General features: G+C 36.9%; 8 protein-coding genes across 9 annotated transcripts; 5 read left to right on the forward strand and 3 right to left on the reverse strand.

Moving 5' to 3' along the window:
- Positions 1-39,859: 39,859 nt before the first annotated feature.
- LOC122823350 (carbohydrate sulfotransferase 3-like) lies at positions 39,860-49,231 on the reverse strand. The gene is made up of 3 exons (XM_044102857.1): positions 48,953-49,231; positions 43,154-43,372; positions 39,860-42,596 (listed from the first exon to the last, which is right to left on the reverse strand). The coding sequence occupies exons 2-3, from the start codon at positions 43,231-43,233 to the stop codon at positions 41,381-41,383; spliced, it is 1,296 nt and encodes a 431-aa protein (XP_043958792.1). The 5' UTR covers positions 43,234-43,372; positions 48,953-49,231; the 3' UTR covers positions 39,860-41,380.
- Positions 49,232-50,089: 858 nt separating this feature from the next.
- Positions 50,090-54,723, forward strand: ghitm (growth hormone inducible transmembrane protein). The gene is made up of 8 exons (XM_044103151.1): positions 50,090-50,197; positions 51,186-51,347; positions 51,974-52,082; positions 52,162-52,206; positions 52,311-52,363; positions 52,471-52,595; positions 53,733-53,821; positions 54,244-54,723. The coding sequence occupies exons 2-8, from the start codon at positions 51,216-51,218 to the stop codon at positions 54,414-54,416; spliced, it is 726 nt and encodes a 241-aa protein (XP_043959086.1). The 5' UTR covers positions 50,090-50,197; positions 51,186-51,215; the 3' UTR covers positions 54,417-54,723.
- Positions 54,724-57,501: 2,778 nt separating this feature from the next.
- LOC122823392 (cadherin-related family member 1) lies at positions 57,502-73,070 on the forward strand. The gene is made up of 17 exons (XM_044102968.1): positions 57,502-57,745; positions 58,702-58,797; positions 59,419-59,564; positions 59,648-59,698; positions 60,478-60,567; positions 60,650-60,736; positions 61,993-62,109; positions 62,911-63,054; positions 63,155-63,233; positions 63,326-63,426; positions 64,111-64,314; positions 64,650-64,802; positions 65,669-65,833; positions 67,610-67,677; positions 68,812-69,040; positions 69,539-69,793; positions 71,473-73,070. Exons 1-17 carry the CDS (start codon positions 57,685-57,687, stop codon positions 72,013-72,015), a joined length of 2,589 nt encoding a protein of 862 aa, XP_043958903.1. The 5' UTR covers positions 57,502-57,684; the 3' UTR covers positions 72,016-73,070.
- Positions 73,071-75,071: 2,001 nt separating this feature from the next.
- LOC122823134 (leucine-rich repeat, immunoglobulin-like domain and transmembrane domain-containing protein 2) lies at positions 75,072-77,504 on the reverse strand. The gene is made up of 3 exons (XM_044102426.1): positions 77,395-77,504; positions 76,390-77,171; positions 75,072-75,859 (listed from the first exon to the last, which is right to left on the reverse strand). Exons 1-3 carry the CDS (start codon positions 77,502-77,504, stop codon positions 75,072-75,074), a joined length of 1,680 nt encoding a protein of 559 aa, XP_043958361.1.
- Positions 77,505-78,396: 892 nt separating this feature from the next.
- Positions 78,397-81,613, reverse strand: lrit1b (leucine-rich repeat, immunoglobulin-like and transmembrane domains 1b). Its single transcript, XM_044102079.1, has 4 exons — positions 81,352-81,613; positions 80,558-81,018; positions 80,075-80,380; positions 78,397-79,963 (listed from the first exon to the last, which is right to left on the reverse strand). The coding sequence occupies exons 1-4, from the start codon at positions 81,471-81,473 to the stop codon at positions 78,897-78,899; spliced, it is 1,956 nt and encodes a 651-aa protein (XP_043958014.1). The 5' UTR covers positions 81,474-81,613; the 3' UTR covers positions 78,397-78,896.
- A 4,337-nt stretch (positions 81,614-85,950) lies between these two features.
- Positions 85,951-94,106, forward strand: rgrb (retinal G protein coupled receptor b). Its single transcript, XM_044102758.1, has 7 exons — positions 85,951-86,412; positions 88,754-88,910; positions 89,565-89,686; positions 91,792-91,945; positions 92,062-92,179; positions 93,171-93,284; positions 93,512-94,106. Exons 1-7 carry the CDS (start codon positions 86,337-86,339, stop codon positions 93,650-93,652), a joined length of 882 nt encoding a protein of 293 aa, XP_043958693.1. The 5' UTR covers positions 85,951-86,336; the 3' UTR covers positions 93,653-94,106.
- Positions 94,107-102,053: 7,947 nt separating this feature from the next.
- Positions 102,054-105,081, forward strand: slc18a3b (solute carrier family 18 member 3b). Its single transcript, XM_044102076.1, has one exon. It carries the CDS (start codon positions 102,690-102,692, stop codon positions 104,244-104,246), a length of 1,557 nt encoding a protein of 518 aa, XP_043958011.1. The 5' UTR covers positions 102,054-102,689; the 3' UTR covers positions 104,247-105,081.
- Positions 105,082-105,658: 577 nt separating this feature from the next.
- LOC122823272 (choline O-acetyltransferase-like) lies at positions 105,659-121,298 on the forward strand. 2 transcript variants are annotated; one of them, XM_044102719.1, is made up of 15 exons: positions 105,659-105,862; positions 107,148-107,241; positions 108,687-108,878; positions 109,273-109,391; positions 111,147-111,200; positions 111,313-111,493; positions 114,735-114,912; positions 115,011-115,180; positions 115,258-115,358; positions 115,435-115,563; positions 116,774-116,896; positions 116,982-117,123; positions 117,353-117,415; positions 118,114-118,251; positions 119,085-121,298. In XM_044102719.1, the coding sequence occupies exons 2-15, from the start codon at positions 107,197-107,199 to the stop codon at positions 119,349-119,351; spliced, it is 1,902 nt and encodes a 633-aa protein (XP_043958654.1). In that variant the 5' UTR covers positions 105,659-105,862; positions 107,148-107,196; the 3' UTR covers positions 119,352-121,298. The 2 variants fall into 2 exon arrangements, with proteins under 2 accessions (XP_043958654.1, XP_043958653.1); XM_044102718.1 differs by having other exon boundaries at positions 107,145-107,241; positions 119,085-121,289.
- The last annotated feature ends 598 nt before the right edge of the window (positions 121,299-121,896 follow it).

Below are 121,896 nucleotides of genomic sequence, written 5' to 3' on the forward strand. Positions count from 1 at the left end.
CATTAAACATATTGTAGAATACAGTGTAACATTCATCACTGTCAGGAGGAGAGTTTGTATAAATTTAAATGCACTGAAGCGTTCAGAGCATTTTTTTCTCTCCCTTTCCTTTGTCTATGGGTGGAAGTATATTTATATCACTATCAAGCTGCCTTATGTTTTGTATCACTGCAGGATTTACAATGAAGATCTCAGCTGTACTCAGTTGTGGTTCTGTTTTTATTGTGGGTCAAATAAGGATTATTTTGAATAAGCTTTACTATTAGGCCTCCTGTATTTTGCATTAATGTGACCTGAAGTTAACTGAATGAAAAGAAAAGGAATTACACTGAGATTTGTTGGAATAGCTTGTTCACAGATGTAGTCTAGTTTAAAACCAATCATGGCCCCATGTGGAAAATGCATTGGAAACAAAGACATGGCTCTGTAAGTGCCTGACAGTATTAACATTAAAATAAATTGCCTAACCTTTCCAACATCCAGTGACAAAAACAGGAAAAATGAAAGATAATGGGTTATTATTCACTAAGGGATCCTATACATAATAATGATCTCATCAATAATGTTGCAGTGGCACTCACATACCAGGCTACTGCGGCTTTATAAAGGAAAACACTAAATGGAATTACTTATTTTAGCAATAGTTGGTCCAGTAAAGAAGAAACAGGTTGATAAAATAAGGGGAATTCACAGTGATGCAAAAATAGTACCTCTTTAACTTTTTCACCTTTTTTCACATAACAAATGCAAGTTTAAATGTATAGGATGGGATTTTGTTAGATGGACTAACACAGAAAAGTGCATAATTGTGAAGTGCAGATGTATTGTAAATGCTTTTCAAAGTCTTTAGACAAATAAAAGGCTGAAAAGTGCATGAATGAAAGAAAACCCAGCGACAATAAATCAGAAGTCACCATAATCTGCAATTACACGTCTTTATTAAAAGTTAAGAAAATATTTAAGTTGTTAAAAGAAAACCTGGAGGCCACAATTTCAATTTGTCACAATACGTGTGGGGAAAACATCAAGCATGTGGAAGGTGCTATGATCAGACGAAACAAAAATGTAACTTATTTCCTTACATTCAAAATTATATAAATGATGAAAAAATAATGAATACGCCATCCACAAGAAAATATGGTGGTGGCAGTATCATTCTGTGGGTAAACTACTCCTCAGCATGAAAATCCTAAATGCAAGGATAATCTGGGAGTCATACAGGAATAGATTACGCCTAATTAATAAAAAATAAGTTAGCCAAGAGGGACACTCACAAATCAAGCTGACGGGATAAAGAAGAATGATATTTTTCCTGAACTTTAAAAATAAAAAGCATTACTTCATGTGAGTCTTGGAAAAATTCTCAAATATTTTCAAGTTTGAGTTGATCGAATGTAAAAAACAAAAACCCTCAAAGGGTAAACACCCCTTTTGCAAGGCACTGTCAGCTGAAATAAGAGAAAAGGAAAACAGAATAACATAATGTGGCAATTTCTTTTAGCCGTTTTCTATTTACAGCCTTCAGCCATTAATCAATTTGCCAAAAAACCACAACCAGAAATGCACAATTGAGGCACATCAGCACCAGCTTAAAGTACAAGGCAGTAAGTAGGCAATAGACTTACAAAGTATTGCTGCGAATACCTGACAAATGCAATAAACAGCATTATCCTTCAGAGGCAATGCTGGCGGTGGTGGCGGCTGTGCTCCGCAGCTCTGGGCCTACCTCCTCGTGGTGGACGCCAGGGACAACAGAATCATTTTGGAGAGTTGGAGGTAGTGGAGTGGAAGTGAGAGCTGTGGGAGAGTGGGGGTTGATTCTCATGGTCGGGGGGTGGGGAGGGCAGTTGCTGGTAGACCGAGACTGGCACTGACATGTGGTGGGGTGTGTGCGTGGAGCAATGTACAGAACAAATGAGGGCACTATCACCTGTCATATATCACATTTTCTTCTTTCTAAATAAGACAAAGACTGTGCAAGTTGGGCAAGCAGAAAGCTCTTAGGATTCATAAACATCTGGAGAATGCTGCACCTCCACTGCACTGTGACCTATGCTGCAATAAATCTGTAATGAGGGGATTTTGTTAAGGCAAGGTGATCAAGCAAATGAAATATTGGACGTTTAGTATATATTAGTGAGGAGAGGTGAGCTTTATAGCCTCTGCTCTCAGAAAGCCTCACCTTTAAGGTAATTTGCTATTCTTGTTGCATGTTCTGTCTAAGAGAGCATTGAATATTTTATATTTTGCTGGTGTTGTCTGGAGGCTTGGAGACAGTGAAAATGCAAATAGGATTTGTTTGTAGGTGCATGACTTGGATGTAAATGCTAATAAATTAATACATTATATAAACAAAAATCAGTGTGGTTTCCATCCATCCATTGTCTTCCATGTGAATCCAAAAGGGAAACCCAGAACTATCTCTTTCCAGCTCATTCCAGGGAATGCCCAGGGATTTCAAGGCCAGGGGCAGCACAGTGGTTTGCTCTCCTTGGTGCATCCTGGGAAAATTTTCAAAGGGAGGCAACCAGAAATCATCCTGATCAGATGACTGGAAAACCACGTTTTTCACTGCAGAGGACCAGGGGCCCTGTTCTGAGATTTCTTTCAAATAATAAAGCTCCATCATCTGTCTGAAAATAAACTTACATTGATTCTCACTGTTCAATTGTGTGAAGACACAATTCTACTCTTAGAAATAGTGGGAGGATGCAGCTGAAAGGGACAACTCAGCTTCAGCACAAACAGCTGTTTGATCAGAACAGAGGGTTGCTGCCAGGATGATAGGCAGTGCTGGTTCTTATGGCACAAGACATTAAATACAAAGTATTAAATGTTTGGATAGTCCGAACTTTAGATCTATGTGAAACAGGTTGTTAATATCTAACCTGTTTCACAGGTTCATACTGTTGACTTTGTCTCCATGGAGGCAAAACAAGCTGTGATCTCACAACAACTTCACACAACTTTACTCAAAAATAAAAAAAAAAACTGGTCAAATGACCAATCAGTTCATTCCTTTTTTTCTCCTTCTCATGGGTCATCTATTGGTTCACAGATTTCAGTCAATGTCATTTTTAAGACTTTTAAAATGGTCTTAAAAGTGCTTTTAACCTAATAGAGAAAATAGGTGTAACAAAGGATGACTATACCTAATACTCTATTTGTCTTCAAAAATTAATTTCACTGAGCATCAGACTCTAACCTCCAAAATTATATAAAAACTAAGATATCACTTAGACCTTAATAATTGCCATGTCTTACATCACTTACATATTCAATCAGACAAAGGTATGTCCCAACTTCATTAAATAAAACTTAGTCCTCACATTCTAAGCTTGACAGAATCAACAATTAACATTTTAATATACAGCAAATTACGGATTTTACTGCTTTTTGTATTTTCAGATCAACAAAAATTAAATTTTTTTGTCTATAAATGAAAGACTTTTCTATTTTCATTTCATAGAGAAACTTTCATATTTCCTACTGTTGTGCTGCTGACCATTCAGATAATCAGAAGAAACTACTTACGTCTTGATATACAGGGCGTCAGTGGGAGCTTGCTCTGACTTAATCTATTGTCGTTCTCGGCCATCTGGAGTCACCTAAAACACTACTGTTGGTTACACTTCAAATCCAGCCTGTTTTTGCTTTGTTACAGCTATTTTTTCTGAATGTTTAAAAAAGCAACCCCTTTTCTTTTTTTTATGTTTCAACCTTGAGCCCTTGAACATTTCAGATTGATAACTTTGTATCTGAGCAAATATTTAAAGCTCATGCAGCTGCTAGGTAAGAAAAAGCATTCCCGTTCAGAGACTCTGTAGAGCTTTTAAAAATGCTGGAACCAGCCATGTGGTGAACCCTGCATTTTTTTTTTTTTTAATATCACTTCGTTCCTTAGCGCAGCAGCTTTTCTCCTCCAGGCAGTCTCTCAGTCAGTGAGCCTCAGTTGGCATCCCAGCGCTCTGTGCTCCTGAGTCTATATAGTGATGATCTAGCAATGATAACTGGATCAATACCTCCAGCCATGTGGACAGACGGTTGAGAGCTGCATCACTACTCTCACAGGCGAACACCTTGCGACCACCTAACCCTCTCAGCCAGCACCGACCCCACATCCCACCCCCTGCTTGCTGAGCCTCATAAGCTACCTTTAAGCTTCAAAAGTCCTCTGACACTTTATCACACTCTTTGTCCTATAATTTGATTGAAAAAAGTGCCACATTATGCCTCGCTCGGGTCGTAAATGAGAAATATGCACATTTTATGAACTGTAAATTAGTGCCTCTTCATGGTTGGTTATTTTAGTATCAAAATATATTAAATACGTAGATAGAAAGGTTGTAGATAATTTCATTCAGTCAGCAGTATAGTTTCATTTATTTAAAACAATCCTTCTTCATATCAGTGCAGAATAATTAGATAGAGAATAAAAGATAGATAAAGTGAGAATGTAATACTAATCGTTCAGCTTTTTCTGCAGGTTATAAAACATAAGCCAGCAGCATAGGTAAACTCAATGAGATGTTACTTGTAAAGGAATGAAATTGGCTGATACAAAGGCATGTCGGTAATAACAATGTCCTTTCTTTAGTGACAAAGACAAAGTGCCTGCGTTTGGAGCGTACAAGCGAGGGAGACAAGTGATGGCTGAAGGTAGACTTTGGGAGAGCATTTGAATTTCATGTCCAAGAAGAGGCAGCCCATCATTAAAAAACCCTAATTTCTGTGTCAGGTAGAGTTACAGCTAATCGATCATCTTGTCACACCGATTTATTTCTTTTTCTGCCCATTCAAAGACAAATCTACTTCTTTCCAATTAAACTTGTTGCTGAAAAAGAAAAATGTCTCGAGCTATTAAAGGTACATTTTGCTATGTTAGATTTTTTTCCCACAGAAGGTCATTTCTTAGCATCTGATAAAAGAGGAGTCGCAGGAAGACGCTGGCTTTCGGGCAATTCCTAAAGAACTAACAAAAAGCTGATTTTGGATATCTGTGAATGTAGTTACGGGTCACAGAATGGTTGTATAGTGTTTATAAATGAAAATAACTGAAACGGGAGTAGAGCACAAGTATAAAGGGCAAAATACACATTTAAGATGCTGGTAGTGGTGTGATGTGATAGGTCTGATTGATAGTTGAAGTCCTCTTGGGGTCTTATTTTAGTGAAGGCTCCCCTACCCTGATAGACTCACTGAGTGTGACATCCGTGAACAGTGGCTTTCTTCCTGATGGTGTGTGCCACCAATGCATCGGGACATGTCTGCATAAAAGCCATTTATTGTTACATTTCTAAATGTTAAGGCTTGTCAGCTTCAATTTCTTGAATGAACCCCTGCTCACCTGGTGGACAAAAGACTCAGGCAGTTCTTGAGACTCCTAGATGCTTTCAATACCAACGCTGACAGTTTCTGTAGCTCTCCCTTTCACTTTAAAGAAGGAGCTCTTTTATCTCTGGATCTACTTCATCTATAGATTAATTTTGACTAAATGTAACTTAAATTTGAATTTACCCAATAAAACTGGTTTGCATATATTTTATCAGAGTTAACAATAATCACTATTTTTTGAGTAGAATATGAAATACAGCCTCTTAAATCATAAGCACCCAAAATTACATGATATCAGAAAAATATATAGTGGTGATACTAGTAGCTAGTAGTGTAAATAATCCACATTTTCTTTTCACAATTTCACAATGAACTCAAGTCTCTTCATGAACTTTAGCACTCATGCTGGCCAAATTTTGATAGCATGAAACTTAAACATAGATATATTTAATGTATTGTATACAAGCACTCCTTTGCTATTGCAATATTACACCCACTGATACTGCGAGGACAATCATCATTTGATATATTGGGCCTCTTTATCAGATAAGGATTTTTCAAGAAACTCAAATAACTCACAATGACTCCAAGGTGAGTCCAGGTCAGTACCAGAAATCTTGTTTGTGAAACTTACAAAGCTCTGGTATTTGATTTAAAATGCTTGAACCTTTTCATACATGCACAAATTCCAATGCAATTTATTGGAAAGTTAAGTAGAAGACCCAAGCAAATTAACAAATAATTGAAAGTGTGTTGTGCATTTGTATTCAGCAAACCTATTTCAATATTTTGTAGAACCATGTTTTGCTAAAATTACTGTTGTTGGTACTTTGGAATACGTTAGCTTGAGATAGGCACCAGCACCCTTCCCGACCCCACTAAAGACAAGGGTGTTAGAAAATGGATGGATGGATGGTACTTTGGAATATGTCTCTACCAATTTTGCAGATTTTGCCTTGCCTTGTAGCCTTGATTTAAAGGAACTCTGTGTTTTGGTTGATTTGCAGTTTTCTGGTAGTTTTTTCCAGATTAGCAGAGCATAAAAACTGAATGATGCTGCTCCATGTTTAGTTCTGTTTTAGAAATGTGGTTCTCACACTCAGACATCTTAACAAAGCCATATAACCAAAAAACTAAAAGATGAGGCGCCTCACAATTAGAAACAGGAATTGGCAAAGAAACTGAGCACAAAAATTAACTAAATTAAAGTACAGAAAATAGAATTTCAAACATATCAAAAATAAATTAATCACAAAACCTTCAATAAAACAAGATTAAGTTAAGTAAAAACACTCAAACAGTAAAATAATTCACAAGTTAAGACACTTCCAGACATCATAACCTTACAAAGAGCAAAAAAAAAGCAAAAATGTCTCCTGTTAATGACAGCCAGAGGTGTTCCTTAACAAATTGAAAATTCTAAGTATCTTTTAAAGTTCCACTTTGGGTTAACTTGTCTTAAATGCTGCTTTGTGGGGCATCCACACCATTCAGTGTCAGAGCCAAGGCTGCATTCATCCTTACCTAACAGCATTTATTTGGACAGAGGTGCAATGGCAGCAGAAAAAGAGTGAAGGAGATAGAGGCTTGATTAGCAACAGCCTTCCCAGCATGCTCTGCTATGACAAATGACTGACTTCGAACAATATCTAAGGCGATCAGGATAAAGCACCAACCATTTCAAGGCTCAGCAAAATTCTAATTCTAATTAGACTTTGCACCACACACCAAATAAAAATAGTTCCCAGGACATTTCGGCCTATCAACTGTTTCTCCGATCACTGAGACAAAACGAATAAAGAAAATGATTAAAGTGATAACAAAGGCATAAAATTTAAATTATAGAGGCACCCACATCTGGGATCTGTTTGTCACCGCGCTGCCATTTGCACCCTCTCAATCAGCACTCTATTCTTTCTGCTTGAGAGGCGCTGCAAAGCAGAGGGAAGCAAGGAGAAGGAGCGGAGGAACAGGGAGAAACTGTTACATTACAAGGTAGAAAGCTATAACACAAATAGGCCTTCAGCTTTAGCGTTATTAATGACTCTTCAAAATTCTAAGACTTTTCCAATCTCTCACAGAAGCGCATGAAGGAGTCTGCAGATGAAGCTGACCTTCAAAATGTTCTTTGGTCTTTAGTTAAGAAATTCACTCGCCATTATGGCATCATTAAGGAAACAAGGATAAAATTACTCCATGGTTAATGGCCTATAGGATCCCCCACCAAAATTTGTTTCAGATCTAATAAAACTGTGCTTAACACACTCGAATGAATTATGAGGACTGTTATGCAGGGTATTAAAATGTGGAAAATAGATTTTCTAGAGCTTGGAGGACTGGACTTTTCAAATCAGATAGTAGAATGGGATTTTCTGGGCAATAAATTCCAGCATGTCTCAATTTAATTTCTTTCAGTTTTTAAATACAAAGGTATGATTTATTGCATTGGTTTGATCTACTTTAGAATACTCTGTTCCTCAGCATGGAAAGCTTAGAAACTACAAGATAAGTGTACTTCTAAAACACAGCAGAGCATTTCCTTCTGAATTTTGCACTTACACTCACTGGCCACTTTATTAGGTATACATGTTTAATTTCTTGTTAGTATGGATTGCAGCACCTTAAAGCATTTAGGCATTTACACCTTGAAGCTGATGTCACTCCTGTTGGCCAAGAACAGGAAACTGAGGCTTCAGTTGCAACAGGCTTACCAGAAATGGACATTAACTGTTTGCACACTGTCTTAGCAAATGAATATCTGTCATAGGGTAAGAATTCAGGGTTAAAAACACAAAAGTCTGATCCATCCTGCTCCAAATTACAGGTAAGAAGTTGATGTTAGTTTCCTGAGCCATTTAAGACCAATAGAACTTGTTCAATCTGAATATTATTAGCTAAACCTTTATGACCACAGTGTACCATTTATCCATCCTTCTTCTTTTCTATGAGCATGTCAGAGAGGTAATCTATCCAGAAAAAATCCCACAATAAAAATTCCAAGTGACGATCTCCAGATCATTCTGGGGATCCCATAGTATCCCCAGCACAGATGGGACACTTATCAGCCAGTAAGTTTTGATTCTGCCCTAGAGTCTCCTTCCAGCAGGACGTACCCAGAAGATCTCATGAGGAAACTCCTAAATTCCAATGTGCAGTGACACTATGCCAACCCTCTCCCAAGGGACTGAGATTCACTCTTTCTCTATGAGGGAACCCTGCCACCTACAATGAAAACTCATTTCACCCACTTGCATCTTGGATCTCTTTCTTTCTGTCATAATCCATGTCCCGCGGCCGTAGGTGAAGGTTGGACCATAGCTCTCCAGTAAGTCAAGAGGATTGCCTTTTGGTTCTGCTCTTTCTTCATGACAACAAACATAAACAGTGCCTCCATTACAGAAGATGGTACCCCAATCCATCGATCCATCTATGATTCCATCCCACCCTCACTCATCTACAATGCACAATATTTTAACTCCTGCATTTGAGACTCCCAACCAAGAGGGAGCAGTCCATCTTTTTTTTTTTGTTTAAGAACCATGGACATAAAAATGAGAGGAATGGACTCTGAAGATCATGGCGTGAAGATGCCAATATAACCACAACATCTACATCTTGCCCAAACCAGACACCTTATACTTTATGACTAGGCTTCTACAGTCACAAAATTTCAATACTGTAGGGCAGTTTTGGGATAAGAGGGAACAGAAGATTTCAAATATGGATCTGGGATCCATGTCACCTCCTGCTCCCCAATGAAACTGATCAAATCTGTAGCAACTGTGTGATGGTATAATGTTAATTTAGACCAGCATCTCAGAGGAATGTTTCCGCAATTTGTTTAAATGTATGCTACAAAGAATTAAGGCAGTTCGGAAGGCATTTGGGGCTCCAAATTGTTACTAGCAAGTTGTACCTAATAAAGTGATTGTAAAATGATATTTAAAGGCTAGATAAGTGAGCCTATACAATTGAAGGTATTAAATTCTTCATTAGATTGAAGTCTCCATTTGCTTAGCATTCTCATGAGCACAAGGGTGTTTGAAATGGTTATTAGCATACTGCATCAGAGTGTAGTGGAAGCAACAGAAAGCTGTTAAGGAGAAAAATAATGCTGCAGGCTATTGAGGCTCCACATTATCACACACAGAACCATGGAGCAATCCTAAAGAACTGTCTCATTTCCACCATTTATTACCTGCTATTGTACACCAGACTCCAACGCCATTGTGAAATGCAGACTTATTATAAAAAGAGGGAAAAGTTAGCCCAAGATGGTGGCACAGAGAGGTGGTTTGTGTGGTAATGGCATTTGCTCTCTTTAAACTTTAATCTTTCCTATTAATTCTCTGCAACTGGAGAATGTACGAGAGTTAATGTTCCATGAACGTGTTTCTCACTCCGCAATCTCTTCAAGCTAATTACCTTCAGGTGCTAAATGGTGGGAAATTGCCATCCATTTGGATGAGAAAAATTTCACCTCCTGCTCCCTAGTGAAACATTTTTTTCGGCAGCACATTAAGAACAAAAAAAGGGAGGGAGAAAGAGGCAGTACTCCACTAAGGTAAACAGTAGTCATAAAACCTCTTCATGTTGTTTTTTTTGCTTTTTTTTCCCAATCTCCAGTCTGAAACAGGAAACTATAGTATAGCTTTCTCCCACCACATTGCTTACCAGCAGAGGTCATTTGGAGGTCAACAGGTGCTCCTCTTGACAAAGGGAACAGAGAACAGATGTTTGATTGGCATGAATCATCTAAACTGCCCATTAGAAACTTATGATGTGAAATGATATGACTCCTGGTAGGAGGACACTTTTTGATTTGATGGCCAAACAGAAAGGAGATCTTAAAGTCGCATGAACATTGTCATTAGACCAAGAAGTTTTTCCATCAAAGATGGTGTGTTTTTATTTAGAAGTTTGTTGTTTATATGCAATTTAGACATATTCCTATTCCAGCACCTGATTCAGATAATTGAATTATCTCCTCAGCGAGTCGCCAGCTTCAACAGGCGGCCTATTATTGAACTATTAATACATATTAAATTGTGTTCAATCACAGAAACATCTAAACCATGCATGACACCAATCCTCAAGGTCAAAAATTACCAACTTCTGATTGAAAAATGTACAGAATAATGGTCTAGTCTAGTAACTATTTTACCCTCAAATCTAACTAATCCAGCAAAGCCTAATACAACATATTTCAATCAGAATTGTTTTAATTAAATTCCATTCATGAAACTTTTCTCTCTTTTTTATTGCAGTTTAAAATTTAGACATTTATTGTCATGTATTTGTGATTTTTGTTTTTTACAAACCAATAGGAAATCCATGCATTAAAAAACTGACAGATGGAAATATCTGAATGGGTTTTGCACAAAGAGCTGTTTGTATTAAACATTTTTAAAAACTGTCCTTTATTGAATAGGATATCTTAGAACATCACTAGCTAAATGCCCTAATTTGTACCTGTGCTGAAAACCGACTAACTTTATGATGTTTGTGTGTTATGAAAAAAAAAAGCATTACTCCCATTCCCAAAATATCAGTACAGTTGTTATAAAACTTGCATAAGCCAGCATTCAAGCACAAAATTAAATTAGGTCAAAAAAGTCTGCTCATGCCTATTTTTGGAGGCCTTGCACAGAAAATGTGTCCTGCCACATTCTGCCTCCCGTGAACCACACATGAAATCCTTACAGTACAGTTCAGCGAGTTCTCAGAAAGAGTCAGGAAGATGCATCATATGAGGGGAGTAAAAAGGCCAGCTGGGATGGGTGGGCCACATTGTGATCACTCACCTTCATCCCTGATTTGTAGTCATTATCCCTACCAGCGTTTGAAGATCAAAAACAAGGACAGGGAGAGTGATGGGGGACAGAGAGAGGCAGGCCTGCTCAGAGAATGGGGGGGGGGGGGAAATGACTGAAGGAGGGCGGGTCAAAGAGACGGCTAGATGTGCGTTCAGATGTCTGTCCCAGTCACTGCCGTTTGCCCCTGTTTGGTGGATGTAGTGGTGTAAATGGCGGCAGAGCTGGGAGTGGGTGGGGCTGGGAGGAGGGTGGATGAGGGTGATAGCACCTAAAAGCCAACCAAGCTGCAAAAGCAATGAATATTAAATTCCCGCCTAAATAGCCCGGTCTATGTGAAGCATTACTGTATTATACTTTTAAATTTGTCACTGATGGGACTGACCTGAGTTGGGACAACAATGCACATGAATGCAGACTTCAGTCCTCTGATGATGACACACATGTAAATTGATAATTGTAGATTTTATAAATTTGGCTTTTGGTGATTTAAAAAATAATCTGTACTGCTTTCTCCGTGCTTCTAAATGAGGTAAGGAGGTAAAAATAGCAAAATATTACAATTACAGGGAAGCGCAATATTGCATTTATTCATCCATGTCCGAGACAGAATGCAAAAGTTTAAGGACTCCCATCGGGCTATCGCATACATTAGTCCAACTCTTACTGTGCTAAAATTTATCCCCAACTGTTTGAGTGAGAAAACAAAGATTTTCTCCTCCTTTTTTAGATTTAATTATCTTTTGTTGTTCTTTTTATCTACCTTCCAGGATTGTCCTCGGTAGGGGGTTAAAAGAATGGGAAGTGGAAACGACAAGGGGGGTTTCTGTTTGAGAGTGCTGCTTTTTGTAGGGCCAGTTTGTCCTCTGTTTGATCTGACTTCCTCACAATGACACAGCGGGAAATTAAATATGAAACCGAAATTAAACCTCTGCCTAATGAACAATGGGAAAACAAACTTGGCCTCATTCCAGTTTAAGTGAAAGTCTTTAACTTCTCAAAGCTTTATCTGTTTGATTCAGCTCAGTCTGAGGTAATTTTGGCTTCATTTAGACTGAAAATGTAGGGAAGTGTTTCATGCTTTCTGATCATTTTAAGGTATTTGACTGGCAAATATACCCAGCGACATAAAAAGTGTGGGAAATGTCTTTTTATCTTTTTTTGTTGGAGAAAATACAGTAATTTCCTGTAGTTTAATTAGTTACTGTGTCGTATTAGAGGTGCACCGTGGCAGGTTGCCCCACACATTGATTTAATAGCTCAAACCTTTTCTCCTCTGAGAGAAACAACACATGTAGAGCATTAGCTGAGTTGATGTCAGTAAATAATGTAGCATCAGTCTTTGAATTATGTTCAGCGATTCATGTAAAAGACATGACAGTACAGAAACAAAACAGTGTTGCTGCTTGATCGATTTGTTTTTCTCTAATTCGTTTTCACTTCTTTCAGCCCAAAACTTTTCCCTAAAAGCATTTCACTTTTTAATTTTTTTTTTTCACCAAACATTTGTATCAATACGTCTAAATCCCTTGGACAACCTTTATGGCATTTGGATTTGTTTTTACATTTTGTCACATAAAATCACTGACGTCAATATATTCTTCTTGGGTTTTTTGTGCTGTATCCAGGATCCATTAGTTAGTAATTTTTAGAACCACTTTCAAATTAAAAGCACCTGTGAAGAATGTTTTTCCAGGTTTATCTTATTTTCAAATAAAGTATAGACTTTGAGTTGGCACATCAATATTCTGTGGAGCGGGTCAGTAGCCTTTGCAATAAAAACAGGGATTTTTTTTACTTAAATAAAAATAGAAACAGGATGAAGTTTGGAAAATAAAGACATCTTATTAAGTGCTATGACAATTAATATAAGATCATATTTTTTTTGTCAAAATCAAAGAAACACATTTTTAAATCTAATTTTAGCTTTCAGAACATCAAACTTTTTCTACAGAGAACATGAGCACAAAGGTAAATTAAAAAAAAATGCATAGTTTGCAGCCTAGAGAGGAAAAGAGAGGAAAAATAGGCACAACTATTTCTTTTTTCATTTGTGCCAATCTATTTAGGAAATTCCATCCTGAAATTCAATAAAACAACTGGTGTGATTTATCTAGAAACACTGATTTATTTTGGCTCACTAACATTATCACGTGCCACTGTGGATGACCTAAAGTACCACAAAAACATCTAAACCTCACTCTCTGGTCTTTTAGAGCTGCTGTTCTTCATGTAGTTATCTCCATCCATCATTCTGTTAGTTACAAGTGGCTTCACTATGTCTGCTGATGAAATGCATTTCCACAGTATGGTGCTGCCACCACCATACATCATGGTGGTCAGAAGAGTATTGGTCTCTTCTGACAAGAGCAAAATCTTGAAGAAATTGGGGATACAAATCTCATTTGACAGTAAAATTAAGTATGTGCACCTCCATCTTCATTGCAATACCAATCTCAAGTTGCCGTATTCTACCTGTAAGCAAATCCAGAAATTGTTTTACTTCTGACAGGTGGAAATGAGGAGAACTAATTTCACACTGAAAGAAAACTGAATGCAACAAAAAGCAGCGTGGAAGGATGCCTTTGGCAGGTGTAACAGCTCCCCTGCCAAACTGTCACCATTTAGGCCCCGATAACGCAGGTAATTGCATTTCCAGAAGAGCAGGAGCAGATGAAACATGCTGTGGACAGATACTGCTGGCACGCTGGCCCCTTCTGTTGGAAAATTTCATTTTTCCACAAGGAAGCCATGAATGCTAAGGCAGAATCCAAATCCGTTTTTCCGCACTTTATCAGCGTGTGGCCCACCAAGTGGGGAGATGGAGGTAATTCATTCAGCTGAGACTCACCACCCTAATCCAATTTCCAGCCTCCCCCAGCAAGAGATAATTACAAGTATTAAAGCTGTTAGGACAGGGGGGGGGAAAGGCCTTCTCTCTGAAACTCTGCTGCAGGCCCTGGAAGTATTGACGGAGCGGGGGGATTTCTGCTGGGAGACCTCAAGCTAAGGTATTGTTCAAAACTAAGAAAGTGTGTTAACTAATGAGGCAAAGGGAAATCTTAAGGTTTAAAAGAACACCCATAGCAACACGTCATAACAAACCCCAGGACTTCTTTTTCTTCTCTTTTTTTCTTGTGCTTCATTTAAGCTTGCACAAACGGTTGGTCATTTCATGTGTAGAACCTGAATGTGTTCCTGCAAAATCACTATGCATCTAATAATTCTTTGAATGAGCCATCACCTTGAGCTCTACTTGAAATATAGGATTATTCAGATGCACTAATTTATATTTTGTAAAGCTTTAACCTGCCGATTCCAGTTTATTGATTCCAGTCTCTTCTTAAAAACTATAGCATTTAAAGATATAAGAACAGCATTTGAAAATATATTTTTATAGTTTAATAATAACCATAGGTTTAGCTAATGTATATCTGTGAAAGGAGTCACTGCAAAACATGATTTAACTATGTCTTTAGCATCTTAGTTTTGTGATTAGCAAGGTTAGTGACTATAACTTCAGATGTGATGTCTGTATATATCTAGAGCATGTAAAACCTTACCTTAACTATGAGATTTCCCAAAAGCCAACATTTCCCAATCCTGCTGGTTCCATGACAATTAGAGGCTTAACACTCAAAATGATAAAACTGAGCACCTTTCATCTAGAGTAATCAGCCTTCCGGTTGTCTGCTGAAAGACTCTCTCTTCCTCCTGCAGTAACAAACTCCACACCAAAGAGTGTTTTTGTTTTTTTTCAGCAAACTGTCGGTACTCTATTACATTCACTAACCAGAAAGAAAATCGCATTTCTGAATTTCCGACCAGTAAGTCGGACAGAGGTGAAAATTCCAATCCTTTTAGGTTCAGTCCATCTCTACTGTCTCTAGAAAATCATTGCAGAATGTCCAAAGAATCTTGGTTGAAAAAGGGGCTTCTGAACCTGCCTTACTCTGTAAAATAAAAATTTAAAAATTCTTCTTTTCAGCATTTTAACTTGCCACGCAAACCCAACAATCAGCTCTACCTTATAGTGTCTTTGAAGTCGCAGTGGACAAGAGAGTTTGAAACAACAACAGAGGGTTTCTTTTTCTTTTTCTCCCACTGCTTAAACTTTGACTCTTCAAGAAGCGGAAACTTGCATAAAGCTCTAATTAACGGAAGCAGAGACGCTCCCTCGCTTTCCCATTCAGTGCTCCACAAAAGACAAACCCCTGAAGCAGAACCAGGAATGGAATATTGAAGGAATGAATGGAAATGCCTCTCAAATAAGGGACCCGATATCACCCTGTCTGGTCTTAGCCACAGCTTCTTTATTGTGTATGTTTTCTGAAGACGGTCTGCCACAAGATTCCTATTCTCTGTTAATTAGTGAAGATCAAAGAGGGAAAGGCAGAGAAGTATGTTGTGCTGAAAAAAAAAAATCTAAATGACCTGAAACAAATCTATGGAAATATGTTTTACAACTCTCAAAGATGAGCCATGCTCTGACTGAAGCAATGTCTTCTGAAAGCTACACAAGAGGGATGAAAAGATGGCATTTTTTTTCTGAGCCTTTGTTTTTTTTTCATCAAAGGGCAAGAGAAAAAAAATAATAATTTGTTATGGATTTGACAGTACGAAGAAAAAGATGACAAAGTCCAGAAAATTTGTAAGACATGGTTTAAAAAATAAAATATTCTTTAATATACCACAACAAGCACTCTTGGAAAGAGATACTTAGAGTACCAAAGAAGAGACGAGGTTTCACTTGTCATTGCTTTCACGAACAGTTCTCATGTTTTTTGGTAACAATTACAGGACTACAACAGCCTGGATATGATTAAAGAAATGTTTTTTAGAAGCACCCAATAAACAACTTTCAGAATTGTTTAATAACTATTGCTTGTTCAAGGATTAATTTACTTTTTTTTTCTGATAACCTGAATTTTACTGTATCTTTTTTTCTGACAGGTATTTTAGAATGTAGATGTAGTTTAAGGCAACTAATGTTGTACTTTAATAGAAAAATTAATCCAAGAAAATGGCAATCTGAGAATTTATATGAATAAATTAAGGATTAAGAGCATATGCAATTCATATTCATTATCTTTAAGAGGGGAGTAAATAATAATAACCCCAGAATTCACTGTTTGTAGCTAAACTATCTGTAATGTATTGGTAATAATTATCCAATGCCTTCTGTATTTTTTTTGACAACAAAAACTTTGTAACATTACAGTTAATTTTTAGATTTACTGAAAGAAGTAGATTAATTCAAAATAAAAGACACAATTTCTGCCAGAGTTTTACTAGACAGTAGTAAGAACATTAGAACATTAAGCAGTTACTCTACCTTAATTACCGTAATTTCCGGACTATAGAGCGCACCTGATTATAAGCCGCACCCCCTACATTTTTAAAGGAAACACATTTTGTACATACATAAGCCGCACCGGTGTATAAGCCGCATGTGCCTACATTGAAACATGAGATATTTACAAAGAAAGACGGTACACAGAAAGTGTTTTTAAAGTTTTAATAATATGCCGTAGCTTTTCTTTCTGAACAGCAGCAATATAGCAAAACAACACTAATAGGGCTGGTTTAAATAACATACGGTTAAAAGTCACGGAGAGCCGTCATCCTCTTCCTCCTGTGCACTGAAACCATGGAAGTCTTCTGTTTCCTTCTTTATCGGCCAGCTCGATTGCTTTTAACTTGAAAGCTGCATCATATGCATTTCTTCTTGCATTCTCCATGATGAGGGTCTGTTCAAGCTAATTTTATTCATGCACAAAGCACGATGTTGCATCAGTCTTCCTCTACAGATATATTCCAGCTGTCTCACGCTTACCTTTTCTGCTCCAGCGCCCCTACTGGCCGTTAGAAAAAAATTCATAAATAAGCTGCATCGTTGTATAAGCCGCAGGGTCGAAAGCGTGAGACTTATAGTCGCGGCTTATAGTCCGGAAATTACAGTAACCATATTTGCATATTTGGTCAGCTTCCAATTCACAAAAAGGATAGTGAGCATTTAAATGTTTGCATAAAATAATGAGAATAAGGCAATCTTCTGAAGTCGGCCGTTTAAAAAAAAAAAATGTTGCAGTGGTTCTAAATCAACAGATAATGACATCAATCATCATACAGATACAAAAAGCTATGCTCTCATTCATTTTACAGAAAATAAATTTCAGGCATATTCCTGTGATAAACTATAATATTGAATCCCTGAGATCTCTCTTCAAGAGTTTAACTGTAACATATGTACTATAGAGAATTGAATAATATTGTTTATATTTGCTCACATTTAAAGTAAAAGGAAATAAAGATGTTGGAATGACATGTTCATGCTATGAAAATGGTGTCATTCCTATTTATTCCAGTGAACATCTCTCTTTGTTTATAAGCTTTATCCTCCTGAAATAATACAAACTTTGTTGCAGGAGTGAAAAAAAAAAACTCCTCAGACTGTGGTGTAAAGTTTTTAATATGTCACAGGCATGCTGCTGCTTAGAAATGCAGTGTGTTTTGCTCAACCCCCCTCCCCTCAATAATCTATTCTGTTCAGCCAGGCGCATACATTGACAAATGTTTCCAGCATTAGGTATTTACCTAGTGGAATGTAATGGATGTAAAGAGTTTGAAAATGCCTGGCGCACTAACAGCACGGGCAGTGGCAAGACTATCTAGACTGAGGAGAAAATACACTATTCAAAACAGAATCAATGGTTCTGAAGGATGCATGCGTGTGTGTGTGTGAGTGTGTGGCTCTGTCTGGATGGGTGTGTTTGTGTTCCAAAATGCTGGCTGTAAACTTACAATAAGTCACTCTAGACACAATAATAGTTTCTGGACCATTCATGCAGTGGAAATGTAAATATGTTCCCTTATGCAAAGACAATTTAGACGCATTAATTGCCGGAGTGTTCCTGTCTGACAAATGAAACACAGAGTCGAGCTGTGAGGACTTAAAGAATAACCAGGAACCTGCAGGATTTCTTTTTTAAATATATCAATGTGTAATACAGCCGGAATGCTCTTACTTTAAAAGTCTTGGTGAGACAAAAACTTCTCAGATGGGTCTTCTAATATTTTGAGAAGCAACGTTGATGAATCCAATGTTTATTATTTTTGTTCCAAAAATTTTAATGTTTTAATGAGATAAATCACCATTTGAATATTTGAAATTGATGAGCTGTATCAGTCAGGTTTAAGATCCAGTTATAGTGCAGAAATGGCTACACAGGTGTAGGCATAAGGAAGTGAAATGGATTTTGTTTGACACAAAGTCCTGTCATATGTTTGAAGTATGTATGTCATTTTTAATACACTCTACCTCAGAACAGTGTCAGTATATTAGGATCAAGGGTTTTTTCCTCTAAACATTTAAGGATCAACTGACCAATCGGGCCTTGAAGTGGTCAGATTAAGGTTTGTCACATTATTCATAAAGTGCAACAAACTGCCAGTTTCACTTTGTATTTCAAGCATTCAGCATACTGTTACTGTAAACTGATTCAGTGCTGACACAGCATCTTCCTAGTGTGATACAATAGATCATTTTATGCATTTTTTAGAGCAGTTAGCATCAGTGATAGCACACATGTACGATATGAATGGTTTGCATGAGGTTTGGAATAGAGTAGAGTAGAATAAAAGCAGGGGGGGGAATGCTGGTGCAGCAGTAGAGTTACAGACAATATATAAAGACAAAATTAAGAATAACATATTGCACAGTAATGCAAAATTACAGGTAAAGCACTGTGCAGTTATTAAGGATAGTGTACTTCAATCCATTAAGAAAAAAAAAAACCCAGACCATTCACAATAAGTGACAAATCTGTTCAAACAACATAGTGGTGCAAATAAAACAGAAATGTTATTTGAAATGAGAAAAACTGTAAATGCTGACAGGGATGTAAACGCTTATTGATTTTTGTTGGGAGCAGCTGCTGGGAGGAAGGATTTTTTCCCCCAAAATAATGCCAAAGATAAGTAGCAGTCTGGCTTATTTTGAGACAAAATTGTGTATATGTCAGTGTTGCACATAATAAGGCAATGCTGGACACTTTATGATCCTATTGAGACAAAAGTCAGATAAGCAAAAGTGTGGCCAGTGTTTTGTTATTTATAGGTTGATTTCTGAGTCCCACATTAACATGTTTATAAGCTGCCACTGGGTGGTGTCATCAAATTACTGGATTCCATTAAATAAATTTTCATAGTTGATTTCTTTTGTGTCTCATCATTGACCATTGACCAAATACCAGTTGATTGAGTTTCACTACTGCATTTCAGGTATTATTCACAGATGGCGGAAATTTTACTTCATGTTAGTCAAGACCAAACTGAAGTTTTGCTTTTTATCCCCAAAGAGACAAACTCCCACAACTGGTTTGGATAATGGCCATGAGATCTAATATAACTTGTGTGTTATATTTAATCAAAATTTAAAAAATTTTTTACATAACATAAAAAAATGCTTCATTCAACTGTAGAACATTTCCAAAGTGAATGTTCTCCAGTCAACCTAAAGGTTAACCATGGCTTTAAAATGCAGCAGATTAATTGCTGCAGTGCTCTGCTTGATTATTCTGAGAAGAACAGTTTCTTTACAGATACTATAAAAGTCAGCTGCAAGAATGCTGACGAGGCCCAGAAAGCAAGTCCGCATTAGATCGATTTAAAACTTTCTGCACACCTGTGCATTTTAGAAACCAGTTCAAGGTGCTTTTTTATTGTTTTAAAAAACAATTAACACTTTTAACCCAACCTGTTATTCTGACTTTCTTACTTTACAAGCACTTGGGACCCATCAGGACTTCTGAGAAGGGTCTTTTATTAGTACCTAAAGTAAAAACTTAAAGCTCCTGGTGAGGTTGCATTAAATTATTATGGTCTCGCCTTTAGAACATCTTCCTGAAGACCAGAGCAGCTGATGGTTTTAAAAGGAAAGTAAAAGCACACAGTATCAACCTGACTTTTACTTTTATTTGACTCATTCTGTCTTATTTTCATCCATATTTTTTACTTTACTTCCTTGTCTGTCCATCAAATTTAACTGTTAAAGTATTTGTTTTGTTCAATAGCATTTTTATTTTGATCTTAATTTGTTGGATATATTTTTTTACACAATTACAGATTTTATCTAAAAAAAAAAAAAATAGATACATGTACTGTATCTATATACAGTACATGTTTTTCTTTATATTTCTGTAATAGAAAATCTCTCAACAGAAGGCATCTTCTCATGCTGTTTTATTACTCTATGGGAAATATGTGTCATAAATATTTTTGTTGATTTGACTTTTATTTAATTTCTCAAAGCTCAGGTATGATGATCTTCATAAAAATGAGGGAAAAAACCCCATATTGAATTAGTTTTCTTCTTTTGTAGAGAATATGAACCTAAATTATTGTCTCCACCTTAAAAATTACATTTTGAGAGTCCTGACTTGTTTTTAACTGAAAGATCAGAGCTTTGTCTGGGAAGGAAACTTGTTTTTGGGGGACAGTTATAAGGGGGACGATCCCTGGTTCAGCATGAATTCTCCGCTTCTCATCTGTTAACTGATCCTTTTTCTCTCTTTTTTCCTCTCTCTCTTTGTGTCTTTGAAACCACTTCTTCAACCCTATAGAGGTCTACACAAGCTGCCTAATTCATTAAATGCGTCGCACATTCTGTCAGACTCACACAGGAAGGAATGACACTCAAACAAAATAAGAGGTAAGTTATTTTCAAGTGTTATGAGGATTACGAACAAACTGCTTGGTTAGTTGCAAGTTTCTTTCTTTTTTAATTCTGATACAATTTAGTCAGGAAAGAAGAAGCAGCTCTTACACTTCAAACATATCGTATATCTTTTAGAAACAGGATTTATAATGCGGCCTGCAAGACGAGGACTGCTATGATGTGAAGTCAATATATGGGAGGCACTCCCCATAAAGGCCTTGGCCTTCTTTCCGTGTTTGATTTATCGTGGCGGTAGCTCAGCTCAGACGGTCACATGAAGCCTTCGTAGGTCTTCTAATCACTGTTTGTACTGTTTGAAGAAGAAACATGTTTAGCTTCCTTCCTGTCATGCTTTAATTTCTCCTTGGGTATTCTTAAAATGCTGTGCATTTTACTTACTAGCAGAATGAAGATGTATTTACTGTCTTTGGATGACAGGGAGCAGCAACAGCTTAAAAACAGTCAAACATTTTTAAGATGCGGGATGAATCGTTCCCTTTTTCTGATGCTTGTTCCTCACAGTTCAACTTTTGTTTATTCTCGTTTTCTGCAGCGCTCTGTAGCAATGACAAAATAACTAACAAAGTTGCTTTAGTCTAATCAAATTTAACCATAAATAACATTTTTGTTTCATTCTTAGTATTAACGATGAGCAGTTTTTGCCAAAATATGTCTGCATAATGTCAGCTCTCAGTGTTTTTCTCCACCCAAATTACATGCAAGTTAATGATTAGGCCTTGAATCTATATCAGACACTCTGCATGGGAAAGTTTTTTTAGGGAGGCACACCTCGGTCATTAAAACGTGCTGACAGCGATGGGAGAACAAGTTCCCCTCTTTGATCCGATGACAGATCTGAGCTCTGCCTTACGTCATCCTCCTCCTCTTCTCATCTTTCTGCTCTCTTCACACTGAAGTTCAGCCAAAATGTGTCTTGAAGTCTGGCAGACACAGTTAGAATAAGTTTAAAATGTATTTGAGAGTGAAGAGTGAATTTTTTGTTGAGTTGTTAGAGTACTGGATATCTGGATAGATTATTGTAAAAAACCTTCACAGAATGGCCCACTTTACACAAGCCTATTCTTGCATACTAGTGTTGGCCCACACCTGAAAATTACAACAATTGATGGGATAAAATTAAATGCATCGATGCCGCTCTGCGTTTGCAAAGTATCAGTTGTCATGCAATTGTTTAGATTCAGGAAGTCAAGCTCTGTTCTGTGTTTTCCTAATGAAATGGTATCCTCTATTCTGCTTTTGTCATTTTTAAACCGAAACATGTGCCTGTTAGAAAATTCTTTATGAATATTCGTTCTGAATATTTGTTTTCCTGTAGTAGTTCACAAACTTCTTACCACAAACACACCACCTCAGTTTTGAAAGACACTTTAAAACTGACTTCTATGAAACAAAAGAAATGAATACATAGTTATCCAGTGAAATGAGTTGATTGGTAAAACAACAGTCTAATCATGAGTTCCATTTTTCCTCAAAAGTAAACATTTTTTCTCTAGAGGTTGTAAAATACAACAAAAAGATTATATGATGCAAACATTCTGAAAAGTCTGGTTATTTTCGACAACTCTAATCTCGCAAGATAACACAGCGAAAAAGAAAAAAAGAAAACAAAAATTATATATAATTTTTTTTCTTTTTATTTTTTTTCTATTTTGCTGTGTAATCTTGTGAAATTACACAGCAAAAAAGAAATATATATATAATTATTTTTTTTTTTTACTTGATTGTTTGACAGACATTTGGCAGTTTAACTGTCTTTAATGAGTATGTTAGTATGCTTTTTAAATGACAAGACGCATAGCAATAAATTGGTAAATGTTGAACTATTAATTATAGATGCTAACCTAGTGGCTGAGCATAACAACTATTTTTCTTTTTTGTTCTTCTGCTAACATGAAATGGATATTTTTCAAAATCCTTTCCTTTACTGCACTGTTTCAAGAAGTTATTGATGAAGGACAGACCAGCATCTTTTAATAATTCATATTTTTTCCTTTTCTTTATTAACTCTACATCACTGGTAATCCCTTTGTGTTGACAAAGCTAATAAATGATACCAAAACTTTTTCTGCCTTCCGCTACAAACAGCCTACCACCGAACCTGGATCTATACAAAATGTTTCTGTCATCTCTGGCTTTTCTGTGCACATTTGAACTCTGTTCAAGCTCCTCTGAAGTCTTTGCCTGTTTGTTTGTTAGAGAAACTTTATTGTGTCACCGGGAAAGATTTACCAGCAGCCTGAAACGCTCCCTGACTTGAGTCTTGCAGTAAAGTGACAGTGGTGTAAGTCAGCCGTAAGCAGCTCCGGCTGTAAAAACTAAGGTCCTCTGCTGCCCCCCAGGGGCTCTGAGAGAAAAGGCCTCCGGAGAGAGTCCATTAGAATGATTTTTACCGGACTTCAACATAGACTCAAGTAACATGTCTCAGAAAAGTAGGTTCAGAAATGAAGCATATTTAGATAAAAATCAGGCACAGAAATAAAAATTGGAAAACTCAAAACTCAGTTACTCCATTCTACCAACACTTGGAAAAAAAAATAGTTGGTGTTCTTCTGTTTCAGTTCTTGAGATTAATACAACTGCATGGCATTTACTGTTAAAGTTTAATTGTGTTCCTCAAAGTGTGCCTCAGTCTAACTGCTAGTATTCATACATGCAAATGAAAAGAAATGGCAAAATGTAAAATTAGGACACTTCAAACATCTGTCTCCCTTTGTGTTATGGAGGATATTCACTTTGTAGCAAGCGATATGTGCTGTCATTGACTGCAGCAATAATATTTGTGTTCCCCCCTCTCAAACAGACACACTGTCACAGAAGCACTTGTCTACATTTTGTAGTTGCTTGAGGAAAATAATTGCCTTATCTGCAACTGTCAAAATGATGAATGCCCTGGAGAGCACCGGGAATTGACTGATGGAATTGGAGGGGGGATCTAATCCCTGAATCTGAACACTTTGTATAATACATTAACCCTTCTGGTACAAGAGGATGCGCAGGAAAAGCAGATTTGTATAGACTCTGAAAAATAAATCCGGCAGAGGCTGAAGGATCAATAGGCGTCTGGAGTTCTGGCCTCATTTGAATCAAGTGAAAGGATGGGTCCTGAAAACATTACACATATTTAGATGTATGCAAGGCTTGTAAACAAACAAATGCAAAAAAAAAAAAAAATTATCATTTTGACTTGTAAATATGTCCAATCCTTCATAATCAGCAACATATTCAGAAAAAATGTACATTTACAAGAACTGTGGTGTATTGTAATAGCAATCTAAAGTATGTAAAATTAAAAATTCATCAATAACTGTAGAAATTATTGTTTTGTTGCATTATCTGTTGAAAGTAGATAGTTATTATACCTTAATGCTTAGTTTCAACTTACAACATAATAACAAAGCCATACTGGATCACCGGATCTGAATTAAAAAAAAAAAATGTTTTAGAAGCATACATATACCTCATGAAAACAAAATGTATTTTTTGATAACTTCCTCAGATGTAATTTTTTATTTTTGACATTTTGTTGCAAACAGGATGGCACAAAGACCCAGCTTGTTCCCAAACTTGGCAATACGTTGATGATATTGCCACAACTTTCTTTGTTCTTCTCTCTCAGCCATTTGAGAAAACGGAGGGAGAAAGACACACACACTCTGCACTGTTATGTAGTAGTTAGAGTAGTTTTTACATGATTTGTTAAACTTTTAAGTACCAGACAAATATATAAAATACTTTTATTTTAATTCCATTTTGTGTATGTAGCAGAAAATCTGAAAATAAGCACTATCTTTTTCCAGTGAAAATGAATAGGAATTTATCTATATTTTAATTAGACATAAAAAAAAATATAAAAAACATTTAATTTAAATTATAATTTTCTTAAAGCTTTTAATTTCCCATTGAGTCAACAATCTTTTTATGAAATTAATTTACCTGATTTGAAAGTTTCCTGATGTAGAGAAGGAATATCCCAGGACATGTGGAAATGAAAAGAAAGAAAGAAAAAAAAGAATAAAAATATGTTAAATTGGATTTGCAGATCTGCAGAATAGCAGTAAGCCTGCTCTCTTACTCTACAGGAACCCAGGCAGGAGAGTGGAAATTTCCTCCAAATTTAAAGGGATATTCCTCCTAATTAAAATAGATATTAACTTTTCATAACCTAATGTTCCTAAGTGAAGCTTCCTGCAAAAACGAAGAGCCGGCACCTACCTGGGAACGAGCGAGCTCTCCCTCTTTTTTGTCACACTTGGCTGGTATGCATTATCCCCAATATTAGGAGGGAATATACCAGTAACAGGTTAATGACCTCACACTTTCCACACCATTTCATTTAGAGGAGCGTGGTCAGGAAAATGTTGAATGCTCCACAATCCGGTTCCCTGAATTATGAATTAGCTAAAGGGGTTAGGCGATTAAAGATTCAACATTTTTTTGGTTTGACCAATGGATGTTCGCAAAACCTGTCACCCATTACGGTGGGCATAAATACTGAAAGAGGAGAACAAATAATCTGGAAAATACCAATCAAAATGTTGGCAATCCTGAGAGAAATATTACTATTTGTAGCATGAAGAAAATCAGGAGCATATCCTTCACATCCTCACATTAATAAATTAAAAATAGTAAAAGAGCTTGGAATCATTCAGATATGTATAAGTTATGAAATTGAGGGGTTGCTTTTTAAAAGTATTGTTTGAGCTTAGATTTAACACGTTTTCTTTAAATATGACCTTGAATTTGTCCAGAATTATTTAATTTTATTTATATCATTTGTTTCATATTTTGCGAAAATCATAAATTAAGAACCACTTCTTATTTGTGACCTTTATTTCTTCAAGCTGATTTTCACAAAATAAATGCTGAGGCATCAAGTCCAATTTGTAGGGATCAATTTGACCAGTTAAAGTTCTTTCCTCAGAAAATCTGCTCTTGTTGTATCAGGTACTTGTCTTGTGCCATTTTTACCCACAAGTCCAAATTAACTGAGAGCATCATCTCCAGAACAATTTTTGTCATGACGTGCAGAGTATTTTTTCTGAAACTTTTATTTAATTTTGTATTTTTTCATACAGCAAATAATAGCTTAAAATACCATTAAATATTTTATAGAAAAACTGTGATGAAAATGTGTATATCGACTCATACTGTAAGCATACATGTTTTATGGCTATGTGTATATGTATGTGTTGTTTTTGTTAATTAATGTTTTGGTTGTGTTTATTTACTTTCACATCTACAAGAATATTTCATAATCATAATATTTGCATTATATGTTGAAAAAAAATTTTTTTTTTATCCCATAGATCTCACTTGAAAAGAGGATCAATTCTACCTTCCATGTCAGCTTTTAGCAGGCCATATTTTTTCAGTATAAGCTGCGTAATTCAAACAAAACTGGTTTTTGAGAATGAGAAGCCATTTGGTTTAGCTATAATTTGTGTCGCTTAAATGTGAGCAAACTGTTCTGGAGCCGGAGCACATTTCAGGTTTAAAAATTGAAGAATGAGCAAACTGAGGTGTGCATACATGTAGCACACTCAAATGGTTTGATGAATTTGCCCCTCTCATCCATTCAAAGCAAAAACCACCAGATTGCAGGCAGGCCAAATTCTGATCTAAGTTGGAAGAATCTTCAATTATGGTCTGTTGGTTCAGGCGTAGGCCACCAGGGAGAGCTGTGCTTGTTTTTTAGAGAAACAAACCTTCCCAGCAGCTTCAGTCATTTAGTCCTGCAAGAAATTAAAGTAGTGATCATCCCACATTCATGAAGGAATACTTTTGCATTTTCTGCTTTTTTTACTCCTTGGCGTTAAAGAATCTCAGATGACTGAACACAGAGTAAATTTAATTTCCCATACATATTTTCAATTTTTTTAACCTGGAAAAAAAATTTCACTTTGAAATCATTGGCTCTCAGTCCCTTGGAGTCTGTTGCTTCTGCTGACCAGTAACAGGGGATTAGTGCTGCTGGGGAAGTAATTCCTCACACTTCTATGCTGTAGACAAATAGGAAGAAATCATAAAATAAACCATACAGATGGTACTGAGAGTAAAATGTTTTTTATTCAGTTGTTGGTTGGGATAGCTGAGATATTTGTGCAAACTTAGCAACATCTGAAAATGCAGGAGGGAATTAAAGTTTAGGAAATGGTCTATGCCTGCCTCTCAGTTATACACAAAACTAAAATTAGAACAGAGTAAAAGGTGAGTCTCCTCATAATTTCTCATATATCTGTCAACACAAATGTACTACAGAGAGTACAAGGCTGTAAATTAACCTCAAAACTGGCCCAAAAGGTGATCATTATGATGTCATACGAAGACCCTTAAAGAAGTTAAAAACATACATGACAGATGATGTCAGTGGGAGTGGTGGCAAAATGAATCACTTTGCTTCTTGTGGGGAAAACTATGTGGGGGCAAATGCCAAATTGCTAGGAGTTAAAGAATATTTTTATATTTGTCAAATAGGACTTAAAAGATCAAAGTGCTTTAAAAAGCTCCAAAGGAAAGTCACAATTTATACATAAATGCCCCAAAAAGAGCAGCTTTTTTACTGGTTTCCTTTGGTGGTCTATCTGGTAAACTGTTAGCATGTTTTCCAGTCCCGCAGTACGGTGTTGTATACTTGGGGTTTGTTCTGTCATAGAGTTGCTTTCTGTATTTTTGCTTCTAAATCACTGATTTGGTTAAACCAAGGGTAGCTAAAATGGAGGGTTGGAGGCTGATTTTATTTAAAGTTTGCACGTAAACCCAGAGTTTCGCCTCATTTTTTGTGAACCACAGATGTGCTCTGACGCTTGCAGTGGGAGTTTACAGTTTGGTTTGAAAGGAGCCAGAACACAAACATATGAATTATCTCCTTTATGAGATGGTTATGCTCTCACAGGTTCCTCCAAGTCCACTGTTTTTAAAGTCAGCAACTTGGTAGAGCGATGTCATATAAGACCGTTTTGTAAATGGGGAATTTGAGAGAATCACCAGTGAGGAACATACGTGACAATTGCAGGATCGGACGGTGGTGCTTTTTGGTTTAGGATATCAGTTTGTGCCAGTCTCACAAGTGTTTTTCTGACGTTTTCATAGCAAATTAAAATTATAGGTAAACATATTTTTTACTAAAAAAATGTATAAAGAAAAGAGTTGGTAGGTTTATGAATACAATACCATGTTTTACTGTAAGTCCACATTGCCTACAATGATACATACAGATTTTAATGTTTTCCTTTTTCTGCCATGAAGTAATTAAAGAACAATGGTAAAAGGATTCACTTTATATAGCGTTTTTCTACTCATAGTGACCATCCATAGCACATACATGGGAGCCACATTCACGCTCACAAATGTGCACATATTTACACATTGATATACTGATTGATAGGCAACTCTGGGCGAAGTGACTTCAGCTTCAGCTTGAAATCAAACCCACAACTGTTGGATTGCAAGACAACTACTCTTCTATTTAAGACAGTTTCAATTATGGTTTGAAAAGAAGGAAATAATAATCATGATTTGTCATGATGTCATTTTGCTTCCTGTAGAATCCTTTTTATTAATTTTATTTTAATAAACCAGTCAAAAATGCAAATCAGTTGTAACAAATATGGTGCTCTTTTCAGGGAAAATGTACTAAAATTATCAGATATAATTGTATTTTGAATAGTATGGAGGAGTGATTCTGGTAGGATCTAAAACCAACAATCAGGGGTGGTGAATTAACCTTTCCATTTGCCTTCTCTTTACCAAGCCAATCTGAAATCTGAATTCTTAAAGAAATGCTTCCCTAATAATTAACCTACTGACACTCTTCTTTTTCTGTCATCTCTGTCAGAACTTTATCTACAACCACATTGATGTCGTTGTGCATTAATGAAAGGTCCTGGACTCACCACCTGTTCTGCACATTCTAGAGCCTCACAGAAAGGTTTTGTGGCCCTGGGGCTATGATGAGGTTTAAACTGAGGCTGAAGTGCTTTGTGATTTTCATGCGGTACGTGTCTCTCTGTCCTATTTTAATACTACAGCAAATGAAAATAGTTAGGTCTAGAATTTGATTTGACTGAGTAATTCTAACTGTCTTACTCTATTTCAGATCATTTTACTGTAACTCTGGCTGTAAGTTTGATGATTTGGTAGAAGCTGAATGTTTGCTCTAGTTTTAGATCCTTTGTAGCCTTTAACAGGTTTTCCTTCAGAATTGTCCTGTATTCAAAACCATCCATTTCAGTAACTCTTTCAAGCTTCCTGCTGAAGAAAAGCATCCCCACAGCATGGTGCTGTCACTACCATGGTTTTTTTTTTCTTTACAGGTGATGTTTTCAGGTTAATGTAACATTTTCTCCATATTTACCAAGTTCAATTTTAATCTAATCTTAGTAGATATCTTTCTTCCACCTGTTGAGTGTCCCGTATAGGATTTATGGCAAACTGCAAATCTCACTTTCAACCTCAAAGGCCAGATTTTGAAGTGCATGAATAATAGTTGTCCTGTTGACAGATTTGTTTCACCTGAGCTGTGGATTTCTGCAGCTCCTCCAGAGGTACCTTTGGTGTCTTGACAAGTTCTGCATTTAATGATGTCTCTGCCTAACCATTACCAATGTTATATCACAGAGGCTGCTTGTATGGATTGTTTTTTACTCATCTGGGCACTTTTGAATATTGTATAAAAACTAATAAGGCTGGATATAAAGTTGTGTCAAGCACATTCTTATTTTTACAAAACATAAAAATCGTTTTTCTTGCTCTTCATAATTATACAAGATGCTGTACTGATCCGTCACACAAAATACCCAAATGCTATGAATCTTTTCTCAAGGCATATGAAAAGGTTCACCCAGCCATGTTTTAAATTGTTTTGTTTCCTCTTAAAACTGCTAAAATTCTATTCAAAAGAATAACTTTCACACATCCCCAATCTGTTAAAAGAGAATTACTTCTGCAGTCAAAATTGTATTCTCCTTTCTCTCAGAAATGATGCATACTAACCACATCCTACCACAAATACCACGCTGTCGTCAACCATACAAAGAAAAACAACCGTTGCCATAGTATCTGTAAAAGGTTAGGTTGAATTAGGTTCTTAATTTAGTCATTTTTAAGTCACTCACTTAGATACAATATTCAAACTTTTTCCATAGTTTTTTTAAAATCCTGTTCTGTAAAACTATTGTTTCTCATTTTCTTTTGCAAACCGGAGAAATAAGTTGTGATTGTTATGCTATTAATATATTGATATACTGATCTTGCTTGTTGTTTGCTCTGCATATTTATCTTCAGGTGTATGGGTGTTTTTGTTGTGATCTCAATGATACATTCACCTACTCTGTATAGTCTTCAAGTTTGACGTACCATGGGGGAAGCTCTAAAGTCAGTGGTATCATTTTGCTTCCTGTTGTCTTATGTCTTGCACAGGATGTTTCTATTGAAATTTAAGTTGCAATATTTTACCGGTGTGGAGTGTCAGTCTGCTGTATTAAAATGCAGATACAGAAATGGCTCACAGATACCGTCTCAGAGGTTTAAAGCTCAATTGGTACCCTAAAGAGATACCATTGAATATACTTTGCTTGTAAAAAAAAAAAACACGCTGATTTGGCCAATCAAAAATGTTGAAAAGCACATTAAGACCAGCGGTTACCAAACTTTCCAGCTTCTGCCCCACAAAATAAAAATGTAAGCAATGCGAAATCCCAACTTTTTCTTCAGGAGGCAAGCATTTTTTTCTAACAGTTAAAAAGTGGTACACTTGCAAAATAATCAGCTTTTTTTCTCTGTTACACTATTTATGGAATGTATGGACTTCATATTATTTTTGGAATATGGGCTATTTTCTAAAGACAATCTCAAGACCCCATACTTACTTATTTGTGACCTAAGTACCACTGAGCTACACAATGCCTCGCAAGTATTTATACCCTTTGAACTTTTCTACATTTTGTCACTGAAATTAGTTATGCCCCTCTGAAACACCAATTATGCAGTGTTTTGTACAACTCCACCTTGTTTCCAGAATTAAACCCTATTTCTCTGTCAGATGTAGAAATTATTAGTGTCTCTACAAGCCATCTTGAATTACTTCTAGAAAAGACAGAGGTTCTTAGGATGCCGACAATGAAGCCAGGTTTTGTTGGGTTCTCTCTTCAGGCTTGACCTCAATCTTTTGATAAGAATCTTGCAATGAAAGAAGGTAAATGTTAGCCCAAATGAAAGATTGGCCTCTTTTCCCAACATTTTCTTTCTCAACAGGGAATTTCACCCACACTTTATCTGAGTCCACAAGCTGCAGAAGACCACAGCCCTGTGTGCTGAAAATAAAGCAGCTTTGTGTTCGAGAAATGGCACGGCCAAAAGGTATAAAAATGTTTCAGTCTAACTGCTGGAATCAGGAGTGACCACTGTGAAGAATGAGGACTTGACTCTCCTGGCAGTTTCACTCAAGGTGTATTTAGTGGTGGTAGAGATAAACACAACAAAAGACAAAGAGGAAAGAAAAAAAGAAGCGTTTTATTTTGCATACCTATTTTTAGTTTGTCAGGATGGATTGTTTTTTTAGATGTTGAGTTTAAAAAACTGAATGTTTATTTATTATGAATGTAGAGGTTTATACTTGGGTCCCTTATGATAAGGTCTTCCATCTTTGACTACAATCAGATAGTTTTGTTTTCAGTCAGATATTTATTGACACATTTATATAAGTAAGACAGAGAGTTAGCTACTGAGATCTGAGGCAGAGCCCATGATTCAGGTGAATCTTTGTCACCTGAAGCATGGTGACAAAGATTCCCTAGAAGTTTGACTCCTGGGTTGCAGCTGTGAGGAAAAAGCAGAAGGCAGGCTGAGGAAGAGGGAGATGGCACAAAGGAGCAACGAGGAGCAAACACTAACAGGGGAGCTGGGAAAAACATACTGTACATCGAACTGTAGCAAAGAACAGCAGCACAAAGAATGAACATCAGATCTAACCTAAACAATAAACAACTATTAAGAAAAGATTAATCATTAGTTTCACAATAAAAAAACATGTTTGATGTTTTTTGGTGGAATTGACTGTATAGTGACAGAATGTGGAGATTTGTCCAGAATGACTACTGTCAACATTCATTAGTCACTCTGGTTTGTCCTACAAACATTCTTCACCATCTTTACTGATTTCACTGATCTCTGGCAGTCCCACTGCAGAATCACGTGGTTATTGCTCACGTGTCATAAAGGAAAACGCCTGTCATTAAACTGTTAAGGGTGGAGATTAATCTATAATTGGTAATCTTATGGGAAATAAGGAAGTTCTGTGCTGATGCATGATGTTTCTCATTTGCCGCTCCTTGTCTTCCTGCTCCTTCAGCAGCCTAGACTGTAATGCATGTTTTACTGTGACAAGAGTTGGCAGAGGAAAGACTCTTACACTGTGTTTGGAGCAAAGCTAGAGTGGGACAAATGGAGAGACCCATTCAGTAGCCCTAAATTTATTTCTGAAGGGCTTTTCACTCTTGCTCAGTGGTTCTGACACAAAAGGAGGTATTCATGAAAGAAAAGACTGAAGTTTTGTGGGGGTGGAAGGGATTCCCCGAGAACTTTGCTTCAAAATACAAAAAGGCTCTACTGTGTTTGTTGCTCAGTATCTAAATCTGTATCTGAATCTAAATTACGAAGAATATATTCAGGTTGTGTTAGTTCTTACTGAGTTTAAATGCAGTGGCCTGGAATATATGCCTCCATATTATAAATCCTGTCTTGCAGGATTGAGTTCATCCCCTGGGAAATTTTCAAAAGATGTGGAAACAAAAGGTGCTAAAAGAATACAAAAGGCCATCTTGTTGTCTTTGCACACCCTACTAACCTAACCCCAGTGATTTTCTTTACCAACCCCAAAGCATCCCCATCAGCAAGGCCATTTTCTGACCAGCTTTATCAAAATGTCTCACTAGTTCCACAAAAATAGAAAAGACTTTTTTTAAGCTTGATAAATTTAGAGTCAAATCTTTCAGCATGTGTTTTCTTAAGCATGTGCTTTCTCTAAGGAGAAGACTTCGCAGCTTTCTATGTACATGCTGAGGTCAAGAAATGATAAGACTTGTTCTGGGGAAAGCTTGTGAAAACAGTTTTAAAAATTATGTAAACAAGTCAAATGCTTTATCATGTTTGGACAGTAAACCCTCAAAGTTTATATACAATAAGGAACACCTTGAAGGACATACACTACCTCCAGGGAAAAAAAGTATTTTTATGTCAGACTTTGTGTGGAGATTTGTCCAGCGAGGAATGGGAAATCAGAGAAAATGTAGTCTGAGTGCAGTAGCATGACCTCTTAACAGAAATATACGTTACTCAGGAATTTGAAAACAGTCTGTTGCCCAGCCTGACATTATAGTATCTGTTTTGATTCTGAGGGGTGTTGTCACTCTAATGTGCATGAACCTCAGTACTTATATTTCTCCTTTGATACTTTGTACTTTGATATTACACAACCTTGCAACGGTTGAAAACAAACAGGGAAATTAAATTCACCAACTAAACATAAAACGTAGTCCTAGTGAACCTTAGATGTCCACCTGTTGCCGGTTTTCTCAGCGAAAGCATTTTGTTTAGACCTTAGAAGCCACTTAAAGCAAATGTCCCTCATTGTTTTAGATGGGACCCAAAATATTACAATTGGTTGGTAGTTGCATTCAGACGTCCTCATTCATTTAGCTCAGATACAGAGAAAAAAATATCTTACCTGCTTTCAATTTTCGTAGTTAAAACTTTGCACAAGATACTCATTTAATAAAGTTTTCCATGAACATCTGCACATCCCTTTTAATAAAAAATGGACACAGATTTTTAGATTGTCGCCCAACTGTGCAGCTACTGATTCCACTGAATGTGGCTTTCTTCACTGTGGCTTGAAAGAGGTTGGGCCTTCAGCTCTCAGCCTGGATTTGTTCCTTCTCTTGAAGATAAAATTCTAATAGTTTCCTAATTTTAGGACAAAAAGCTGGTTTACTTTCATGACTATCAGATACTTTTTCCTGCGATGCACTTAGGGAGGAAACGAAGAGTGCTTGTTCCATATTTTTCTGTTACCACCCCACATCCATTCAACACATTCTTCTTTTTTAAGTAAACAATCCAATTTCCAGTCATACTCTGCTGTTTCATATGCAATGTCATCAATTATACATTGTATAAATAACTGTTTTTGGAGAGGCATGCGTGGCTCCTTTTTAAGTCAAAGGTCATTTTAATTATGCTACAAAAATATACATTTTCTTTCTAATTCGAAAATATGGTGAAATTTAGCCCTTTGAAAGGATTTACTGTACAGAGGTCATCATCAAATAAAGCCTCGTCACATAAAGGCTTATTCCAATACAAATACAGAGTAGTGAAATATAACTACAAATTAAATTTTACTGAGTTTACTTAGATTCACATTTTTACCCAAGACATGGCATTTCCAAAATATATTTAATGAGAATATTTTTGACCAGCACATCAGAAAGAGAACATTCTCTTAGCTTATTTTTGCATTTCTTGCTACCACAGATGGTTGTAATTATTGTCATTTTGTGTCGTTTTTACATTTTAGTGGCTGTAATGGTCACATAGTTCGAGCCTCTGCCCACACCTTCCTATGTTTTGTTGAGTTTAAATGTCAAGAAAATAGGCATCCATTTCCGTTTTGTCCTAAGTCACTAAACTGTGGTTAACCACAATGAAGTCCACCAAAAAGAGAACAACTTCAGATGATGCCATGTGGTACATTACTTTGACATTTTAAATTGTCATGTAACAGATGAGAAATATATATATATATATATATATATATATATATATATATATATATATATATATATATATATATATATATATATATATATAAACTCCCAATAACTTAATTTCAAAGTTGCTTAACTGTGATTTTGAAAGTTCTCTGTCATCCAGAATAATGAAACAACAGCAAACTTCTCTCTGGATGATGAGAAAGCATATAGATAGAGATAAAAAAAAATGTGTTGAAATGTTTCTGCTTTTAGCTTTTGCTCATGTAATGCCTTGCAAAGGTATTCATATCCCTTAACTTGTTTCCCTAATTTTTAAAATATAAATAGAAAATTGTAGCATACATTTGCCCCTTACTACCTCCTGGATTAAATAAAGTGTAGCAAGTTGCCTCACCTTAATGGTGAAATCCTCTTGTGTGTAATTTAAACTGAGCTGTTCTTTGAAGGTTTCAAAGTTTTCTTGGGGAACATTAGTGAATGAACAAATATCATCATGTTGACCAAAACAACACAACATGCTGGTCAGGGGGAAATTTGTTGAAAGTTTTTTAATTTCAACACAGCATTGGGTTATAAATCAACATCCAAACATTTTCAACCCATCACCTGAACAGGGGAAGAAAATCATAGAACTTAAAAACTTGTCAAAACACAACTGTTCCTAGGCAGGGAAGGCATTTATCAAAGAAGCAGTGTGACTCTGAGACTTACACAGACCTACAGGTTGGGTGTTAGTGTCTCTCACATGTTGGTGGATGCATCATTGTGAGAAAATGCATGAACATGGAAGCTGGTCAGAGACTGTAGGAAGATAGGCAGAGTTAAATACAGAGCAACATTGGATTGTGTATTAAAATAGCAAGTGGAGGTTCACATTCCAACATGACAACAATACAAAACATGAGATATATATCTGTGGCAAGAGTTGAAAAAAGCTGTTGGCAGTTGCTTGCCATCCAATTGAAGTGAGCTTTAACTATTTTGCAAATGAGAATAGGTCAAAATGTCAGACTCCAGACGTGCAAAGCTTGTAGAGATGTCTCCCAAAGCTGTCATTAGAGCAAAAGCTATTGATTCAAGGAGAATTAACAGAAAGGCAAGTGCATGTCTTAGATTTTTATGTGTACATTTTTTTTGTTTTTTGTTTTAATGGTGTATCACATAATATTCCAAGAAACTGTACGAAGGTTTATGGTTGTAACAATGCAATATGTGCAAATGTTTAAGGGATGTGAATACGACGTCATGGAAGTTCTTGCTGAGCCAGTGTGCAAAGGACTGCTGAAGTGTGACATGGTGATGATTTCTTTTAAAAAGGCAAAACTTAATTAGATTACACAACCATGGGATTAAACAGAACAAAACAAAACAGAGAATCCAGCCAGGAACTTAAATAGCTGAAGAAACAGGCAAGTATTATTATATCTGAGATGGGATTACACATGTGGATTCATTGGGTGTAATTGGAGAGACATAGGAGCTGAACTGAGACAAAATAAGAATCTAAAGGTGAAACTGGCCTGAGAGTAATCTAAGAAAATGAACATAAGGAAACATAGCAATACCTCCCAGACAACAGTGTAGAGAACAAATAGAATAAAAACCAAAACAAGACACTAACTTTAAAAGAACATGACAGGAGTAATGCCAAGGGGAAAAATAAAAACAATCAAGGCTCAAGAATAAACTATGAAACTAGGCATAAACAAACTTGATGAGCAAGGGATAAAAGGAACATGTAATAAAACTGACTGAAATGAAACAGAAAGAGAATAACATAACCTAAGGAATAAGCTAGAGAAACTATTCAGAAGGAACACAAGAACAAGCTGTGAAAACAGGAACTCTGAAACCTAAATAACCCTAATACCCGAGAATCTTGACAGGCACTGGATAGAAGATAATTGAGAAGTTCATATTTGCTTTTAAAACATCTAGTACATCAGCTGTTTCTAGTTTCCTAAAACACAGGTTGTGTTCATTTGTCTTGTAGAAAGCATGACAGCAAAAAAGAATTGCATCATTAACATAACTAAATCAAATAATTGTCAAAACATAGGCAGCTGTCTGAACAGAGGTTATGTTTGGCTAAAAAACTCCCATCAAAGAGTTACATAAAACAAAACACTACTTTTAGGTGACGGAACTGCTCAATTTTTCTCTGTTTTTCTCAATTTATTGCTGTGAGTCTGGGGTGTAAATTTCACTTTCTGCGTCTATCGCAGTCACTCATTATTGCATGCAACAACTTGAGCTTTATGAATTGCATTCCTCAGTATGTGATCATTTGCCGTGTATTTAGATTTATCTCCTCTCTTCAGCCATCATTATCTCTAGCAGCGGCATAAGTTTTATGTGCATCTCTGAGACGTGTTGGAATCACCTCAGTTTTCTCTGTTTATCACAGATTGGGCTGTTTTGCATATTTCAAACTGCTCACGGTTGATGTGGCAGAGAGCCGTATAAAAAGGCAGGAGGGTGTGGTTTACCTAAATGCCCTCATTTGATGGCTGAGGAGGGGGGCTGAGAAGGCTTTAATTCAGCAGAAAGTGGTTATTCTATATTTGCTCCAACCAAGCAGCGACTCCACCCTCAACACATCCCACATTAAGTCACAGCAGTGGAGTTTATGAATGCTGAGCCTCTTCTCGCAACAATTTCTTTCCTGATGCTGAAGACCTGGGATCACACTTTATTTCCTCAAAAATAGCGCAACCACTGAGACCAGACAGTGATTTGTGATTCTGAGTGACACTGCTGTCAAGTTGCAAAGCTCAACAGTGAATGAATGGATGTTAAATTTATTTGATGTTAAATCAAATAAATCATTTTGGTGTAATAGGAGAAAAAAACTGGATTGGAGATGGAGAAAGACTGCATAAATGCTGCAGTTGTGTATGCGGGTGGGGTCAGGTGGACTAAAATGGCTTAGACCACACTATATGTAAGGATGGGGTAATTACTGGGTTGAGAGATTTAAATAGCTGGGCCCACAGTGGTAAACACACTGGCAGTGAGGGCAGCTGTTGCTGCAGTTGTTCAACTGGTTTGGTGCTGAAAGCTCAAACATTAGCTTTTGTAAAGGATTAAAAAGGAGAATGATTTAAATCCATCGTTTTAACTCAGGTATACATACTGATTAGATTGTAGCTTGATTCTTGTTGTAGTTTGTTCTTAAATCTTTTGATTAAAAACCTACTCAACTGAGTCCTATTTGTGGTGAATGAGACTCAAAACGTGTACTGGAGGAGCCGTCACATGGTGAGGAATTCCTCTGACTTTGGGAAGCCCTTACAAGGGAACATTTAATGCTTTATATTAAAAGTCTAAACTTGTATAAATGTGTACAGATGATGACAGCATTTAGTGGTTTCTCTGTGGCTAATGCCAACACAAACAGACTAAAAACAGAAAATGATTGGTGTGATTTGTACAGTAAAACAACAGGACACATCCACACCCAGACTGGCAACAGATTTTAAACCAACACAGATAAACATGGAACAAAAAGTAAAAAAAAAAAAAAAAAAAAAGACAGGGGGAGAGGAGGAGGGAGGGGAGTTTTCACAGTTCACAGCTTTCTTCACAGCTCATTTATTGTAATAATTTGGGGCAATAAACAAGCCTTTCACTGGCTTTTTTGTTTTACTTTTGCTATTTTGGTTATAATTTTACCTTTTCCACCCACCATCACAGCACAGACATTTTTAGTACCAAACCTTAAGATAATTTGTTTGTATAAAAAACTGTCCAGACAATTTGTGTTTGGATAATTTATTTGACCAGATGATGGTCATTGTAAAATTATTTATTTCTGCATTTTAATAAAAAAGTGCAACTAATATTTATGAATTCATTACACACAGATAAATTTTTTCCAAGTATTTATTTCTCTTCTTGATTATTGTAGCTTATATCAGAATCAGAATATCTATTTTGTTATATTACAGGAGCACAACAAAATTTCATTTCAGTAAAAATCCATCCAAAGAAAGACAAGAAACAAACTAAAAGCAAGATGACAACCCAAAATTCAGCTTCTCAGAAATGTATCAAATTATAAAAATTACACAGAAATGTTGTGACCAATTCAATCATAGGGAAAAGTCCTGACTTGAGAGCTGGTGCAGATAGTCAATGACGTCCTCCAATTGGAGACCAGAGCCTGCATTTCAGGTTGAGTGAAAGGAAAAAAGTGTGGTAGAAAAAGGTGCTTAAGCAACAGGGTTGACTGCATCCTCAAACAATTGTGAAGCAAAGATCTTTGACGAATTTAAGGGAATTTAATGAGCCGTAAAATCCAGCTGAAGTCAGAGCTTCAAGAACAACCACAGACAGCTGTATTTGGAATAAGTTTGTCCTTGGTTTAACCCATTCCTGATGTCCAATATGAAAGCACGCCAGGCTTTCTCCACACTGATGGAGTAATTTATGCAAAAGAGGCCCTGATCAAGTATTCAGTACCTATACAGTGCAGTGTGGAGATCTAATTTTCAGTTGGCTGACATTGCATTAAAAACCCTTTTTGTTGGCTATACGTAATTATGAAAACATCTGGAAAACAGAATGTAAGCTTTATCCCATGATCATAAAAAATTGCCTAATCAATGATAAAAATATATGAATGTTTTTTTTTTACTTTTGAACTAAAATACATTTTTATTTTCTGATCATTTTCTTATTCACTGACATAGAGCTGCTTGCAGAAAAGATGAGGCTTTATGAACATATTGTTTAATAATTTTAATCCATTTCAGTCAAATTGTCACCACTGTTACTTCATCACAGTCTGAAAGGAATTTAAAAATAATGTTTAGTGTTTCACACCATTCAGTTGGCAGTTCTGTTTTACAACCAACAATCGTGAATTCATTTAGTGCTATAAAACAGATTGTTAAGACTTCAGTTGATTAAGAAAGGATTCTGTGGTAATGTTCGCTTTTGGCAATCAATCATCCGTCAATTACTGATGCAACAAGCGAAAATCTCAGCTTGTCTCATTAAATACTACCCCTACGCGTTGGCAGGAGCTGCAAGTCTGGGACAGAATTTCTAGTTTGAAACCCATCCAGGCTACTGTGGTCAGGACTGGAGACTGTTTCCGTATCTGTTTGCAGTTTATTTTTGTTTGTTCTTTATGGTTATTTGTTTGTTTTCCTTCTTTTTTTTCCATTTACAAAAAAAAAAAAAAACAACAACCCACATTTAATTTAAAAGTTGATTTATTGCTAAAGACAAAAGGCAAGAATCAGCACATCAATAGAGATCAGGGTATTGTGGCCTCTTATCAACGCCTGTCAAAAGAGCTGAGTGAACAGACAGAGACCTGTTGAGAAACCTTGCACAATCCTGCAAACCAGCTGCAGTTGGTATGTTAGCTTACAGTAGAGTGGCGACATCTGCTTCAGGTGATCTTTACCACCTAGCAAACATTTTGAACAGCTTGTGGCATGATATTGTCACCTTTCTGAAAAGTATTTTTATTTAATTTTTCTTTTTTGCCAAAAGTGGGTGTTTCCCTAAATCATCTTTTGGCAATAAAAAAGGAGAGATTTTTTTTATTTTTTTTTGTCAAAGTTACGTTTGTCAAAAAAAAAAAAGACATAAGCCGTTATTTTAGGAAGGTGACGAAATGTTTCTTCAACAAAATTAAAATACAGATTTGTAAAACAGTAACTTCTGCAAGGGTGCAAAATTAGCAGATTCAGACAGTTTAGACAAAAGGAACAAACAGGCACATTTTCATGAGAGATTACTTCCCAAATTCAAAAGACGAACTATTGCATGGAAAGACCCTGTAATACAACAGAATTTAATTTTTGTGTGTCTTTGGTGCAATCATAATTCTTATTGTTCCTGCAGAAAAAAAACTTCTGAAAAAACAATGAGTGGAGGTTCCTGGAAGTGTTTTAGTCAAGCTGCTCATTGTTGTTCACAAAGCCACAGCTATAAAATTTGGTCTTTCCGAACAAAAAGCAGACAATGGGTTGCAGCAGTTTGGAGTGCAAAAAGAGCTAAACTGTATTTTATTGAGCTTTAAAGTTTGGCTATAAATAATGACCTCAAACTATGTTAAATCATTAAAAAAATGAAAACAGACTATCTGTTTTACAAGAACTAATCGTAATAAATATAATCAATGCAAACAGATTTTAAAGGATTTTTTTTTAAGTGAGGTTCGGCAAAGTTATTTATAAAAACACAATAAAAAAATTAAAAATTAAGTATAAAAATAGAATAATGTTCCCTTACTTGTGATGATGTCATAAGGCCATAAGTTATATGCAGCATCAATAAACAGAAAATTATATGAACTATATGAGCAGTGGAAGGCTAATTGCTATCCAGAGTTACTCATTTTATATGATCTTAGCAATTTAAAATCCTCAATAATAATGGTTCTGTCCAATGGATCTGATGCTTTTATATTAACCATCAACCATCTACACTTTACAACTTTAATAGCAGTCTCCTGACAATGGTTAACCCATTCACATATCTAAACATTTTAAGTTTTTATATTGTTAAAATGATCTAAAACGTGATCTGTTTGAATGACTCTATCCCATCTGTCTTCCTGCAAACTCACTAGAATATGACATTAGTCCACTACAGGTAAGGAAATTATTACTGATAATAACTTCATTGAACCTCACTTCAAGAAAATAAAGTAAAAAAACTGTCCTTATTCCTCCATTTTGTCATACTGTTGTTATATTATTATTTTAAGCCCTAAAGACTTTATCTTCAATAAGACTTATAGATTTGTCTGTCAGCATCTTTTCACTGTTCACAAATTTGTACCCAAATAGCTTCAGTGTTGGCCCACAAGCTCTCTGCACAACCTGAGCTATCTTGAATGGTAGACTGAACCTCCATTTCTCTACTTGTTCAGAGGATTTCTTCTGGGTAGAGTAAACCCCGCTGATCTCCTTAGAAACCTGGGTGTTCTTCAGGATCCAGGCTTTCACTTGAGGAGTGAGAGGAATTCCAGAAAATCGGAACATCTCTGTTGCCTTCCTCATGGGAAAACGAGCAATGTCCTCATATCGCACCAACATGTACCGATCACGCAGCCACGGGGGTTGCCTGAGACCGACCTCTGCAGACATTCGGATATTGTCGCAGTTGCCTTTGAGCTTCTTCACCTCATCCTCATTGAGGGGCCCGTCCCCACCCAGGGCCCACTCCTTCCAGCTCTTATACTTGGCAGCAAATGCAACCATTCGTGAGGCCAGCACAGCCCGGGGATCCCGAACCAGCTGGATGAATCTGATATCAAGACGCGGATCCTCAGCAAGTGGACGGAGATTTTCAAGCTGCCGAACCCTTACAGACTTGATGACTTTGTGATCCTTCTTAAGGCAGGACTCTGATGCCATGGTCAGATTCAGGGGCCCACAGCGTCTTGTCTTGCAGCGGTACCGCTCAAAAACACCTTTGACAACAGGGCTGCAGACGGGCTCCTCACACAGAAAGCTGCTGGACTCCCTGCGAAAGAGGCTAGTGGTTATGTGGTTCACAGGGAGCGGGTCGATGAAGCTTTCCAGCAGGGAGAAGTCGCACAGAAAAAGTTGCTGGAGAACGTCACGGTATGCCTTGGCCGACGCAGTAGCATTGGTACCTCCAGTGTCCAATGTCAACATCTTCTCCACATGCCACAGAGGCTCGAATAGGTAAAACATGTTGTCACCTTGCTGGTTGAAAAACTCGCCTACAAATGAGGATCCAGTCCTGGTGGTGGCCAACAGGAGAACATGTTTCCTTCCTTTTGCTGGTCTCTCCTGGTGTTCGCTGTAGTTCTCTAGGCGCCGCTTCATCACCTTGAAATCTTTGCTGAGTGCGGGGAAGGACACATTGTGCTTCAGTGCTAAGTGGGAGAAAGCACCAGGCTGTAGAGGAGTTCGGGGGGTCTGCTTCAGGTTGAGCTTATCTGACACCCTAAAAATATGAAAAATCATAGTTTTAAAATTTAAATACAGTTTTCTGCTTAACATAACACTTGCAGTTGCAGTGAAAGAGTTTCAAAGACCTAATTTGCTAGAAATAAAACGGAGTGGTGCTTTTCATTTTAAAACTTTGCTGAGGCATACCTGTTGGCATTTCATGAATCAATTTTTATATAGCTTTCTCTTTCTCTCCTACTCATTATCTGTTCCTTATAGTGGATATTAATTATTGGAGTCATAAATCTGACTCCAGTAATTAATATCTGCTTCAAGGATGTTTGATCATAAAAGTCAACTGTCCCATTTGTTGATCATGGGGCTACACTTTTATTCTCCAGAAATATCATAATATCATCAGTTGTATACTGGAATTAAAATAGACATGAGATTTGAGCATTTTTATAAACATTTGTCTTTGTAATTATGAAAGCTTTCAAGAACAATGACACAAAATATTTTGTTTCCAGACATGAAATGGAAGTAAGACGGGACAAGATGCGATAACAAATTTGGAATGAAACAGGTTTACCACGAGTACATTGAACTCACCTCGAGATGATCCTGTTTTCCTTCTCAATGATAACAAGTGCCACAAAGAAGACAATGGGTATTGTGTATTTGATCCTCATTCTCGGACGTGGCTGTGTCTAGATGTATTTTTTTTACACACTGCTTCCAAATGGGTTCTGCCAATCTTTCAGGTCATCAGCCACCTTCTTAAGGAGCGCTCCAGTTATTTGTGTTCCCACATGTAGGCAATGTCTCCTCCTGTAAAATGAAATCAACATCAGTCTGTCAGCGTCGTATGTTGCACATTTGAAGACAGGCAGTTGTGAAAAACACCTCTGTGTTTTAGATATATTTATATAGTAGGGGGAAGTTGATGCTATCGCATGGACATAAAAATGCAGTGTGATGTTGAGTCACAAGAACGGTAACACGAAGCCTTTTTGCGTTCCGATAAATCTTGCTTCCCTAATTTTTGTAAGTGTGCATCGCAGTGTATCTCTTCTTTGCAAAAGAAGAAAGTTTCAGACATTTACTAAAGCACAAAAGCATTTTATATAATAAGGTAAAAAGTAAAAAAAACAAAACATAACACATTGTTAGTCTCAGATATAAGCCATTCCTTGCTATGAGGAAGTCCTTGTTATCTTTAAGTGCACCAGTGCATTTTAGAAACATGCCCACCCACCATGCCAGACTGAGGGCTGGGGCACATAGAGACACTATATTTATGAGTTAGTCATGCCTAGAAGTTCTTTTAAAAAACTGAGCAGACAAACAACCGAGTGCGGAGTAAAATATGAGTGACAGGCTGCAATCAAGCACAATCTTTCCAATTAAACTGTTATCCCACTTCTACGAAGCTCCTTGCCAAAAAAAACTCATGGGTTGTCGGGCTTTAAGTGATACTGTCTACCACCCGCAGACGTAGGCAACAGAGCAGCTTGAAGTCCAAAGTTACAGCTCCTCATTTTTGCTAACACTGAGAGAACATATTGTGAACAATGATCCTCATTGAATGACTTTGAGCAACTAACCTGTTTAGACTGCACAGGCCCAGATGCTGAGAATTAAAACTGTGCTGTGCTGAAATTGAAAGGGAAGGCCTGGTTGTCACAGCACCATAAATTGTAGAGCTTTCAACCTGGAGGCCACACGTGACTTTTATAAGTCATTAGACTGAAGATGGTTGGTAGTTAAATGAAGAAAAGGGCGGATTTAATGGCAGCTATTTGCTAACCTACTGCTCATTTTTGAAAGAATGATACTGGTTTACTTCAAACATAATTACAGCGCATCTTAGATCCTTTGCTAATCTTAAGTGTTTAGTGTAGCCCTGACAATCAGGGACATAAATACATACTGGGGCACCTTATCAGAACATACAGTTTTGTTTCGTTTTTCCTCAAATGTAAACAAAATGTCTCAATTTGCAGCTTTTAAAAATACAAAAAGTTTTCTTTCAGGATAATCCTTTATCAGTCATCTTCCCATCATCTTCCCAGTCTCAGTGAAAGAAAGCATGATACTGTCATGACCATTTCTCACTGTGTGTGTGCTCAGTGTGTTATGCAATGTATGTTCTATTTATTTAGATTTTGTCCACAAAATCATATTCTCTTTATCTGTATCTTGATTTGTCATTTTTACCTATATATATGTACAGATTTTTTAAATTAATTAGTTTTTTTATTATTATTGTTTCTCAAAAAATATATGACTTGTAATTATTAATCTTATCATATCTTTTGTGTCTTGTGTTACATTATATGTTATAGTCAGTATCAAAACTCTTAGTGTAGTACTAGAGCACTGACAATAAATCAGAATGCTCCAAAGAATAAAAAAGCTATATGTATTTGATCGCAACTACATTTCTCATAAAAAGCATGCGCTTTAAGGATTCTTCAGTAAAAAATGGTCTATAAATATTAACCTATTTAATTTTGAAAGATATTTGACTATTTTTCTATAGGTCTTCCAGGCTTGCTGTTTATTTGTCTCAATATTTTGTTAAATTTTGAATTAATCAGGGGCACTAAAGGTTTATAAAAAGGCATTTTGCCCTGAAAAATGGTAAATGGTGAAGCAGATGCTTGCCTACCTTCCTCATTTTTGTGTATTAACTACACAAACACACTTAATGAAACAGCATGACGACGCACTGACAAACTGCTGTTGTTAATCAACAATGCAACTTGAAACCACCTCCTACATTTCCACATAAGAGTTTCCATTCTCTTTTTTGAATTGTATTGAACTCTGAGTGCCTCCAGGTTTCTGTGTTAACAGAAGCCGCATTTCACTTCTCACATCCCGCTGTGACCTCTGCCCCGGCCAGTTGCGAGCACAGAAGCAGGTCCAAATGACTGCAGTCTAAACACAGGGAATGGTTGGACGGTGCCTGTGAAATTCTCTGAGTGGGAACAGGAAGTTTTGCTGCTCCAGTAGAGACAGAGAGAAAGCCCTGTTGACGTGGAAAAGTATGTAATGAAAAAGGTGAACCGTGCAATGAGACGCGCTTTCATTGGAAGGAAAGGTCTACACTGCCTTGCCGCATGCCACGACCACAAAGGAGTCTTTACACGGGAGTGACTCTGAACCCTGCTTTTGGGGTGAGGCAGCAGAACACAAACTGCTTGGTCATTTACACGTCACACCATCAGGGGCTTAGATCTTGGATGTCGTAACTCATGCATAATCTGCCTCAACTGAAAAACGACAGTCTGTAGGAGCAAAGTTACATTACATCTGAGAGAATTTCCACTTTTATCTCGCCCTCTCATGTACTAAATAACAGCACCTGAGCGAAGTAACAGACCAAAAAGACCCAAGAAGATAGTTATTGACAAATCCTGCAAGCTTTTTTGACAGCTTTGTGCAAAGCTAAATGTGCATTTTTATCCACATATAATTTCAGGGGAAAAAAATTTTCATGTCAACAATTCATCAAGTAAATAAGTAGTCAGATGTTTTGTCATTTATATAGTAAATTAGATGTACACCAATTATCTCAGTTTATTGCATCTGCTGTGTAAAGGGAGAAAAAAAACACTTGAGCTGACATTCGTGAATATTCACAAACCAGTGAGGCATATGACACGTTTGATCATCTGCTCATAACAAAATCGCTTGTGCACCATTTATCATCTTGTTACAAAATGCCTTTAATAGCTGCCTCTTATTTAATGTAAATCTTATGTGGAGACAAATTAAGCAGCAGTCATCCAAGCCTGTTTTGCATGTGACTGTACTGCAACTATGAAATTTGGCTTTGCATACAAATAGGGCCTATTTACAAAGAGTACAAAAAAATCTTTAACATACATTAGAGATCTGCACAAATAAAATTGGCCAGGCGTGAGAATCAAGGATTATATTTTTCATGATCGTTTCTGATTGGTGATTTGGAAGTCAAATACATAAAAGTCAGAATTTTTCTCTTCTCCATCAAATGCATGAAAACTGGCATGTAGTTTCATGCCTTATTTTTATTTTGTTCAAGATCAGATAAGACTTAAGGACATATGAGTTGAAGCATAAATAGGGATGATCTTTTATTCACACTTTTCTCTCATATGTTAAAATTAGTAGCTTATTGAAAAAAATATACTTCTAGGACTAGTTTTAAGCCACACATTTTACTTTCACTTGAGTAAAAAAATATTTGGAAATAACACTTCTCTTACTTGAGTAAGATTTCTGAATATTCTACATAGCTCTATTTGCTTCAGTGAATGAAGAATAAACATGTTTTGACTGAACACTAAACTGTCTGCTGAGTCTGCTGTACCACTTGGAGGTCAGGTGAACATATAGTGAACAGTGAATGGTAATAATAGATTTACTCTCCAATACATATTAGCTTCTTTATATTTTGCTTTCAAAATATTTATGTCAAATAAATTTGATGTGGAAAGTATTGTCTCCTGAAATAATGTGTTATTGTGTTGTTTTCATGCATTGTTTTTCATTTTAGTTTTTAAAATATCTAGATTTCCCATGGGTTTAAGTTGTTGTTTGGTTGCATATGTTTTGTCAGTTTCACTGTTTTCTATTCAATTAACAAGTTCAGTATTGGAACACAAATTGTCATCACTCACAACTCCACTTTCTGGTGGCGGAAAGTTGTAGAAACTTAATTTAATAACAGATTTTTTTTAATAGTTTTTATTGATGAGAGAACATGCAAATAATTTTTTTCACAGATTCCAAATTAATTGAAGCGAAACATAAATTTTACTTATTTATGTTTATGTGTAAGCTACTTTTAGAGATGTAGTACAGCTAGCTTAAAACTGCTATTAGAAAAAGATTGTTATTATTTTTTGCCACATTTAAGTATCTTGATAAATATTGAGTATATTCAATAGCTTTTGGTACTGCCATTGCTTCAATTTTTGTGCTCAGTAGTCAACAAAATAAACCACCAGTTCTCTGTATATGAACAGGGCATATTTTTTATAAGCCTTCCACACATAAACAAAACTGGTAAGCCTAGCTGTTAAATAAAATATATAACAAGTAAAGGCATTGGCAAAACTAAAACGATTGGTACAATATTTGCACATGGCTTTCAAAAGATTGCATGTTAGACTGAATAAAGGGAATGTGAAAACACATTTGTTCTTGTTTCATGTCCACAGATTCTTAGTTAGGAATAGCTGCGTGAAATTGACTAAGATATATTCAAACACAGGGAAATGTATTGTTTTAAACTTTTCTGTTGCTGATTTGGCTGAGTGTGTCATGTCACTGTCTTGCTGGTAGACTTGCCCTGTCTTTGCAGATTTTCTTTTGAGAATGCTCTATTTTTAAGCTCAACCATCTTTCCACAAACTTAGAGCAGCTTCCCTGTCCATAAAAAAAAATAAATGCATCTCTACCACATAATTCTATCACCCCCTTGTTTGGCAGAAGGGTCTGTTTCTATTCTGCCACACATGATCAATTTTGATTTCATCAGACCAAAACATCTTGTTCCACATATTTGCTGTTCCCCTGTCGCTTAAGGCAAACTGCAGAGTAGTTGTCCTATGGCTTTTTCTTAGCAATGAATTTCTGTCTGACACTAAAAGGTAATCTCTATGGAGAGCATGGCAAATAGTATCCCTACCAACATCTTATTCCACCTGTGCTGTGGATCTCTGTAGCTTCTCCAGAGTTACCATAGACCTATTGGCAGTTTCTCTGAATAATGCTCCTCTTGCCTAACTTGTAAGCTTAATAAAGGACTCATGTGTCAGTACGTTTTTGTTTGTGCCATAATCTTATTTCTAGAGTCAAGTGTTAAAAGAGTTGGGGTATTGTTTTATATCCTAACCCTGCTTTTCATGATGCTGTTGGTTCACAAATCTCCCTCCATAAAACATTTGTATTTCTGCAGTGATTACGATTGGCCACATTTACGGATTAGAAAGCGATTGGTAGCGCTCGATTTCATCCAGTGGTAAACAAAGTTGAACACAAATACCATTCACAGTTTTATGTATTAAACCGTGTGGTTCTGGTGAGAGAAGGTGTGAAAAAGTTGCTGAAAAAGCGCAGCAAACTTAAAGCACTTGCATGCGCTGATTTATAGAAGCATAAACAACATTATTATTTAGAAAGCAAAAGTCTACAGGAGAAACAAACTACAGATAAATAAATCTGACTGAATCCTCCCCCTAAGTCATGAGAACAAATTAAACCATGCGGTCTTAATAAAAGACGCATGAGCAAAGTCACAAGTGTCTTATTTGGAGTAACTTTACTGTTTCAGATATATTGTAAATTTTGAGCTTGTTCCAGTTCATCACGTTGCTATCAGTAAAGTCAAACTCAAACTTGTTAAGAACCAACCATTATGATGAGATATGATGTCGGAAGGCGTCCCGCTTTCATTCCACTTGTTCAGCCTCTTCTCAAAGTGCGACTCGGTAGGGAAACTGATTCCATTACTTTCAAAGTGCGCCTTTAATTCTGCAACAGAAAACGATCCATTCGTAACGAAGGAGCATATGGTGGAGTTCCGCTAAGCAAATTACGGGAGTTCAATAAAACCATGTTGATCAAGTTGGTGGGGAGAGCATCCTCTGTAAGTGAATGAGACCTGCACAGTTGCAGATCACTGATTCGCACGGAATCAACTTTGGTTACAGAGGAGCGGAGCTTCAAGCAGGAGGCGCGCCATCAACGATTCCAAACATCGAACCAAATTGAATACTCGTCAAATAAACTTTACACGCACATTCTTATTAGTATCTGGGGGGGGGAGTGTAGGTTTGTCGCCTAAAACTTGTTTACCATGTAGTTTTGACATTAAAAATTCAGGCTTTTTAATGAGGCTATTTTTTGTGTCAGTAGAAGAATGGCTCCATCTAGTGGAGAAATGTGTATCCTGCATTATACCCCTTTATTAGTTGCATGTAGACTATTGAAAGCTTATGGGGAACATGTCAACACAGCCATTGTTGTTCTAATGTTCTTCTATATGCTGAGCCTTCCTTTTCTATTATGTAAATTATTTATATTGTTTTTTCACGTTGGTCTTAAAAATTCCCGAATCTGCACATAATATGTTGACAGAATTTTTAAGTACTAAATCAGATGTTCTGATCAGTTAGCAGCTGATCAGTTTTGATACTTTTTACTCATTCTTTTTACTAATTTTTTTGATGACAACCTCTTACATTTACTTGAGTAACATATGCTGCAACAGTGTTCCTACTACTTCAGTAAAATTTCGGGATACTTTACCAACCACCGAGTACTTATAAATTATATTACCAAACAGAACGACATGATGCAACAATCTAATTTCGGTTTTTTGGATTACATAAACTATTTTACATTTAAAATAAACAAAAAACGTTTGGCAAAGACACGGGGTGCTTTTGAAGCGTTTAAGTGTGTTTATATGCTTCTTTATTTCGTAATCCTACGATTAAAAAGCTTAACAATTTGGAACTACAATTGATATTCCGTCGCTCGGTGATGACGCAGAATCCAGAATCTTCCGGAAGGTCTATCAGCTCGTTGCAAAATAGTTGCGTCAGAGACTCGCGCATTTCCAACAAGGAAGGTGAACCTCGGACGTTTCTCTCGGTAAGAAGCCTTCAATTGGTGTTTAAGAATTTTTGTCTTTGCGAAATATCTTCCTCTGTTTGCTAACTGACTTATTTAGTTTCATCATTGTAAATCAGGTTAATCTCAGAAATGTTTCAGGCATCCTCTACGCAGCTAAACATTGCTACTTAACGTTAGCTACCTGACTGAATTAAATAACTGGTTCTGTATTTTTTATTTAACGGGCAATACCCTTATAATTAGGTATGTTGCTGTGACAGATATATCAATTTAGGGTTCGAGAAAACGTTTCATTTCCTTGTAGTCTTTTTAAGTAACTTGTTATTCTAAGTTTTTGTGTTTTCAAGTGCTTAAATATACCACAAATCCACTGATTTGATTCGTTAGCATTTGTCTTTGGCCCTCCAAAATGTAGTAAGCTTGTATATTCTCTTTTTGTTAACAATTTATCATCGGAAAGCAGCTTTTTGACTCTTTATTTTTAAAAATGGTTGTAACATAAAACATTTTTGATAAATAATAATAAACTATTGCAAGTAAATATGTTTAAATATATATATATTTTTTCCTGTTTGTTGTGAGTTTTATTTTAAAGCAAATGGTTCTTAAACACAACAAACAGGCCTTTGTTGGGGATTGACACAAAACATCATGTCATGACCATGCATCTTATTTGTAGAGCACTTTTCATCTGGATATCTGTAATATAAAGTGTTGTACAAAGGTTACACTATGGTTGAAATTAATTTTAAAAAAATTATATTCAAGGAATTGTAGGAAAAATCATCTTCAATATAGAAATTATAAGTTTTAAAAAATGCAAAACATATATAGTAAGCATAGTAATTCAAAGATTAAATTCTATATAAATTGCAAAATAGATGGAAAAACCTAGATAAGATAGATAAAAATATAAGCTTTTTTAACATTGCTAAATTAATCAAATACGTAGAAAAGTATAAATAAATATTTATGACACTTGTGTGTATGTCTGTGTGTGTTTCAGGTCACTACAGAGTAGAAGGAAATTGCAAACATGTTGGTGGCAAGGCTGACATGCCTGAAGAGTCTCCCGTTAGTCGGGCTCCGTCCTGTGCTGTCACAGGGCTCATCGGCCCTGAGAGCGCCCACCCTGAAGGCCTGCCCACCCCTCCTCAGGTCACAGCAGGTACTGTATAGGTTCTGAACTCTTGGTTAATAAACATCCATAATCTCTAATGTCCCTCTATGTTCATTGTTTGCTGAATTGTATCGATTTGAAGGAAGCATAAGGCGACACAATACTGTTCCCTATTGACATTGTGAACTTTTGTGCATCTTACGTAGGGTTGCACAGTATATTGAAAATATAGCATCATTGCAATATCAGTATCTGTAATATTCATCATTAATTGACCGATTTAAATATACTCAACAGCCTAATATGTAGTAAACATTCTGTCTGTCATCATGATGTGCTACTTCAAAATATTAAAGGATTTGGAAACCCCTATAAACTTCACAAATAAGCTTTATTACCTTTATAGGTACAGTAAGTAAGTAAGTTAGGGTTAAGTGATTAAATCTTTGGATATTCTTTAGCCTTTTTTGACACTATATGTTTGAGTACAGTTTATTTATTATGGCACACTGATTGTGTTTACTGGTTTATATTGGGTTAATAGATTTCATATATGATAAAATGGGATGTTTTGCTGTTGACTTTTATTGACTTACATGTAAGCTGAAAGTTAATAGTTAAACTCCAATTAGAAAACAGCATTTACAAGTACAAATTTCTTTCTCTGTCCAAAGGGTTATGCCTCAAAGGCCAGATTTGGATTCCGCCGAGCAAAAACCAGCAGGGAGCAGCTGAAGGAAGCAGCTTTTGAACCAGCAACTGACACAGCCATCAAAAGTGATTGCTTTACATAAATATACATATATATTATTAATCTTTGTAATTTTTTTTTGTTGCTTTCTTTTCTTTCTTTGTTGAAAAGGTGTGATGGGTGCTGTCATCGCTCCACTAACTCTGAGAAATCAATGTGAGTGACAAGGATGTTTCTGATGATGAGGGCTGCTACACTTGTACTTTCTAAGGCTCGTTTTCCACTCCATTTAGGATCTGGCCTCAGTATGTGAAGGGTAGCTGTTAGCAGGAACCCGGCGCTGATGGGTCTGATGATGAGGGGGTCCTGGATGGTGAGTTTTGTAGCTGAACATTTAAGCCTTTTTGTTTTAATTTTAAATTAATTTGGGTAACAGTTGTTATTTCTAGTTTAATGTAATGCCTGTTCTTTATTTACCAGGCAATCGGAGCAACTTTTGCAGCAATGATTGGAGCAGGGATGCTGGTTCGATCCATCTCATACGAGCACAGCCCGATACCCAAACATCTGGCTTGGATGCTGCATGCAGGTTTGCTACATGACATGTTTTCTTAAAGTTATGACCAAAAGTTTTAGGAATGACCGAATGTCTTTCACAAACTTCATTACTTTGATGTTATTAGACACCCACACGTAAATACAAACAAAAGGCTGCAGGACTCAAGGTAGCTCTTACCTTTTTAAATCTGGACAGTTGTTTTTCCATACGTCCCAAGGAGCCTAAATGCATTTAAGAGAATACCTTCAGCCTTGTGCATTGCAGTCCAGTCCTGGTACTTCCTGCAGAATTTGTTTGTTTTTGATGTTTTATTTGAACTGGAGTAGTTTCTTTACCCCTAACCTGCATCCAAAAGTCTTCATCTTACCATTTTACCTACAGCTGGTTCCTTTGACAGGACTGCCCCGCTTAATGTATCAATTCTGATGTTCAAATTCACTCAGAATGAGTTAAAATATTAGCTGCCTTGTCTTTAAATTGTTGGTGGTATGCAATTTTGTGGCAGACTTAAAACAAGGTGCTTTTTTTTGTGACAACGTACAATTTCATTCACTATAAACAACTTTTATTTCTATTTCATTATAACATTCTTCATAGCAACCTATGCTCAATTAAAATTGCCATCGTTGGAAAAAAAAGCAGTAAAGTTGATTAAAAAACAAGATTTTTCATGTGAATTGTAATTTCAGATATGCAATTACTTTAGTTAAGCACCAGAGGGCAATAAAGGAAGGGGGAAAAAAGCAATAAATGCAGATATGTTTGTTAAACATTTGCAGTTCAGTTTGTTGTAAAGTATAAGCTGGTAAAATAATAGTTCTAATAGTTCTTATACTATGATCACTTTGAGTTAAAGTACTATGGTTTCATTGTACTACTTTATTAATAAAAAACAGGAAATAAAAACTAAACATGTTATTTGTTACAGTAATTTTACTTTATATTTTTTATTCTTACCAGGATTTTTATTATAGACCTAAGTAGAATTATTGCATATAATGCCAGCTAATTTTAGCAAGTAGTTTTCAAGTATTTAAGCAGAATATTATAACTTTTTAGTGTTCTGCACAAATGAAAAATGTTTTTTGTTAAAAAAGTAAAACACCAACACCTGTATTTTTAGCTGGTTAATTAGTCAGACTCTGCTCAGGCAGACACACCCAAGTTTCCTTTTTTTAATAAGAATGTGTTTTGTTGCTGCTGTGAAGTTCCTCAACATGGGAGGTCCGCTTGCTGTCGGCTTTGGAGTGGTATTCGCCTCCTCTCTTGGTTAGTACACTTAAAATGGACTCATGGATATTGCGTAGAATGGTAACTACAAGTTATTGAACATTTAGGCTGAAGGTTAATTAATTAATCTTGTCAGCCTTTTTTAAAATTCTATCAACTTTATTAATCCTTCTTGTTATATTACTGAAAACCTATTATACACATTAACATTTAGCAGTGATGTGCCCAAAGAAAAAATATCTGATATCTAATTCAAAATATAGTTTAAAATGAAATGTTGCTATAAGTATTAATGGTGTTTTGAGGATTATGTACAATGTTAGTTTTCCACCACACAGCACGCAGATCAAGAATGTTATATTCGGTATATTCTTTATTAAGTCCATCACATGAGTCGTGACAAAATCAAAAAAAATTTTTATAGAAGTCTCATTTCCGGTGTTACCCTTGAACAGATTCTTCTGCTATGTTTCTGCCACCCACCTCAGCATTTGGAGCAGGCCTGTATTCTGTCGCTGTCTACGGAGGCCTTGTTCTCTTCAGCATGTTCCTCCTTTACGACACACAGAAGGTCATTAAGAGAGCGGAGACACACCCACTTTATGCTGCACAGAAATATGACCCCATAAATGCGTGAGTAATTTCTGTTGTTTATCTTTCTTTTTTTTCTTTTTTTTTTTTTTTTCTGCAAGGCTGGTGATGATCCTGGCTGGCGGCGGTGGCGGCAAACGGAAGTAGACATCCGCTGGAGTTTTACTTTTCTTTCCACAGAACTAAACAAAGTTTCCAGTCATCATACAAGTGTTATCCTTTAAATACAAATCTTATGGGGCTGGTAGATGATAACAAAGGCTCTGGAAAAATTTTGAAGATAGGGATGGGATTCTGAGCTGCATGGTGATACTTCAAATCAAGAAGACAAATTTATGTATTTTGATTACAACATAATAATGTGTTCACGTTCTTAAAAGGACATTTTTAAAGTTCGAAGCCACTGATAACATTCAACAACCTGCTATTCCATTCCACATTAGAACAATGGCTTGACTGGTGTATGTTTCTGACTAAGCATTCACTGTTATGTCACTTCAGTTTCATGGTGAATAAGTGACATTAGTTCTTATGTTTATAAATAACACGAAGCTATTTCAACACCAATTAATAAAACAGTTTAAAATAACTTTTCTGCAAGATGTTTCTGTCTGATTCTTTACATTTTTTCTTTTTGAAGTGATTTTTTTCAAACAAAGCACATGATGAACGTTAACAGCTGACATGCACAAAACATTTCCACAACATTATTTTTTATATCTCGTCAATGTAAAACATGGATAGTAAACTTTATTATAGCTTTGCAGTTGAATTGTTCTAATATAAATGTTGCCTTTTATTTCTGCTGTAATGGCTTCCTAGGACACAGATTTACACTAAAATATTGCCAAAAAAATATATAGATAGCAAAATATCGGTTGTTAATTAAAATAAAGTTAAGTGTCTTAAAATGTCTTGCTAATGACTATGAAAGCTAGTGAAGACTCTGTTTTGGGTCCCTGTAGTAGTCAGTGCTGTGATCAAGGCTAATAACATGCTAATAACGTAATTACTTTGACCATTTGAAATGCACTGAAACTAATGTAAGAACTTGGCAATGATGTAATAAAGTTTTTGACATTTATTTATAATTTCTGAGTTAACATTTTGTATTTCGAGGGCACATTACCCTTGTTTTCTTTTCTTATTCTAACAGATTCTACTTGATGATCTAATTAAATAGTAATAGAATGATAAAAATGTATTATTAACAGTTCAGTCATGTATAATGACTGCACTTATAATTTCAGTCATTATATTACTGAAATTATAATGACTGAAATATAATACTATTGAACAGAATTCTCTAATGGGTTGCACTTGCATTTCTTTTCTGCTAAAACTATATATATATATATATATTTTATTTTTTTTCTGCAGGGAGAGAACAGGCTTCAGTCTGATTACTGGTCAGTCTGACCAGATTGCAGGCTTCTGCTAAAACTATAATTAAATCTTACTGAGTTATTTAATCAAGATTACACAGTGAAATTAGTCACATTTTAACAGTTTGCTTTATTATAAAGTTCAAAGTGCTTTATTGTAAAGTTCAAAGTGCTTTATCATTAAAACATCATAGCCACCAATTGTGAGCAACCAATAAACATTACATTTTGTCAAATGGCATCATCAGTCATGAATACACATCAAATATGTTAATCAATGTTCCATTTTCTACTGATAAAAGTAATAACAATAAATTAGAACATCAATTTATTTGAACGAAAAAAATCTAAATATTAAATACTTTTTGATCAAGAGTTTAATGGTTTCTTGTATGAAACAAAAGTTTAATATCATTAACACTACTGTGTAACATATAATAATCTCCTGTGATGGTGCATGCATGGACTCTCAAAGAAAATGGGTAATTTGTTTTCTGACATATTTTCTATTATCCTCACTGTGTTTCTCCACCTCTTCTGCTTTATCTACTTACTGACTAATATTCAGCTGGAGACTATTTTTATAGCTGTGAATACAGGAGGTGTGCACTCTGCACCTCAGCATGAGTCAGTACAGTTCACACTCTTCTCTGAGACGTCACACAACTGTTCACTCGCTCGACACCTTCTTTCAGACAAGGTGCAAAAGCTCTCTCTCTCTCTTTTCTGGCCAAGGTGGAAAACAGTGTTCAAAAATAAAAAGCATGACGTTTAACAACTGTCATCAACCACGCATAATGAAAAGCATCATTTTCAGCATGCAACAATTTTTTATTTTTTTTTTAGTGTGTCTTAAGATTATGACTGAACAATTCCACTTTTTCCATTGTTAATTTAACAAATGGAGCATATTTAATTGGGACATTTAAACAAATTAATTTGATTTATTGTATATAAAACACCAGAGCCATTCAAGATAAAAAAAAATAAAATAAAAAATCTGAATGCAATGCCATCTTCCTCACTGTATGTGGGATAAAGACACACAGATTTTTGGGTAATACTTTATTTGACGGGTCGTGAATAAGACTGTCATGATACCGTCATAAACATGACATAACACCTGTCGTGAACATGAGTAAGTCTTCATGAATATTTATTACTATTGTCATAAAGTGTCATTCGGTAAATCATGACACTTTTAATACAAAGTTGACATTATTCAAAATGTCTTGGTTATGACAACTTCAGCTTTATTAACATAAAGCTACATAATTTTTTTAAAGTTAATCAGTAATACTTTCATAACAAATTTATATTAGATCATGATTTCATGGTTAATGTCAAGTCATATTTATATATGTTTGTTTATTAGTTATGTTTTTATTAGACTGTCCTGTAGTTAGTATTTCTCTTGGTATTGAAGTGCTTCATTCATAAAGTGGTGTGGTTTGGTAAGACAAAAACATAAATGTGACATAACCACCTACCTTAGTAAACACACAGGTCAGTTGAGTTTCTTGGCTCTGACTCGCAACACATGAACCCCAGTGCACCTGATAATGCGACTCCCTGTCACAAAACTAAACAGCATGCTAGAAACTGAATTAGCAGTAATCACTGATGCAGGCAGCCCATGTACAGATTGTCACGTGAGTGTAGAAGTGTAATTTTCACACCACGACGTGTGAAACCTGAACTCCCATCTTTGCATTTGTTGCCTCCCTGGATAGGTTGGAGCACAAGCAGTGAGGCAGAAGATGCCTGTAAAGAGAAGGGATGCGTCACTGGATTAGTGCCTGAGAATCTGCCCCAGCCTCTCCTCTCTGAGCCTGCCGAGACATCTCCAGAAGGGCACGACACTCACCGCTCGCTTTCCCTCCACCAAGCCTTCCACATGAGCCAGCCAAGCCTTAGCTCCGCGCCAGGATGAAGAAATACAAGAAAACGCACGCATTCATGTTTCTCCTGCTACTTCACTACAGTTTGGGTAAGACTGCTGTTTTTCTTTTGCTTGTGTGCGTGTGTGTGGTTAAGACTTCTTGCCTTGCTCTTATCTCTTTAATCCTCTAGCATAAAGAGGGGATGTCCATCTTACAGTAGACTGTTCAGGCTGCTTGTGTGTTATTTACTTCATCGTATTTTGATATATACATTTGAATTTGAACTATTAAACTTGAATTCATGGATGGATAAATTATTTCTTATGCTGATCCTGGAAAAATGTTCTTTAATTCGGTCGGACTAGGATTGTGGCACAAAGGCTATCCGATAAAATTTTATAAATATGTATATAAACAGCTCTGGGAAAAATGTAGAGACCAGAGTACTGAACCCCATTGAAAACCTCCTGTTTACTCCACCAAATATTGATTTCTGAACTCTTCCTGAGTTAAAACAGTAGTAGTATTGTTTCTAAAAGAAGATGATCTTGTTTTTGTTGTATTATTGGAGGTCTGAAAGCATTGTATCTGTTTGGTTATTTTTGACCGTTTCTCATTTTGTGCAAATAAATACAAATTTTTTTCTAGGAATTTCTGAATTTTTGTCAGTAGTTCATAGAATAAATGAACAATGTTAATTTTACTCAAATATATAACTATAAAAAGTAAAATCAGAGAAACTGATCATTTTGTGGTGTCTTAATTTTTTCCAGAGCTGTATATAAATATACAGAGAGCATAACACACACAGGATATAACTCCATTGTTCCCACTCTTGTCTAGGATTTATGGTGTTCTTAGTGAATGACTGCAGCTATTCATAGTCCATAATTAGCAATTATTCATAAAGAATACTCATGGATGTTTTGAACATAATCTTGAATAACATCTATATGATTTGTGTAATTTATCTTATTTATGGAGTGCATTGAACACCTTTCTTTGCTTGTTTTTTCCTTCTCAGAGTATTTTATTCATCTTATTTATCCGTCTTGTTATACAGGGCAATCAGACTATGCTCCATATTTCTATGACAACGGTCCTAGCAGCATAAGTGGGAACATGGCCTTGTTCAGCATCTCTGAGGATACACCTGTTGGTATGTCCACTGTGTTTTTGAATGTTTCCTCCTTTCTATGTTAAGATTTGAATAATTTGTGACAGATTTTATAATGACATATGTCAGAGAAAAAAATTCAATGCACATTGTTTGGTTCTTAGGTCGGAAATTTCTCGAATATGTACTGGCGCTGCAGCTAATCACAGTTATAATACCTTTAGGATTGTGACGCACGTCGAAGCGTTGCAGGAAGAAAACAACACAGTGCCTTGCAAAAGTATTCATACCCCCAATACAAAGTAATGCATGATTATGGAGCTGAGGAAGCTAAGCCACAATTTTCAATCCTTTTTTGCAAATAAAAGTATGAAAAATGCATGTGGCAAGGGTTTGTATTTAAATCTTTGGCCTACATACAAAATGTATGGTACATGCATTCCTACCCTGACACATGGTAGTGGTACCTTCAAGCTGTGGGAATTTATTCCTTCTGCAGGGCAGCAAAGCTGGACAGGGTTGATTAAATCAGAAAGCAGCTAAATAAAAATTATTCATCCAGTAGCTGATCTGACTTAACTACTCATAAATTAACTATGAACTTCAAGTTATGCTTCTCAGAAATGTAGCCTTAAATTCGGACCTGTGTTTGGTGGTTGACAGGAACACAGATATACATCCTGAACGGGACAGATCCAGAGGGGGATCCTGTACGATACGACCTCACATTTGAAAAAGGATCCACTGAATATTTCAGGGTGGAGCCTAAATCAGGAAACGTGACTCTAATTCAGGAGCTGGACAGAGAGGTGAGCCTGCTGATGGACACATTAGATTTTTAAGCAAGCTAGCCCTTTCTCCAAAATCAACTGTAATCATATTCTTTCTCCAGAAACAAGATGAAATCTCAGTGATTGTCAGCATAACAGATGGACGCAATAAAGTAAGTTTGCTGTGTGGATTTTGTTTGCTCGATTATTATTGTTTCTGAACTACTTACAGCATACAGCAGTAAGTTGCACTGCTGTGCTGTTGCTTTGGGTCATGAAGACACTAGGTGTAAGGTCTCATGATGGTCACCAGAAATTATTCATAAAAAGATTTGACTAATGGTGCTAATATGTCATATTTGTGACAACAGATTCAAATTCAATAAATTAAAAACTAATGTAATAAATTAATTAGAAGTTGTACATGTGTCACCATTATACACAATATTGCCGACTTAAAATAGAAAATAGAGTTTTATTTATGTAAAGTAGTGTTGTTTCCTCTTAAATTTAATTGGAGAACATAATTTCATACTTTTTCTGAATGCTTTTATTTATTTATGCTGACTCATTTAGATTATTTTTTTCTGTTCTCCTGACATTATTTGCTACATATTTTTCTGTATTTTTGATGCAAAACGAGTGACTGTCAATAACATACTTTCCCTCCAGTATATTTGCAGTTTGGATAGCGAGTAACTGGCCTTATAGTTTAACCCTCCAAGGTTAAACTATTTTTTCCTTGCTTTCTGAAGTTTATCATTCTATAACTTTGGCTGTTTATGTAAACTGAAAACAGTGTGATCAGAAAATAATACATAACTGAATCCTATGAGTGATGGCTGAACTTTTAAAACATAAAAGTATTTTTTTAAATCTGTTTCATACTTACAATAAGAAATAATTTTCTTTTCAGTCACAGACAAGAATTTGTTATTTTTATTGTCCACAGGTTGTTGAGACTGTGAGAGTGTTTGTGACAGACGCCAATGATGAGGCACCAGAATTTCAAAGTCTGCCTTTTATCGCTGATGTTCCAGAGGTAACGTGCCAAATTAATACAAGCCTCACAATTTGTACTGTTATGTCTGAAACCTGACCATAAAGTTAAGTCTCTTTTCCAGGACACTGCTCCAGGAAGTAGCATCTACAGAGTCCATGCTATGGACAAGGACTTGGGTTCAGGAGGCAGTGTTTCATATTATCTGCAGGTAACTTTTCAGAATGCTGTTTGTTCAATTTTTTAGGTTTTTACTTTGAGTCTATATATAACTCTTTCATCTTGATCGAGCACATGGCTAAAGTGGAAAGAAACCGCTCTGTTTTAATGGAGAGAACCTCTTGAAAAACCTGCCTCAGCATGAACAGCCAGCTGAGTTGACCAGTTGTGTGTTGGAAAACCAGGAGACACAAATACTATAGAATCACTTAGCCAGAAATGTGTTTTATCTGTAAGAAAAACAAATAGTAGCAATACTTGCTCTCATCAGTAGCTTCATTAGAAAAGTAGAATAACTACTTGTAGAAGAACTGACCCAGAAGTACCTTCTATGGATGGAAAAACACAAAGTGCACAGACTAAATGGAAGGCTTAACTCTGTCCTGGAACCCAGCTAATCACAGAATAACTGAGCCAGGAGTACTTTCTATAGCGAAAACAATGATTCCTGTTTATAACAAACAAATGTTTCCTAAAGGTTTTCTTCCTTTTTATTTTAAAAGCTCTGAATCTACTATCTTCACTCCCATATCAATTTGAAAAGCTCTCATATTTAAACTGTAGCAGCTTTTATTCGCACAGGAAGTAACTCAAGATAACCTCATCCCACCTCCCTCAGCCCTCTTTTGAGGAATCCAGCTGAATTTAATGTTAATTAATGACATTTGAGCTCTTTGTAGCTTTCGACCTCCGAATTCTCAAACAAATAAATTTGTCCTGACATCTCTGTTTCCAAAGCCGTGTTACTATTTAACACAGTGTCTTTCTTTTTTATGCATTTAGTTTTATGTTTACTATTGTTTTGGGGGGGGGGGTTTCACTCAGTTTAAAAGCATGCATCATCTTTTCACATATGGTGGTGCCAGCAGCTGGTCTAACATTCAGGGTTAGGAACAGAGGTCAAGCTGTCATCATGAGAGTTGTGCTGCCATGTGGACGGAGGAATCGAGTGATGGGACAGTGACAAAGAGGAAGATTAATCTGATACCAAAGGGAGCAGTCTGGAAATAGCGTTACTTTAGTGGATTAAATTTCAATTACATTTGAGCAAAGCACTGAGAGCTTAATGGGAGCTCAGATCTGGTGTAGGCCCAAATACTGGCAATGCTGTGTTTGTTATAATTCATGTGTTAAATGTCAAATCAATCTGTCCATGGCTAAAACTGCTGAGAGCAAATAATGCATTAGCATTAGCTTGATTGCTTCTCGTTTCTGTCCCAATAACTGTTTGATTTCTTAAATCTTTAGAGTTCCCCATTTGCCAAGTTCACTATAGATGGACACAGCGGGATCCTCAGAGTAAAACCTGGCGAGACTTTGGATTATGAGACCACACCGACACATTTTGTGACAGTGGTCGCAAAGGTGAGCAGCTGTTTTCACTGAACTTGCAGTCATTAGGAGTTACTATTATCGTAAAAACATTTCAGATTTAAGTCATGTCTTTTTTGAAGTACTTTATACTGCAATACCTAAGCAAAGCCTTGGTGACTAAATCAATGCAAAAGCTACTGAGCTTTAATTAGCTGCTTTGGAAAGTGGTGAGATTTGTTTCTGCCAACAATTCTCTCACTTGCAGGAATACTGTGACAGTTTATATAGACATCTATTTTTATTCTTGATGAGTATTTTTTTTTGTCTATATGACAGGTCATAAATACTCAATGTGTTATAAAGGTCTGATTGATAAACATTGATCAAAAATACAGCAGCATAATCTTTACACCCATATATTTTTATGAGTTTTTACCCCTTAGAAATTATTTTATTGAAACCACTAATTGTAATAACTTAGTTTAGAAGTATGAAAGTCATTTTGTGTTTCTTATAACCTACTGAAAGTTGTGCTATAAGGAATATTTTAAAAGTTATTTTCAACTTGCCAAAAAAGGTTGTTTTTTTAAGTGTCTCTTGCCATAACTTTATCGTTATGACAGCAGTCAGGAACTTGTGCCACGTCTCTCTGAATGACCTCACTTTGAAAATGATTAGTTGTAAATGTAGAGTTGAGCCTTTTTCCTTATTTCATCATCCATCTCTGAATGGGTCACAGTAATACCACCACATTAAAGGAGAGGGTCACATTCAAATCATATTTTTTAAAAGCATGCTGTTTCGTATTAAATAGAATAATTTGAGTGCAGTGAAGTGCCTTTGTTTTCACAGGATGGAGGTGGAAAGTACAAAGGGAGGCACCAGGTGCTGACCTCCACGGCTACTGTAACAATCAATGTTCTTGATGCCCAAGACATGCCCCCATCCTTTGTGGGAACCCCATACTTTGGGTACATCTATGAAGTCTCTGTCCCTGTAAGACCTTTGCTCTCCATATGCAACATAAATTTTACAATATTGTTTCTTTCTTCACCCACTACTTATATTTTATTTCTTTTTTTTTTTGTAATTTCAGGGCTCTGAAATATACACAGTGTCTGCTAAAGACGGGGATCAAAGCAATCCCAACCCTATCCATTATTCCATTGTGAATGGTAAGAATGAAAATTTACAAAAAATATATCTCTAGTTGAGCTTCTTGTTGTTAATAATACCACGTTTCTTGATCTGACATGCTTTCATCCAGGAAGTGATGGTGTTTTTGACATAAATAGCACCAGTGGATGCATTACTCTAACAACTCCTCCATCTCTGCTGAAAAATGAACTCTATGAAATAAAAGTAAAGGTAACTTTCTTTTTTCTATTCCACCACAATCACTTTTTTTCGGGTGTATTCACCTTTCAGACAAACAGTGCCTTGCAAAAGTAACCAGAAGTGAACCAAAATTAAATAAACTAAATTTCACTTTTTCTCATTTTGTCAATCACAGACTTGATTTTATGTGATTACAGAGCACAAAAATTAAGACGTAGAAGTAAAATAATAAATGGCGGCAATTCTTTTCAACAAAAAAAATCTGAAAAGTGTGGTGTCAACATGCGCTTTAAGTGTAATGCACAATGTCTTCATTCTGAGCCTAGAAATCCTTACACCTTAAATTTTTTTCTAATATGCAAGAACAGGCTTCAATATGTTTACCGGGATTTTAGTCTGATTGACCAACACAAAGTAGTCCACAGCTGTGAAGTGGAGCCATATGGTTTTCAACATTTTGAAAAAATCTCTATCATAAAAGTGTGGTGAACGTATGTATCCAGCATCATTTACTCTGATACGCCTAAAGGAAATCTGTCCATCTATGTGACTGAAATTGAATTTCATTTTCCTTCCAATCCACAAATACACAGTTATACAACCTTTTACTGTCCTCTCACACAAAATCTCATAAAAGGCATGGGGACTTTAATTGAAATATGACAAAATATAAAAACATTTTATAGTGAATCTCTCACACGTATTGATCTCCAGGCATTTGAAGTCGGATCCAACAACCAGCTGTTAGACTACGATGTCACCACAGTGACTGTCCGGGTGGTGGATCTTAATAACCATCCTCCTACTTTTTATGGAGAAAATGGGCCCCAGAGCAAGTTTGAGGTCACCATGTATGAGCATCCTCCTGCTGGGGAGATCCTCAGAGGCTTTAAGATCACAGTGAATGACTCAGATCAGGTGAGTTCATCAATATTTCATCAAATGATTGGATCAATTCCTAAATATAGATTTTTTTTTTCATTCTAAGCTGGACATTTCACTGGCAGATGCTGTAATACCTCTATATACAGCATTACATAAATATCTATCCAACATTTCAAGTACAGTACATCTGATTATGCAACAAAAGATATTCAGAAAATCTGTCAACCATCATGTTTATCCTCTCCATCTGGCATCATAATTACCTTTTTATATGGGTATTATTTCTAAAACATCTACACCCTGGTTTTGTCACAACAATAAATTGGGTATGCACCTTTATATTCACTAGACATTTCTGACTGTTTCAGGGGGCAAACGCTAAATTTAAACTGAGACTGGTGGGACCCAGTAGAGTTCTTCGAGTTGTTCCCCAGACGGTCCTGAATGAAGCCCAGGTGACCATCATTGTGGAGGACGCATCTGGTATAGACTTTGAAAAGGGACCAACCCTATCTTTTAAGGTAAACTCTGGTCAGTGTACAATAAAATTTTATTAGGAATGACATAGAAACTGTACTTCTGCTTAAAGAGACTGTTTTATGTTTTAAAATAGTTTCAATGGGTTATAGGATGTTTTGTATGTGCAAAAGAATAACAAAGCCGAAAATATTGTGGACAACATTAATTCTGGTTTAAAGAAGCCTTATCTTTCTGGAAAGCCTTTTTTGCAGTCCAGACTTTTCTTCTGTCTTTAAGTCATTGCCATAAAACACCTTTTCCATAATATTTTTGTTAATGATGGTAAGACAGAAAAAGTTGTTGTCTTTTTTTTCTGGCATGTCTGCCAAAAACCTGGATAGCATACATTTAATATCTAAAACTTGTTATGAAGATTCAGTGACCCAAGGATACCACTGTGCTGCAGCTTTTAACATTTTTCTCCACTCCTGTAACATCTTTCTGAATGTTTGTCATTCTAATAAAACCTGTAGAGGTCAGAGGTTTGAAAGAAACTGGGTCACGTCATAATTATTCCCCAAAGAAATAAAAGTAAAGGTAACTACTGTTAAAGTGTGAGATTTTTCAAATTGCAATGAATGTCGCATTTATTTTTGATAGTTTTTCATGCAATAAATTCATCTCGAAATAAATTTCTTAAAATCAGCAGCAAGTCTCACATCAAATATTTTAGAAGCAATTCAAAACAAAAATGGAGTCCTTTCTTTATTCTCCAGTTACCAAATGTTTTATGAGAATTTAAATGTCTAAAGCCCCCCTGAATATAAAATGTAGATGACTCAGAAGTGCTAATTTAAATTTTATCCTTGTGTAAACAATTGAACTATAAAATAAACTGACCCGTCACTTTGTCCGTTTCTCTCTCCAGCTGCTGGCAGTAGAGATTGACACTCCTGAACGTTTCAGTGCGACGGCCGACATAGTGATCAACCTGCTGGACACAAATGACAACGTCCCCGTTTTCACATCCGAGTACTACATCGCCAGAGTGCCTGAGAACTCCCCGGGGGGCTCCAGTGTTCTGTCCGTCACAGTGAGTCCATTGTTGGTTAAACACTCCTCTTGTCAAATTTATGCACACAAACTTGCATAAATTTGCGTATATTTTTGTATAGTAAATATACAAAATGTGTTATTATCAAAAATTTTTTTTGGATATTTTGTATAATGTGGAAAATAATTTTTTTACCTTTACTTAAATTTTTCACATCATCAAAAAATACTTAAAATTACTTAATATCAGTGTTTAGTAACCAGCAATAAGGAAGGTTCTGGGCAATAAAGGCATCCACTGGAGAGGTCCCAGACCAAAACAGCTACATATAAAATCATCTCAGACATTTTGATAATCCCCAATATTTTGGTGAAAATATTATGTCGAGTTCTAATTAGACATTTTGGAAACTGTGTGCCCCAGTTTATGTAATGTTGATCTAGCAGTGTTTAAGACAGATGATTATATTGACAGTCAAATGTGGTGATGGCGTCATTGTCCATCAGGAACTACGGCTATAAATTCTGCAGAAGCATGTTTGACCAGCAGTTTGAGACGATGATCCAAAACATACCAGCACATCCACAGTGGTATAATCTAAATGGCTAAAAGTTGGACATTCACATTGAGATAGTGGGCACTTAAAAGCACCTGGTGGTTCACCTGATCAATAAATTGGACTGAAGTCACAACTCTGATGGTTTTTACAGGAAGGATCAGAGCAAACTCTACTTGCTAAGGAAACTGAAGTCTTCTGGAGAGCAGAAGTCTTCAGACTCCTAAACACACCTTTTAACTTTGTGGTGGCACCAGCCGTCTCCTGTGGTGTAGTTTGTTGAAGCAGCAGCTTATCTACGGTTGGGAGTGAACAATTTGATAAGTTCATCAGGAAGGCCAGCTCTGTCCTAGGATGTCCCCATCGCCCGAGTGCAGTTAGTGGAAGACACAAGAACTGTGGCTAAAATAGCATCACTGTGGGACAATGTCTCCCGCTCCATGCATAAAACTGTTGCTTAAATGGGAATTTATTTCAGTGACAGACTGCTGCATTATCGCAGATCCTTCCTCTCAGCAGTTTTAAGATTTTATAACCATCACCCAATCATCTCCCAACAAACAAAAACTCTTTGAGTATTTGCATGCCAGCTGTTATTTACACAAATCTTTTAATTTTCTTATACTTTGTTGCTTTTTGTCAAGATGATATAAGCATCTTAGATGCAAATTCTTCTGAGTAGAATTTACTTCTACTCAGAAGCAAGTTTTTATTTTTATCTGAGTATGTGATTTTTAATAACTTTACTCTACTACTTATTCTAATGTTGCAAATTTGGCTGAATTTTCTGACTGTTTGGCAAGATGAGGTTGCCAGTTGGAGGAACAGCCAGTTGTTATGTTTAGGGGGAAATTTATTTTTCAGTCATCACCAGGTTGGCTTGGGTAACTGTTCCCCTTTAATAAATGAAAACATAATTTACTGTTGTTTTTTTTTATTATTTCCTCATACTGACATTGTCTGACATTAAAATTTGTTTGATGATCTGAAACATTTGAGTGCAAAAAGGTACAAACAAAACAAATGCTTTTACAACACTGCACATTCATTTACTTCCTAACTGTGTTCAGCAGTTTCTTAAAATTGAAGAAACAAAGTAAAAACAAAATGTCTGTTTCAAAGAATCATAGCGTATATCATCACATAGTGTTCAAATGTCACAATGTAACATCCACATTATTGGATAAACAATTTCAATGTGTACATATTTTACAAAGCATAATGGATTAACATGCTGTACTGTTTTGTTTTTCTTCCAGGCGAATGATCCAGACTCTGGTTCCTGGGGTGAAGTCAAATACACGATTTATGGATCAGGATCAGATTTGTAAGTTAAAACCTTTTACTCCTGCCAGTTTATTATTACATCATTGATCAGATATAAAATTTCCTCACTTCCACAAAAGATTAAAGTAAGGAGATTTTGTTAAGCTCAACAACAACAACAATACTGGTTTGAATTCAACTTTTTATCAAAGACTAAAACAGGAAAGCCTGTCTTTACCGTACTGTTCAAACAGCTTTCTCCAAAATGGCTGCAAGATACCGACTAATCTTCTAATTGGATTGGAGGGTTAAAAATAGCCATCCTGGCCTCATCTCACATAGGCAGAGCCAATTAACATGCAATGTGACAGCTGGAGCTACGGAAAACGGTAGCTTTGAAAAGCCAGGCAGGCAACACGCAGCAGAGCAAAAGTGAGAATTTATGCTCGTCTGCAGACATCAACATTAATTGTGCGAAAGTTATCAGTTTCAAAGCGACTTGTGAATTTTCACTGAGAAGAAAATCTAGAAAAATCAACCAGATAAAATGGCAGAGATATCAACTAAAAATAAATTCCAATTTACATTTGATAAAACTAAGTATTTATGTGGTTGTATATTAATATTTTAAACATAGTTTTTATCTAGAGGGAAATAATCTTGGTTAAAATCAAAAAATCCTAACGAGGGGCCAGCATAACATGCTGCTTCAACTAGAATAAAGCCAAGACTCATACAGTTTCGCACCTTTTTCATACTAGTTTTGTAAAAATCAATAAAACAACTGCACAGTTATTAACTGTATTAAATCTGTCAATGACAGACAATCACCTGGTTTATGTTATCGTACATATTGTAAAACCGAACTCTTTTCATTGGGCAATATCAATTCAATCATATAAAACATTGGAAACTTACAATTTAAAGCCAAAGTCAGAGATTTTTCACAACAATGTTTTTAGACGTTATCTTATTACTAAATACAGTCCAGATCTGCTTTATTTATTAGTAGATATAGTGTATAAGCTTTAAAAAAACATGGTGGTGGATGTATATGTCAAAATACAAAAGAGTTCAAGGAATATCAATACCTTGCAAGGTGTTGTAAGTTCTGTCCAGTAGTTTACGATGGTGTCACGCAATAAAACACCTTAGACAATGACTCATTCAGTAGCTAATCTGGTGTTGTCTGCAGATTTGCAATCCACCCATCAACAGGCCTTATCATCACACAACCCTGGACCAGTCTGGACGCAGAGATGAGGTCAAAATACAACTTCTATGTCAAGGCAGAAGATTCAGAAGGCAAGTACAGCATAGCTGAAGTCTTTGTCAGCGTCCTTGACATGAATGACCATCCTCCGGAGTTTGATGAGGAATTTCAAGAGAAGACCATGATCATTGGGACACCTGTCAAAGTTCAGGTACATTTTTCGAATCATTATATACAAATGTAAACTCTATGAGTTGGTCAAGGAAGAAAGCTGAAGAAAGCAAATGCACATAGAAATAATTTTGTAAAATTATTTCTATGTTCATTTGTCTAAATATTTTTTCAATAGTGTACTAAAATAATAGTGTACACTCGGGGAAGGTTGCAGGGAGTTTCAGAAAGAAACAAACTCCCAGTATGACAGATCCTTCACCTGGAGTGTTTTTAAAAGTGCAAGCTTACTCTCATTCATGTTTCTGGTGTTGATCAAAAAATTATTTTTCCAGTCAATCTTACAACCCTTTCCTGGTTTATGGAGACCAGGAAAGCTGCTTTACCTCAATGTCATGTTCTCTCCTCTTATCAATTTAAAGCGTGACAGTAATAATTGAGCTACATCTTAAACTGGAAGGCGTGGACTAAATTGAACTGAGACTCTGTGGGAAGACTTTAAAACTAATATGCTCACTGCAACTCTTTCTTCATGCAGGCTGTGGATGAGGACGCAGAGTCTCCTAACAACGTCATAGAGTACTCCATCATGACAGCCGATCCCGACAACGCGTTTGACATCAATGCAAACACAGGGGAGATCCAGCTGAAGCCTTTCATCAAGTCCATGGAGATTGTGCACAATATCACCAAGCAGAAGGATTGCAAATGGTCTCTGGTGGTCCAGGCCAGGGACCGGGGATCTCCATCCTTTAGCACAACAGCTGTGATCAACATCGATATCACAGAGGCGGTAAGACTTTTGTTCTAACTCGCAGCATCCTTCCTCTTCCTCCTTCTGCATGCCTGAGCTGTAGCTTGAGGCAGTTTAGTATGAAGCAGAGAGCATCATTACCATGCTAATGTTACTTTGTTTTATCTCCATCTCCACAAGCTCCATCCTGTTTGCATCCTGAGTTTTTTTTTGTCTTGCTCTTTTATGTAAAGTATAAAAATTAGATATTTCTGAAACTTCATAGCTATTAAACACAAGTTTGTGTTTTCCTAAAATACCATATATTCACAGTACATTCATTTTGTCGCCGTTCATCATGTTTTTGGCTTTGTTTCTGTGTTGTGGTCGTGCTTTTTCCAGATCAAAGGTCGAATGGTTTCATACTTCATGGGCCTTAGCAAGCGTCCGCTGACGATTTTTGGAATTTGTTCCAGCATTATCACATCGCTCATTTTACTGACCATCTGCATTTCCACAATCCTGTACTGTAACGCAGTGAAAAAGTCCAGAATCAACCCTGAGAGTAACTATATCAAAGTGATCCGCAGAATGAAGTGAGACAGAGCCGGTACTTCAAGATCTAGCTCCAAGCATTGGTTAGCTGGTTGTTGTCTGTAAAAGAGTACTGTAACAATTTGAAAATGTTTTTTGTGTGTTTTTATTTTTGCTATATTAATGACAAAAAAGTGAAAAATATATTATTACAAAAAATTTTATTTTTTTTTAAACCTATAATCTCAATATTTTTCTTTAAATAGAGCATGACTTGACTAGGTGATATTTTTTATTAGTTTATTTTAAAGGTGTGCACCCCTGATGAAGATGAAGTCTCAAAATAATATCACCTTTTACCACAGTTGTATAATCTCATATTGAAAAATTGAGAAAAATCCAATTTATAATTTAAGATAATTTAATCAGTTGGGAGAAAAAAAATTTAGTTAAAAACTTTACTTTTTTGACAGAATTATTGAGGCCTCAACAGACTTTTTCTTTTCCTGCGTTGCACATATAGTGTGGCCTCATTCTTTTGAGTACTAGGCACCAGCCTGAATGAGGACCGATATTTATCTTGCCACCATACCCAGTGAAGAGGAAGTCTGCTAAAACTGGGTCATCATTGGGTTTTCCAAATGGATCATAATCCAAAACATGCAAAATCAAAACAGAAACTGTATATTTTAGGGCTGTCACAGTCTTCAAAGTTAATGAGTGTGTAACTGTGCTCAATTTAAATGTTGGGTTTTTCAAAAATTTTCATTTTAGATTATGCAGCTTCAACAAAAATTTTATTTTTCTTAAAGTTTTTTTATATGTCTTTACCAGGGGTGCCAACAAGTGCACCAGTATCTGTATCTATTTTCTGACATAAGCACCACATTTCTGGTCAAAAGAAATTGTTCTTGCGATTCCCAAACAGTCAGAGAAACCCCATTGCAGCGCACTGCCAGACGTATTCCCAACATCTAGTAACAATAGTTCTAGGCTTTGTGTCAGCAGTTGTATTTATTAGAGCAGAGTAAAATAGAAGAATGAGAGTGAGTGGAAAACTGTTTGCGTGACTAGTAGACATGTTGCCTGGGCCTCCTCTGTCAGTGCTTTGCAGCATCCATCGCTCATGCTTGCATGCTCTGTAAGAATGCTTTACCAAACCTTTGATTCAGATTCAACTTGATTGTATTTGTGCTCTTTTACAGACTCCTCTCAAGGGGCCTATGGCAGCATTTTTAATGAAAAGTAGGGACAATCCTCTGAGAGCTTTAGGCATTGTCACTTTTATCATTCTCGTACTGGTAGGAGTGACTGTGATGATCTCTACAGTCATGTACATGCGCAACTCAAAGTCAAACAGAATCATGCCAGTCCGGCGCATCATTAAGAAGCGACCCAGGGACCAGCAGACTTGGAAATTCAAGATTCCTGTCATCAAGTTGTCCAGCCCAGCAGAGAAGTTTCTGATCAGTGACCCAGAAAGCAACCCACTGCAGGAAACCAGCAGCCCCAGGCTGAAGCCTCCACCTCCTAATGCTCCTTGTCTGCCCCCTCCGCCTCCATCTAGCTCTCGGTTAATTGAGCGGCCCCGGGCGGTCCCGACCATATCTGGTGCACTGGCCTCCAAAGGTTCAAAGAAAGCAAAGCCTGGCCGCCGCAAAGAGGGAAACATCAGTTCTGCATTGGTGTCTGAGCTTAAAATGAAGCTGGAGCAGAAGATTAATGAGAATAACCAAGGGTATTATTAAACAGAACCTCAAACACATCTGTTTTAAGGATTACTCAGCCCATTTATCAATGGCTCTGTGCTCTTATCTTACATGCAGCCGTTGTGATGATTGGTTGAAAGATCTAACGTTGGAGTTTTTTCCCCCTCATATTTAGGTCTTAACAGATATCAAAGAAGTAGGCTGCACTTCATCCTCCACTGTATTAGATTTAGAGAAGTGTGGAGAGTCAGTGGTGCAGTCGCAGATAATTCACCACACTGACATCTTGAGGAGGATTATGTGATCTTAACAGTAAGAAGCACTACTGTAAGTTGTCCTGGGAGAGAATTACTAAGGTTTAGTGTCTATACATCAGTTGCATAACATCCCGAAAAGTCTGATGCTCACAAATGTGCAGTGTTTTCAGCACAATTTTTTTTTACCTGGTTAATTCCCATTACAGAAAGGTGTGTTTTCGCTCAGTGGAGCATGCAGCTAAAACAATATGGCAACATTTTACAATGAAGTGCTAAAGGACCTGTGTGTTGATATTTTTACTGTGTTACATCAGCCGCTTCAAAGCTGAGAAGTTGCTCCTTTGTATGAAGACATTGTGCCACTGTAGTAACATGAGCCTGCTTGAGTAATTCTAGGAAAGAAAATGCTTTTATATACATGAACCTGCATCCGTTTTAAGTGTACAGCACTGAATTATTTTTAACTATATGACTACAAAAAATCTAACTCCATTAGTGGGGAATTGTTGATAAGAGCTTGTCATGCTTGAAATTTCCAAGCTGACGTTGCTGAGAGATTTTTATTTAAATAAATGTTTATCTGGAGCATCTTTGTCAAACATGTAGAAGCTGTGCATGGATACTTTCCATCTCATTCTCAAATGCCTTTCAATGTAGGCAAAGAAAATATCATTGCTGTAACCATAACTCGTATCTGGGTAGTTCTTAACTTATACTTATTTTAAATAAGTTGAGATAAACTATATACAATAAATATGAATTTAACTTGCCTGGTCCTTTGAAAAAAATTTATATTGTCTTTGTACTGTCTTGATTTTAAATAAATATTTGAACATATTTTGATCTATGTTGTGTTCTTGTGTAGAGTCTGAATGTCTGCTCTGTGATATTAAGCTATGTTTAATTATATTAATGTTCATATAAAAGTACAATAATGAAAAATGAAAAACTGTGCATGATTGAAACCTATTTAAAAAACAGAAGATTATTGAGCCTGATTTGCATTCTGAGCCTGAAGGTTTACTTTAAACAGGTGTTATAATATCCCTGAAAATCTTAAGTGAAAAAAGAAATGGACACTATCATTAATCAGATGTGATCAGGTTTGATCACTTCTGATTGAATCTTAAATGGACCTTAGGTGGACCTGAGAGGAATCTGCCATGTTGTGCTTTAAGCCTCTGGCACCTCCAGATGGATCTTCCTATCATCTACTGCTTCTCCTCTGGGTCGCCTTCTTCCCCAGCAGGGTATAAATCCTTTAATGCCTTATGGTGACTATAGGTGTGATAAAAAAAATAGTAATTCAATTTGAGGCTAGGGGGGTTTCTTCATTCTTTTTTTCTATCAACTAAGAAAAGTTATTTACTGTTTCAAATCTCTTCTAAAGCGTTCCCACTATTACAATTTTCCTTTGCACTGCTTTTTTGTAATTTTGTCTCTGGTCTCCATAAGTTTAAGGCTTTTTTTGTGGACACATTTTCTAAAGTCATTCCAATTGCTCCCCTGACACAAATGGCAGGAATATGTTTCAGAATATTGCTCTTGTTGCTGCTTTATACTTAAATATTTAACTCTTAAAAATAATTACTGAAATGAGATGTTTAGATTTCTCTGGTCATGAATCAATTGTATGAATTAGAAACTGAATTGAAAATACATTTCATACCTCACAATGGGTGTAACAATAATTTAAGACCACATTCTGTAGGTGAATGGTCAAATCTGGTGTGGGTGTGTGTGTGTGTGTCTTGTATAGCTGAGATTTATTTACTCTTTTTACTTCTTATTTCAACCAGAGATTTATAATACAAAACACTTCCCAATGTTTCCAATAAAATAGATTCCTTGTCACTGCGGACTCCTATTTTTATAATACATTTGATTTTTGCTGGAGTCTCAGAATCCTGTAAGGGAAAATTAAAGAATTAAAACCTTCATACACCAGCCCTCTTGCTTGCTCACTCTCATCACCCCTGAATTCTTAGATTATTTTTGTTTATTTTTTCTGTAAATTATAAATTTCAACTGTTCTTTTTCCAGTTTGAAAAGATGAACAAACACCTTCAAGACATAAATTCCTAAGTATTTCAAAACGTTTCTAGAAACTCCTTATTTCAGATAAAAAGCCAGACATTGTGTCCTAATTAAAATTCGGTGCATTCAGAATTGCTGTTAAATAGAAATATCATGTCCTCCTGACTAGGAGTCGGATGGAAATTCACTTTAATCTCCGTACTGGCGTATGTATAAATTCTTGAAAATACTGTTTACGTAACAAATCCTCTGACTGATTGTGCTGAACAATCCGAGTATGTCTCAGCATTTGTTTTTTCGTTAATCCAGATTAAAAATCCTGGATACCATTTATAAGACTTCACATTTAAAGATCTGGAAAACGAAACAACGAAAGATATTATTTTTATTCATAACAAAATGCAACACACTGTGCCCATAAAATCACACACAGTCGATATAATAAAATTTATCCAAAGACCTGTGACAAAGGAATAACAAAGTATTCATTATGACTGATGGTGCAGTATAAAAAACAAGAAAGAGTAGTCAAAAATACTTCACTTTGTACATATAAATACAGGAAATACAGGGTATCAGCAAAGGAAGAAAGGCATGTTTAATCTCTGGTGATAGAATGGAATTTTCTTTTACATTTGATATAGGAACTTTTAGGTTTTCTAAACTTTTCAAGTTTTATGTAATCATTAAACAAAATAGTTAAATTCAGAATTATTTTTGAGCTGAATGTTAAAACAATATAGGCTTGATACAAAGACTAAAGCTGTAAGAAGGCACAGACACAGTTTCCCCACATTGATTCTAGTATAGATGAGCAGCACTTCCCCCTCTGCACCTGTCTTCTGATTTCCGCCTCTTTGTTTGTTTTCCCTCTGAGTCCCTATACAGGGCTTCATTGCTGGCTGCCTGCAGGCTGTCAAAGGTGTTCTGCCTTTCTGATCCCTCTGCGTCCTCAGCATGCCTCCTCCTCTTCTTCCACAGATCCACACAGCGGTCCACGCAGCTGAACCTACGCTCCGTGGTGCATGCGTACATGCCTGCCGGCACTGCCAGTACCATGGCGCACACAATGACAATGATGTGGATGAGTCTCTCTCTCTGCTCCAGCTGACTAATGTCGCTACCTGTCACAAAGACGATGCACTGGCCCTCTCTGGGGGGATGGTTTTTCAGGGTGACGCACACCTCATATTTGGTGACGGGAAGTAAGTCGCTGACCGAGTAACTGTTTATGCCAGGGCCAATGAAGATAATCTCTTTCTTGGGTGAATCGTACTTACCAAAGTGGATGGTGAACCAGGTTTCTGCTGGATTGTCCGTCACGGCATGCCACTCCAAGGTGATGCCATAGACAGTCTGCTTGGCGATGCGGATGTCAATGTGGGGACTGTCATTAGATGACAGCATGGGTACAGGTGGAGGAAGAGGAGCTGAAGAAACGGGGGAATCAATGTTCAGTGAGATACAAACAGAGGAGTTGCCAATGAAGTTGTTCGCCATGCAAGTGTAGAGTCCGCGATCTTCCAGGTGCACGGACGGGATCACCAACTGGGATGTGATGGTCTCCTCATCTATCTGAGTCTGAGTAGCTACAAGGATACAAGAAAAAGACGTCATTCTACTACATTAGAATTAACAAAAGTCAACATCTTCCCTTTAGTTTCACACACCAGCTCTTTGGTTTCATTTAAATATATCTCTGTTTTTTTACAATTGTAATCTGCTTTCTTTAGGATATAACGCCAAATCCTAAATCTGTGCACATTTGGTGTTGTTCCACTGTTTGTTTTTGCTGTGAGCAACCAGGAAGAAAGAGTGATTGACTGCTTCTTCTTTCCTCTTTTCCTTACTGGCCAGTGCATGTGGCAGACAATACTGTCCCAATTAACAGCGGCTGAAACTAAGTGACGCTATGCTAAGCATGTGGTTTTAAAGAGAAAGTGGCCCAAACCAGATGAAAGCATGACATTTTTTGAAAGTCCAATCTGACTGACTAAGTATGGTGGTGTGAAAGGGTCCCATGTCAGGTTATGCAACAAGTAGTTTGAAATATAAATGTACATAACAAAATGAGTTCACATTTCTTTTAGTTTTGTAATAATTAAAACTTAAGACTTACAAGCAAATCCTCTGATGATCTTGAGAGGATACAGCCACTGAATGTTTGAAAGTGGCCTGGCTTTGACTAGGCACGTCAGTGTTGCATTTGCTCCCAGAGACAAACTAACGTTAGACTCTGCCGCCGAGGCCACCGGCTTCATGCAGGTTTTCAGCTGGATCTCATGGAAATATTTGTCCACTTTGTTGCCTGGGCCAGAGCACTTCAAGTAAGAGTTCATGAGGATGACAGGAGGGCTCACCTTATGAATGAATTCAACAAAACCTTTAAGGCGGCAGTCACACGACCAGGGGTTGTCATGTAACGCTAAGACCACGTTGGAGACCAGACCTTCTTTCCCCCACGCTTTCTCAGCTATTTGGTAAAGAGGCCAATTGGTGAACACTTCCTTTGATGTGATGCTAAGCTTATTGAAGGATAAATCTAAGTAGGTCAGTGCAGGCAAGTATCTCAATGCGTGCTCTGGCAACACATCTAACTGATTGTTCTTCAGGTCCAAAATTTTGAGTCTTGGTGAGCTCTGAAATGCAGTCCATGGTATCGAAGTCAGCTTGTTGCCTTGTAGCCTTAGCTCGGTCAGGTTGGAGAGGCCCTCCAGGCTTTTGATGTTCATCAGCGTGATCTCATTGAAATTCAGCCAGAGGAACTCTAAGGCATGAACTTGAGAGAAGGAGCCTTGTGGTAACTCAGTCAGGTGGCAGTTTTCAATTCGGATTTTAGTAAAATCATCAGGGATGTTCTCTGGGATGTGCGCCATCGGGTTTTCCATGCAGAGCAAAGTCCTAGAATGATACATGATACAAAGTGTTTACAAGAACATCTATTTCTGGAGTTTATAAAGTAGATGCAGTATTTTCTCAAATTAGTCAATGTTTTTAGTTTTTGAGATGTTTGTCTTCCGTAGAACATTTTAACAAACATTTAGCATTCTCAAAAGTAGCTCATAGCATTGATTATTGATATAATCAGATACTAAATGTTTCTACTGTCTTAGTGATTGCCTACCTTCCCAAGTTCTCATTAGTGCAGGAGCAGCCCAGCAGACATGCAGAGAATCCAGGGGTGATGATATTAAATACAAAGAACATCCCAAACACGGCACAAAATACGTCCATGTTGCTGGATGAGCATGTGAAGCAGGCCGGTCGGAGCAGAACATGCCTATCAGCTGCGTGGAAGAAAGCCTATTACCTTAATCTCCCTTGACGCAATGCTTAAGACACCAAATGACATGTGAGACGAATGAAATGAGTATTTATAGCAGTGGTCCACTTTGTCTCAAAAACATTGTGAGACCTGTTGAAGAAATATTACATGTCTCCTTCACTCAGAGTTGTACTGAATTGTATTTTTGATCATATTGGGATTTTTCTTTCAAGTGTGTCCTCAAAATGCTTCTCTTCAGTCTAATTTAATTTATTTGAACCCAACCAAAGCAGCAGCTCTGACATGATAAATAGGAGGCCCATCTGTATTAAGTGGGCCGGAGCCCGTCAGGCTTAACGGCGCTGAGAGGGAGGGCCGCAGTGAGACAGAGACAGATGTCTGAAAAGGACTGTAATCTGACCTCAATAATCTGAATACTGACCGACTTTCAGGTTGCTCGAGTCATCATTTGAAAATAGAGGTAAAGGTAGACAAACAAGAACAAAGTAGATTCCATCGTTTATAATACTTTGTCAACTTAAATTAAGTATATTCATTTTTTGATAAGTAAAAAACACAGTCTCTTAGTTTTTAGGCACCATGACATTTACAATTTCAATTTTTGGACTTCAAGTGATGCTATAATATGGGTATGACTCCTAATAATGTTTTTCGGTTTGGTCATTCTGACTGTTCTGAAAGATTAAACTTATATGTACAAAGCACAACAAATATTCCACATCAATTTTGACATTGAAATTTAACATTTGATCCATTAATATGATTGGATTAATAGTTATAATGCTGTCAGTTAACTTCAATATCTGAAGATATATCAAGAAAAAAAGCTTATAAGCATAATTGAATATAAAAAATATTTATTTTCAGTTGTTATATGCATATCATTGAGATTACAAATGTTTACATATTATAAAATGCACTGTTGTTTAAGTTTATGAGCCAACAACCAATCTGGCACATTATGCTGTATGCTGACATGCAAAACAGGCTAAACAGATGGTTGGTGAGCTAAACTTTTCCTTTTGTATTTCATACTTAACATACTGTGCTTTTAACACAAAGCAGAAGTTATTTTCAGGGTGAAAAACGATATCTGACTGGGTTTATGAAAGTTGAGGATATCAAGAGAATTTTCTTGGAAAAAACATCACTTTCAATAGTGCATCACAAATAAAACAGTTGCTTTTTTAATCAGTACACAATATTAAAACCAGCCTTTGTTTTTATTTTCCCTTTCCCTTTTCAGTCAAAGAAATGACTGATATTGTTCCTGTCAAGGCTGTAAATTATTCTCTTTTGACCATTAACAAATTGCATCTTCTTGACACGTCAGCTCCATTTTAACAGAAGTATTCATTAGGTGGCCCTTCAGTCCTCGCTATAGCTTCTGAATCGACACTTGACCTCGCCGACAGGAGCCTGTTGGATTCATCAGGGTTTAGCCTGGTCAGATATTCCCCCTCCATCCCTTTAGCCTTACCTCCAGGACCAAGAGTCTCAAACGTTACGTAGGAGTCTTGCATGTCCTTTTTCTGCTGCCCCAGCATTTTTTGGCAACGTTTCTTTATTGCCCCACAGCACACAATCAGAGTCAGGGGGACTGCAATCACACATGCAACAGTTATCACCACCACATTAATGAGCTTCTGTGTGCCACTGGCACTGGCAGCCTCATCCGTTGAGAAGATTACACACTGTTCCTTTTTCGGAATCAAACCTTTGACGCAAACACATGCTATGTACTTTGTCTTTGGTACAAGGCCTTCAATGGTGATACGGTTCTTTCCAGCCCCCACATTAATACGACGCATGTCTCTCTCACCAAAAACAGCATATAGGACACTGAATTCGGTGGTGTTTGTGGCTGTGGGGGCACGCCAGTTCAAAGAGACAGTGTGATCCGTGTCCCCAATCACTTTTACCGATCGCACCACCCTCTTCTCGGGAACTTGCTGTAGGGACGAGGCATTTGCCACCAGGTTACCTAAACCTTGACTCACCTCCCCTGACTTTAGAGGATAAGAATCTTTGGACTGTCCTTGAGAATTTCCATCAGAAACACTGTAGCTCTCAATTTCATATCTCCCAGTCACTCCTTTGCCATTAAGAGGTTCAATGATGGGTTGAGCTGCAGTACTGGTGGGTGGTGGAACATATCTCGCAATGAGTTTTTCCTGGTAAGCTGCTCTTCCCATGCTCCCAGGCTTCTTTCTGCTGCCCTTCTTTGAAACTCCACCGACTGCTTCCTCCGATCGAATGGAATCAGTGATCACCAAGGAGATGATGGCATCCGCAGTGCCCACAAAATTGGTGGCTTTGCACACATACTTCCCAGAATCCCTGTAAGAGACTGCAGGGACACTCAGAATTGACCAAATGATGCCTTCCTTTGAAATCTCTTGCTGAACTGAAAAATCCAACAAATACACACATAGAGTTAATTAGATTGACACACAAGGGAAAACCTATAATCTCTCTAATATTTAGTGTTGGACAAAAGTAACTGCTCTGAACTGACCTGTGCCATTCATTTTCTTGCCATCAGCACGGCTCCAGGAAAGGTCCGGAATGGGGACACCAACAGTACCACAGCGCAGTAGGACATTGTTGCCCAGTGAGCTCCGAACGCGAGCCACAGCCGTGTGCACCCTGGGGGCCTGGCACCTCTGAAGCTCTGCTTCAGTAAAGAAAACCCCGGACAGGCTCTCAGGATCAGTGCACCTCAGCCGAGTGTCAACAAGTGCCACGGATGATGAGGGGGATTTCTGAAACTGGATCAGGTCGTAGAGTCGGCAGTCACACAGCCATGGGTTATCATGAAGACCTGCAGAACCAACAATGAACAAATGCTATAATCTTTGACAACATCAAGTCCAGAATTAGTCAAACACCCTGACACACTACAGAGAAGAACTATAGAAAGACTAATCCCTAACTCAAATAGGGCAGCTCTAAAAAGAAAAGTTTCCAGTATCCTAAACAGTCAGAGCTTGATCCTCACCTAGAATTAGCTTAGATGACTCCGAGTCTTGGGAAGGCTTCACGCTCAGCCACATTGTGAGAGCTTCTGCGGGAAGGGTTGTGAGGCTGTTGCTGGATAAATCCAGATAAGTGACGTTTTTAATGTAAATTGTGGCCGAGGCTGGGATAGAGGAGATCTTGTTGTTGTGCAAGTCAAGGAGCCTCAGGATGGGCATGTCACTCAAAGCTTCCCAGGGGAAGGAAGTGAGGGAGTTTCCATCCAGCCTGAGCTCATCCAGGTTGTAGAGGCCTCGAAAACTGTCTGCATTAAGCGAGTTCAGGGAATTGAAAGACATCCAGAGAAACTCAAGGCTGTTGAGGTAGTGAAAGTTGTTGCTGGCAATGCGCGTGATTGCCGTCTTCTCTATGCGTAGCTTTGATGTGTCAGATGGGAAGTTTGGAGGAATAACAGTGATCTCTGGGTCATTACAAAGCACGCTCCTGTAAAAACAATAAGTGGAACTGTGATTACTTTAAGCCCGAAAATAAATGCAAGAATAATTATTTGGAAATTGGAACTTGGGAAGCTTATAGGTGAATATTTGCAGAAAAACTAGGTATCTATGAACTTCTGTTTCAAATAAAAAAAAACACAATCATTCTGAGGGAAAAGGTGGTAAACTATTGTTCAGATATAAGGAAAGGAGATTAAAGAACAGGTCAGGGAAATCGTTCATTACAGAGTGACTGAATTGTAGAAAGCAGCAGTAAAAGCAGTTGGCATGCAATTCAAATATAACTGCTCCCAATGTGAACTAAATTAAAATAACTCACCTTGCCTTTGATCCGTCACTTAGCTTGTGAAAGAAGCAACTGCATTGTGCAGGACATGATGTGCTTAAAATAGGAAAAAAAACTAAAGCCAAGCAAAAAGCAGCAGCAAAGTGCCGGCTCATGTTTCCCCCCTATCTGCAAGCAACTAAAGCTCTACAAGACTAAACTACAATTAATTAAAGAGCAGCAACTAAGGTCTAACGGAACATCAGGTACATGGTGGTGGTTCGAGGCTCACAGCTCCAACTGCTCCGCCTGCTCTGAATCCACAGATAAAAAAGGGATATGCAGGGATTAGAAGAGGACTTGGGTTATTTTCATTCACACGATTAGGCTATTCTTTCCTTGAAGCTGATAGGCTGCGTGCTTTTCACTTTCAGAACTGCTTTCTAAACTGTTTATTGGCTGCTAAAAAATAATGGGATATTGAATGTGGCATCACAAGCCTCAAGCGGATGTGCACAAAAGAAAATAACCAGATTTAGTATTTTATTCAGTCTTGTGTATTTTGCACAATACATTTGTGTGGAAAAAAAAACTTTAACAGTGATATCAGTTTTAATATTTTTGAGTTTTTATTTGTAATTATTATTGTTTTCACACAAAAATATGGTAAAAGGATGCAAAGATAAAATTACACTGGTTCCCCACTAGATGGCAGTTGAGAGTAAAAAGAGGTACAACGTGTTTTGTTTTGTTTTATTCTGTCTTGTTTACATACCAGTACTCAGATCTCATGAAGAAACCATGTTGGTGAAGTGCATCCTTGTCTATTTATTCATGCTTTTTGACTGTAATAAGTCAAAAAGCACATACGAAGGCAAAATGTACTTTTTACAAACTGAGTTAGTTTAAAGTGAATTTTGAACTTTGCATTGCTCATATTCATCATATGTTTAAATTCAAATGTATAAATTCAAATGTATAAGTTAAAATAAACCCCTGCTGACCCCACTAGGGACAAGGGTGTACAGAAAATGGATGGATGGAAGTTAAAATAAATCATCAAGAACACATAATAGTATATTCATGCTTATGATGAATGTGTGTTTACTTCCTTCCTGGACGGAAATAAATGTATATTTTTTATCCAGCCTGTAAAGTGTGCTTGCTTGTGAAACACTTTCTGAATGAGTCACAGTCCCTTAGGGGTTTTTGCAGGTCCAGAAGTTTAATGACACGGCGGCTCTGATGGGATTTTAAATCCTTTAATCCAGTCATCTCTCTGTCTCTTTATTATTTTGTCTTTGTTCTCTTTCTTCATACAGAGGCTTTCCTACATAAGAAAAATTTCCATTTCTACATCTGTCTTCATTGTAGCACCTCATCCCTAGTAAAACCCAAATATAGCAGTTCTTGACTCAAGCATAAGATGGGATACTATTTCAAGTAACACATTACTTAAAATCAGAATTGCTGTACTGTTTGACCAACCCTGAAGATATTGTTGCATTTTGCAGTCAAAACTGATGTATCAAGTTGTTACGATGTTATTGATTAAGTCATAGAGAGGGTGAATGACACAGAGAAACAAAGACACAGTAACAGAAACAATAGACATACATACTGAACAAACCAAGGGACTCAAGTGTACAGCACACAATTCTGCACATTTTCCAGAAAGCATATAGCCGAGGCACCTTGCTCATTTAGTCAATATCTCTTTTAATATCTTTTTCCCCAATATTTAAGACAATGATAAAGAATAGATAATCTTACGTCAACCTCTTATTTTCAGAAAGTGACAAATTCCATGCAATTTTCATCCTCTCACTTTCTCCTTCCCTTTGTTCTAGAACAACATTTTGCCATTTTACAGTCAAAAACTTAAAGCATCGCATTATTGGGTAATTTAAAAAAAAATTATACATTGTTTTTAAATTCTTTTAAATAAATATTTGATAAGCTTGCTGGGCATTTATATTCCATCCTAGTTCTTCAATGTGTTGTCCTCTGAAGATCTCTAACAAATTTCTGAGGCCCTCACAAAACAGTTTTAAATGTGCTGAGATTAAAATACACAGGTGGACTCTGGGTACTAATTGGGTAACTTCTGAAAGCACTGAATTTTATTTACAATTATCAGAGTAAAGGGTGTGAACACAAATCAACTCCAAGTTTTTCAGATTTGCATTCATTAAAAATATAAAGATTGCCTCGTCTTCACAGTTTTACATTACTTTGTGTTGATCTAGCACATTAATTCAGATTGGAGTTTTGTGGTTGTCATGTGGTAAATAGTGACGTTTAAGGAATGTGAATACTTTTGCAATGCACTGTAAAACAAAACTACTTTCATTTCAGCGATTTACATCTGTTGCAACAGTTGAACCTTTGTTTCATTGCAAAGCTAAAAGATTATCTTGCAGTTATTAACTATTTGCCAAGGGACTAATGTTCAACTGCGACAAAAGTGCAAATACACCACTGGCGGGTATTTGGGTCAGGCAGAGCAATAAGTTTAGCTCAAAGTTTCTTTATTGTAGAAACATTTAAACTTAAACTAAAGAAAAGTTTGATATTTAAACTAAATAATGTTCCTTTGTGGGTTGCTTTGCAACTCACAGACATTGTCACTGGGGGCTGCATTCTTTCAGATATCAAAATCATTAAGAAATTCATTGCCCTCTGATTTTATTAAACTTTTCATCAACAGGTTTCGACTTGGCTCATTTACAGAAGTCCACTACAATCATTCTCTGTAAGGCTGGCTCACACCAGCTCCACTTTCATCACCCTTAGCTGTGGTAGCTTAAAAGATTGTGCTATTGAATCTTGCATGTTGTGAAATTTGTGCCTGCTTTATGTTCCAGCACGACCTCACACTACAGCTTTAGGTAAACCTATCGGGCCTCTTTTTTGGGTTAGTGATAGCGGAAATAACTTTCTGCCTCGAATGCTCCACACGAAATCTCAGCACCTTTTGTTGTCAGAACGGCAGATGCAAACAAGCTTCTTTGTTGTGACTCTCCTCTGTCTGGGACCCAGAGTTGTACACAATAATATCAGAAAAATTGGATTTCATAAGCCCATTGGGACACATTGTTGCTCCATGGTTAATGAATTTGTGGTAATCTGGGAACAGATTAGTAGAGCCATCAGACTCAGCCCAAATGTTGCATTTTAAAAGGCTGAGGTTGCTTCGGGTGAGTGTCACAATTTTCTGCTGTCCTAATTTTTTAGGGGTTATTTTGGTAAAAAAGATAAGCATTTAAATAAATGAGGTCCTGATGTTTTCAGTGACCTTTCACATTAAATGTAGCATGTGAAGTTGACAGGATTCATATTAGTAAAAGGCCAATATGTGAAATGTTCTGCTTTTTACAACCCTGAAAGTCGTGTCCGATTGGAGCCACAAACATCAACTATTCAGATTTTCAAATTATAGACAAACACAAAATAGCATTTAAGGTGAATTCAAGTCAAAAAGTTCATAATGCATTGCTTACAAAGTTCTGGACGAAAACCAGTTACAGGCTGCAAAACAATTAAGACTGAGTATAGAGTTACATTTTTTGCTAAACCAGACTAATTTATTATTGGATTTTGATTTAACCATGTAGAACATACAACTGCCTAGTCAAAGTACAGATCCAAATCCAGGATGTCTGTGTCAAGACTTAAAAACTGATTTTCATAACAAATCAAGTTAGGTGTTTTGCTAAGAAGAATGAGCAAAGCATCTTCTCTCTAAAGCTTGTAGAGATACATCTCAAAAGAGTTACAGATGTAATTATAGTGAAAGATGAGCACTAGTACGTAAAGCCGGTATAATTATATGCACACATTTCAGATTTTGAGTTTGAAAGATTTTAAAACTATATTGTTTTTCTTCCTATTCAAAACAATGCACAAGTTTGTTTTTGATACAACATAAAAAATGTGAAACATTTCACACTTGTGAATACTTCGCAAGGCATATTACACTTTTCCTACACATAGCCAACATTACAGCTACACCATTGCAATTAAATAAATATGTCAGAGTATTTATATTCTCGTTATATTAGATACTCATTGGCTTTTTTTTTTTTTGCCAAGGATCAGGGACACCTTTTAAGCAGTTCCTGTTCTAATTTACACCTAGAGCTGCTGCCAACTAAACAAGAGATTACAAGAAGACAAATGTGAGAAACTGCTTTGATTTCTGAAGAGTAAATCAAATTAAGAAAAGAGCACAAACATTTTTCAGCAAAAAAATTTAATGTTAGAGCTGAAAATATGAACAGGAAGCTTTGGAACAACACAATAAATGAGATCTAACCTTATCTAAAATAATAAAAAAAAAAAGAATTAAAAAGTATTTTCATTTATAGTGCTTTTATTTCTGAGCATTGTATTTAGATCCTCTCCAAAAAACGAAAGGACAGTAAAACATACATAAACTGTACAGTCTGAGAAAAGACAAAAAAAAAATCCCTCCAATTTCTCTGTCAGTTTTTGTGTTTTGCAATGTAAATGGGTATGGTTGTTTCCATAAAGTATTTCAAAATGCTCGTTATTTCCATTAAACCAGTTGAATTATGAGGAAAGACTGTGAGATTGAGTCCAAATCGCTTCTAAAAGACAACATTTCCCATGCTCCCATTGTTTCCTTATCACACACTCAAAGTTGAAGTAAGTACAGGAAAGGCTATAGTTTTTGTCCACCAGCAAAGGTTCTACCCAGTTGACGTTTCTCAGCCTTCAGATCAAATATTTATTCAGAAAAGACCTTAAGATTGTTTTCTTTCCTTTTTTATGCGATCAGTAAAAGTTGCCGTGAGTTTGCTAAAAGTTTGCTCGTTAGGACATTCCTCCGAGGATTGCAAAAGTGGACGGGTGGTGGTGGGGGGAGTTTAACCCAGATTAGTATCTTTATGCTTTTTCACGTGAAAGAGCCCTTATAAAAACAGACGACATCTTGAAGAAAACGGTGGTTTGATTGTTGCTGTTTTAAGGAAAAGAACTGAGTTTGCAGCTAAGTTTACTTTATACATCCAAACATGGGAACTTATACACTACCGGAGGGATTCTCGGACTTTGACATGTTTGCATTCGGCTCTGCGCTTCTTGTTGGGGGTAAGTTTACAGCGCAGGATGGGATGTTTGTGCAAGATTTAAAGAGACAGACACCTGAAAACACACACACACACACACACGCACACAGAAGTTAAGCTTTTCAAATACAATGATTGAAAGATGCCGTTTTGTGTCTGATGTCTTACAATAAATAAACTTCATTTTAAAAAGAAGATAGTAAAACAGTAAAAGTTATGAATATGCGTCAGCTGTAGAGGTTCACAGTTTTTATGCTTCAGAGAATGTTCTTTTTTCCCACAAATACAATACATTTCCTATAAATCCCAAACTTTATTTTAAATAATCAATATTTTGTGCAGATTAACAAAGTTAAAGCTTGTTTGATTGTTCATTTTTTATGTCCTGTCTCCTCAAATTTTTTGAAGTACCTATGATATCAACTAATTTGACGTGTTGGCTTATCGCTGCAAGGTTTTGATGCCATCAAAAGCTGGCTGTAATTTATAGGTTGATTTCACAATTGAACCATATTGCTGCAATTGAAAAAGAATGCAATGTTTATGTTTCAAGTTTTAAATGCTGAAATGAATCCTGTTGCACAGTAACAACAGATTACAAGTCAATTGACATCAATTCTAACAAGTAAAATTGTAAATATTTATATGTATAATATAAGGTTTTATTTTAATGCTTGTTGTTTTGATCTATTAAACCTTTTTCGGTTTTGTCAACTTACCAAATTTTGCTTCTGCTTTCTTCCTTATACTCAATCAGTTGTTCATGTTACATGTCCCATGCAGATCAAAAACTCTATTTTTTATTTATTTATCATATTCTTTGAATGCATTAAAACTAAGCACTCTCATTGTTTCAGCCATAAACTCAAATAATCAGAAAACAAAGTTAGGGAAATGCACTTTGAGGCAAATGTTGAAATGGTTGCTGAGTTAAAAACAAATGCCTAAACACTTTCATATTGCATTATTGAACATTTTTAATGTAATTCCCTACCCATTCTAGCAGTCGTAGCATTGATATAAGCTGTTTTAATGTACATTCATATCCGTTTCATATTCTTAGTTTGATTATTGGGTGACACCAAAATAGACCCTGATTGACGCTAAACATGTCGGGTTTGCAGAGGAAAAGAATATTTTGCAGGGACAACAAGCAAAGCATGTGGAGAAAATAAACATCTATTGCACCCAAATCCCATGTTTGATCAATTCTCTGAACCATTTAGGAAATATTTCTTGATAGGCTTTATTTTATTTTATTTCCTTATCTCATGTTTTTGTTTTTAAAACTTAGCTGTGCCTCTGAGTATGAAAGCTAGAGCTAGCAGGGAAAGAGTCTTCACAAGGTAATAGTCAACCAGTCAGATTGTACTTTAGATGCCTTGTGGGTTTTGTTATATTTCACTTAGCCAAGAGAAAATGTTTGCCTTTGTTCTCCCTTCCACATTGTTGAAACGAGAATGCGCTGCACTTGTATTGTGCTTTATCGAGTCTAGAAGACTCCAAAGAGCTTTACACTATTCAGTCATTCAACCACACTCGTTCACATGGCGGTGGTGGTAAGCTACATTGTAGCAAGTCATAAACCAGCATTACTGAACCCTCTGAGCACCATCAGCAGGCAAGGTGAGTGAAGTGTCTTGTCCATGGACACAATGACTGAGATACACAGAGTGACGGTTGTTGTTTTGACCTCCTTGATCCACTGTGTATATATAATTAGCAAAATATTCTTGTTAATGAGACTATTCCTAGGTTAAAGCTGTTTGCACATTCAAGGTTTTTAAACGTGTGATCATTGTATCATAGCATAACATTGGCAAAGTGACCATTGTTGTATGAGGCTGTTGAAAATATCATAAACAGTTGTTGGTAGAAATCTGGTGTGCTTGTAAAAACTACAATACTGCAGAGAGATTATCATTATCATTAACCTTTGTTTCACTTTAAATCCCATTGATTGAAAATCTATTTTCCAAGAAATCCTGGCCAAGACTGCCAAGAGCATAGTTTTAAAAAGAGCAAAACAGAAAAACAAAATAAATTAATTAAAAGATACTTCAGCTAAAACATTTACAGAAAGATTATTCCTTCTCAAAACCAGAAAGAACAGTCGTAAAAACATTTAGTGACAACAGAGCCTTTGGGTTCACGTATTTCTGGTGCAGGTTCCAAGAAAACGGAGCAGAAAACTGAAAAGATTTCTTTCCTAGTTCCAGTATCAAGATAATCTCTATGCTTTGTGGTTGATCACAATTACATGATTTTACTTCTCTTAAACATCTAATAAAATTTATGGAAAGATTGTGATGATGATTGATGATGTGTTTAAAGGGAACGCTCTGACTTGTTTTCACCTGCAGGGGTGCTGGGATTCTTCCTCAACGCCGTCAGCATCCTGGCCTTCCTCCGAGTGAAGGAGATGCGAACTCCCAGTAACTTCCTCGTGTTCAACCTGGCTTTGGCTGACATCAGTCTGAATGTAAACGGTCTCACAGCTGCTTATGCCAGCTATCTCAGGTAACAACCCATGTTGTCTTCTATTGTTAAGACTTTTCTTCAAAAGTAAGGGTACTTTGGTTCTTTACAGAATCTGCTATTATTTGAATACAGGAGCTTATTCTGCTCAAAACAAGTCAGCTTCTGTCTTCTATAATCCAGCCTACAATCCACTTTGCTTGGACTCAAGGTTTTGCAAGCAAATCTGTTAGGGTTTTAGAAACTGCATAGCAAACCTTAACACTTCAATAAGGTGGATAAAACAAAACAATCTCCACAAGTTTTGGTCAGAATGTTTCACAGTCTTAATTTTACTGCAGCACCTATTTATAATTCAAAGATGTCAAATTAAATACGTTTTTCCCAGCAAGGGGTTTTCTTTTCTCCTTCACGCCCAACCTTAACATGGAGTTACATTGTCTTCTTGCAACAGTGCAAGAGTTGCCCCACTTTCAGTCAAATATTTATTTCTCTTAAATAAAGACCATTTAATTCATTTTAAATAAATCCCAAAGTTTTATGATGTAAGTGACATAATGGAGCCTTTGTTTTGTGGATCACCAGCGAGGGAGATCTGAGCCGATGTTTAATCTGTTAAGAAATCCTTGCTCTGTTCTGTGTGTCAAAATTATACAGTTAAAGGAAGAGTGATTCATGTTTCCTCATACTTTATAGGTACTGGCCATTTGGTCAAGATGGTTGTAATTATCACGCTTTCCAGGGGATGATATCAGTCCTGGCTTCTATCAGTTTCATGGCTGCGATCGCGTGGGACAGATATCACCAGTACTGCACCAGTAAGTGGGAAAAAATTCCATTAAAGTAACAAAAGGTGATTTCAAGTTGGATTCCCTTCCCCATTTAACAGGGACTGTAGGTTTCACTGAAACCTTGGCTTTTGCACCCCTATATTTTCTGATTTGTAAACCTGAGATTAAAAGGTATCCTGATCATCAATGCAATCTCTGCTAAAGGTGTGTTTTATAGTTTGTAGATACAGTTTAACCCCAGTAGTTCACATCTTTAAGTTTGGGTATACAAGTACAAATTCAATTCCAGTCCTTAATATTTTGCCAAAGAATGATCACAATTTTCTACGTAAGAGACTCTGAAGGAATTCATAATATTTAAAGTATATTTGTGCTATTTGGCTTAAGTCGCTCCTAGATAATAATGATCATTCTACTGTTGAACTCCACTCACATTTCATAAGGTGAATATGTATACAAATTAACTAAAACAAAAAACATGGACATCAGATAAATGGATTTTGACCTAAACCAGGAAAAATAATCAAAATAAAGCTGTGGACATAAATAAAATGTGTTTTAATGAGATTGTCAGTTTTAATTTAGATCTACATTCACATTTGATGCCTTTAGTTTACCTGGTTCCACTTCAATCTTTGCAGAAATGATAAAAGCTCTGCTAAGTTAGATTTATGTATCAAAAAATCCTGACTGTTTCACTAAACATTTCATCATTGTCAAGTTTATAAAAATCTGTCCTAATTCTGTCTTGTTTATCAAAAATCTATCTTATCACGTAACTGAAAAAGGACATGGATGAGATTCATATATTTATGAAAAATTGTTTTAATAAACACAGTATTGACACTTCAATTGAAACTGAATGATTAGTGGAGCTATTCAGTAATACTGTAGGATGGATAATTAGCTTATCAGTAACTAAGCCAATTTATTTTGATAATTTAATTAGTGAAGAAATGACAACAAACAAGCATGAATTTAGCAGCTTAAGAGAAATGTATAAGGGAGTTTAAAGCTGTACTGCAGATACATATGAATAATTCACTCTCAGACCTGACAGGTCTCTTGTTAGTCAGCTACAAAAATATCTCTTTTCCCCAGAAATCCAGGCCATGTCAGGCACAACACACCAATGAGTTAATGCTGTCATACCAGATAATGTATGCTGTACTTTTAATTCCACCTCCTTATCAAATGGAGACGTGTTTTGCTCTGCTAATCTACATGTTTTTCACACAGTATCAGAGAAAGGTTCTCCGTAGTTATTGACTTCATTAAAAATAAATGTGTTTTTAGAAACATTATCCTTCGATCCCAAACTCAAATAAGGAATGGTTGTTTTTTTTTTAAATGTCAATCTTTACAGTTTCTTTCTCAGACACATGAGAGAAAACACTAATTTTCTATGCAGTAATACCTTAAATGTTTTTCTTCTCTTATTTTCTATAAAAATGGTTGATAGAGGGGAAATTATTTGCAACACAAATGCGCTCTGGAGCAGAATGTTTCCAGCATGTGTCGATGTAGTGATTGATTGTAAAGTGATTGTGGTTCTTGACCTATAAAAAGGCGCTGTATAAATAAAGTTTACGTACATTGCTCACTGAACCAGTTTTGTGCCAGATTGATCCTGGAGTTAACTCACTAAGCCACTAATCCTGCTTTATAGTACAGGCCTTAGTACAAACCTAAAGATTAGGACGTCAGATGATAAAATAAATTAGTCTCTTAACAAACTTGCTGCATTTATATATATATATATATATATATATATATATATATATTCTGTATATATTAATATATACATATATTCTGTAATATATATATATTACAGAACTTGTAATGGGTTCTTAAAAGTGATAATCTCTGGGAAAAAAATGTTTCAAACACAGACCTTGGAAGTGAATGTTTTGTTAGATGATTTCACCCTTCGTTAAGGTATCAATTAACAATTTACGTGTAATCCACAGATAAATATATTTAATTTGTAAAACCAAATGGCGAAAAATTATGTTCTTGCATTTAACTTGACTAAAGAAATGATTTAAGAAAAGTAAAGCAATTTAATATTTTTTATTCCATTTGTGTTATAATCAAACATCTTGCTTGCATCCAATCTGACTGCTGTGCAGGACAGAAGCTCTTCTGGAGCACGACAGTGACGATGAGCAGCATCATCTGGATTCTTTCCATCTTCTGGTCCGCCGTTCCACTCATGGGATGGGGCGTCTATGACTTTGAGCCAATGAGGACATGCTGCACGCTTGACTACACTAGAGGAGACAGGTAGAGTTATGTAAAATTACAGAATATACTGAGACTAATGCTCCAGTCAACAGAATGAATTATTCTACACGAATTCCCTTTATTTTAAGCCATAAACCTTTTTTTCATTCTGACAGGGACTACATTACCTACATGCTTACTTTGACGGTCCTCTACCTGACTTTCCCAGCTGTCACCATGTATTCTTGTTATGATTCCATCTACAAACACTTTAAGAAAATTCATCATCACAAGGTAAATTTGCTGAAATGTCCCTAGGTGCAGCAGTGAATTTTGGCAGAGATAAATGTTGGTGGAAGAAGGAATAACTAACGTACAAAAAGAGATTCAAAGGTTTCCAATATGATTATATACTGTATATTTATAGTTGCTGATTAAAGATGTAAATCACAAAATTTGGCATCTGAAAGGAGTATGTAAATCCCAACAGGGGATATTTGTAAAATGATCTCAACTTTGTTTGGAACAAAGACTGATGACCCAAATTATTTTTGTTTTTATTCTTATTTTTCTTGTCTTTTTTTGAATACTGTAAGAGTTTTTGATCACATTTCATCCAGTGAAGCTACATTTGGCTAGCTGAACTTTTTATGTGCTTGCATTTAACTGGACGGCTATTAATTGGACGCTTTAATCATGCATTAAACAGAAAGCTGTCCTATTTGGCTCTGACATGAAGAATGATTCCTAATGTTACATTAGACATGCCTCCAACAAACTTTATAGAAGTATTTTTAATGGCAATTGTTTTTTTATAAGACGTTATAGATTTTTGTGTGTGTGTGTGTGCGTGTGTGTGCGTGTGTTTTTTTGTTTTTGTTTTTTCTTTCCCCACCAGGGTTTTTTTTTGTGGGCTCTAGTGTCCCTTATACAACAGTAGGCTGACAGGAAAAGGGGAAGGAGAGGGGGGAAGACATGCGGCAAATGTCGTTGGTCCAGGAATCGAACCCGCGACGGCCGCATTGAGGACTGAAGGCCTCCAAACGTGGGGCGCGCTAACCTCTACGCAGAGCAATTCAGAGCACGCCCCATGTGTGTGTGTGCGTGTGTGCGCGTGTGTGCGTGTGTGTGTGTGTGTGTATAATTTCTGTTTCACACATTTCCACAACCCTCCAATCCAACCATGTACAACTTAAACATGACAAGCTATTCTCTGCTTCCATCTTTACTTTAATCACATCACACTGAATTAAACAGCATGTAATTCTGTCCACTTATTTTTCAGTTTAACACCAGTTTGCCCTTGAGAGTATTGCTGTCATGTTGGGGCCCTTATGTCCTCATGTGCATCTATGCCTGCTTTGAGAACGTGAAAATTGTCTCTCCAAAACTGCGAATGGTAAGCTCTTATTTTTTCTGTATCCAGGACCCCTACAGTTTCTATTGCATAATTCCAGATTCAAATTTTCATTTTAAATTTACTTTATTGTTTGCTATCTATTTTTTTTTAGATAACAAAATAAGGAAGGAATTCTAGAGACTCAAAATGTTTTTCATACTCCATATACTTTTTCCCTGCTGGATCTTGAGAATAAATACTCACAAAATTGTCGCCATTTTTTGCAGTTGCTTCCAGTTGTTGCAAAAACAAATCCCATCTTCAACTCTCTTCTCTACTCATTTGGAAATGAGTTCTACAGAGGAGGAGTTTGGAACTTCCTCACTGGACAGAAGATTGTTGAGCCAGACGTTAAGAAGTCCAAATAAATAAAACCAATTAACATGTTTCTCAAATCATATAAAACTCTAATTCCCTCTTATGATAGACTCCTTATACTAATATAGTTAGCTGTAAAGCCATTGTGATGCTCTTTTCTCCCTTAATTAGACAGTAGTGAACCCTCTTGACAGTCTTTCTGTTTGTACCTGTCTCATGATGGATTTGTGAAACTTAAACTTTTTTCTGCACCAAACAACTTCAAATGTTTTTATTAACATTCTACTCAGTAAATGAAAGCTACTGCTGCTGCTTGTCTTGCTGTGTGCTTTGTTTTAAAGCTGTTGTACCTGGTTATGCAACGTCTCTTTAATGAGAGGAAGCAGTGACTGTGTTAAGACTGTCTTACACAATATTACTACACTTGAAGTGCAGCGAGTCTAATCATTTATTGTAATGTATTCATGAAGGAATAAATACAAACATGTTGTAGTGGTTATTTTACTCTAGATTAAGGGAAAGATTTTTTTAAAAACAGACTTTAAACTGAGGAAATAGAGCCTTTGTACTCAGTAGATGCTGACGTGGTCAAAAGCAAATAATGGGGGGAGTGCTGACCTATAACAACTAAAACAAAAATCAAGCTAAGTTCTTTAAAGATTACAATACCAAGAAAATGGTTCCGGGATTTAACTTGAGTTACAGTTGTTTTGTTTTTTTTGTTTGTTTGTTGTTGTTTTTTACATCCATGCCATTCATTGGTCATTGATGTCCTAGGTTATTGTCTGTCAGCAGTTAAATATACACACTCCATAAATAACCTGCAATGAAGGAAGTCTTAGTTACACTAACCCCAGTGTTCTGACCTTCAGGCTGGCTGTCAGCAGATCAAATCCTCTCAGTCAGTGGTTGAGACTTTTGGAGGACAAGTTGTCTGATGAGCAGCACTAATGCAGCCTTTAAAGTTCAACATCAAGGAAATCAACAGTTAACTGACATTCTTTATTTCAGAGTTAAAGTTACAGCTTTATTTATTTGGGATTTGAAGTTATAGTCCAGCACCAGAGGACATAAATGTGAAGTTACGCTTTAGCGTATACTCAATGACAATAACAGGAACTAGCAGATAGTCACTGCTGTTAACAATATTATTTACATATATATTTTATGCATTCAGACACTAAAGGCAACACTTTCACAAACATGTTATGTAGGACTGAGTGTTTAGCTGACTTGGTTAAAAACAAAATGCAGAAATGCAATTAGTTTATTGGTGATTCTATCATGGTGGCATTAATAAACCAGCAGCATCGATGGATTTTGAGCTTGGTGAGCTCTGGTCTGTTGTGTTTCAAGTCCAAAGCCTCAAAAATCAACATGAAGTCGAAATCTCAACAGTTCAAACCCATAAATCCAAAATGGCTGCCGGGTGCACAAAATTTGGTTCTTACTGCAAGTGGAAAATGTTTATATTTCTGGTGATATGCAAGTCATTAAATCAGGGATACACAACTTCAGGTCAAGAAAATGATATTACAGTGCACATGTAGAAGAGATATTCTCACTTTTTGGGTGGCATTGTGGCATTTCACTCATCTTGTTGGAGCTTAGACGTTTAATTTGAGTGTGACGTCATCCTCATGTTCATTTTTAAACATTTAAGAGTCTAAAAATAGCTCTTAAATGTCCATTTTTAGACACTCCGCTTGGAATTCCAACTTCAGGGTCCATTTAGTTTTTTCCGTTCCCCTAAAAGACAGTTTTATATAACAAAGTGCAGGGTGGTTCCTAATTCCTGTACATTTTGACAGTTCTTCATCATTTCAACAACTCATGCATTTGCTACCTTACTTCTGCAATTTTAATATTTTGTTGTTGTTTTTTTTAAATCAAATTCACAAGTAGGGTTTCTGCCAAATTACCAAAATTGTACCTGGCAGGTTGAGCCTATGAAACATTTGTGAGCATGGCTGATATTTTTAAGTTAAGGAACTTCTGCAAAGTTTTTATTTTTGAAAGAAAAAAGACGGAACTTGTTAGATAATGAATGCCCTAATGAGACGCTGACTCAGGAAAACTGTTTACAGACTTCTCCGCATTGGATAAACACAAACAAGCCACTCATTAGTATGTAACACATATTCGGAGGAAAAAGATTCTTCCTTAAACTGCTGGTGCCATCCCATTTACCTGGGTTGTTGAAGGATTTCCCTGAAGACTGAAGAATCCAACGGATTAGCGCCCAATTCCTGGTAAAAGCAGTCCAGTTGGCTAATCTCTGATCAGAAATAAGAGGGTGTGTGGAGTCGTGATCTAATTTGGTCAAAGCCTTGGATAGAAAAAGTGGCCAAACACTCACAGGAGAAAAGTAAAGCTACTTGCTGCAAACAGATTAAACCTTGTTAAGATACCAACACATTCTGCTTCAAATTGGGTTTCAGTATTTCAGTAGAGTAGGAATACAGACTGATAAACACCAAAATACGATTGTCGATGAATGTTGCTTTATTAGCAGTAGGGATCACATTAACATTTTGCCATCTTAAAGCTTTAAACTTAAGTGCATTTTAATTGGATTTCATTCAATAGACCCAACACAAAGACGTGCGTAATTGTCTCAGAAAGTGGGAGAAAAATGTTGCAATATAAATGTGTCCAGACATGCAGAGCTGGCAGACATATCCGATCAGCCTTGCAGATGGAACAGCAGCAAAAGAGAGATCCAGAAACACTGGATACAGCAAAACCTTGATCCAGGGGCGCTCGACACAAATGGACACCACAAGTTTTATTTTTTAAAATTTTGAAAACCACATGTTTTTCTTGATGATGTTGAACATGTTTAAGTGAAGAAAAGCAAAACTTTGCAGGAACTTTACACAAAACTGGATTAAATCAGTAATGAAAGATGTAAATAATGATACAAATTTTTTTTAATAAAAACCACACTGTAGCAAGTTAATTGGACTTGGTCTTAACTGGGTTGGACAAAACCTTCTTGCTCTTTGTGTTCTATTTATATCTGTTTCTTCTGTTCTGTAAACCAGCACACACACCTCAGCTGCTGACAGCTTAGATTATCCACCATGGAGAAGTCATGAGGCTCAGGGATTCTCCCTTTTTATTTCAAATGCATTGTTAAAATCAACAGAATTCAAGGAAGCATCCAAACTTTCATTTTGGGCAAAAACACTCTCCTGGCTAGAGTCTGTGCAATCAAGGTTTCCAACACATACCGGTAATTGTTCTAAGAACTACAGATATCATATTTATACATTTATTGCTTATTAGAGTTACCTATTCTGGAATTATTTAAAGTACGCTGTTAAATGTCTAAATCAGCAACGTGTGGTCATTCAAATATGAGATAGTATAGAGAAATATTCACACACATTGATTAGACTTTTTTTTTTTTTTTTACAATTTAAAGGTCATAATACCACTGGAGCTTAGAGATATCATTGATGATAAGAGGTTGTTTTTGCTTTTCTAATAGGTCTACAGGTTCAGTGTGTGTGAGACACAAGATTTGGTGTGTTTGTGGTATGTCAACAAATGATCCCAGGACCTTTAAAGCAATGATTCATGGGAGTGTGAAACTTCTGGTTTTGTAACTTCCTACAACACCTTGCTGTGTTATAGTTCAAACACCATCCTAAATTTTCATGGGAACTTTAATGGGAGATCTGACTTTGGGATGAGGGGTTTAATTACTTACTGTATTTTACCTCTAAAATCACTACCATTTTGTTGAATGCTGCATTATTTAACCAGTTTATAATCCTTGCATGAAAGGGTTAGAACAACGGCATTTTCTTGTAAATAGAATCAAATTTTGAAACTCACAGCGTCCAAGTTTGAACCCAACAGCAAGTCTTCATTCAGTATCACCTTGGTAACAAGCACGATTACTCCTGTGGACAAGGGTGAAAGCTACTTAGAGAAAAAAAACAAAGGTCACTGTAAATCCTTTGAACATTATACACAACATGTTACAGGTCAGATTATACCACAGCCAAGAAAGAGACATAAGAAAAGAAGTATTGTCTAAATCTCAGTTGCATGTCATGTAATTCGGTGGGGGAGGAGTGTTAGTTCTTAAGAGATATACTGAAAATGCAACTTTAACTCCTCACAACAGATTAATTTAAAGATGTCATACATACCATGAGGATTTTTATGTGATATATCTTTTAGGGGATTATTTGCATACAAGAAGATGAATCTTTCCTTTTTTGCATAATACACTTCTTGTTCACAATGCCCACACATTGAGATTACAACACATCATCAGTAACTTGTGAGGATTATTCTGTCTACACTTGTTTATTTGATTCTGACAATTTAAAATAACGAATCAGCAGAGATTATCCATACAGTCACAGCTCCGCAAAGCCTCTCATCTGACAGATGAATTAAAAAAAAAAGTCAAGGCATAGCTGCAGTATAGGATTTTAATATAAACGTGTTTACAAAAAAAGGTATTTATGTAATGGCTGCTGCAGTGCCAAGCCTCTGTCATTAGTAAAATTGGGCAGTTATTTCCAGTGGCGTACTAATCCTCCAGTTGGTGTATTCATGCTGCCTTTTCTACTTCAGATAATCCACTGAATACTGAGAGCAGCGGTCAATATAATCTACTGTTTTAAAAGTACTGCAACGTCCCACAGAGACATACAGCTAAAGGAAGAGTTTTGTTTTTTATTATTATTATTATCTTTATTAGGGCTGCACAGTGGTGCAGTTGGTAGAGCTGTTGCATTGCAGCAAGAAGGTCCTGGGTTCGATTCCCGGCCCGGGGTCTTTCTGCATGGAGTTTGCATGTTCTCCCTGTGCATGGTGGGTTCTCTCCGGGTTCTCCGGCTTCCTCCCACAGTCCAAAAACATGAGTCAGGTTAATTGGTCTCTCTAAATTCTCCCTAGGTGTGAGTGTTCATGTGCATGGTTGTTTGTCTTGTGTGTCTCTGTGTTGCCCTGCGACAGACTGGCGACCTGTCCAAGGTGAACCCCGCCTCTCGCCCGGAACGTAACTGGAGATAGGCACCAGCAACCCTCCCGACCCCATTAGGGACGAAGGGTGTTCAGAAAATGGATGGATGGATGGATGGATTATCTTTATTAGCCACAATATCAGCAAAATTCAGCTTTTTTTGCCATTTTTATGTCTTGAAAACAATTGCTCCACAAAAATAAAAAACGCCTGCCAAGTGCACTTCAGTATTGGTTAGCACCAAAAAAGAGCACATTAAATTTTATAGTTTCCTCATTTACATATCAACATCTTCCTAAAATTCTGCCTAAATCATGTTATGGTGAAAGTGGGTGACAACTTTTGAAAATAAATCATTTTTACCAAAAAAAAAAAAAAAAGCCTTATGTCATTATTTTAGGAAGGTGACTATATTGCTGCAGAAATCGAAATACTATTGTTGAAAGGTTCTTGCATTAACGCCTCAGAGCCAGCTGTCACACTGTGTGCTGCCAACTGAAAGGCATTTTTGCTATGAGCAAGTCTTTGCTGCCCTCTTCTGGGAAGATTTAGACAATTTGCGATCCTGAGCAAAATGTGAAACCGACGGAATTTGTAACAAGTTGTAACGGATCCACGAACTCACTTTTGAAGCAGAAGAGGTAGGTCCTTTAGAGCTGTGGCTTTTAAATAGTGAAATGAGTTACCTTCTTCTCTGAACTTTCTTGACTCTGTTCATTCGTTTAAGACAAAGCCCCGTTTGTTCAGATTGGCTTTTATCTAGCTTTATGCTGGTTAAAAGTATGATGTATGTTATTTTATTATCCTTAACTTTATGCTTTTCTGTCGTGTTTAATGTGAAGTAACTTGTGGTTTTATCCAGTGGAATGTACTATATAGATAAAGTTTAACTCACCTTACAAAGGTAAAGGCTATAGTCAAAGTCAATATCCATGTTTTCCTGTGTGCACCTGCTGATAATCACCACCAGGTGGTAGTATTATCTACATAAATACCTAGCTGAACTTCATGCTAGAATTTTCAATCTTACCTTTGAGGTAAGATTGATCATTCCCGCCAATGTATTAGGTGTTATTTTGGAGACGCCTGGTTCTAAGAAATTAATTACATCTGGAGTGTATCATTAATTCACCAGAACCCAAATGTTGTCTTCTCAGACTAAATTATATGGGTCAAAGAAAGAAAAGATGCTAACCAAGCATGTAGCCACCTGACTTTGGAAAAACTTAACTTGTTCTTCAGAATTATTAATCTTTTATTTGAATATAGACTGTTGACTTGATTTCGTTGTCTGGTGGAGCTGTCCAGAGCCTCAGGGTGCTGAAAACGATGCAGAGGTGGCTTCTTATAATATTTAGTATTCTTTAAGATGATCAATTTAAACTATGTTCATTTGTATATTTTGGTTTGGAATATTGATTTCAATATTGTGATTTCTATATACGTGCAAAAACATCACAATGCTGCCACCAGTATTTGTCACCAGGGTTGGTGTTTTCTGGGCTATGTGCAGTGTAGTTTATCTCCACACATTGTGTTTTGCATGGTAATAAAAGTATCAGTTTTGGTCTTATCTTACCGCAACACCTAAGTAACCTGGGCCAAACTGTTTTAGTCTCTGCAGAACACTGAAAAAAATAACTCTTTGGATGAACATAAAAAAATCATGGAAATTATTTCAGCAGCGTGTAATTAATTATTTTACTCCTATTTAAAGCAAATGTGTTACGTCAACTTAATTTATTAAGGTTATTCCAATGTAAAGCAATTGTGTTGGATCAATTTAATTTATTAAGGTTGACTCAACTCATTTACTATAGTTGGACCCAATGTAATTTAAAAGAGCCAGCCCAACTAATTTGCAATAGTTTAATGTGTAACTAAATCCACTTTGAAGTTTTCCCAGGCGCAAAACAGTTATGTCGTGTGATCTTCCATAATCTCTCGTGATCCCCTGATCTCACTAGATCCTCTTCGGAGGGAAATGAATCTGACTAAATTGAATCAAACAAACGATTGTCTCCCATGGGCTTGTGTGATATCCCATGATTTCCCATGATCTCGCATGAACTCGCGTGACATCCCGTGATCTCACTCGTTTTCTTCAGCACAAGATCAGTCTGACTATAATGAATCATGTTATCTCAACGTGATTAAATTTCATAAATGTGAAATTGTTGAATTTCTTGTTTATCCAACATGATTGTATCATGTTGGATACAAACATGAAATTATTTAGTTGAAAGTACATGATATTCGTTTGTTAATCTGATAACCCCCTAAGTAAATTTTTTTCAGTGTAAGGTTTCCTGTTGACCTCTCCCTGCAGCAATTGCAGCACACTGATGGCGACAATGCCTCGCCATACATACCACAGCAAGGCGCCAGCATTTGTTAACAGAAAAGAACAGCTAGTTTAGATAGATATACTGTGACGGAATAAGCCCTGAATCTTAAAATATTTCTCTATGGAAAATTACCAGCTCAGAGTTTTAAGAAATTGGTGCACCTGCTGGATATTCTGGTTTGACAAAGTTCTTGTTATGCAAAATTGTTCCATTAGTAACCCTGATTTTTGGAAACTCACATATTTGAACAAGAAGATGTTTATCATCCAAAGAGTTACATGACCCTCCAATGTGGTTACGTGGCTTGTATATTGTTCAACTGAAACTGGAGTGACCACATTGTGTAATATGGGTTCTATATATTGTGAGGGCTTGCAGCTCCAAATCAGAACTCATTGCAGCTTGCTGCTGTGTTTGTTCTCCGTCTGCAGACGAAATAAACCTCTGCTCTTTGCCATTTGCCAGAGTCTCAGCCTGATCTGTTATCATACAGATTTTTGTCCACAGAGTTAAAGTCATAATCTTTATGTTATATCTCATATCGCTTCAATTAATAGTCAAAATTATGTTTTAGAGTATTATACATATGAACTTGGAAGTTGAAATGTCTAGTTATTCTCTTTTGTTGGTTTTCAGTGGTATATTTATGTGTTCCAAGTTATATTTAAGACATTCAGAGTTACCATTTTTACTTTAGTTTTCATGTCATTGACTGAAAATGCAAATAATGTACTATGAATCTCAGAATTATTCATTTGAAAGTCAAACTTCTGAATCAATGACAATCGATCTTGTAGTTTTGTCATTGAATGTTACACGTGCATGATATTCAGTCATAATTCTAACTTTAAATCTGGAATCTGTTATTTTGACAGTCAAAAACATGCGTTTGAAACTCAAAATTACAATTTTACATCTTAGAATTATGAACTTGAGAATGAAAATCGCAACTAAAGTTAGAAATAATGACTATGAAACTCAAGATTAAATCTCAAATTAAGTTCTTTAATCTCCCAATTATCACTTATGACACTTGTGGCAATTTATGTCTTTTGTGGCCGGAAACAAGTTTCCAGAAGACTGTTTTTTGTGGGGGTTTTTCGCCCCTGTCTTTGCTCTTCTGGTCATCACTTGCTCTCATTGGCTGAAGTGATTGTAGAATTACCATAAATGAGGCAAGCGGTGAAAGGACCCACTCGGTGGCAAGCCGGTGGTGCGTCACAACTCCTTAAGAAAAAAAAACGAGGGAAGATAGAAGGAAAAGATGACTAAAATAGCGCAGAACCTGCAGGTTAATGTGCACCAATGGCCACCAAGTCATTTGTGGTCTTAGAGCGGAGAGAAGAAAAGTGCCACAGGTGATGGAAGACATGAGCTGCTTTGAGCGTCACAGTGTATGCGGGTAGAAGGTAGCAAAATTAATCTCTGTATCGAAAACTTTGCCATGTAGAAAAAAGCGGCTCAAAAAAACCTCTGCAAAGTTGCAGAAGTTGAATCTGTTTAACCACGTCACTTCTGGGGAGATCATGAAAGTGCATCGCATGAGAACAAGTGGAGGAAGCTGAAGAAAGCCATCTCTTCACCGATGAGGCAGCCAAGTTCCCCTGCGCCTCTCCATTTACGCACAGGCGAGGCGAGGACGGAGACCACCACATCAAGACACTGAAAGATCGGAAGCACAACTACTTTTCTTTTTTTTTTTACTAAGACTCTTAACTTTTTAATAAGAGAAAAGGGGGTAAGCACATCATGGATGGAGAAGGAGGATCGTTCGGGCTGGCCAAATCAGCCGCAGTAAAACTCTCCGAGATGGGCGAGAGGACCAAGCAGCTGGGCTCCGCGATGAAAGACCCTCACCAGCAGAAGCGGATCATATTAGTGATTGTTTGCGTGGCTCTTCTTCTGGACAATATGCTCTACATGGTCATTGTGCCAATTATCCCAGACTATCTTGCTGACCTGGAGAGCGAGCAATCAGAGCACGTCCACTTAGTGCTGCACCCCAACACTTCCTCAGCCAACAGCACAAGTCAAGACAAAAGCAACAAGGACAATTTGGACATCCAAATAGGAGTCCTTTTCGCCTCTAAAGCCATCCTGCAGCTCCTGGTCAACCCACTCTCAGGAACTTTCATAGATCGAGTCGGATACGACATCCCTCTCCTCATCGGGCTAACCGTGATGTTCGTCTCCACCTGCATTTTCGCCTTCGCGGAGAACTACGCGACACTCTTCGTGGCCAGAAGCCTGCAGGGTCTGGGCTCTGCTTTCGCGGACACCTCCGGCTTCGCGATGATCGCTGACAAGTACACGGAGGAAGCGGAGAGGAGCCGAGCGCTCGGCATCTCCCTGGCGTTCATCTCGTTCGGGAGCCTGGTGGCGCCTCCCTTCGGGGGCATCCTGTATGAGTTCGCCGGAAAGAGGGTCCCTTTCATCGTGCTCGCCTCTGTCTGCCTGGCTGACGGTTTTCTGCTGCTCACTGTCATCAAGCCCTTCTCCAACAGGACTCGGGAGAACATGCCAGTGGGTACCCCGATATACAGACTCATGATAGACCCCTACATCGCCGTGGTGGCCGGGGCGCTCACCGTGGCCAACATCCCGCTGGCCTTCCTGGAGCCGACTATCGCCAACTGGATGGAGACCACCATGCACTCCACTCAGTGGGAGATGGGACTCACCTGGCTGCCGGCCTTCTTCCCTCACATCCTGGGTGTGTTCATTACTGTTAAACTGGCCGCGAAGAACCCCCACCTGCAGTGGTTTTACGGGGCTTTAGGCATGGTAATCATAGGGGCCAGCTCATGCACGGTCCCTGCATGCAAAACTTTCGGGCAACTCATCGCCCCGCTGTGCGGCATCTGTTTCGGCATTGCGCTGGTGGACACGGCGCTGCTGCCAACACTCGCGTTCCTGGTCGACGTGCGCTACGTCTCCGTGTACGGCAGCGTCTATGCCATCGCTGATATCTCGTATTCGATCGCTTACGCTATGGGTCCGATAGTGGCCGGCCAGATCGTGCACAACCTTGGCTTCGTCCAGCTGAATCTGGGCATGGGTTTAGTCAACGTGCTTTACGCGCCGGCGCTGCTGCTGCTGCGCAACGTGTGCCAAATGAAACCGTCTTACTCAGAAAGGGATAACCTGTTAGACGAGGCTCCGCAGGGGCTGTACGACACCATCAAGTTGGAGGAGGTGAGGGCTAAAAAGAAGGGCTACAGTTCGTCGGGGAATTGCTTGTCGGTGGACGAAAATGGGTTCGATCCCTTCAGAGCGCAACAGTCCTCCGGTCCAGAGTTCACCTAGACATTCCCAGCAGTGAGGAGTTTTATTCTAAGGATGAGACAGTCAGGTCCTTAAGTGATTTCAACTTTTATGTATGTACAATATAAAACACCCAATCAAGAAAATCATGATTGTGTGAGATGATTGCCAAAGCATCTATTTCTCTTTCTCTCTTTTTTCTTTTTCTTTCTTTTTCTCTTGCTTTGTTTGTTTCTTTCTTCTTTATATCCTTCTTCCTTTCTTTCCTTCTTCCTTTCTTTCTTTCTTTCCTTCCTTCTTTCTTTTTCCTGTCATACCGTGTCAAAAAAAAGTCTACGTGGCGTTCGTCAACAGGAGTTTTTGTGAGAGAACTTGTTGAATTTGTGTGTACTACTGAGTATTATATTAAAATAATAAAGACAATAATTAATGTGTGGGACCAACCAAACTATAAGCAGCACATTCTCTCCCTCCTTCAGCACAAAAATAGACCATTATTTTCTAGTTAGTTTTGCACATCGAAAGGCCTCCGTAGATTAACGATTTTGTGAATTATTTTCCAGATGCGTTTTATTTTTCTGTGGATATTTGAAGATAAATGTGTCATGGTACACGGGATCTGTACATAATGTGGATATATGCACAATGTAAAATTGTTTACACGTTTGTTTGTTTGTTTGTTTGTTTGTTTGTTTGTTTGTTTGTTTGTTTGTTTGTTTGTGTGTGTGTGTGGGTGGGTGTGTGTGTTGGTGTGAAGACAACGGAAACAACAATGTCCTGAGGATGAACAAATGTGTTTATTGGGATGAGCTGTGGTTTAATAAATATTTGTTTGGATCTGTGTTACAACAGTGGTTTCTTTTTTATTTCATTGTATAAAAAACGAAGCCCTCTCGTTTAGTCTATGTATAGATCTATCTATCTATAAGTAGATAGATAGACAGACAGATATAAATTTTCCTTTTATGTAATTGTAAAACTTGCACTTATTTTTAATAGTACAAATACGTCTGTCTGTCTGCCTGTCCGTCCGTCTGTCTATCTGTCCAATGAGATGATAAAGTAACCCAATACGTTTTTAAAAAATCATAGTAGAACAGAGAGGCAGTATGCTCGTTGCGCAATAGTATCAGGAACTAAAATGCCGGAAGCGCACAGAAACCAGTTTATAAATACGAAAAAATATATGCAAATAGACTTCGGACACCTGCAACAAACTAGTTTGCTTTCCACAAAAGTCAACTCTTCTTATTTAAAGGCAACTGCAAAACGTATTAATTGTAGGAAAAGCACCGCGCTCCCTGTCCACCAGTGGGGTCATGACAGGAGCCCAGAAACTGATCTCTGTGTCCTCTTAATATGCATCCAATTTATTATCGGATGCGAATGAGGGTGGGGGGAACAGGTAGGGGGAGGGGGATGAGATGTCGGAATATATGTTACGAACTGATTTCGATGGGAGGAGTTTGTTGCCTCAGGGGAGAAGGTGAATACAAACACCTTCAGCATCTTTTCAAGCTGCGCTTTCATGTGGAGCCGCAGCATCGCGGCGAAGCGATGTTTTTTTCCTCCCTGCAACTCGTAACATGAGAATGGCGTCTGACCACAATGTGAACTTTAGCGCTTTCCTCGGACTCTCCGTGTGCTGCAGAAACAAGGTGAGAAGTATTTTTTTTTTTCCTCCTACAACTCCTAAAATTTGATTGATTTGATTTTAATTTAATTTAATTCTGTACGTATAACATTACCTTGTCTGACAATATTTCTTGACCTGTAATTGCGTGTGCATTCATCGGCTTAAAAACATTCAGAACTTTGAACATATTTAGGCCGACTTCTGGTATTTGTTCGTTTGTTGAAAAGCCTAAAGTTTTTCTGTTTTTAACTTTTAACATAATTGACACAATCTTCTTTTTCAAATTTTGTGATGTTACTAAGTTATACATTTCATTTCGGACATCGTTCAAACTTTAAACTGCCTATAAGATGTTATTTTCTAGTTTCTTCCACCTTTGTTGTGAAGCGGCAGTTCGGATATTGATTAATCTTTTTCTTAAGAGGTCTAATACATTTTTTTTCACCCATATTTTAATAGTTATATTTACATTTGACTACTTTTGTGTGATTGGATTAAAATAAGTTTCTTTGTAAAGTGCCTTGAGTTGATTTGTGCTATAAACCGAACCTATGCAAATGAAATGAATTGAATTATGCCTGGGTGTGCTTTAAAACGTCATAATTTCAACTTGTTATGAACTTCAAAAACATTCTGACTTACTTTAGGAATTTGTTCGTGCATTTAAAAAAATAATAATAATTCACTCAGTGAAATAAATTGACGTGTGTCTTTATAAACTTTTTGTTTGTTGAAAAGTTCATAGGCTATTTTAAGGAACTGATTTAGTCACTTTCATTCTTAAAGAGTTTGACATTTTAGGTAAACTGACTACTTTTTGAGACGATTAAATTTTTAAAAACTTAAGTATGGCCCACAATTTTGCAAAAATACAAGGTATACAGTGTATTCAATCAATAAAAAAAAAAAAAAAAAAAAAAAAAGTTGTATCAAGTTGACTTTAATTACATTGACAATTATTATCAATTTAATTAGTGAAGTAATACCTTTGCGCGTTCATCGTTCCCCTTAGATACTGGACACTACCTGTTGACTAAATGTCATTCTCTTCAGGAATGAATGATGAGAGTTAGTGTTTAAGCTGACTGCCTCGTTGCGGCGCTGAGCAGTGGGTCGCAGCTGGAATTCAAGGACATGAAGCAAATTGCATTTAAGCTGCAAAACGATGAAAGATGGAAGCACGTCGAGTCATTTCCAAACAGCATAGATGCATTTCTCAAAGGGGCATAATTTTATTTATTCCCTGTCTTTCTTTTTTATTTCCCCTCCCTGTCCTCTTTTAAATGTTCCTCCGTGTTTCAAAGCAGGGACGGTCCTGAGAGGTCATTTTTCACCTGATCGGACTGAACTGCAGCAATGTCAGCACTACAGAAACAAGTGACAAGAGGCCAAGACAGCCAAGTATGAAATGTTACTTTTTGTTTGTTTGTCTTCTTAAATTCTGGACAAAGAACTTTGTTCGTCCAGAGTCAAACTTGGGGGATTGCCGCTGCTGAATTCAGTACCGCGGAGAGCGCACAGATCAGAGACCCCTTTTGACCACTAGGGGTGTATATTTCAAAACTGTCTTCAGATAATTACTTGAAAACTGCCGTTATTTCATATTATCCCGCCACAATCACGAGTTAGTTTGTTTGCAGAATAACAGAATCGCTATCGTTATTTTATAGCTTCCATAACAACCACTTGGAAATATTTCTCCAAATCCACTGTGGAGCCTCATTTCACTACAACCTCCAACTGATCAATATTTATCACTTGGCTTATAAACAGTATGCATATCAACATCAGACAGAAAACATAATCACTTTGGATTTTCCAACAAAACCCATGAGGTGGTGGAATTTATTCTAAGACAAGCCTGGGAGCCAATGAGATTAAATGTTAACTCAGACACGAATGAAACTAGAGTCATTGAAAACATCTTTATTTAAAGAAAAAATACCCTGAATCTATGGAAATACATACAGGTGTAGTGTAGCTTTTGTAATTGTATGTTTCTCATTGACTGCAGTGGATTAGTAATGTAGAAATACACATAAGTGTGGACTTCATACATTATTTTTTTTCAGGTTTTCAAGAGTTTGAATTCATTTTCGATTTTTTTTTTTTCCTAAAAATCCAAAATCCGACAAAATTTACTTTGAAAGTCAAGTCGGTTGGGTTTGGTCGATCCCACCAAACACAACCAACTACATGTAGACATTAATCACATCTTTATGCCTTTTCACCTTTAACTTTCCAACCAAATTTTATTTGATTTAGATGTAAGATGATTCCTTTAAAAGGAACACTCAAGCCAGTCATAAACTGGCATATACTAGAACACCAGTATTATGGTCCACAGTGAATTCAGTTTTATATCATACTGAACTGAGGAGGAAAAAAACCTGTTCTCCAAAACTAGCAAATTCAAGATTGGCTGAAATTTGTGGCTGAACACATGGACAAGCAAAATGTCTTCTGGATAAATCTGTTATTGAGAGAGCAGACAAAGACAAAGACTATGCTGAGCACCATGGTGTGAAGTTTTGGAGTTGTCAAAGTAAAGCTTTCAAATCAAAAAATATTGTGGCAACAGTAAAGTATTTAACGCTACAATTTTGGCTTGTTGGTGGTTTTAAGGAGCATGTGGGGTCATTGGACATTTAGCAACATATTATTCAGGATGCATGCACATTTGAGCCTGTAGATACAATTTTGTCCATTTTTAGGTTAAATAAATTCTATAAGACCTGACTCCACACTGAAAAAAGAACAGTTTGAATCATCGTCAAAAGCCAAGAATGAGTTTACAATGAGCTTGTGAAGGCTTCTACCCAACACTGTACTTGTTTTTACTTCAGGTCTTGCCGAAGGTCCCTGTGCCCCCACTCAAACAAACCCTCGACACCTACCTGAAATGCGTCCAGCATCTTGTGAAAGAAGAGCAGTTTAAGAAGACTAAGGCCATTGTGGAGAAGTTTGGGGCTCCCGGAGGAGTCGGGGAGATTCTTCAGAAGAAACTTTTGGAGCGGAAGGACAAAAAAGCCAACTGGGTAAAGTTTTTAAAAATGTCTTTAGCAGTACTATAAGTGTTCAATTGAGAGTTTTTCTTGAACCAATAAAGCTTCTTGCATCCGTTTTTTTTCTTCATGAATATGTGTATGTGTTTCTCCTTTGTGTATATAACAATATTTCATAAGTTCAGTCACTAAAAAGGATTTATAGAGCATTCCCTTGTCTTTTGCCACCTCATTTTTCCCTTATGTGTCTGGGTAAGTGGTCCTGCTCAGCGAAGTCCATCACACTCCCACTCCTCTTTTCACCTGGTGGATGATACACGGCATTGTTTTTCTTTACTCCATTGCCCATTGTTCTTATATCTGAAAGCAATAGAGCTTTAAATAAAGAGCAATATTTCTTACAAAGTGTCTCTGTGCTTCCATTCAGGTCTATGACTACTGGCTGGAAGACATGTACCTAAACAATAGGTTGGCACTGCCAGTTAACTCCAATCCTGCCATGGTGTTTCCAAAACAGGCTTTCAGAGATCACAAAGATGCTCTCAGGTATATGCTGCTTTTTTATTTTCTAAGTCGTAGATTCTATTTCAGCTTGTTTGTAGCCAGGATGAAGACTGTGAAAAATTTCTTACAAAAGTAAACAAAAACACTTTACATGTTAAACAAAATATTGAAGTATACAAGTTGAAACTCATCTGAATCCATCTGCACAAAGTTCTCATCTTTTAAATATCAATATAAAACCCCTTTTTCACTTACTTAATTTGTGGTTTGACTCTTAAGATCTTTTATTGGGATTTTATGTGACTGACTGAAAAATACTGCATAATTTTGAGTCTGGGGGAACATTATGATTAATTTTATGCTTCTTAGCACTAATACGGCTTTTTATTGAAAACAACAAATATCCCACCCTTTGAACTTCTCACATACAATTGTTGGTTTACATGACAAAAGTAGCATGTGGTGGAAAACCAGCATCGCACATAACCCTGAATGCATCTTTTCCACCACAAAGTGGGAACATCTCTGTCATGAGGATATAGATTTTTTTCCCAAAATTAATAAAACTAAATAGAAAGCAGCCCTGGAATAAAACATGTTAGAGGCTGCAAAAGACTTGAGACTGAGGCAGAAGTTCATCATCCAGCACAACAAATGCTCTAAACACACAGACACAGCTACAATAGGAAGGATTACATTAAAGCATGCTCATTTGCTGAAATGACCCAGTCAAAGTCCAGACCTAAAACCAATTGACAATCTGTGGCCAGACTTGAAAATCGACGTTCACAGCTGCCCTCCATCCAACAAGATTGTCTTAGACGTCTTTAAATGATTGAGGTTCTATTAAGCCTTAACTCAGAAGGGTTGTATACTGAGCACATATTACACATTTGAAACATTTTTGGAAAAATTAAGAAATAATAACTATGTAGGTTTAACAGAATCTTTGCTTCAAGCTTATTTAGATCTTTCATTAACAAAAAAAGAATCTATTTTTGCTGTTGACACCTAAGACTGTGTTGACAAAGCGTAAATAATCACAGAGAAAAGCAATAGGAAAGAATATGCAGCAAAGCAACTTGTAGCATCAGTTGTACAGTGCAGGCAGCATCGATCCTATCAGTTGCAACCTGTTAAGAGGGATTAGCGTAATGTTCCTAAATCCCACATTTAATACAAACAGTATAAAACATACATGTTGAGTTTGTCAGCTGTTGACAAGGTTTATGTTCATTTCAACAGACAGAGATGCTTAGATTAAGATCTGAATTACAGTCATGCCCGTCTATTAAGTGAACCCTGCTCCACCAGGCATGAGGTCTGCTCCGTCCATCTCTGTAACCCGACATCAGCTTTTGTCAGCTCATGACCCACAAGCTGAATGTTTCCAGAACACACACACACACAAAAAAAAGCAGCTGGATACCTACTGACGCGGCCACTTATTAGATCGGGAGTGACAGGGCCAAGCTCTCCACAGAGACCGCCGCTCAGGCCTCATTCAGAGGGTTTGCTGTGCTGCAACTGTCTCCTCTGTATCGATTTAGCTTTGAACGTAATAACACTGAGACAAATGACATACAACATAAGACCTGACAACTTTGCCTGCTCACACACACAGATAAATGCATGCACTGTATCCTAGTAATTTACCATGATTTGATTACTGTTAGCCTTTTGAGAGACGGGTCGTTATTGAATTATACTCACCAACCAATCCTCTTTGTGGCTTCAGTGTTTTACACCAAACATTCGTCGGGTTTGTAAAATTTAATCTATTTCTGCTCCCCTAAGATTTGCTGCTCGTCTCATCTGTGGGGTGTTAGAGTATAAGGCTCTCATTGATGCGTAAGTCCAGTCTGTAACTGATCAACTACCTTATTGTAGATGCTTCTGATTAATCCTGAAACCCCAAACAAAGAGTCAGAGGTCTGACTCAAATGTCTGTAATGTGTTTTAGGAGAAAGCTGCCTCTGGATTTTGCTCGAGGCCAGTTAGCCGGGACTCCTTTGTGCATGGAGCAGTATTACCGCCTCTTCACCTCCTACCGCTACCCGGGTCTGAAGACGGACACGCTGAAGGTTGACTTGAGCGCTGCCTCCCCGGCGCCAGAGCACATGATTGTGGTGTGCAAAAACCAGGTCAGTTACATGGCTGTTAATAAGGCTTTTTACACCGCATCACACTTCTAACTGAACATAATATTGCATTAGTACGAGGTGGCTTTGTCAATACAATTGATGTAAATAGTGTGCACAATGCTATTAAAATGTATATTTTTTGTGATTTGGAGTGTCCACAACAGAAAAATAATACATTTCACATGATTTTGATTTAGTTTCAACATTCAGTCTCACCAAAAACAAAATCTTACTACCATAATTGACTTTCCTTACCTTAAAAATGGCCCTGGAGCTCCAGGGTCAGTTCTAAAAGGCAACAGGAGGCTATCTCCATGTAGGCCATTCACCAATAAAGAAGGATCTTCCAATGCAGATGTGGCACTAGAGCTGTGGTCAGAGGTCAATATGCCGGTTGAAGCTGCAACCAGAGGTTGTAAAAGTAGACAAAAGCAGTGATGAAAGCCATCCTGCTCAACAAGGAAGCCTTTAGTGCCTGGTTGACTCCTAAAGCTGACAGATGGAAGGTTCTGTGGTGAAGAATCGTAACTGAAAGAATGAAGTCCTGGACAAAGGAAATATGGTGACGAGCTTGGCAAAGATCTGCTGGTATTAGGAATCAGTTAAGGTGATTAGGGCATCAAATGAAGATACCTCCAAGGATGTTCATTGAAAGGTTTTCTGAGTATGCACCAACAGGAGAGAGTCTTAATTCAGACCAAGACCACAATGTAGAAGGTAAATTCAAGGAGATCTGACAAGGAATGGTTGTTGTTGTCATGAGAAAACTCTCCAGTCACTTCAAGGGGGGGCAAAGTTATCCTCAAGAGTTATCCTCACAATCTGATCAATTTTGGGAATATTTGCAAGATAGAGTTAATAAATAATGACAAATAAAGGACACATTATGCTGCAGTTTAATCTAAAGATGCTTTCATGTTTTTTGATCTTATTTCAGTGCAACTGTTAATTCCAAACATAAAAATAGTTTTTTTTGTTTGTTTTTTTTATTTTACAGCTGAATTATGTAAATTAGTATTTAATGTAATCATTTATTTGTTTTGCTAAAGTTTTAGTGCAACAGATCTGACAATATATTTAATGCTGACCACCAGATAAATGATGTCATCACTTTGACTCCAACAGTCCCTTTCATTTGCTCAACAACAATATAACTTCTATTTGGCCTGGTAGCTTCATCTGTAATTTTAATATTGTCTGGGGAAAAGACATTGAGACTCCAGTGTGGTGAGCTACACATGGCTCAATGTCAAATTTTGAGGTTTAAAAAAACACAGATGCTTTCAGGAAAATGTGGTTTTCCTGTTTGATGTTACAGTGTCCATTTGAATAGATTTTTCAGATTACGTGGATGAGGAAGTAGGCCTTCTAAATGACAGACAGCTTTTTTATCAATGATAACAGTGACATATATCCTTTTTTGAGCCAGAAACCAAAGCTTTAATAGAACAGTAGCAGCTAAGAGAAAAAACCCCACTGATTTGCATGTTTTAAGACTTGAGTTATGCAAGAGAAACATCAATAATTCTTGTGCGTATTTATAACAGCTGACAGATTGATATATTTCCTCTGACTGCAGAATCTGAACTCCACTCCAGCAGAGACTGATAGTACTGCAGTAAAATATTACTAGAAAATTTGTTAGTGACTTTAAGTGTCTTTTATGAGAGATTTTGTGGTTTAAGACTTGACTGTTCCCAAATCAGCTTCCCTCACACCTTGTGTGTGCCCAGTGCCGTTTCGTTTCCCCCAAAGCACACCAATCCCGAGCAATTCCCATCATTCACACAAATGCATACAAGCCAGCGCCACCAACATCTGGAGGAGCTCTCACCTGGAAAAGGCTCTGGGAGCATTCTGCAGTCTGTTGAATATAAAGGTCTGTCTCTGTGGAAATAGGAAGGAGTTAGCTTCATTACTGCTGATTAAATCTGTCACTTTGCTTTAGCTCTTCTTCCAGTAGCATTATTTTTAATGAATGGTAGCAGAGGAGCTGGATGCTAACAACGGGGCATTTTTAGTTCACGCCGTAAATGTCAGTACCACAGATAAAAACACTTATTTGCCAGGAAGCCATTTTAACAAATTACAACAAAAGCCTTGCCAAGGTGTACACATGCATTTGCTCTACTCCTGAGTCCATATTTCACACAATCACACTTTGCCACACTTACAGTTGGAAATAGCTTAGTCTCAGTCAGATTGATTAATATCTTTTATAGGACCCCTGAATACCAATTCCACAGACCCTCCCGGCATGACGCAAAAAAAAAAAAACCCCAACAAAAACAAATAAGAAAATCTTAAAATGAGCTCTGAAATGCAAGTGAAGGGGATCCAGGGTAGCTATGGGGTGACGGGCTCCTTATTTCCAAACTCCTGTTAGAGGCTGAGCAGCAACATTCTGGACTATCTGCAGACATTTGAGCTTAGACTGGCTGACTCCAAGGTAAAGAGCATTACAATAATCAAGCCAGGATGCAATGGAGGGATGAATTACTTTTTCAAAATGTTGTTTAAAAGAATTGGTTGTACCTTTGCCAGCTGTCCAAGGTAGTAAGAACAGGATTGCATAGTTTTTGTTTAATAAATTAAATCATTTAAATATGCATTCAGGGTTTCTTTGCTGGAGTTGAAATTTGTTTCATGATTTATTTGATGTTGAGTCAAAACATCAAATATAGGGAAGTAAATATTTTTCCACAGCTCGCATTTTGTAAGTCAGAAAGATCAATTTTGGTCTGATTCCAACCAGAGCTCCTCCTTTTACATGTTTGCAGTTTCCACTATGTGAGTTTGGCAAACAGATAAAAATAAATAAAGTTTCTCAACAGTAGTTTTCTTCTCATGCCTTTTCCACATAGGACTGACTGATGGTGTGCATGACTGGTAGTTGTCCTGTAGAATTTTCCTTTGGGGATATTTGTTGATCTTCCACAGATTATTATGGGTCTTCTCCCTGCTTCTCTCATTTACGCTCTTCTTGGACGGCCTGTCAGTTTAAGCCTGTTGAGTTGTCATGCTCTTTCCATCTTTCCATTTCCACTTTTAGATACCTAACTCTTTAAGGTATCCAAAGCTTTGGATGTCCTTTTGCTGCTGTCTGCTGTGTCCCTTGGCCCTCAGGATTCTGTTTGCTCATTAATGTCATCTAACAAACCTCTGAGACCTTCACAGTACTTTAGACTGAGATGAAATTACCCTTTCATTACTAATTATGAAATCTATTTTTCCTCATTAGTTTTTCCTCTTGGATGTAGTCACAAACAACAAGCAGCTCAATGAGACAGAGTTCTTTCTCCAGCTGGAGAAGATTATGAAAATGTCAGAAAATGCTGAAGAGAAACTCCCTCCTTTTGGGATCTTGACCTCAGACGGAAGGACTGAATGGGCACAAGCTAGGGAAGCACTAATAAAAGGTCACCCAGTACCTCCTCCTCCACATTCCTCATTACTTTCTTGGGTTTGTAATAACCGGTCAGACATGTAAATTCCCCTCCTTCCTTACTGTGTCCAGATCAAACTAACAGTGACTCTCTGGCTCTGATTGAGAGCTGTATATGTGTGGTGTGTTTGGACGAGCCCTGCGGGGTTCCGCCCAGCGACACCAACAGGGCTCTGATGATGCTGCATGGTGGTGGCCGGGAACAGAATGGTGCAAACCGCTGGTATGATAAATCAATGCAGGTGAGATTTTAATACAGTCCCCTCACTTTTTCTTCAATGTTATTATGTGGGCAACTATTTACTCCACCTTCTCTCAGTTTGTTGTAGGAATGGATGGGGTGTGTGGGGTGGTGTGTGAGCATTCCCCGTTTGAGGGAATAGTCATGGTGCAGTGCTCAGAGTTCCTTATGAAACGCATGTAAGTCAGCACCCTACAGCGACTGCCATGCCAGTCAATGCATCTGACACAGGCAGGGTATTGTTGTTGTGATCAGAACAGGGAGTCCCTCCAGGACAGTTCAGCCGTCCAGCACCAGACCACTCCCCCCTCCAAGGAGGCTGCTGTGGAAATGCAACTCCCATGTTCAGGCTCTCCTAGAAGCATCGGGAGACAGACTGCAGAGGCAAGAACATCATGCACTAAAATTTCCTAATCTAAATGTACTAATTCAGTGCCTTGCCAAGATATTTATATCTCTAGAAGTTTTTAATTTGTTGTCATTTTAGAACAAATTACTCTAAACTTGATAGATAGGTAATAGACCAACATAAATTGTGTCTTAATGTGAAGTGGAAGGAAAATTAAACTTTTTTTAGATTTTCTAATTATTCACGATTACAAATTCAAGCTGTGCATTGGTTATATTGTCTTTGATTTGTATTCCACCATTTACTGTAGTTATAGCAGCAAGTCTGTTAGGGTTTCCCTGATTTTTTGTATATACCTCTTTCCAAACCAGTTCAAGCTAAGTCAAAGTGGAGGCAGAGCATCTGTGAACATCCATTCATCCATCATCTATACTCGCTTGTCCATGCAGGGTCACGGGGAAGGTGGTGCCTATCTCCAGAGGTCACTGTGCGAGAAGCGGGGTACACCCTGGACAGGCTGTGAGTCCATCACAGGGCAACATAGAGACACACAAGGACAAACAACCATGCACACACACTAAGAGCAGTTTAGGAGGCCGATTAACACTCATGTTTTTGGACTAGGGGAAGAAACCTGGAGAAAACCCACACATGCAGGGGCAAAACATGCAAACTTCATGCAGAAATACCTCAGACTGGGTTTCAAAACCAGGACCTTGTTTCTGCAAAGAAGTGCTACAATAGTGTGACAGTAGTTTTTAAATTTTGTCACAAATTCTCAGTTGGACAGTGAATTTGTGCTTTTGAAACCATTTAATTTTAGCTCTCTCTTTGCAAGTCTTTAACAGGCTCCCTTCAATGATTTCTCCATATTCTGTTTAATCTTCCTTCTCATGAACTTTTCTGTTCTGAATGAATAAAAGCATCACACCACCAATACCATGTTTCATGACGGGAGTGGTGTGTTTGTCTCATCTATCCAGTACACCCTTTTTCACAAGTTTATGTTTCCTACACAGCTTTTCCAAAAATTTTGAAAGATGCAGATGCTTTTCCTTCCACTTTGCATTTGTGTGTCTCTTAATGTTGGTCTATCATATAAAATCCCAATGACAGCATTTAATTTGGAGAATATAATGTCACAAAATGTGTAAAAGGTTAAGGGAAATTAATACTTTTCAAGGCACTGCAATCAAATATTCCTGTTTCATATTCTGTTTCATACTCTTTCATGTTTCATTTCAGGCTGGTGAACAATCTTGATATGGATGTTTTCACATTTGAAACTTATGGAAAAGAATTTATCAAAAAACAGAAGATGAGCCCAGATGCATTCATACAAATCTCCTTGCAGCTTGCATTTTACAAGTAAAGCATACCATTCATGCAGTACATAGTAAACACCATGTAGGACATGTAAATATAATCGCTCGTTTCAAATCAAAACCGTTAGATGCAGAGGAAGGCTGGTGTCCACGTACGAGAGTGCTTCGCTTCGTCGTTTTCAAGAAGGTCGGGTAGATAACATCCGTTCAGCCACAGCTGAGGCCCTGGCCTTTGTGAGGTCCATGACCGACGACAGAGCAACTTTCACAGTGAGTCATTTGTCACACTTTCTCCCTGATAATCAACTCCCAGAACAATGGTCACCTATAAATGAGACAGGTGTGAACAGCCAGGTAAAGGCATGCCAAACCAAGTGACAAACAGGTGATCTCCCTGCAGATTTATCCAACGCATGAAGCATAACATGCTGCACCGCTTGATGTGTTTTATGTTGCTTGAAAAATATATCTTGTGTTTATCTTTTTTAACCATTCCAAGGATTCTGAAAAAATGAAACGATTGAAGGATGCAGTAAAGGCCCAGACAGACTACACAATCGCAGTGAGTATTGTGTCTGTTGGAAGGGTTAGGGTCAAATATACATATATATTCTGATAATTTCTCACAAGATAATTTTGTAAAATCTTTTTTAAATTACACTTTAGGTCAGTACATTATAAAGTAGGCCTAAAGATGCAGCAGGACAAACCTCAATCTAAAGGAATACCAGAACTGAAAAGAAATGACATTACTGAAAGTCTGGAAAGGGTTTCAATCACATTTCTTAGGCTTTGGGACCCTAACAAACTACTCCAAGATCAATTATTAAAAAAAAAACAACTAAAATGGAAAAAAAAAAAAAAAAAAAAACAAAGGCCCATTTTACATTTGTTAAGTAAATATCTTGAACGTTCCAAACACAACTGGGGAATATTTTTTGGCAGATGAGCAAAAAGGGAAATGTTTTGAAAGATTTGTATCCAATTCACTGAGGTGAAAGGCAAAACTCTCGATCTACATTACAGAGAGAACACAACATCATCACTTTGTGATAGTCAAAATCTATGTTTAAAAGAAATGGAGAAGCTTTGACCAGATTTTAATGCCTAAAAATATGTCCAAATTAAAACAAGTCTGGATCAAAATTTCTCCAAAGCAATGCCTTTGATCATAAATGTTTGGTGGCTGTTTTATAGAACTACACCAGTATGCCGAGCCTCTTACCATTTTGGTTTTCTAATTGTATTGATTTTCCTCAGGCAATTACAGGAATGGCAATAGACAATCACCTCCTTGGACTTCTGAAGGTCTCAAAGCAGCTGAACATGGAGAAGCCAGAGATCTTCTGTGACGAGACATATCTGGCCAGTAACCATTTCATCCTCTCCACTAGTCAGGTACAATTATCTACTATTTATTTTCCAAAAAATCCTGAAGCTTTTAAAAGTCCTTGAGGGTTTTTAAAAACTTAAATGAATTTGCAATATTATCTTTGGTTCAGTGAAGATGTGGTTAGTATATTCAGGAAGAGAACTTTTGAAGAGTGTGACTGCAAAATCTTGCATGAAACAACAGAAAATGTGCAACACCATTTTAGAGCCAATTAAGATATTTAGCTCGTCCAGTTGCACAGACTCATGCTGAAGGCTCAGTGTTTGTTGCAAGCAGTCTTATTAATTTTAGACTCCAGTAAAACGAGCTGCCTCAGCAAAACGTTTGGTTTTTCAGACCTCCTTTTTCCCCCCATTGGACACTTTCTTGGCAGCACTTCACGCCCACACTTAAAATAATTAGTTTTTCTTATACAATGCTTTAAACGAGCACATGCATCAGGTTGATGAAAGGAGCTTTAACAATAAGCTTCCACAGAACCTGGTAGTTATAGTGCTTGGCTAAGAGGTAATTATATTAACCTTGAGCATTGGGGAAATATTACTGGTCACAAATCCAGTAGAGTTGAAATATAACAGAACATGTTAGCACAGATAAAAATATACACTTATCAGTCATTTACTATAGAAAAGAGGATATTTTATTAATCAAGAGAGCCCTGTCAGGTAAAAACAGAGAAGATCTAGTTGTGTCCTGTTGCTGGGTTAAAAGAAAATTTTATTCTAACTTTACTTGACTGGGAAAAAAACAATGATAAAACAGCTTTTTTAATACTGGAAATAACATCAAAATGTCCCGGCCACTCAGAAATTCCTGAATTGTATGTGTTTATCTCCAGGTTCCTACAACAGTGGAGATGTTCTGCTGCTATGGACCTGTGGTGCCCAACGGCTACGGCACCTGCTACAACCCGCAGCCGCATCACATTGTCTTCAGTGTGGCGAGTTTCTGGGAGAACACGGAGACGAGCTCGGCCGTTTTCGTCAAAGCCCTAAACGAGGGCCTGTTGGAAATCAGGGATCTGTGCAATAGAAGTGCAGCTGCAGATACCAAACCACCCCAAAGCAGCACAGCAGCTGGCCAGCCTCGTAAATCAGGAAAGTAAACTATACAGATAGAACCTCCCCTATACTCACCTAATCAAACCTCAGTTAGCCTGATATTTCAAGAAAAATGAAAAGCCTTATAAATGAATATTTAACTACATAAAAAATATGTATATAAATCTTAAGAAAATATATAGAAAAGAAAAATTAGTAGGTAAATGTCATTTTTGGATGTGTAGGAGTGATGCAGGGTTCGAAACTGACTCTGGTGGACTGAAGTTAGTCAGTCTGCTGCACTTAAGGAACTTGAAGCCATGTCTGTTTGTAGCGCCAGTCTGAGGATTCAGTCCTCAGTCTAAGAGTTATTAAAAAGATCATTCCTGTGTATATTACATCTAACTTATACCACACAAATTATTAATCTATAAAACAGAACAGACTGAAAAAAATCTGAATAGAGTATAGTATAATTTATTAATGCCAGCTGGTATTTGTGAATGAGATTTGCCATTTGATCAACACTGTGATTTTAAATGTTCAAATATGTGATGTATTAATATGTGTAATTTATTATTTTTTAATTATAAGTTTTCCAAAGAGGTGTGTATATGTGAAGTATGTATTTTAAAGCACTTTAACACACACACACACACTCACACACATATGTAGTTGAAACCAGATATGTGCGTACACTACAGATGAAGCTTATTTTATTTAAGTATGAAGATGTTCTGCTTCCTGCTGACTTAAAACCTCACATTTAAGATTAGAAAATGTCCTTAACCTAATAGAAGAAAATATTTTTGTCGGCCTGTCAGAAATTGGGGCTTCATGAAAATTATGTACAGGACCTGCTTCAAGGTTGTTATTTTGAAAAGACCCTTTAAATCTGATTAACAAGCCCAATTGGAATTCATATTTTAAGTCAACAATTAAAATTTCACAAAGACACACAACAAATACAAGATGATCATTTATTTGTTAGAATTCCAGGGTAATATTTGCAACTATCTAGATGTGTTACGTATTGCAGCAATAGTGGCAATAATAGGTGCATATGTGTTATCAGTCATCAGTGCTGCTTTATTACCAAGTTATAAACAAGTATATATATTTACCATATGTATATATAGTCATAATTTGTCCTTTCATTTGCATTTAAAGCAGATGCAATACATAAAATAGATAACAAAACCAGTGATGTACTGCATAGTTTAAGCAATTTGTGCAATAATATACAAAGTGCAGTGAAGGTTTTGTGCAATCTTATGTGCATGGAGCTTCTTCATTGATAAATCAATACGAGTTGCTATTTTTATATTCAGAGATAAAAGAAACAAATACTATATGAAGTTATGAAATTAAAAATGTTTATTCATCAGAAAAAGTCCCTGCAAGTATGTGTTGTGGGTCCTATTTATTTTGTGAACTCTAAGTGGCAATCAGTGTTAAAGGTGTCAAGATATTTACTGTCTTGTTGCATATCCACAAACCAAAGTGAATGTATTATGATTTTAAACCTGAGATAAGTATTATACCTGAAATGTGTGTGTTTAATTCTCTATAAAGCTACAACAATTTTGATTAAATATTAATAAAATTAGTGCAAAATCAGAATGCCTTAGAAAGATGTAAAAGTATTGCTGTCATTTGTCTGAAGAAAACACCTATTAATGTGGGAACAACATGGTTAAGACGTATTTGTCACAAGTTTTTTTTTGTTTTTTTTGTATGTATCACCCAATAATGTATTTATTGATAATTATAGGAAAAACCTGTATAAATGTGGCTTCTGTTGCAGAAGTGCTCACATCACTTGAATTCTTTTCTCATTTTGACAAGCTGTGTATTTTGTTAGGACATGTGATGGGTACAAAACTGTGAAGTGAAAGAAAAATCATTAAGTGTGTGTATTTTCTTGAAAAATAAAAATCTAAAGTGTAGTAAACATTATTAATTCAGATCACTTTACTGTGAAACCATTAAATAAAATCTAGTGCAGCCACTTCTTGGCTTCAGAAGTGGTTCATTTAGTAAACAGAATCCACATGTGTAACTGAATTTCATTATGAAACTTCTAGTTGAAAACTAACACTGCACATCACCATGAAAACATCATCGCAGCACTGACACATGGCGGTGGAACCGTCATTCTGTACATTTACTTCTTCAATAGGAACGGGGAAGCTTGTAAGGCGTGATGGAAAGTTGGATGGAGTAAATGCAGGAAGAGCCTCGTTTTCCATCAAGTCCACATTCACTTCAAAGACTTAATTGGACGCAGTTCTTGAACCATTTGGCGCACAGGAAAAAGCTTGGTGTCTTTGTAATGGTAACCTGAGCAGTCAAAGTGAGAGATTTTTTCATGCAACTGTACACAGACGGCTAAAGAAATGAACCTAGAAATCAAATTAGGCTACAGATGCAAGTGTTACCTACTATAAGGTCAGATTTGCTATAACATAAAAACAAATATTTTGGAGAGGTTTATCTAGTTTGTCCAGGTGCAGTGATGACAAATCACTGCAGGAATCATAAACTTTAAAAAGCTGTAATTTACAAACACTTCAACATTAGCATTAGCTCTACTGAGAGTTGAGACCC

This window comes from Gambusia affinis, linkage group LG20 (genome assembly GCF_019740435.1).
Source record: "Gambusia affinis linkage group LG20, SWU_Gaff_1.0, whole genome shotgun sequence".
NCBI classification, from domain to species: domain Eukaryota; kingdom Metazoa; phylum Chordata; class Actinopteri; order Cyprinodontiformes; family Poeciliidae; genus Gambusia; species Gambusia affinis.

What these genes read in the sequence shown, in the direction of transcription:
- LOC122823134 (XM_044102426.1), bottom strand. Translation starts at nt 77,504, where the DNA reads ATGGACGTATTTTGTGCCGTGTTTGGGATGTTCTTTGTATTTAATATC. An exon ending in ACTAATGAGAACTTGGGAAG is followed by an intron (nt 77,172 to 77,394) that starts GTAGGCAATCAC and finishes GTATCATTCTAG; the next exon opens with GACTTTGCTCTGCATGGAAA. An exon ending in GATCATCAGAGGATTTGCTT is followed by an intron (nt 75,860 to 76,389) that starts GTAAGTCTTAAG and finishes GTATCCTTGTAG; the next exon opens with CTACTCAGACTCAGATAGAT.
- lrit1b (XM_044102079.1), bottom strand. Translation starts at nt 81,473, where the DNA reads ATGAGCCGGCACTTTGCTGCTGCTTTTTGCTTGGCTTTAGTTTTTTTT. An exon ending in AGTGACGGATCAAAGGCAAG is followed by an intron (nt 81,019 to 81,351) that starts GTGAGTTATTTT and finishes TTGTTTTTACAG; the next exon opens with GAGCGTGCTTTGTAATGACC. An exon ending in GTCATCTAAGCTAATTCTAG is followed by an intron (nt 80,381 to 80,557) that starts GTGAGGATCAAG and finishes TTGGTTCTGCAG; the next exon opens with GTCTTCATGATAACCCATGG.
- rgrb (XM_044102758.1), top strand. Translation starts at nt 86,337, where the DNA reads ATGGGAACTTATACACTACCGGAGGGATTCTCGGACTTTGACATGTTT. An exon ending in AGAAAATTCATCATCACAAG is followed by an intron (nt 92,180 to 93,170) that starts GTAAATTTGCTG and finishes CTTATTTTTCAG; the next exon opens with TTTAACACCAGTTTGCCCTT. An exon ending in TCTCTCCAAAACTGCGAATG is followed by an intron (nt 93,285 to 93,511) that starts GTAAGCTCTTAT and finishes CATTTTTTGCAG; the next exon opens with TTGCTTCCAGTTGTTGCAAA.
- LOC122823350 (XM_044102857.1), bottom strand. Translation starts at nt 43,233, where the DNA reads ATGAGGATCAAATACACAATACCCATTGTCTTCTTTGTGGCACTTGTT. An exon ending in GAAAACAGGATCATCTCGAG is followed by an intron (nt 42,597 to 43,153) that starts GTGAGTTCAATG and finishes TCATATTTTTAG; the next exon opens with GGTGTCAGATAAGCTCAACC.
- LOC122823392 (XM_044102968.1), top strand. Translation starts at nt 57,685, where the DNA reads ATGAAGAAATACAAGAAAACGCACGCATTCATGTTTCTCCTGCTACTT. An exon ending in TAACAGATGGACGCAATAAA is followed by an intron (nt 59,699 to 60,477) that starts GTAAGTTTGCTG and finishes TATTGTCCACAG; the next exon opens with GTTGTTGAGACTGTGAGAGT. An exon ending in TTGTGACAGTGGTCGCAAAG is followed by an intron (nt 62,110 to 62,910) that starts GTGAGCAGCTGT and finishes TTGTTTTCACAG; the next exon opens with GATGGAGGTGGAAAGTACAA.
- ghitm (XM_044103151.1), top strand. Translation starts at nt 51,216, where the DNA reads ATGTTGGTGGCAAGGCTGACATGCCTGAAGAGTCTCCCGTTAGTCGGG. An exon ending in TGATGAGGGGGTCCTGGATG is followed by an intron (nt 52,364 to 52,470) that starts GTGAGTTTTGTA and finishes TTTATTTACCAG; the next exon opens with GCAATCGGAGCAACTTTTGC. An exon ending in GCAGGTTTGCTACATGACAT is followed by an intron (nt 52,596 to 53,732) that starts GTTTTCTTAAAG and finishes TTTTTTAATAAG; the next exon opens with AATGTGTTTTGTTGCTGCTG.
- LOC122823272 (XM_044102719.1), top strand. Translation starts at nt 107,197, where the DNA reads ATGTCAGCACTACAGAAACAAGTGACAAGAGGCCAAGACAGCCAA. An exon ending in GAGTTCCTTATGAAACGCAT is followed by an intron (nt 115,359 to 115,434) that starts GTAAGTCAGCAC and finishes TGTTGTGATCAG; the next exon opens with AACAGGGAGTCCCTCCAGGA. An exon ending in TTGCAGCTTGCATTTTACAA is followed by an intron (nt 116,897 to 116,981) that starts GTAAAGCATACC and finishes CAAAACCGTTAG; the next exon opens with ATGCAGAGGAAGGCTGGTGT.
- slc18a3b (XM_044102076.1), top strand. Translation starts at nt 102,690, where the DNA reads ATGGATGGAGAAGGAGGATCGTTCGGGCTGGCCAAATCAGCCGCAGTA.